At 42.8% G+C, this 121,896-nt stretch overlaps 2 protein-coding genes across 2 annotated transcripts; both read right to left on the bottom strand.

Moving 5' to 3' along the window:
• Positions 1 to 12,091: 12,091 nt before the first annotated feature.
• On the bottom strand, positions 12,092 to 66,960 carry LOC140122492 (saxiphilin-like). The gene is made up of 21 exons (XM_072143420.1): positions 66,813 to 66,960; positions 64,514 to 64,677; positions 62,941 to 63,049; positions 58,416 to 58,631; positions 47,273 to 47,488; positions 46,239 to 46,457; positions 44,946 to 45,155; positions 40,819 to 41,010; positions 40,101 to 40,236; positions 39,533 to 39,588; positions 39,228 to 39,391; positions 38,802 to 38,949; positions 38,559 to 38,707; positions 38,360 to 38,456; positions 35,707 to 35,745; positions 33,991 to 34,149; positions 32,026 to 32,176; positions 31,407 to 31,471; positions 30,048 to 30,232; positions 28,797 to 28,998; positions 12,092 to 12,247 (listed from the first exon to the last, which is right to left on the bottom strand). The coding sequence occupies exons 1-21, from the start codon at positions 66,859 to 66,861 to the stop codon at positions 12,213 to 12,215; spliced, it is 2,961 nt and encodes a 986-aa protein (XP_071999521.1). The 5' UTR covers positions 66,862 to 66,960; the 3' UTR covers positions 12,092 to 12,212.
• A 7,641-nt stretch (positions 66,961 to 74,601) lies between these two features.
• On the bottom strand, positions 74,602 to 100,982 carry LOC140122491 (serotransferrin-A-like). Its single transcript, XM_072143419.1, has 17 exons — positions 100,822 to 100,982; positions 98,179 to 98,339; positions 95,675 to 95,783; positions 94,368 to 94,559; positions 93,034 to 93,172; positions 90,235 to 90,287; positions 89,628 to 89,791; positions 86,503 to 86,656; positions 85,851 to 85,999; positions 84,375 to 84,468; positions 83,692 to 83,724; positions 83,026 to 83,184; positions 78,653 to 78,800; positions 76,934 to 76,998; positions 75,825 to 76,003; positions 75,550 to 75,739; positions 74,602 to 74,790 (listed from the first exon to the last, which is right to left on the bottom strand). The coding sequence occupies exons 1-17, from the start codon at positions 100,862 to 100,864 to the stop codon at positions 74,738 to 74,740; spliced, it is 2,085 nt and encodes a 694-aa protein (XP_071999520.1). The 5' UTR covers positions 100,865 to 100,982; the 3' UTR covers positions 74,602 to 74,737.
• Positions 100,983 to 121,896: the final 20,914 nt, after the last annotated feature.

The raw sequence follows: 121,896 nt of genomic DNA, 5'->3' as shown, positions 1-121,896 counted from the left end.
AAGCGTTATCACAAAGAACAAGTGCAGCTTATCCTGGAGATCACTCAGTTGTGTTGTTTGGGGATTAAACGTTTTTTTCCTTAGTAACTGTATTATATGTAGGAACAATGCAATATTATGACATATTGGGGCAGATTTACTAACCAGTCCCTGTGCAATCCCTGAGGTGCATTCCCCGGTGAGAATGCACAGCTGCCGCGATTCACTACCGATATCCTGCATCTGTCGCTTCCCCACTCAGGTCCGCTGGAGTTCACCTTCTTCTTCCCATGCATGTCCTTGGCTTGCAACACAATTTAAATGTTAAATCCTGATCATCTGAAAGCCAGTCCCCGATTTCTGTTGCATGAAAGCCGGCACCGATGCGCCAAAATCCGATTGCATGCGACACAATCCCCGTTGCGATCCCTGAAAAGTCGGGAAACCCGACAAAAATGCGACCGCTGGACACTTAGTAAATAAGCCCCATTGTGTTACTAAGCTGTTCTCATGTCTATGTTCAGACCATGTTGATACCGGCTTTAAAAATAAATGTAATAAATGTTCCTGCTCCTCAGGATGCCCCATCTGTCCCTGGATGCCCTAGGCACAGACAGTCAATAAAAAATAGCAAACACAGCTCTGGGTGTCAGACATCTCTGATTAACACTCAATGATATCTCATCCTAAAATATTGTGTGGTATATGGAAATTAAGTTGTACGAAATTTGCTGCATCACACTGCATACAGGGCTGCCAACAATGGGGCACATTTACTTACCCGGTCCTGTCGCGATCCCCGAGGTGCTCTGTCCGACGAGGATGAAGTCCGGCGCGATTCACTAAGATTGTGCGCCCGATATGTGTCGCTTCCACGTTGAGGTCCACTGGAGTTCACCTTTGTCTTCCTGGTGTATGTGAGTGCATGTCTTGCGCCACTATTTGAATTTTAAATCCTGCACTTAGTCCGAATCACTCGGGTTGTCCGATGGCCACACCCCCCCGTGTCGCATGAAAGTCGGCGCCAAAATCTGATAGCGTGCGCCAAAACCCATGTTAAATGCAGGGCAAAACGGAAATTGTCAGGAAACCCGATGGAAATCCGGTGAACGGACCCTTAGTAAATGTGCCTCAATGTCTTTATGATGCTACACTACATGAAATATACCTTTTGTAATTGTCAGCCTCAAGTTGACAATGATACTTGGTATAATTTGACCTAAACAAGTCTCAAGAAGAGACTCCATGATATCAACAGTCTAATATCCAGTCTGCTTTATATAGTTTTCCCTACCTTTGCCTCCAGAAGATACTCAATGATATCCTCAGTCTTGTCTCCGCTGCTTCTGGTCACCACAGCATGGTTTGGGACCTTTCCAAAGTTACAGTTTTTATATTTGCTTAGTGGACGTCTAATGTTGTCTGGACAAAGCAACTCGTAATTGTCTGGACTTTGCCCTGAAGAACAATACACAGAATATTTACAAAAAGAAGGTTTATAACTTTAAACAATTTGTAACTTAAAATTTGATGGATATGGACAGGTTATTCTAGAGTACTTTTATTGTTCTGTTAGATTGCAGATGATGGATATATTTAATACAGACAGTCCCTGACTTAAGAACAGCCAACTTACAGACGACCTCTAGTTACAGACAGACCTCTCTGACCTCTGATGAAGATCTCTGGATACTAGTAATATGCTGACCTGTGGCCTCAGGCTGCAATGGTCAACATAAGAGTTATCAAAGGCTTCAATAAAGCTTTAGGGGCATTTGAGCAGCAGCGTATGATAGCCCCAGCGCTACATATCCGCAGCGGCATACATCAAGAGATGAACATGGAAACTCTTCATAATGGTGAAGCAGTTTTTTGAGAGAAAATAATCAATTTTCCTTCTAGCCGGAGCTCCAGAGTTCTTCTAATTCTTATCCTATAGTGTTAGATATCCATTCAATGAAAACCAGCATTAGCAATGTCAGATCCTTCTTATGAAGCTATGCCTCAGTTCAGACCAGCACCACCGCGTTTATTCCCCTTTCGTCTCTTAACTGATTCTTGTCAGACGATATTGCTACGAGGAACATACAGGCAGATGGTGTAGTGTGTTTCAACGGGTTAAGAATTTATTAAAAAACATACTCACAAACATAAGTAAAATTGCGCATCAAATTTAATAGCGGGACGCTAGCTCAACCAAGCTGCTCGACCCAGGGTTTTGCCTCCAGGGCTTCTTCCAGAGGGTTGCTAGCGTCCAAACGTTCGTCCCTTCTTTTATACACATGTTTAATCAACTTAACACAATAGCTTCAATACAATAAAATTCATGTTAAAAAACAACACTATGGGGGTCATTTACTAAGGGCCCGATTCGCGTTTTCCCTAAGTGTTACCCGAATATTTCCAATTTGCGCCGATTGTACCTGAATTGCCCCGGGATTTTGGTGCACGCGATCGGATTGTGGCGCATCGGTGCTGGCATGCATGCGACGGAAATCGGGGGGCGTGGGCGAACGAAAACCCGACGGATTCGGAAAAACCGCAGCATTTAAGACAAAAAATGTGTTGCGAAAATTACACTTACCTTCACCAGGTATAGGCCGGTGAATTTCAGGGCATTCCAGCGCGCCTCCGGGGAACTTCAGCGCAGCAGCGCCACCTGGTGGACGGCGGAGGAACTACCTTAGTGAATCCCGGCCGGACCCGAATCCACCGCAGAGAACGCGCCGCTGTATCGCGAACGGACCGGGTAAATAAATCTGCCCCTATGTTGCACAAAATATTCCCTATTCCCCCAATACATCTAGATTTAAGAAATATTAGTTTGACTCTCTCTATTATATATTTTACATTTTCTTCTCTATTTCACATATTTTCTTTTTCTTACGTGTACCATGAATGGTTAACGCGGCATTCCTTCTGCATTACCATCTCAATTATCCATCCATAGTATACTTTAATAATGAATGTGTTCTTTATCATACTCCTCCGACACCAAGGAAGGTGCTGGTTCATTTCAATTGTCCATTGACTAAAACATCTAGCATTTTTACTATCCAACTAGTGGTCACTCGAGGAACAGCATAACTGTGATACATTGGGGCAGATTTACTTACCCGGTCCATTCGCGATCCAGCGGGGCGTTTTCTGCGGTGGATTTGGGTCCGGTCGGGATTCACTAAGGCAGTTCCTCCGACGTCCACCAGGTGTCGCTGCTGCGCTGAAGAACATCGGAATGCACTGAAGTTCACCGTCCTCCGCTGGGTGAAGGTAAGCGTGTGTCGAGCAACACTTTTTTTAAAAAAATGCGGCGGTTTTTCCGAATCCGTCGGGTTTTTGTTTGGCCACGCCCCCCATTTCCGTTGCGTGCATGCCGGCGCCGAAGTGCCACAATCCGATCGCGTGCGCCAAAAACCCGAGGCAATTCAGGGAAAATCTGTGCAAATCGGAAATATTCGGGTAACACGTCGGGAAAACACGAATCGGGTCCTTAGTAAATGACCCCCATTGTTTCCGCTTCTCATTATCGCATTATACAAGGTTTCCGTTTTGTCACATCTCTAGAGCTTATATAGTCTACTGTATATCTATCATTTTTATAATATTTATTCTTTCCATAATGTTTAATAAAAGTGATATTATGTGTTTACTTTCAGTGTTCTTGTGTTATTTTTTTATTCTACGTCAAAAAGGTATACCCTTATATTTATACCTAATGTAGTCCCTAGAATTATCCTAGTGCCCATATTTAATATATCTTTTCACTCCAATAGTGCAGTGTATTACCACTTATTATCCCTTCCACAATCTTAATCTATATCTATTTTTATCTATATCTCTCAAGAAACTGCTTTATCATTGAGACTTTGTGGACCGGTCTTGTTCCTTGAGTAGCTCTGTAGGGGAGAATTGTGCTCCGCAACAACAATTGTTTTTCTTTATAATGGTGTAAACATCAGTCCATATCTTTTATAGCTTTATTATTATGAAAAATATTGGGATTTATTTTCCCATTTATTTTATTTTATATCAGAAGAGCCCCCTCCCCATTTTAGAAAATTCAAGAATTCTATTACTATCAAATTAAGGATAATTTAGAGCGGTAAGTCAGAACTGCTGTGCTCCTGTGCCAAAATCAGTCCAAGACCCTCCATCTTTAACTTACCATCTATAATAACCTTCTCCTCGTATATTACGTATCCTCATATTGAGAAGAGATAGCTCATAGACCCCCTGAGGTTCTTAACACTGGGTTCACACCACTTGACCCTCTCAAATTTTGACCTCGGTTTCTCTAACATGAGGTAGTACAGTATATGGTGTCAGAATGTTGCACCATTTCATGAACATTTTTTCATCCTTGAGGTTTTGAATTTATCTGTGCCCCGTTTATTGAATGCAAAGGAAAGGTAAGTAACCATTTTCTTAAATATGGTTCTGTGGGACATGTGATGGTAAGATGACAGCAAAAGTTTCCCAATGGGCACTTCCTAAAGCTTTCATCTTTAGATTTTTTAACTCATTGGGGCACATTTACTAAGAGTCCAAATGCTGCACTTTTGTCAGGTTTCACAATCATTTCCTTTTTGAGCCAAATTGCGCAGGGTTTTGGTGCACAAAATCGGATTGTAGCACATCAGCGCCGGCTTGCATGCGACAGAAATCAGGGGGCATGGCCGTCGGACAACCCGACGGATTCGGACAAACCTCGTAATTTAAAAAAGGAATTGTGTCGCAAGACAAGCACTTACAAGCACCGGGAAGAAGCAGGTGAACTCCAGCGGAACTCGGGCGCACGATCCTAGCGAATCGCGGCAGCTCCGAATCCTCGTCGGACAACGCACCACGGTATCGCAACAGGACCGGGTAAGTAAATCTGCCCCAATATCTTTTCTGGATATCTCTCTTATGGGCCACCATGACAATAAGTCAGTTAAAACATCTTTATTCAGAAAAAAAACATCAGGTAATACCATTTTAAAGGCGACTAATAATCCCCCAAACACACTCTAAAAGCCATACCAATGGGGGAATTTATTAGACTGAGATGAGCCTGTTTTGACTTAGAGGAATTTCATTCTCAGGCTAACACATTGGGGCAGATTTACTTACCCGGTCCAGTCGCGATCCAGTGGCGCGTTCTCTGACACTGGTTCAGGTTCTGCCGGGATTCACTAAGGTAGTGCGCCCGATGTCCACTAGGTGTTGCTGCTGCGCTGAAGTTCACCTTCTCTGTCTCGGTGTATGTGAGTGCTATTCTTGCAACATAAAATTTTTCAGAATCCGACGGGTTTTTGGATGGCCACGCACCCCCGATTTCTGTTGCGTGAAAGCTGGAGCTGATGCGCCACAATCCGGGGTCAATTCGGCGCAAATCATAAAGATTCGGGAAACCCGGTGGAAAACCGCGATTCAGACTCTTAGTAAATGTGCCCCATTGAGAGATAGACTTTTGTCACGGGATTACCTTGTTTGGGATAGAAAGTGCTTTGCTATAGAAAGGGCTTATAACATAGCCAAGTGCATCCTTGTTAGATGCGACATCTAAAAATCGTGACACATTCAGGAAAACCAGACCCACTTTCTCTACCAATTTCAGTCCCGATTATGACTCCATTGTACATATTTTAAAAAATAATTAACAGATACTCCATCAGGATGACAAGTTGAATTATATAATGGAGGGCTGCAATTTCGTCTCTAAAAAGGGCAAAACTTTGAGCTCTGTATTGTCACTAAGTTTCTTTGAGGACTGCTCCCATAATAATGACACTTGGTTGGACACCAAAGGTTTGCACCGATGTGGTACATCGAGATGTAATGTCTGCAGTTATGTTAAAGGATCCCTTACTTTTTCACCTTCAGATAACTCTAGGACAGTGATGGCGAACCTTTTAGGGACAGAGTGCCGAAACTGCAACCCCAAAGCCCCCTCATTTATCGTGAGGTGCCAACCAAAAATAAAGCAATAACTTATTGCTCCCTGTTCTTCAATAACTTTCAATCATACTGGCCTCCTGAGAACACCAACACAGTAGAAAAAAAAAAAGATGGAAAATTTGCGTCATTGTAGCTTTATTCCAGTGTCCCTCTGTACGCAGAGAATCATGGGGCCAGCAGGAGGTCCTCCAAAGATAATGTGGCCCTGTCTACACAGTCCCCTCTTCCTACAGTCCCACGTACGCATCACTTTAAAATATCACTGAAAGCAGCATCTTTTAAGTTGTTTGGAACTGCAGGAAAATTCTTTGAGTCCTGGCTGGTGTGCTGGTGCAATGGCCCAGGTGCTCACAGAAAGAGCTTGGAGTGCCGCCTCTGGCACCCGTGCCATAGGTTCGCCATCACTGATCTAGGACATATTTGATAAAATATTTTATCAATTGTGATACGACATTTGTGGTTTATGTTGTAGAACTTATTCTCTGCAGAGTTTCTTATTTGGGATGCACTACAAGGAAATTAAAAACCAGAATTGCTGAACACCTAAGGGATTCTACAAAGAATCAAGAACAAAATATGTCATAGCTTACAGTCTATGAGGGGTGACACAAGAGCTTACAGTCTATGAGGATGAGGGGTGACACAAGAGCTTACAGTCTATGAGGATGAGGGGTGACACAAGAGCTTACAGTCTATGAGGATGAGGGGTGACACAAGAGCTTACAGTCTATGAGGATGAGGGAGTGACACAAGAGCTTACAGTCTATGAGGATGAGGGGGTGACACAAGAGCTTACAGGCTATGTGGATGAGGGGGGACACAAGAGCTTACAGTCTATGAGGATGAGGAGGTGACACAAGAGCTTACAGTCTATGAGGATGAGGGAGTGACACAAGAGCTTACAGTCTATGAGGATGAGGGGGTGACACAAGAGCTTACAGTCTATGAGGATGAGGGGGTGACACAAGAGCTTACAGTCTATGAGGATGAGGGGGTGACACAAGAGCTTACAGTCTATGAGGATGAGGGGGTGACACATGAGCTTACAGTCTATGAGGATGAGGGGGTGACACAAGAGCTTACAGTCTATGAGGATGAGGGGGTGACACAAGAGCTTACAGTCTATGAGGATGAAGGATTGACACAAGAGCTTACAGTCTATGAGGATGAGGAGGTGACACAAGAGCTTACAGTCTATGAGGATGAGGGGGTGACACAAGAGCTTACAGTATAAGAGGATGAGGGGGTGACACAAGAGCTTACAGTCTATGAGGATGAGGGGGTGACACAAGAGCTTACAGTCTATGAGGATGAGGGGGGTGACACAAGAGCTTACAGTCTATGAGGATGAGGGAGTGACACAAGAGCTTACAGTCTATGAGGATGAGGGGGTGACACAAGAGCTTACAGTATAAGAGGATGAGGGGGTGACACAAGAGCTTACAGTCTGTGAGGATGAGGGGGTGACACAAGAGCTTACAGTCTATGAGGATGAGGGGGTGACACAAGAGCTTACAGTCTATGAGGATGAGGGAGTGACACAAGAGCTTACAGTCTATGAGGATGAGGGGGTGACACAAGAGCTTACAGTATAAGAGGATGAGGGGGTGACACAAGAGCTTACAGTCTATGAGGATGAGGGGGTGACACAAGAGCTTACAGGCTATGAGGATGAGGGAGTGACACAAGAGCTTACAGTCTATGAGGATGAGGGGGTGACACAAGAGCTTACAGTATAAGAGGATGAGGGGTTGACACAAGAGCTTACAGTCTATGAGGATGAGGGGGTGACACAAGAGCTTACAGTCTATGAGGATGAGGGGGGTGACACAAGAGCTTACAGTCTATGAGGATGAGGGGGTGACACAAGAGCTTACAGGCTATGAGGATGAGGGGGTGACGCAAGAGCTTACAGTATATGAGGATGAGGGGGGTTACACAAGAGCTTACAGTCTATGAGGATGAGGGGTGACACAAGAGCTTACAGTCTATGAGGATGAGGGGGTGACACAAGAGCTTACAGTATAAGAGCATGAGGGGGTGACACAAGAGCTTACAGTCTATGAGGATGAGGGGGTGACACAAGAGCTTACAGTCTATGAGGATGAGGGGGGTGACACAAGAGCTTACAGTCTATGAGGATGAGGGGGTGACACAAGAGCTTACAGGCTATGAGGATGAGGGGGTGACGCAAGAGCTTACAGGCTATGAGGATGAGGGGGTGACACAAGAGCTTACAGTATATGAGGATGAGGGGGGTTACACAAGAGCTTACAGTCTATGAGGATGAGGGGGGCACAAGAGCTTACAGTATATGAGGATGAGGGGGGTGACACAAGAGTGTACAGGCTATGAGGATGAGGGGGTGACACAAGAGCTTACAGTATATGAGGATGAGGGGGGTGACACAAGAGCTTACAGTCTATGAGGATGAGGGGGTGACACAAGAGCTTACAGTCTATGAGGATGAGAGGTGACACAAGTGCTTACAGTCTATGAGGATGAGGGGGTGACACAAGAGCTTACAGTATATGAGCATGAGAGGGGACACAAAAGATTGCAGTCTATGAGGATGAGGAGGTGACACAAGAGCTTACAGTCTATGAGGATGAGGACGTGACACAAGAGCTTACAGTCTATGAGGATGAGGGGGTATATATATATACAGCTCCACCAGCAATCACTGTATACAGCCCCCAGAAACCACTATATACAGCCCCCCAGAAACCACTTTATACAGCTCCCCCAGCAATCACTGTATACAGCTCCCCCAGAAATCACTGTATACAGCTCCCCCAGCAATCACTATATACAGCTCCCCCAGCAATCACTAGATACAGCTCCCCCAGCAATAACTGTATACAGCTCCCCCAGCAATCACTATATACAGCTCCACCAGCAATCACTAGATACAGCTCCCCCAGCAATCACTAGATACAGCTCCCTCAGCAATCAATATATACAGCTCCACCAGCCATCACTGTATACAGCCCCCAGCAACCACTATATACAGCCCCCAGAAACCACTTTATACAGCTCCCCCAGCAATCACTGTATACAGCTCCCCCAGCAATCACTGTATACAGCTCCCCCAGCAATCACTATATACAGCTCCCCCAGCAATCGCTAGATACAGCTCCCCCAGCAATCACTATATACAGCTCCCCCAGCAATCACTATATACAGCTCCCCCAGCAATCACTATATACAGCTCCCCCAGCAATCAATATATACAGCTCCCCCAGCAATCACTAGATACAGCTCCCCCAGCAATCACTAGAAACAGCTCCCCCAGCAATCACTGTATACAGCTCCCCCAGCAATCACTATATATACAGCTCCTCCAGCAATCACTATATACAGCTCCACCAGCAATCACTAGATACAGCTCCCCCAGCATTTCCCGGCCCGGTCATCCTGGACTCAAGTACACAGTGGGCGAATAGGGCGGTCATGCAACCGCTCAAATCGCCCACATTTGGTGGGGGCCCCTTTAAGAGCAGAAGCGGTGGGAGCCCCGGGGCTCACGCCCCGCGCGCACCCTCCCCTATAATCCGGCCCTGGGCTTGCCTAAAGGGATGGGTTTTAAGAGCACGTTTGAAGCTTTGGAGGGTGTGTATTAGTCTGAGAGTCCGGGGGAAGGGCATTCCAGAGAATTGGTGCAGCTCGGGAGAAGTCCTGGAGACGTGCATGAGAGGTTCGAATTAAGGTAGAGATTAATCTAATATCACTGGCATATCGAAGGGCACGGGAAGGGCGATAGACTGAGATGAGAGAAGAGGGATAGGTGGGTGCTGCATTATTCAGAGCTTTGTGGATGAGGGTTATTATTTTAACGTGAATTATTTTAACGTGGAATTGCCATAATCATTTTAACCTGGAGAATATTCTTTATTCTGCACAATGAACCATGCTAAATTAATAATGTAAAAGGCAGATAATGGTATTGTGGTTTTCTTCCTTCCCCTCAATGGGGGTCATTTATCTTAGTTTCTTCTCATTGTTTTCTATTAGTCTTCTTTTTGGCTTGTATTGTTGTTTTATTTTTTTACATTATTTTTCTTAATGTTTCTTTTACAGTGTTGATTCTCTGTTCCTGCCTTTCCTTTGGGGCAATTTGCACTTTCTTTGCGCCTCTTATTTCTTCCTTGAAAAAAACTTGCCGATTATAAGTTTTGTGCCTTTTTGGAGATGTGTGCTACCTCCATTCCATCATTTGTTTTGGCTTATCTATCTCTAATGTGGCCAGAGCCTGGTGACTCTGCCTACTTGTGATGGCCCCACCTATGAAAAATTTGACCTTACTACAGTATAGGACCACTTTTATATTTTTTTCCAAGGCCAATTTAAAATCCCCTTCAGCCCCTGTATATACACTCACCAGCCACTTTATTAGGTACACCTGTCCAACTGCTCATTAATACTTAATTTCTAATCAGCCAATCACATGGCGGCAACTCAGTGCATTAGGCATGTAGACATGGTCAAGACAATCTCCTGCAGTTCAAACCGAGCATTAGTATGGGGAAGAAAGGTGATTTGAGTGCTTTTGAACGTGGCATGGTTGTTGGTGCCAGAAGGGCTGGTCTGAGTATTTCAGAAACTGCTGATCTACTGGGATTTTCACGCACAACCATCTCTAGGGTTTACAGAGAATGGTCCGAAAAAGAAAAAACATCCAGTGAGCGGCAGTTCTGTGGGCGGAAATGCCTTGTTGATGCCAGAGGTCAGAGGAGAATGGGCAGACTGGTTCGAGCTGATAGAAAGGCAACAGTGACTCAAATCGCCACCCATTACAACCAAGGTAGGCAGAAGAGCATCTCTGAACGCACAGTATGTCGAACTTTGAGGCAGATGGGCTACAGCAGCAGAAGACCACACCGGGTGCCACTCCTTTCAGCTAAGAACAGGAAACTGAGGCTACAATTTGCACAAGCTCATCGAAATTGGACAGTAGAAGATTGGAAAAACATTGCCTGGTCTGATGAGTCTCGATTTTTGCTGTGACATTCGGATGGTAGGGTCAGAATTTGGCGTCAACAACATGAAAGCATGAATCCATCCTGCCTTGTATCAACGGTTCAGGCTGGTGGTGGTGGTGTCATGGTGTGGGGAATATTTTCTTGGCACTTTTTGTCTCCCTTGGTACCAATTGAGCATTGTTGCAACGCCACAGCCTACCTGAGTATTGTTGCTGACCATGTCCATCCCTTTATGACCACAATGTACCCAACATCTGATGGCTACTTTCAGCAGGATAATGCGCCATGTCATAAAGCTGGAATCATCTCAGACTGGTTTCTTGAACATGACAATGAGTTCACTGTACTCAAATGGCCTCCACAGTCACCAGATCTCAATCCAATAGAGCATCTTTGGGATGTGGTGGGACGGGAGATTCGCATCATGGATGTGCAGCCGACAAATCTGCGGCAACTGTGTGATGCCATCATGTCAATATGGACCAAAATCTCTGAGGAATGCTTCCAGCACCTTGTTGAATCTATGCCACGAAGAATTGAGGCAGTTCTGAAGGCAAAAGGGGGTCCAACCCGTTACTAGCATGGTGTACCTAATAAAGTGGCTGGTGAGTGTATGTCTTATGTTGTCTTGGTAGATATTTGTTCATAGTCTAACAGTGCTCATACATATTAAGTAACATTTATCTGGCCTGTTATAAGTATGCATTGTTTACACAATCTTCTCACTCTAGAGTGAATAGGAGAACAAGTGATGCTTCTCTATGTGGAGAGTCTAGTGGGAGAGGCTAGTGTCTCTGCAGCTCTGTTAAGAATAAGGTTAACAGAGGGAATCCCCTGTTCCCTATCCGTCTCTCTCTGCATCTCAAACTCTATCACAACTCTTTAGGCATCTGCAGCTCACTCCTCCAGCCGCTGCTCGGAAGACACTATCAACATAGCAGGCAAGCTGTTAACTGTTAGTGCTCTCTCAGAACAGACTTTATCAGCACCAGACCATTTACACACTTCTACCTTGCTAACGGAAGCCTTTTTAACATTGGATGGTGTTTTGGTTTGAGAAAGACAAGATTATGGTCCCAATTACCCAATGGGGAGATATCAATGGTGTTTACGCTTCTTTAACATTTACAAAGAACACTTTTTGCAGTAGATCACATTATTAAGGTTCTTATGTATTAAAATAATAAGCATTTTCAGGAAATTAAATCTATTTATTGGAACACCGAAGTAAGCCACTGATGTAAAACACTGTTTGTAAGGCAGAGGAATGGACTTGTAAGACAGAACAATGTAGTTTGTTCCGAAGTCTTCTCAGTAGTAATGAAAGTCACAAACAGGGTCCATTGCTGTAGATACAATACAAAGAGAAAAATTAGCATATCACATAAGATCACCTCATTCATATTTGTTGCTTTAGTTGGTATATGGCTAGCTACCTCCTCTCATCTACCGTACTTTTGTAGAACTGCTTGTTTGGACATGCCGCTACATCCTGGAGATTTCACAGGCTCAGAATCACAGTAACAGTCACAGTATCTGCACTAACAGGTGAAGTAGTCAAACATGTCCGCAACAACTATAGGACCTTGTTCCCCCTCCCCCCCCCCTCAGGGTCGGGCCCCACATACCCCTTCCCCATACATTCTGGGTTCTGATGGTACCAATGGTCTCTGTGGCAGTTTTAGCTTCTTGCTTTGATCCTGTCACATTTACCCTAACTGGATACAAGTAAAAAGTACAAGTTGTCCCACAAAAAAAAGGTCTCATAATAGCTGATTTAGGGGAAAAAATGGTTTTCTGCAAAAAAAGGCAATTTTTCTTCCCAAATTAGTTTTTACTATAGTAAAATTTATCTCATGTCATAAGAAATATCGTTTGTGTATTGTTATACAATTTCTGTATCAGTTCCTCACAGTTTGAAGTGGGACTCCCTAAAACCTGACCTCATTTTAGAAACTACATTCTTAAATTAATTTCTGAAGGGGTGGTAAGAGCATTTTGATCCCCTCATAGGCATTGCGGAAATTATACCAGAGATGCGCAGTTGAGTATGAAAAGTAAAATGAGCTTTTCCTTATTTTTTATTTTAGTACCCTAGGACACCCGACTTACAGACGACCCCCTAGTTAAAGACGGACTCCTCTGCCCCCTGTGACCTCTGGTGAAGCTCTCTGGATGTTACTATAGTCCCAGGCTGCAATGATCAGCTGTAAGGTGTCTGTAATGAAGCTTTATTCATAATCATTGGTCAAAATAAAGCAAAAAATGTAGAAACTCCAATTTTCACTGGGGCAAAAAGATTTTTGTCTGGATCTACAATTATAAAGTATACAGTTTCGACTTACATAAATCTTCAACTTATGAACAAACCTATGGAAGCTATCTTGTACGTAACCCGGGGACTGTCTGTATATTGTGCCCTGATTGTATCAACATAGACACACATTCCATATTGTACAACAGGGCTCACCCCATTAACAGTTTTTGGCGTGTGTGTCTATGTTGACACAATCTTGGCACAACACATTGGAGGTCATTTACTAAGGGCCCGATTCGCGTTTTCCCGACGTGTTACCCGAATATTACCGATTTGCGCCGATTGTACCTGAATTGCCCTGGGATTTTGGCGCACGCGATCGGATTGTGGCGCATCGGCGCTGGCATGCACGCGACGGAAATCGGGGGGCGTGGCTGAACGAAAACCCGACGGATTCGGAAAAAACGCCGCATTTAAGAAAAAAATTGTGTTGCGAAAATTACACTTACCTTCACCAGGTATAGGCCGGTGAATTTCAGGGCATTCCAGCGCACCTCCGGGGAACTTCAGCGCAGCAGCGGTGGACGGCGGAGGAACTACCTTAGTGAATCCCGGCCGGACCCGAATCCACCGCAGAGAACACGCAGCTGGATCGCGAACGGACCGGGTAAGTAAATCTGCCCCATTGGGCACTGAAATAATGTACAATTTTCACTTTGCACCATAGGTACTATTTTTTATTCCATCTCGGAGCCTATGCACTTGACCACAAGTATAGTATAAATGACCAATCTGTGCCCAAAATGTGCATAGTGGTCTTTCACTCTTGATCCCAGTATAATTTAAAGAGAACTTGTCACCTCTAAAAATGTCACTAGGAGCTACTTACAAAAGTAAACCGCACCTAGTGCTAAAACAGATGCAGCAGTGTTAGAATGTTAGCGTCATCAGAAACGCTAGCACACACTTATGCGATGTACAAGAGAAATGATGGACCACGCTGGAAGTGGTCTGGCGTATTCATGAGGGGGAGGGATTAGGGGTGGTGACTTCCCCACGACGTGCGGAAGTTCCCGCTGGACTATGGAAAGGTCAGGTGAAGAGGCAGCACCTCGGACCGCCCCCCCCCCCTCATGAATAAGTCGGACCGCTTCCAGCGCAGTCACGCGTTTCTAGTATACATCGCATGTGTTTACATCGGCAGTGTCTGCATCTGTTTTAGCACTAGGAGCTGCATACTTGAGTGAGCAGCTCATTAAAGGGCATTTCATTAAAGGGCCACATTTAATCCTAAAAACTGTACAGAATTGAATGACAACTGACGTTACATACAGGCAAAATGTGGGCATGACATATATTGTAGAAAAATAGCCATGGTACTTAATATAAAATGTGTTACATATAGAAAATAGCAGGGATGTGCATGAAAAACTGGCCTCAAGAAATAGATATCAAATATTCATTTATAAATTCCTTACTTTATTATGATTTATGACGCGCGGCCGGCACAAGCAGGAGGCGGAGGATTGTGCCGGTCTCGCGAGAACTGGGTGGGCGCATGCGCAGTGCGCTCCTCCATGGCCGCGATCACGCGCACTACATGCGACTTCACACAGAAGAATCACACAGGTGAGTCCTCTCATGCCACTTACTTTTAGGGTATAAACAACGCTCAGCACCCCACACAAATCATACCCCTGAGGAAGCCTGTGGAGGCGGAACGCGTGGGGCACAACCTTCCATCCCCCAACAACAACACGGTGATATCATTTTTATACTGTTTTGGACTTCATGTGTTAGACTGCCTATGGCATAGGATGCACATTCATCACTTTTCAGGCACTTGCCACTTTATTTGTCGGATCAATCTGCATTGTTTACATAATTAGTCCTGACAGATCAGGATTTCTAGATCTACACCAGAGTTAGACCATACCGGACCCATTGGGGGTTGTTAGCATATTGCACGAATTGTATGCATTTATGCACTGTATTATGGCATTTGTGGCCAGATGTTTTTAACCCCTAGGCGCACCAGGACGTTATAGTACGTCCCGGTGGCTAGATACTTAGCGCACCAGGACGCACTATAACGTCCTGCTTCTGGCACCGGCTCACGAACGGAGCCGGTACCAGAAGCAGCGGCTGTCAGCTGTCTAGTACAGCTGACAGCCTGCGCTAACACCCGCGATCGGAGCCGACTCCGATCGCGGGTGTTAACCCCTTACACGCCGCGGTCAAGCATGACCGCGGCGTGTAAGGGTCTTCCCCCTATGGATCGGATCCCCCGTGCCGCTTACCGGGGGATCCGATCCTCTCCTGGGCAGCTCCGAGGACTGGCATGTGCCCCGGAGCTGCCCGGTTTCCATGGCAGCCAGAACCCTTCCGGGTCTGGCTGTAAACTGTCTGAGCATGCGCAAGCTTGCTCAGACAGTTTACACTGCTCTACAATAAAATAGTATTGTAGAGCAGTGTATTGAACTTAAACCAGTGATCAGAGTATCACTGGTTTAAGTTCAAGTATGTAGAAGTAAAATTATGCAAAAACACTTAACACTACACATTATAATAAATAAAAAATAAATACATAAAAATATAAGCCCCTAAAATGTCACTTTCCCATAAAAACACTTAATAAAGTATAAAAAACATAAAAACACAAAAAACCCCCGCATGTTTGGTATTGCCGCGTCCGTAACAATCTGCATAATAAAACAGAATCATTACTGGACCCGCACGGTAAACGCCGGAGGAAAAAAACGCAAAAAACGTTCCGAAAAAATGATAATTTTTAATTAATACCCTATAAAAAATGCTCTAAAAAGTGATTTAAAAAATTTTATGCACTCTAAAATAAGCCCACTAAAAAGAACAACTGTTCTCGCAAAAAATAAGCCCCTAACAAGATTTATCTGCCAAAAAATAAAAAAGTTATGCATATGAAAAGATGGTGATGCTAAAATGAATACGATTTTCTCCAAATTAGTTTTTATTCAGTACAATTGAATAAAATACACAAAACCCCCACATATTTGGTATCCCTGCGTCCGTAACAATCTGCATAATAAAACAAAATCGTTATTAGACCCGCAGAGTGAACCCCGTAAAAAACAACCTCAAAAAACTCTCTCTGAAAAAAAGATGATTTTTTATTAATGCCCTTTAAAAATGCTCTAAAAAGTGATTTAAAAAAGTTACGCAATCTAAAATAAGACCACTAAAAAGAACAATCCTTCTCGCAAAAAATAAGCCCTTAAACAGATTTGTGAGGTGAAAAATAAAAAAGTTATGCATATGAAAGACGGTGATGCTAAAATTAACAACAATTTTGCCAAATTACTTTTTATTCAGTAAAAATGGAAAAAAATAAAAAATATATATAAATGAAGTATTTTTGTAATCGTGGCGACCCATAGAATAAAAATAATATACTATTTTTATGGTATGGTTAACGGCCAAAAAAAAAACACATAAAAATGTTCCTAAAAATTGACGATTTTCATTTCCTCGACCAACAAAGCTTTAATTAAATCTCACCAATTAGCTATAGATGCCCCAAAATTATGTACCAGAAAAGTGCATCTCATGTGGCAAAAGAAATAAGCCCCTATAGGTCCTCAATAAAAAAAGAAAAAAATTATAGCCTGTACAATGTGACATAGCAAATTGGATCTGGATGACGCCTCCTTCCCTCCTATGCCCAGCCGTGCACCCATACAGCAGGTTACCACCACATATAGGGTATCGGTGTACTCGGGAGAAATTGGGTATCAAACTTTGTGGAGCCTTTTTTCATTTAATCCATTGTATATGTTTAATTTTCCACCCAAAATGAGTGTATTGTGAAAAAATATTACAATTTTCAGACTGCACCTCCGTTTTGTTTTAACCCCTATAAAACACCTAAAGGGTTAACAAACTTCTTAAAAGTGGTTTTTCATACGTTGAGGGGTGTAGTTTCCACAATGGGGTAATTTATGAGTCTAGCTATTATTTAGGCCTCTCAGTGTCAATTAGAAGTTGAGCAGGTCCATCTAAATACGGGTTTTGGTGATTTTACAAAAAATGTGAAAAATGATACCTAAATTCTGAGCCTCAGAACATTCTAGTAAAATATGTGGAATCTTAAAAAAACCATGCCAACATAAAGCAGACATTTGGGAAATGTAAGTTATGAATTTATTTGGGTGCTATGACTATCTGCATCAAAAGTAGAGAATTTAGAACGTTGAAAATATAGAATTTTTCCAATTTTTTGCCAAATTTTGTTTTTTTTCATAACTAAACGCAAAAGATTTCATCCAAATTTTTAAACTAATTTGAAGTACAATGTGTCACGAGAAAACAATCTCAAAATCCCCTGGATATCTCATAGCATTCCCACGCTATAACCACTTATAGTGACACAGGGCAGATTTGAAAAATGGGTCCGCGTCCTTTAGGCCAAAAGATGCTGTGTCCCGTAGGGGTTAAATGTTTTAATGTTAGTGCTATGGCATCATAATAAAGTAAGGAATTTATAAATGAATATTTGATATCTATTTCTTGAGGCCAGTTTTTCATGCACATCCCCGCTATTTTCTATATGTAATACTTCGTCTACAGGGATGTGAGGCTAGTTAGTCCATACATCAGCAATTATAATATAAAATGTGGGGTCAAAATTAGAGATGAGCGAACACTAAAATGCTCGGGTACTCGTTATTCGAGACGAACTTTTCCCGATGCTCGAGTGCTCGTCTCGAATAACGAACCCCATTGAAGTCAATGGGAGACTCGAGCATTTTTCAAGGGGACCAAGGCTCTGCACAGGGAAGCTTGGCCAAACACCTGGGAACCTCAGAAAAGGATGGAAACACCACGGAAATGGACAGGAAACAGCAGGGGCAGCATGCATGGATGCCTCTGAGGCTGCATAATCGCACCATTATGCCAAAATTATGGGCAACAGCATGGCCATGACAGAGTGACAGAATGAAGCTAGATAGCATCTAAAACATCCAATAATTGACCCTGACACTATAGGGGACGGCATGCAGAGGCAGCGGCAGCAGGCTAGAGAGTGTCATGGCGACATACCCTAAATGGACTCAGGCTTCAAACCAATGGGTGGCAGAGAGGAACCAAAGGAGGTGAGCAAGAAGCGCTCAAATAATATCGGTACATGATAAAAGTTTGCCAGTATATTTTGTGGATTACACAGCAGGGTGGCGACAAAGTTAACATGGAAGCCATGAAAACAACCCAAAATTCTGCCTGACACAGCTCGTTTGATAAGGGGACGATGTATGGAGGCAGTGAACTAGTAGTAGATTAAAGGTGCTGCAGTTAAAACTATGTTAGTTGGATCTTGGCATGGAGCTGGCGCTCCGCTGCCAGGCGAGCTTTCGCCAATCCAAGCCCCTGTCTATAGGCTACTCCCCAAACAGCACTTCTAAGAACCTTTTGTATAAGATCAAGTGTAGTAGCGTTCTTATAAGTTTAGGATATGGCGGGTGAGGGGAATGTAAACAGATGCGCAAGAAGCGCTGAAATAATATCCCTAAATGGTAAAAGTTTGCAAGTATATTTTGGGGATTACACAGCAGGGTGGCGACAAAGTTAACAACTTTGATGTGGAATGCCCTGTAATAGCTCTTGGGCGGTGTGCCTTTTATCGCCTAGGCTCAGCAGTTTCAGCACCGCCTGCTGTCGCTTAGCGACGGCACTGCTGCTGTGCCTAGAGCTACCGACTGATGGCGCCATGCCCACGGATGGTAATTCGGAGGAGGAGGAGGTGGAGGAGGGGTGGGAGGAGGTATAGTAGGCCTTTGAGACCTGGACCGAGGTAGGCCCCGCAATTCTCTGCGTCGGCAGTATATGACCAGCCCCAGGGTCAGACTCGGTCCCAGCCTGCACCAAGTTAAGTGTAGTAGCGTTCTCATAAGTTTGGGATATGGCGGGTGAGGGGAATGTAAACAGATGCGCAAGAAGCGCATGATGCGCATGGAGCTGGCGTTCCGCTGCCAGGCGAGCTTTCGCCAATCCAAGCCCCTGTCTCTAGGCTACTCCCCAAACAGCACTTCTAAGAACCTTTTGTATAAGATCAAGTGTAGTAGCGTTCTTATAAGTTTAGGATATGCCGGGTGAGGGGAATGTAAACAGATGCGCAAGAAGCGCTGAAATAATATCCCTAAATGGTAAAAGTTTGCCAGTATATTTTGTGGATAACACAGCAGGGTGGCGACAAAGTTAACAACTTTGATGTGGAATCCATGAAAACAACCCAAATTTCTGCCTGACACACCTCGTTTGATAAAGCGACGATGTATGGAGGCAGCTATATGGACGACTTTTGGAGGTAGCAATGGAGACAACGTGTGGAGGCTGCTATGGAGACAATTTAATTTGGATAGTGCCTGTATGTGGCAGTCCCAAACATTTTTCAAACCAGAGGAGCAGGTAGGTGGCCCTCCAGTAAAATGGGATAGATTGAGTGCCTGTATGTGGCAGTCCCAAAAATGTTTCAAACCAGAGGAGCAGGTAGGTGGCCCTCCAGTAAAATGGAATAGATTGAGTGCCTGTATGTGGCAGTCCCAAAAATTGTTCAAACCAGAGAAGCAGGTAGGTGGCCCTGCAGTAAAATGGAATAGATTGAGTGCCTGTATGTGGCAGTCCCAAAAATTGTTCAAACCAGAGGAGCAGGTAGGTGGCCCTGCAGTAAAATGGAATAGATTGAGTGCCTGTATGTGGCAGTCCCAAAAATGTTTCAAACCAGAGGAGCAGGTAGGTGGCCCTCCAGTAAAATGGGATAGATTGAGTGCCTGTATGTGGCAGTCCCAAAAATGTTTCAAACCAGAGGAGCAGGTAGGTGGCCCTCCAGTAAAATGGAATAGATTGAGTGCCTGTATGTGGCAGTCCCAAAAATTGTTCAAACCAGAGGAGCAGGTAGGTGGCCCTGCAGTAAAATGGAATAGATTGAGTGCCTGTATGTGGCAGTCCCAAAAATTGTTCAAACCAGAGGAGCAGGTAGGTGGCCCTGCAGTAAAATGGAATAGATTGAGTGCCTGTATGTGGCAGTCCCAAAAATGTTTCAAACCAGAGGAGCAGGTAGGTGGCCCTGCAGTAAAATGGAATAGATTGAGTGCCTGTATGTGGCAGTCCCAAAAATTGTTCAAACCAGAGGAGCAGGTAGGTGGCCCTGCAGTAAAATGGAATAGATTGAGTGCCTGTATGTGGCAGTCCCAAAAATGTTTCAAACCAGAGGAGCAGGTAGGTGGCCCTCCAGTAAAATGGAATAGATTGAGTGCCTGTATGTGGCAGTCCCAAAAATTGTTCAAACCAGAGGAGCAGGTAGGTGGCCCTGCAGTAAAATGGAATAGATTGAGTGCCTGTATGTGGCAGTCCCAAAAATTGTTCAAACCAGAGGAGCAGGTAGGTGGCCCTGCAGTAAAATGGAATAGATTGAGTGCCTGTATGTGGCAGTCCCAAAAATTGTTCAAACCAGAGGAGCAGGTAGGTGGCCCTGCAGTAAAATGGAATAGATTGAGTGCCTGTATGTGGCAGTCCCAAAAATGTTTCAAACCAGAGGAGCAGGTAGGTGGCCCTGCAGTAAAATGGAATAGATTGAGTGCCTGTATGTGGCAGTCCCAAAAATTGTTCAAACCAGAGGAGCAGGTAGGTGGCCCTGCAGTAAAATGGAATAGATTGAGTGCCTGTATGTGGCAGTCCCAAAAATGTTTCAAACCAGAGGAGCAGGTAGGTGGCCCTCCAGTAAAATGGAATAGATTGAGTGCCTGTATGTGGCAGTCCCAAAAATTGTTCAAACCAGAGGAACAGGTAGGTGGCCCTGCAGTAAAATGGAATAGATTGAGTGCCTGTATGTGGCAGTCCCAAAAATGTTTCAAACCAGAGGAGCAGGTAGGTGGCCCTGCAGTAAAATGGAATAGATTGAGTGCCTGTATGTGGCACTCACAAAAATTGTTTCAAACAGAGGACCGGGTAGGTGGCCCTCCAGAAAAATTAAATGCATGAAGTACTATAGCAAGAGCCAGTGGGCCCTGTCAAAAAATAGCCAGTTTCCTCTGCTTTACTGTACAAAGAGGAGGAGAAGGAGGAAAATGAGGAGGAGGAGGAGGAGTGGATCAATTATTCAGGTTGAGCTTCCTTCACCTGGTGGAGATTGGAAATTCTGAGAAATCCAGCCTTTATTCATTTTAATAAGCGTCAGCCTGTCAGCGCTGTCAGTCGACAGGCGTGTACGCTTATCGGTGATGATGCCACCAGCTGCACTGAAAACCCGCTCGGACAACACGCTAGCGGCAGGGCAGGCAAGAACCTCCAAGGCGTAGAGCGCCAGTTCGTGCCACATGTCCAGCTTTGAAACCCAGTAGTTGTAGGGAGCTGTGTGATCATTTAGGACGATGGTATGGTCAGCTACGTACTCCCTCACCATCTTTCTGTAAAGATCAGCCCTACTCTGCCGAGACTGGGGACAGGTGACAGTGTCTTGCTGGGGTGACATAAAGCTGGCAAAAGCCTTGTAAAGCGTACCCTTGCCAGTGCTGGACAAGCTGCCTGCTCGCCTACTCTCCCTCGCTACTTGTCCCGCAGAACTACGCACTCTGCCGCTAGCGCTGTCAGAAGGGAAATACTGTTTCAGCTTGTGCACCAGGGCCTGCTGGTATTCATGCATTCTCACACTCCTTTCCTCTCCAGGGATGAGAGTGGGAAGATTTTGCTTGTACCGTGGGTCCAGGAGAGTGAACACCCAGTAATCGGTGCTGGAATAAATTCTTTGAACGCGAGGGTCACGGGATAGGCAGCCTAGCATGAAATCTGCCATATGCGCCAGAGTACCAACGCGTAAGAATTCACTCCCCTCACTGGCCTGACTGTCCATTTCCTCCTCCTCCAACTCCTCCAACTCCTCTTCTTCTGCCCATACACGCTGAACAGTGAAGGACTCAACAATGGTCCCCTCTTGTGTCTCGCCAACATTCTCCTCCTCTTCCTCCTCATCCTCCTCCACCTCCACCTCCTCCGATATGCGCTGAGAAACAGACCTCAGGGTGCTTTGGCTATCAACAAGGGAATATTCTTCCCCCGTCTCTTGTGACGAGCGCAAAGCTTCCGACTTCATGCTGACCAGAGAGTTTTTCAACAGGCCAAGCAGCGGGATGGTGAGGCTGATGATGGCGGCATCGCCACTGACCATCTGTGTTGACTCCTCAAAGTTACTCAGCACCTGACAGATATCAGACATCCACGTCCACTCCTCATTGTAGACTTGAGGAAGCTGACTGACCTGACTACCAGTTCTGGTGGAAGTTGACATCTGGCAGTCTACAATCGCTCTGCGCTGCTGGTAAACTCTGGATAACATGGTCAGTGTTGAATTCCACCTCGTGGGCACGTCGCACAACAGTCGGTGAGCGGGCAGTTGGAGGCGGCGCTGCGCTGCCCTGAGAGTGGCAGCATCTGGGCTGGACTTCCTGAAATGCGCACAGATGCGGCGCACCTTCGTGAGCAAATCAGACAGATTGGGGTATGTCTTGAGGAAACGCTGCACTATCAGATTTAACACATGGGCCAGGCATGGCACATGTGTCAGTCTGCCGAGTTGCAGAGCCGCCACCAGGTTACGGCCGTTGTCACACACAACCATTCCCGGCTTGAGGTTCAGCGGTGCCAGCCACAGATCAGTCTGCGCCGTGATGCCCTGTAATAGCTCTTGGGCGGTGTGCCTTTTGTCGCCTAGGCTCAGCAGTTTGAGCACCGCCTGCTGTCGCTTAGCGACGGCACTGCTGCTGTGCCTAGAGCTACCGACTGATGGCGCCGTGCCCACGGATGGTAGTTCGGAGGAGGAGGTGGAGGAGGGGTGGGAGGAGGAGGAGGCATAGTAGGCCTGAAACACCTGGACCGAGGTAGGCCCCGCAATCCTCGGCGTCGGCAGTATATGAGCAGCCCCAGGGTCAGACTCGGTCCCAGCCTCCACCAAGTTAACCCAATGTGCCGTCAGCGATATATAGTGGCCCTGCCCGGCAGCACTCGTCCACGTGTCCGTGGTCAGGTGGACCTTGTCAGAAACGGCGTTGGTCAGGGCACGGATGATGTTGTCTGACACGTGCTGGTGCAGGGCTGGGACGGCACATCGGGAAAAGTAGTGGCGGCTGGGGACCGAATACCGAGGGGCGGCCGCCGCCATGAGGTTGCGAAAGGCCTCGGTCTCTACTAGCCTATAGGGCAGCATCTCCAGGCTAAGCAATCTGGAGATGTGCACATTAAGGGCTTGGGCGTGCGGGTGGGTTGCACTATATTTGCGTTTCCGCTCCAGCGTCTGGGGTATGGAGAGCTGAACGCTGGTGGATGCTGTGGAGGATCGTGGAGGCGACGATGGGGTTTTTGTGCCAGGGTCCTGGGCAGGGGGCTGACTAGCAGCTGACACAGGGGAAGGAGCAGTGGTGTGCACGGCCGGAGGTGAACGGGCTTGTTGCCACTGAGTGGGGTGCTTAGCATTCATATGCCTGCGCATACTGGTGGTAGTTAAGCTAGTAGTGGTGGAACCCCTGCTGAGCCTGGTTTGGCAAATGTTGCACACCACAGTCCGTCGGTCATCCGGTGTTTCCTTAAAGAACCTCCACACTTCTGAAGATCTAGCCCTCGCCGCAAGAGCCCTCACCACGGGAGCTTCACTAGTTGACAGTGGCGCTGATGCACCAGCTCTGGCCCTGCCTCTCCGTCTGGCCCCACCACTGCCTCTTCCAACCTGTTCAGGTCGAGGACTCTCCTCCGTCTCAGAAGCACTGTGTTCACCCGGCCTCTCAACCCAGCTTGGGTCTGTCACCTCATCATCCTCCGATCCCTCAGTCTGCTCCCCCCTCGGACTTCCTGCCCTGACAACAACTTCCCCACTGTCTGACAACCGTGTCTCCTCATCGTCGGACACCTCTTTACACACTTCCACTACGTCAAGAAGGTCATCATCACCCACAGACTGTGACTGGTGGAAAACCTGGGCATCGGAAAATTGCTCAGCAGCAACCGGACAAGTGGTTTGTGACTGTGGGAAGGGTCCAGAAAACAGTTCCTCAGAGTATGCCGGTTCAAATGCCAAATTTTCCTGGGAGGGGGCAGACTGGGGGGGAGGAGGCTGAGGTGCAGGAGCTGGAGGAGTGGCGATTTCGGTGACATGGGTGGACTGCGTGGAAGACTGACTGGTGGTGGACAAATTGCTCGAAGCATTGTCAGCAATCCACGACATCACCTGTTCGCACTGTTCTGGCCTCAACAGTGCTCTACCACGAGTCCCAGTAACTTCAGACATGAACCTAGGGAGTGTAGCTCTGCGGCGTTCCCCTGCTCCCTCATCAGCAGGTGGTGTCTCACCCCGCCCAGGACCACGGCCTCTGACCCCTGCAGTAGTTGGACGCCCACGTCCCCGCCCTCGTCCTCTACCCCTAGCCCTCGGGTTAAACATTTTTAAAATGAGAGTTATAACTTTATTTTTTTTTTTTTACTTTTTTTTGTTTTTTTTTGTGTTTTTTTTTGAGTTTTTAAAACCAAACAATGCTATCCTATTGCTATGGCTATTTTCTAGCCAAGTATCAAAGCACACTACTATGCCAGATGAGATGACACTGAGTTATTGGCTAATAGAAATCCAACCCCTACTGAATTTTGCCACTTCGGCCTTTGCTATGGATATGTGCGCCACTAAGCGCAGAACACAGCGGTCGCAAGTCTCACTACAAATTGCTCAGAATTGGCAAGTACATGCACTGCAGAAACTACAGCCACCAGCAGATCAACCAGAAATCAAATATATAGAACGCTACTGTAGGCTTCAAGAAGCTGTTTGTATTCTCCTATGGCTATTTTCTAGCCAAGTATCAAAGGAAGCACAGTACTATGCCAGATGAGATGACACTGAGTTATTGCCTAATAGAAATCCAACCCCTACTGAATTTTGCCACTTTGGCCTTTGCTATGGATATGTGCGCCACTAAGCGCAGAACACAGCGGTCGCAAGTCTCACTACAAATTGCTCAGAATTGGCAAGTACATGCACTGCAGAAACTACAGCCACCAGCAGATCAACCAGAAATCAAATATATAGAACGCTACTGTAGGCTTCAAGAAGCTGTTTGTATTCTCCTATGGCTATTTTCTAGCCAAGTATCAAAGGAAGCACAGTACTATGCCAGATGAGATGACACTGAGTTATTGGCTAATAGAAATCCAACCCCTACTGAATTTTGCCACTTCGGCCTTTGCTATGGATATGTGCGCCACTAAGCGCAGAACACAGCGGTCGCAAGTCTCACTACAAATTGCTCAGAATTGGCAAGTACATGCACTGCAGAAACTACAGCCACCAGCAGATCAACCAGAAATCAAATATATAGAACGCTACTGTAGGCTTCAAGAAGCTGTTTGTATTCTCCTATGGCTATTTTCTAGCCAAGTATCAAAGGAAGCACAGTACTATGCCAGATGAGATGACACTGAGTTATTGCCTAATAGAAATCCAACCCCTACTGAATTTTGCCACTTCGGCCTTTGCTATGGATATGTGCGCCACTAAGCGCAGAACACAGCGGTCGCAAGTCTCACTACAAATTGCTCAGAATTGGCAAGTACATGCACTGCAGAAACTACAGCCACCAGCAGATCAACCAGAAATCAAATATATAGAACGCTACTGTAGGCTTCAAGAAGCTGTTTGTATTCTCCTATGGCTATTTTCTAGCCAAGTATCAAAGGAAGCACAGTACTATGCCAGATGAGATGACACTGAGTTATTGCCTAATAGAAATCCAACCCCTACTGAATTTTGCCACTTCGGCCTTTGCTATGGATATGTGCGCCACTAAGCGCAGAACACAGCGGTCGCAAGTCTCACTACAAATTGCTCAGAATTGGCAAGTACATGCACTGCAGAAACTACAGCCACCAGCAGATCAACCAGAAATCAAATATATAGAACGCTACTGTAGGCTTCAAGAAGCTGTTTGTATTCTCCTATGGCTATTTTCTAGCCAAGTATCAAAGGAAGCACAGTACTATGCCAGATGAGATGACACTGAGTTATTGGCTAATAGAAATCCAACCCCTACTGAATTTTGCCACTTCGGCCTTTGCTATGGATATGTGCGCCACTAAGCGCAGAACACAGCGGTCGCAAGTCTCACTACAAATTGCTCAGAATTGGCAAGTACATGCACTGCAGAAACTACAGCCACCAGCAGATCAACCAGAAATCAAATATATAGAACGCTACTGTAGGCTTCAAGAAGCTGTTTGTATTCTCCTATGGCTATTTTCTAGCCAAGTATCAAAGGAAGCACAGTACTATGCCAGATGAGATGACACTGAGTTATTGCCTAATAGAAATCCAACCCCTACTGAATTTTGCCACTTCGGCCTTTGCTATGGATATGTGCGCCACTAAGCGCAGAACACAGCGGTCGCAAGTCTCACTACAAATTGCTCAGAATTGGCAAGTACATGCACTGCAGAAACTACAGCCACCAGCAGATCAACCAGAAATCAAATATATAGAACGCTACTGTAGGCTTCAAGAAGCTGTTTGTATTCTCCTATGGCTATTTTCTAGCCAAGTATCAAAGGAAGCACAGTACTATGCCAGATGAGATGACACTGAGTTATTGCCTAATAGAAATCCAACCCCTACTGAATTTTGCCACTTCGGCCTTTGCTATGGATATGTGCGCCACTAAGCGCAGAACACAGCGGTCGCAAGTCTCACTACAAATTGCTCAGAATTGGCAAGTACATGCACTGCAGAAACTACAGCCACCAGCAGATCAACCAGAAATCAAATATATAGAACGCTACTGTAGGCTTCAAGAAGCTGTTTGTATTCTCCTATGGCTATTTTCTAGCCAAGTATCAAAGGAAGCACAGTACTATGCCAGATGAGATGACACTGAGTTATTGCCTAATAGAAATCCAACCCCTACTGAATTTTCCCACTTCGGTCTTTGCTATGGATATGTGTGCCACTAAGAGCTAAACACAACGGTAGCAAGTCCCCCTGCTAATTCCTCACAAAATGGTAAAAGATGCAAATTAAAATAAAAAAAGTAGAACGTTATTGTAGCCCTAAGAAGGGCTGTTGGGTTCTTTGAGAATCACTCCTGCCTAACAGTAAGCTAATAGAACACCCTAACGCTTTCCCTGACCAGCAGCAGCTCTCTCCCTAGCGGCATCCAGAGACAGAATGATCCGAGCAGCGCGGCCAGCGGCTAGTCTATCCCAGGGTCACCTGATCTGGCCAGCCAACCACTGCTATCGACGTGTAAGGGTACCACGTCATGCTGGGTGGAGTGCAGAGTCTCCTGGCTTGTGATTGGCTCTGTTTCTGGCCGCCAAAAAGCAAAACGGCGGGAGCTGCCATTTTCTCGAGCGGGCGAAGTATTCGTCCGAGTAACGAGCAGTTTCGAGTACCCTAATGCTCGACCGAGCATCAAGCTCGGACGAGCATGTTCGCTCATCTCTAGTCAAAATGTTTAGCACAACCCTTGAAAAAGTCCTTTAGGTGAGTAGTTTCCAAAATGGGGGCACTGGCTGGAGTTTTATTTAAATTTTTCAATTTAGGGGCACTGAATTTACAGAAAAAAATCTTAAAACTATTACAGACAAAATCTCCCGTCCAAAAGTGAAGTAGCACACTTTACCTTTGCAAGTCTGACAGGTGCACCTACAGCAGTTTATGTTCATAAATTGGGTATTAAAATATTCAGGAGAAATTGCATAACAGACTATGGTGTGCATTGTCTACATTAACCCTAAGTGATGATGACAAATTGGGGCTAAAATGTCATTTATTGGAAAAAAACATTTTCTTCTAATTTTTGCAGCCCAATTTAAAAAAAAAAAAAACCTCTGTAATACAACCATGGGAACAAAATTATACTGATACAGGCAGTGCCTGGGTTACGTACAAGTTAGGTTCCGTAGGTTTGTTCTTAAGTTGAGTTTGTATGTAAGTCGAAACTGTATATTTTATAATTGTAATCCCAGCCAAAATGTTTTTGGTTTCTGTGACAATTGGATTTTAAAAATGTTGGGTTGTCATAAGAACCAGGATTAACAATAAAGCTTCATTACAGACACCTGTGATATCTGTTATAGCTGTTTATTGTGTCCTGGGACTAAAGTACAGTAAATCACCAGCATCCAGAGGTCCGTTTGTAACTAACGGTCACCTGTAAGTGGGGTGTTCTTAAGTAGGGGACTGTCTGTACTCGATTATATATGGTATTATCTTATAAATCATTGTTTGTAAACAGGTATTTCACTCATGTATACTTTTAACCCATTTCAAACATGTAAAATTTTAACTAACTTCATTTTCAAAACGTTCCTGGAGTACAATGTGTCTTGAGAAAACATTCTCGAAACCGGATATATTAAAGCTTTCCAAATTTATAACCATTGTTATGACAAGTTTGACTCAATAGGACTCAATCGGCATAATTAACACTGCTGATTAATGATCTTAAAAACTTAAAAAAATCTTTAAAAAATCTTAAAAACATTGTCCAAATAAGATAATTATTGATAATAAACAACAATAGATTCAACACATTTACAGAGAGTATGATTCTGTTTACTTTGATCATAAACTGTACCTGATGTTGGGAAGCAGCGGTTATCACGGTACATAAGATCATAACTGTGTTTCCCAAAATAATCCGCCATGATGTCTCTTTCATATATCCTGTCAAACTCGATCAAGCATTGTGTGCCTTCACTGAAGAGGAGGTTGGGTCCGTGACTTGAAGAAAACATCTGAAATATGTCCTTCTGAAATCCTATTCGTCCATAAAGAGACTGAGGAAGAGCAAATATAAGATTAATAATCCAACAGCATTTTTCCCTTTTTAAAATGTGATTATAAATTTGAAAAATAATGTATAAAATAAGTTATCAAATTTACAAGTGTGCTCCGGGTCTTAAAGTTCGGCCTGTCTGTCTAAACTGGAGGAAGACATGAACTCTGGCACTGGAGCTCAGGCTAACACATTGGACTCCAGCAGATCAAAACTATAAGAACTGTCGCAGTTATTTTGTATCCTTTGCCACAAAAAATAAAAAAGAAGAATCTATATTGGAAAAAAAATGTATAGCTAATCCTAATACCAAGAATAAACTCAATGAAACTGGAATATGTATATTCCTAAAGCACAGGGAAAAAAACTATCCAAGAACAGCACGCTGGTGCACTCCAGGTCCATGTCTAGTTGTCGATTCAAACTTCTACAAATAAACTCACATTGAATCAAATTTTTGGAGAGAAAAAAAAAAATCAGTGAACCGGTCAAATCCGATATGCATCATCATTAAGTGACATTGACATTAAAGAGGTGGTCCGAGAGTTCAAAAAAAAAACTGTAGGTGGCCGGGAGCGGGCTGCTTAAAACAATAAAGATGTACTTACCTTCCGGTGCCCTCCGGTATCCATCGCTGCTGTCGCTCCGGTCCGGGTGCCATGTAAACAAACATGCCCGCCGGAGCAGCGCTGCATTCAGCTTCCGGACGGCCGTGGCCGGGTACGCCTATCCGTCCCTATTCACAGCATTGTGAATGTGGGCCGGAAGGTTGTCGGGTCCGGCAGGAAGCTGAATGCAGTGCTGCTCCGGCGGCCATGTTTGTTTACATGGCGCCCGGACCGGAGAGACAGCAGCGCTGTCTTTATTGCTGTCTTTACGTCTTTATTGTTTTAAGCAGCCTGCTCCCGGCCACCTATAGTTTTTTTTCAAAACTCGGACAACCCCTTTAAAGCTATTATATATCAGTACCTAGAATAAAGTATGAACACACTCTTTTGACACCATCAAACCAGACAATTGTACTGTGTAAAATCCCATCCAGGCACTTACCTGCTGATTCAAAATATTTCGTGCAACATCAGTGGCGCTCTCCTCCCGGGAAAAGACAGCAGGATAGGAGACCCCTCCAAGTCTACAGGTTTTGTAGTCACTGAAAGGGGCACGAGATCCATCAGGACATAACAACTCAAAATCTGTGGATTTTAAGTCCTTTGCCCAATCTGCAGGATTTTTACCTGAATGACAAATACAATTATTTGTAGAACATTATCTGGTCACATGCAGTGTAAATAGGTTTGTTGTGACCCACATCTTTTAAATGGCGTTTCTATTATAGTGTGATGTACTAAACTGGATTTGTATTAAATTGAAGTCCTTAACCAAATATGAGATATATTGATGACCAATACATCTATGAATTAGTGAGGAGATCTGGAAAACTAAGACGCTAAAAGAGTCTTACAGAAACTTATGTGGAAACAAGTGTAATTTGGAACAACTCATCATAGCAGACTGGGTCGGATGGAGAAGAAAACTAATTTCATTACCCCTATCTATTCATGGTATGCTGTTCATAAAGTGGGTGTTATTCAGTACCAGTCTACTTATTTTATTTAAGTAAAAAAAAAAAAATCACAGTAGTATTTTTGGTAAAATTGGCCTTGTATTGGCCTTGGCTATCTTCAATAAAGTATGATGATGATACATATTAATTTATAAGTGGACTATGGTTTAAATTAATTTAGAGTTCTTTCCTGAATTTATTTGTGTTGCTTTAGATGCTCCATACAGTATTCTATCGGTCAGCTAAACTGGTTTCCTACACTGCGCTGAAGAGATGCAACCACATCAAAACAGCACTGTCTACAGCTGGTAATCTGTTTCTTCTGGAATAGATATACAGTTCTGGTTTGGCTTTGATCTTGCATCATGTCATTAGGCTTTCTGAAAGTCATGCTTGATGGCAAGGGGGCTGCCTTAAAAGGTTAAAGAGGCAATGTTTTCCTTGTCCCATTGTGGGAAATTTAATTGCATATTTCTCATAGAGTATGTCTGCAGCTCCAAAGCGCCAAAGATGTCTTGGCTGAAAACTGCAGTTATCTAGAGGAGTTGTCAGGGCAATCTGGGGGTCAATGAAGAAGAAACAGACAGAAAACTGGAAATATATCCGTGGTGTGGAATATGATGGTGCTTTATAAAAAAAGGTTATTATTATTACCTGTAATAACTGCCACCTTCCTTGACATGTGTGTTATTCTAAAACCTTGTAGTAGGCCAATATTCTTACATTACACTTAAATTCTTTCATGAAAATGACAGTCCTCAAATAAATGATCACTCTAGGATCCAATACTGTAAGTCAATAACATTGATATAATTGTGCCGAAGCATCTAGAAAACTTCTCTTACCGTCGGTGTTGTCAAGCACAGCAGAATGAGGCACAAAGGCCACATCTCCTCTCTCCACCAGACACCTACAGTCACAACACAAGTAAATTTATAAGGAAATGATGATCCCATATAAAGAACATTTTTTTCCTACAGGCAAAGATTCGAGGGATGTGAGCAGACATTTTCTATGGATAAGCTATCAATCTCTTTCTGTACTGTACTGCTTTCTTTAGTCGTAATGCCTGTGTAATAACACATACTGAATGTGAGCCACAATCACCTCGCTTCACCATCATCACCTTATTACACAGGCCCCCACTTGGCACCACAGTTGGCTTTTCACCCATGGTATTATTTGATACATTATAATTGTGCTACTTATTCTTTCTTATTGTAGAATTGTTAGATTACACAGAGTTAGCCTGTTGCATATTGGATGTTGTATAGTGTGGACATTTATGTGTTTTCCTTACATGGTCCATGGTATGGTTACTGTTAGAGTTTTTAAGTGTTTTCTAATGGTACTTCTGTGTGTCTTTTTATATTTGGTAATTAAATTATAATTTCTTTGTAAATACAATCATATATATATATATATTTCTATTTGATCTATTTTGTCTATGTTAGTTAACTTTACCTGATGGCCCCTTCTTTGCCGTAGTACGCCTCCTCGGCACTTGAAGAACACTTTGTATTTGCTTTCATGTTTTGTGGATCACCAATACACAGTTCACACAGGCTGGAATCAGGGGGTGATCCGGGGGCACAGCTCTGATTGAAGAAGGATCCTGTGCAGGACACAAACATAATTTACCGACACTCCATAAGTTCACAGACAGCCTATACAAATCTGAGACTTTTGGTCACAGTCCAATTGAATAATAAAATGTAAATATGAAACTACAGTATATGAACTTATGAAATTTGAAGTAATCATAATTTTACAGTTTACAATTTTGCTAACAATGGGGGTCATCTATTTTTTTCTTTTCGTTTTACAACTTTTTTTGGTGCATTTTCCTATTTCTGCAAAAATCTGTGATTTTTTTCAAAAGTTTGCCACCTGGGGTGTAGGAGCCCTCTTCATACACACAAGGTGTAAGCCGACACAGGTTTGTAACCATTTACATGCCATTTAGATGGTGGGTGCCACCATCTTGGGCCTGGAGGTAGTTTATGTAGTATTGCCGCTAATCTTAGGATCGATCAAACCCCCTAGGGTTCCAGTTAACTAAAAATAAATTAAAAATAAATTTTAAGTAAAAAAAAAAATGAACCCCAAAAAGCTGAAATCACCCACAAAAATGTGTTAGGTATCGTTGTGCCACAAAATGCCCGATCTATGAAAAAATAATTCCAGCGGTGAACCCCACAACAGAAAATAGTACCCAAGTGTCCAAATCACCACTTTTTTCCATTTTGTAACACAAAATAATTTTAATAAACAAGTGATTGAAAGGTTGTACAGACCCCAAACATTATCTCATCCTGTAAAAAATGAGATATTACACAGCTCCATATAGTATAAAGTTATTTGCATTATCGGGGAGTAGCGATCTGTTTCCATGACAGCTTCATGCAGCCTTATACAGTTTTTCACTGCATTTAACCCCGTAATGGAAAATAATGCCCAAAGTCGAAAATGGCACTTTATTGCCATTTTTGAAAAATATAAAAAAATCGAAAAGTGATCAAAAGGTAGTACACTCCTAAAAATCATAGCATTGAAAACTTTATCAAAAGTCACAAAAAAGAAACCACACACAGCTCTGTACACCAAAGTATAAAAAAGTTATTAGCGCCAGAAGATGGCAAAAAAAATAAAAAATTCTACACGAGTTTTAATTTTTGTAAATGTATAAAAACATTATAAAACCTATACAAATTTGATATCCCCGTGATCACACCAACCCAAAGAATAAAGTAGACATATCATTTGTGGCGAAAAGTGAAAGCCGTAAATTCCAAGCCCACAAGAAAACGCTGCAAATGCGTTGTTTCACCAATTTCACTGCATTTAGAATTTTTCTCCCGCTTCCCAGTACACGCCATGGAATAATAAATACCATCACTATGAAGTGCAATTTGTTACGCAGAAAACAAGCCGTCACACAGCTCTTTAAGTGTAAAAAAAAAAGTTATAGATTTTTGATTGTGGGGAGAGAAAAATAAAAAAACAAAAAAGAGCGAGGTCCTTAAAGGGTTAAATACGATCCTAAACAACCTATCTTGTGCAAAACCTGGTGACCGCCTGTACCAAGCTGTACATTGCGCTTGGCAGTGCAGCTCATCCCTAGTCACTGGAATTCGGCTGACATGGAATTAAGATGACAAAATGTCTCAAGGTTTAGCAGGTAAAGGATTTGTGAAGGAGATAATCAATCACGTGGGGGAAACTGGTAGACATCTAAAATGAATTTGTTGATACTGGCAAACATTAAGCTTTACTTTTAATTTTCTTAAGGGTTTAAAAAAGAAGAGCCATAAGTTACTTCTCAACTGTTACCCCCATTTTTATAACCCCCCCTCCATTTGCACTTTCTTTGAATGTTGATGAATATTCAGCAAATGTTCATACAGCCACAGCTTATAGTCTACTCACCAATGTCACAAGTCCTGCTCTGCTTACTAAGAAGGGCAACAATTAGGCTCCATTCATTAATATGACCAGTGTGACAGGACTTTTTGCCTCTTAGTGTGTTCCATGTGATATCTGCGTCTTCCTTTTTTACGACGGCCACAACTCTGTCTGCCATAAAGTCTAGAACAGAAAATATTAAACAGTAAATAGAAAGCGTCATGAAATATTCATGCCTCAAGTGGAATAATGAAGAGAATATTTATGACTTTGTTTCTAATAATAACTAAGTTTTTATATTTCCAATTAAAAATGGAAAACTAAGGACTCTTTACTATGAACGCATGCTATCCTGGGAAATACAGCTTTGCGCTGGGGAGAGGAGGGGAGAGCACTGTCACCCAGCCATATGTAGGGGAAAAGATAGAGCCTACTGTATGGTACAGCGACACACGTGTGTGCTCACCAGACCATGGCCAGGCACTATAGGTGTCTATGGGGATCAATATCCGGCTGTCACACAGTGGGGCTCATTTACTAAGGGTCTGAACGCCGCAATTGCCCAGGAATTTTGACGCATCGGCATCGGCTTGCACGCGACAGAAATCGGGGGGCGGGCCGTCAGACAACCCGATGGATTTGGACAAACAGGGGAATTTAAAAAAGGATTTGTGTCGCAAGATCAAGCACTCTTATGTACCAGGAAGAAGCAGGTGAACTACGGCGGACCTCGGCGCAGGAGCGACACATGCAGGAACTCTGAGGCACGATGTTAGTAAATCGCACCGGACTCGAATCTTCATCAGACAGCGCACCTCGGGATCGTGACGGGACCGGGTAAGTAAATCTGCCCCAGTGTTTTGTGTAAAAAGGGCCTACGCTCTAAATGAATCCAATAGGCAGTGCTGATCAGGCCATCCAATAGAATTGAACTGAGTGGCTTTGCATGTGCAGCTGACCCCAGACCATCAGAAAATAAAGTACATAGAGTAAACAAAATGGACATAAAACCAATAACATTGGGCTGTGACATTAATTATATGTAAAGAGAATCTACAGGGTGCCAGTAACATGGTACCTGCTGTACTGGATTTTCTGGGTGTCTCCCAAAACCACAGAAAACACAAAGGGGCATGTTTACTTACCCGGTCCGTTCGCGATCCAGCGGCGCGTTCTCTGCACTGGAATCGGGTCCGGCCGTGATTCATCAAGGTAGTTCCTCCGCCGTCCACCAGGTGGCGCTGCTGCGCTGAGAAGCATCTGAACGCGCCGGAGTTCACCGGGCCGGACCAAGTGAAGGTGAGCGCATTCCAAGCGACACATTTTTTTTTTAAAATGCGGTGTTTTTTCCGAATCCGTCGGGTTTTCGCTTGGCCACGCCCCCGATTTCCATCGCGTGCAGGCCGGCGCCGATGCACCACAATCCGATTGCGTGCGCCAAAATCCCGGGGGAATTCAGGGAAAATCGGCGCAAATCGGAAATATTCCGGTAACATGTCGGGAAAACGCGAATCGGGCCCTTAGTAAATGACCCTCAAAGAGGCTTCTTAGACAATCACTAGCTGTGGTGGGTCACCGCTCCAACTAGTGGTTGAGTAGCCATTCATTCTGTTGTCTATGGTTTTTGTAATATTATTGTACAAGCTGATCCATAATTATCCATCATTTTTTGCCTTTCGTATAAACAAACTATAGATACTCAGAAGTGCTTATGTCTATTTTATGTATACTGTAACATACCAGCATAATCTGCTGCATTTGTCTCGCATGGTCTGAAGTCTGTCCAAAAGAGAAAAGATTACAATCATTATTATAAACAGTTTTATGTGCAATGAACGACAAACCTATATACTGTATTTTTTACCATATCCAAAGATTTAAAGGTAAAGTGCACCTTATATCCAACCTGTGGATATATTTTTATAGTAAAGTGCACAATCATCTATACTCCTATTTATATAATAGAAAAACAGATACTTTTTGTGTTTTATAGTGGGCTACTTTCTTCACAGAGATTGGCTTAACCATAGAACAGGTCATAATTGTCTCATATTCGTGGGCACTACAATTTCCTTGATGAGGGCCGCAAGAAGCAGGAAAGCCAGGGCCGCATCTGCCCAAGATCTTCTTGCCTCAGGCGACAGATGGCAGAGCCCTTTGGGGGGTGGAAAAATATTCTAATCTAGTGTGGGCAATTTGGACGCCTATGGCCCACCAAAAAGATCAATTGCATCCATGTCTGTGTCATAGATGAGATTGATATACAGAGTGGCACAGTGCTTGCTATCTGCTCTCTTCTTCTTCCTGCTCTTCTATCGTCTTCACAGTAACATCTTCACTGTTACATTTCTGCACAGAAAACCCAGCAGAAGAGCCACAAAAAGTTAAGAGCGGCTGTACCACGTGGAGGACAGTGGAGCAGCAGTGACGGAACAAAGATTGGATCAGTACAGAGTGGATCCTGGCAATCATTAGTTTTCATTTCTTTTTTTAACGTGTAGATATTAATTAAATTGTGTATAACTAAACTTGGGGCTGGGGGGGGGTCTTTATATGGGGCCAGAGATTTATTGAATTGTGTATAACTAAACTTGGGGCTGGGGGGGGGGTCTTTATATGGGGCCAGAGATTTATTGAATTGTGTATAACTAAACTTGGAGGGATCTCAATATGGGGCCAGACATTTATTAAACTGGGGGGCAATGTACACATAGGGCCAGATATTTATTGAACTGGGGGATCTATATACGTGGCAAGATATTTATTAAACTGGGGGGGGGGTATATATTTCAGGCAACATATTTATTAAACTGGGGGGTCTACATATGGGGCCAGATATTTATTAAACTGAAGGGGAAATCTATATATGGGTAAAGATATTTACTGAACTGGAGTGGGGGGGCTGTGTATATTGAGGCCTTTTAATAAATTAAAGTAGGGCTCTGTATATAAATGAGTGAATCAGAAGGAGATTGTATATAAATAACTTATGGGATACATATATAAATGTATATATATATAAATACAGTATACTTACATTAATGGCTGCTTTATATATTCGTTAGGGGGGTGCTGTATTTAAACTTATTAGGGGGCTGTATACAAATTAGGAGGGTGCTGTGTGTAACATAATAATAACAGGGTGTTGTATATTTATTAGTATTAAGATACAATATTAAGTATTAAGATACAATACTTTTCACATGATGCGTTTGCTTCGCGTTTTGAAGTGGAATGCAAGCACATGGGGCAAACTACAATCAGCAAACCCATAGGAGTTTAGTGGTAATGTGTGAATGATATTGTTAATCTAATTGTTACTTATATAAATAATGCATACACATACACTTTTGGTGAAATGTTTTGCCTGATGCACTTACACTGGGTTTCCAAACAAAATACAAGTGCTCTATCTTATGTCTGTCCTATATTAATTAGTGGTCACTGTACATGCTATAATAAATTCCGGGATACTATATATACAGGACAATCAAATGGATGTTTAAAATGAGGTCAATTGTGTTGTTAGGGGTATATATATTGTATATTTAGGAGCGCAGTGTTGTTATCCAGGTACATAATACTATAAGTGACTGTGGTAATTATACTGGTACAGTGTGGAGATATGCTGCACAGAGCTGAAGACATCTTTTGATGAATGTAGCAGTGATAGACCACAGCTGGTAGAAGTCATGATGAAGTTCTCTTCCTGATGGAGCAGATCAGCATCTATAAGGTAGTATTGGCCACTATTGTCGGTGTCACTGGCTGACCTAATAATGTGTTAGACAGCGTCAGCCTGTGTAGTGTCAATCACAGAGTTCCAATAAGCCTGTGGGGATGTTATAAAATGTTAGTAAAGTTTTCAGTATTTTCTGATGATGATTTTCAGATGTGGCACGTGTAGGAAAGGATCAGCAGTAGGCTGCTGGGGCGAAGGGGAGCGATTAACTTTTGCCCTCAGGCAGTAGAAATGTTATAACCTGTATGGAAGAATATGGATCTGTATATAATGTTCTATGGAAGTTGCAAAAAATAGCAACCCGCCCTTTCCTTTCCTCCACAAAAGAGATTAATTCTGGGGGCCCGCCTTATACCGATGTGAAAATATTTCACACGTGTTAATCAGTAGTAACTTTCTGCTTAGCCCTTGCCGCAGATGGCTTCTTTTATAAGGGTCCCGGTAGTTTGTTAATGGTTTTATGCCTTGGACTAGTGATTTTTTTTAGATTTCTGGTCAAGGTTACTTGCTCAAGCAGTAGCAGAAGCTGCGAGATAACTAGTGATGGGACCTTGGCCTTGGCACAGATTCTGGCACTGAAATCAACACAGAGAATGCTGCTCAGTTTCTCCACACTTGACAAAGTATCTAGAAGTGGCTGTTGCCTCTTACCTTCATTGTGGTACTCTTCCACTGATGGGACCAATCCACATTTCAAAGCCGTGTGCATATGTAATAACGAGACTTTTACTACATCAGCTTCTCCTTTCTGCAACAAGAACCCATCACTGATGCCCACAGCACTTCTTACTTTCTGTCACCATCTCTGAGATGAATGTTTTTTGTACTTTCTAGTAAAATAGTTACTTACCAGGACCTTTACGATGCATTGCAGTTCAGACAACGGCTCTGTGCATTTAATAGCGCCCCCACTCACTGCAGACCAGTCATCACATTTCTTCTTCTCGTCACTGCTTTGTGGACACCAACGTAGCTCATTCCTGGATGGAAGAGGTTCTCCTAATGCGAAATATAATTATTATAAGAATATTAAAATAATTGTTAAATGACTGTTAAACGCTAGCAAATACTCATCTACAAAAATATCTCCTACCGTGCAGTCTTTTCATAGCATTATACAACTCTGATCCTAAAAACAGAGCAGGGTCCATCGCTGATGGAAGAGGAAAGAACTTGGTGGTTGTGTCTTCAAAGAGCAAATTCTTCCCATGAGTAGAGCTGAATAGTTTGCACTCTTTTTTCTGACATTGGATAAAAGATGTAATGTGACCACAACAAATGACATTAACCAAAACTAGCTATCACTCAGTACTAGTGTCAGTAACATTTTAGCTCTAGCGGTTATCAGACATCACTGATCAACAACAGAGAATATGTCATACCAAATATTCTGTGCTGTACTGCAAATGACTTTAACTTACCAAACCTAAATGTACCCTTTAAAGTTATCAGCCTCAATAAGATACCAAATAACAGTAAATCAATAGTCTAGCATCCAGTCTGGTGTAATTGTATCTACCTGAGCCTCAAGAAGATACTCAATGATATCCTCAGTCTTGTCTCCGCTGCTTCTGGTCACCACAGCATGGTTTGGGACTTTTCCAAAGTTACAGTTTTTATATTTGCTTAGTGGACGTCTAATGTTGTCTGGACAAAGCAACTCGTAATTGTCTGGGTTTTGCCCTGAAGAACAAGACATGGAATTTATACAGAAAGAAGGTTTTTGGATAAATAACATTACAGACAAATCCAGACACACAGACAACGATCACCTACATTGTGGTTAACAGAGAAGTTGTTGTCCAGGTTTATAAGTAAAGTTACCTGATAATACTGTGTGCTCCACAAAAGCCACATCTCCTTTATCTTCTCCTAAACACCTGTCCAGAGAAGAAAGTGTCTGTAGTGATTACACGGTTGTGAGAATGAGTGGAGGACAGAAGTGTGAGTAAAGACGAAGGCTGCAGAAAATACTGGATGCTGTAAGGACACACTAGAATGTTCTTTATATTGTAGAAGCAGGAAGTCTCTTTTGGTGGTGTTTTTTCCACTTATGAGACGAAGAGACCCCATAACACTTCTCTGTGACAGCATTCCCAAAACAAGGAAATATAAAAGCGAGACCTCGCCCCTTTAAAGTAAATTGGGGATGTATACTTTGGTGCCCGTTTCCACACCGTAAAGTGGAGGTTTTCCTTGGTTACTCATTCCAAGGATTCCCAAAAAAGATTTGACATCATACATTAAAGATAAAGAAATGTATTTGGTGGACTGTACTGACTCCTGCTATATTACTGGATTTTTTTTCATAAATATACTTTTATCAGTAGTTATCAGTTTCCGGAGCAGGCTATCTGTTGTAGATGTAGTACTTTACTTCATTCCCACTCACCTGAAGGCTCCTTCATCTCCATAGTACGGTTCTCCAGGACTTTGCTTACACTTATCTTGCTGTCCTGCACACTGCTTACACAAGTTTTCTTCCTTGGCTCCTGGGGCACAGCTGGCAGAGAAGAACTCGGAAGCAGCTATGGTAGAAATGAGAGACATCAACTTACTACATAGAAGCGCACTGTGCTGTGCTATTACCTCAATATAATAAAAAAATCATGCATAGGAGACAATGAAATGTCTATAATAAATTATGATTATCAGGTTCCACACAAAACATTGAGCTCTACATCAGTAACTAATGGTTTGGATAATGCCCCATAAAAGCAAAATAAGTTTTCAATGTTTCCAATTTCTCAGAATCTCTATCCTATTTATAACCATGCGAGGAACCCATCCAATTTGCTTTCTTGTCAAGATCCCAATAACCAGCAAAATTTTTAGAGTTTCTACAGCATGCAGCTGGTTTTATATTTCCTCTTCAGAAATCACAGGGCAAATGTATTATTACATGTTGGATATGCAAATAAATAGATGTTTGGTGGGCCAAAAAACTCCACCAGAACAAGAGTCACAGTACACGTTTGGGTTATAGAGGAGATCCTGAGTTGGAAGCCTCAAATAAAATAACAATTGTGCAGCATCTTATAACTCTGTGTCATATTCTATGTCTCCTAGAAATGTATGAATATATTAGCAATGTGGTGCTTTGTCTGTACCTTTTTCAAAAGATTTTGTTTCAGGCTCTTCCCACAATAGGATCCTCTTTGTAAGGAGGGCACTCATAGGAGCAACCCAACCTGCTGAATCTCCCACCGCAGAATGACAAGATGTTTTGCCCTTCAGTTCATTAATCTGAAATGTACTGGATTTTTTCACCACAGCTACTGCGTACCGGAATGCCACAGAATCTGAAAAAATACATAAAAATCTATAAGACTGTGATAAAAATAAAATACTGGGGCACATTTACTTAAATTCCCACAAGAGTTTACTGAAAGTACATTGTCTGACAATAATGCACTGTGCCGCGATTCACTAAGATCGTGCGCCCATATCCTGCATGTGTCGTTTCCTCGCTCAGGCCCAACAGAGTTCACCATTGCGGCACAATTTGAAAGTTAAATCCCGCACCAAAAAACTATCACGAGCAACACAATCCCAGCACAAACACCTGTTAAATACCTGTCCAATCCGTGCATTCCCCGAAAAAGAAGAACAGTCTGACGAAAGTGCGATCCGCGACCTTAAGTAAATGAGCCCCACTGATTTTCAAGGCTGTTCATGATATCTGCAAACGCTGGCCCAGATTTATCACTAGTGAGGTACACCGTCTTGAATAATCTGGCACATCCTACACCTGACAATAGCACTTCAACTACCAGTAAACCATTTTTTTTACGGTGCACTGAGTTTAATGGGTGTGTCCCGCAATTTTGTCAGACTTTCAACATAAAGAGACTGCCGGCGACAAACAGTCACTAAAAGAGACTGCTGGTGACAGACAGACAGTGACTGAAAAAGACAGCCAGCAACAGACAGTGACTGAAAGAGACTGCCAGCAACAGACAGGCAGTCAGAGACAGTCTGAAACAGTCTATAGATACATATAAAAAAATTTTGTTAACACATTCTATTTTGTTGTAGCTAACAGCAGTTACTTACTATACCGGGAGCTACAGCTAGTTGTTTATAAAAGCTAGGCCAGGGTGCAGCCACACCCTAGTACCTTCTAAAGTTACCACCTTGGTTGTGACAAGTTGCACCTTAACATGAACATTTTTCCTCACTATTGAGTTTTTATTTGGATGGGGGAAGTCTACTGCAAAATGTAAAAAAGTCTGTGTCCTATTTATTGAATACACAGGAGAAGTATGTGCAACATCCCCCACCGGGGCCTAGCCTTTTCTCGGGGCCTGGAGTCAGCCGGGGCCCGCAGTACCTGAGTGGCTGGCGGTTGCGGCCTAGGCACGCTAGTGTCACGGTGCTTGGTATGGGGAACCGGAGGGCTGTCCTACAGCCTGGCAGGTCTCCAGCAGGTGGTGTTGGCAAGAAATGATGAGGGAGAGGCTGCTATAGCGAATCTCCCTGGGGCAACCCTTCTAGTCTCTAGAGGATGAGTCTCTGTGTGGTGGACAGGGTGCCCGTGATGGTGACAGCCGTAGTAGCAGGGACCAGACGGAGGCAGACGTTGAACAAAAACAACTTACAGTTCTTTATTGGAACCGACAGGAACCGCAGCAACGTGCCTTAACAAAATGGTGGAGTACTGAGTTGTACTTGGAGGTAGCCACAGGAGGTAGATCGCCAGCCTGGATGCAGAGGGCAGGCTGGGAGGTAGCTGTGTCCTAATAGGAAGCTTCAGCTTGTCCTGGAGTGGTTCAGGTATCACCCTGGAAGGTAGGATGATACCCCTTTCCTCTCTCTGTCTAACTCACTGCTTGGTCTCACTGAACTGACTGTTGGAAATCTCCAACCGTCCCTTTTTCTCAGCTCTTGCTCATGTGGTGGTTACTCCTCCAATTACATCCCAGCTTACAATACATTAGGATAACACATGTGATTGGATGACACATCTTACATCACATCAAAGAATTAACTCCTGCCTTGCCAGGCAGGATCTACCACTGCAGAGTTCATCTGTGTTATCTAGTGTTATGTAGTGACATGCTGTGAGGCTAATCAGACCCTACACAGGCTGCAAGCTACATGGTGGGACGTATTTGCAAACACAGCTCTGCCTTGCATCGGCGAGGGTGTTGCATATGTAAGAAGAAAAGTTTTCATAAATATGAAATATGCTTTTTGTTAAAAGCATTTTTCAGCTTAGGCCTCACGACCATAAAGGGTGGCTTTGAGCCAGCCACAAAAACAGCAGCTAGATTATGGCTGCCAATGAGGTATATTGTGCATGGTCACTGTACGGGGAGTCTTACCACACTGTAACCAAGCTGGGAGGCAATAGATATAGCAGGTCCTACTTGTACACAGGCACAGCTCCCCCGCTCCTATGGAGATGCGAGGGGTAAAAAACACTATTTCCATGGGCCTCAAACTTTACCCTGTTCATGTGCGAGGCCTTAATGGTTTTGATAACCAATTCAGTATTATGCGGTATAATACCACTTATAACATATCGAGATGTTTCTTTGTATTTGTAAACAATTTGATTTTTTTTTTTTTTTTATACAGACATCTTGGACACTTTAAACGTAATTACTCCATTTCTGTTAAGCGCATTTGGACTTTAACTAGTTTCAAGGTGGTGAAGTGCTGTCAAGGGGTTCTCTTTATCACTAGACCATTTCCATTCGGCTTTTAGCTGTATCCCTTTTCTATTGAGTGCCCATTTTTAAATCTATATTGTAATTAAAAATGAATAAAGATTTGTCTGATTATTCGTTAAAGGTGTTTTCCCATGAAAGAAAATTTTCACATGGTGTTAACACAATAAAGATCATTTTAACCTCTTACTTTACAATGTTGTATTGCTGTTTTACCTCCTATCACTCTCTAGGCTGCTCAGTGCAAAATTCAAGGCTGTGGACGGGGTCTCACTAAGCAGTCACAACGTAGTTCAACTATTTCTGTGGGGTGACAATGTGGTTAAATTATCAGGGTACAGGTGTATATACACTTTTATCTGGCTTCTGACATTGTACTAGCATCTTACACATAGAAAGAGAGGAGACAGATCAAAGATGCATGAGATGACTACACAGAGGCATGACAGACAAAGGCTGACAGACAGAGGCTGACACAGAGGCTGACAGACTCTTACACTGTTACACTGTGAGCCTGCTACATCTCACAGATATGTGCCTGCCTTCCCTTTCCCCCGGATCAATTATCTCCTTTTAATTCGTAGTTTTCAGCCTCTCTCTCTCTCTCTGCTCATGATCTCCTGGCAGGAAGTAATCAGTGAGTGTCTCTGAGCTCTGTGCAGGGGGCGTGGCTACAGGCACACAGCATAGAGAGACAGAAATCTCATCTGCACAATCTCACACAGCAATCCAAGATGGCGGCCCAACCCTAAGTCAGAAATTACAGGGTCATGTCTAGGGGAAACTGAAATTGTGTGTACCAGGACTGATAGAGACACGTTGGACTTATATCGGTGAAATGACGTATTTTTGATAATAACAGTGAATTAGAGAATGTTGTTTGTTATCCTGAGTAGATATAAGAAACTTGTCTATGTGGGAATACCCCTTTAAAGTTTGGGTGAAAGCTTAATTTTTTTTTGTTATCTAAAAAGACAGAACTTTATTGATATGTCAGATTTCATGGGAGTTTATGAAGAGGGGAGGAGGGAGCAATGATTTATAGCAGCCAGGTATACACCAAGCTCCTTACAGGAATTTTTCAAACTGTGTTTAAAAGTGATATCCCCTTTAGCAACCATAGCAGCCACTATGGGGCTCACAGTGTCAGTGGGCCCCGACATCTATGGTATTGGGTGTGAATATGCTGTATGTGTATGTGGTGTTTATTTACTGTATTTGTATGTATATGCTATATGTCTGTACAGTATATGGTGTTGTATGTATGTGTATATTTGATGTATGTGTGTATATCTGATGTGTATATGCTGTATGCATGCATATATGGTGTGTGTATATACTCTATGTAATTGTAACCCACAAATATGTATATTTTTTAAGGGGAAAGGGGGGCTCAATTTAGATGTCGGCTATGCCTCTCCTAGTGACACCCCAGGCTATAAATCTTCCAGGGGTATTTTCAAGATGAGTTCCTATGCAGCTGCAGATGTTCTTTACTGAATGAGTACTAATTAATGAATTAGCTACACTACAAGGTCACTGTTACATAAATGGGTTCTTACCTTTGACCCCACATGTGAGAGGTGACTGCCCAGGTGCCGTCCTTGTACCCGCTATCTCTTCTCCATTTTCAGTAACACACCAGCAGTACCCGGTGCTGCCATGACACTGCTTTGGACTGTAGCTGCCGCTCTCATCACATTCAGGTAGAAAGGCTCCAAGTAAAGGCCGCCCCGCACCCAGCACTTTCTGCCGCTCTCTTATACAAGGTTCTTTAAATAAAAGGACAAATGTTAATCAAATGGAAACAATGAGGCAGATTTATAAAAAGTGTGGTATGGTCTCATGCTGCACACGTATAAGATTCATATAAGTGACTGGATGATTAATCTGTCATAGCATAAGAATGTTTAATCGTACTCCGCAACTCCTATTATTTGACTTATTTTAGACAAAAAAACTGGCACAAAATCCTGTCCGGTAAGCAATACTTTTGTCGGTACTGACTTTTTTATATGAGACCACGTCCCCTTTTCATAGGCCACGTCCATTTTGTTGAACTAGTCCCAGAAAACTGCCTAAAACCCAAATTACGACAGAATTCATGGGTGCCTCTGAGATCCACATCTCGGATTGCAGGCACACCCGTGCCCCTCTCCGTTGTGGTGCCCTGGGCCGGGCTCACTTACCTCTCCACATTCCTGCTCCCGCCCCGGCTGGCCACTGAGCTCATCCCCCCATCCTAGGGCGCGCGCATAGGGTCCGGCACTTGCATTTTTAAAGGGCTAGCGTTCTGCTGACTGCCGCTGGCCACTTCCCGGGTTTCTATAAAGACCATCTGCTCTCAGCATTCCCCGCCGGATCTTTGAGCTTCATGCCTTTGAGAAAGCTTCCTCTGCGTGTTTCCAGTATTCTGAGCTCCTATTGTGACCCCGCACCTGACCTTGACTTTGATCCTTCGCTGCCAGCCCTGACCACCTGCTATGTCCCGACTATAAGATTGATTGCTGATTCTGTACCTTGGCTGTCACCGCGGACAAGTTGCATCTGTGGAATGACCTGGTGGTACCCCGCCGCAGCAAGACCAACTCGTGAAAACCGGGTGCCACTTAGATTCCGGTCCCAGGTGTCGGCTTGTGTCATTGTCCGCGGTGGTCCCAAGGGTTCATTACCCCAGAAGCCTGATTAGTAAATCTTCCCCTATGTCTCCTGTGTTACTTCAAAAGGCTATTAAAAGGTACAATAAAAGGAGCTTTAAAATATAAATAATTATACAAATTACAAGTGAAAAATCCTTATTATGATTCAGTGGGCAATGTGCAGACAGAGCATGCAAGTGTAAAGTACACTCTCACCTGTAGCTCCACATGTTGGCGGCTTCTCTCCAGGTGGAGTTCTTGTAGCAGATATTTCTACACCATTGTCATCCACACACCAACAGTACCCGGTGCTGCCATGACACTGCCTGGGTTTGAAGTTACCTTCTTCATCACAGTCCGGGGCAAATGCTCCAAGTAATGGTTGTCCTCCACTGAGTGCTTTTTCCCGTTTGTTTAAGCAAGGTGTTTTCTTTGCTAAAAGCAGATTCATAATAAGCATTGGGTTGGTCTTGCATGTTTGGAATCACATGATCACACCCTAGCCTTTCAAGAATCTGAGGTCTTACTCTTACAAGGCAAGGTATATATTTTTAATTGGTAAAAAATTTGTGCTTATCTGATTATGTGGTAAAGGAACAAATTGGGAATTCACCATTCACCGATGATGGAGTCAAAACTGCGATAGTTCTGATTTTATACATTTGAAAAATGTTACCACTTTTGTACAATATTTGCCATTTTTACTGAATTGTATGGTAATTCTCATTGATAAAATTTTGGGGTATGTATGGCATTTTGTTCACCTTTAATTCCTTTATTGAGAGGTAAAATAAAATCAAGTCATTTTTTATTTTTGTTGTTTTTTAACACCCCCAAGCAGCTGCGCAAGGAAAGCGTTATTGCGCATGTGTAAGACTTGCGGACATCAGGGTGACGTCACAGGCTGTCTACAGTGCCGGACCAGGGGAGAATATTTCATACGGGGGCATGCATAATCTGCAGGTGCTCCGGTGACATCGTCCGGAGCACCTCATGTTCATTAGCATAATTTTAGAAAGTCGTTTTTTCAACATCACGGCCATCTATTAAAACCCAGTGTCTTCCCTTGGAACAGGTAATAAGCAATAAGGTGAGGCCAATTTACCATCAGTAAACCTGATGGTAGTTGTCCTTTAACTACAGTCACTACTATGGCAGGAAAGTTCTTGATGAAATCTTACATTGTAAGAAGTATCCTACCAAGATATAACACATCCAATGTGCACATTATATATGGAAAAGAAAATTACCTGTATCTTCACATATTAGCGGGTCGGTGCCTGGTTTAGCTCTTCTCCCATGTATCTCATCGCCATTTTTATCCACACACCAGCAGTACCCGGTGCTGCCATGGCACTGCTTAGGTATGTAGTTTCCCTTTTCATCGCAGTCCGGCACATATGGTTCTATTTTGTGTTTTTCCTCTGATAGTACAAGCTTGCGTTTTTTTAGGCATGGGGTGTTATCTGTTCAGATGAAACACAATGGGACAGATTTATCAAATGTGTCTGAACCCTAACAGCCCTTTTACGTTTTAGCATTTCTGTTTTTTTACTCCCCTCATTCTAAAAGCAATAACTTTGTTATATTTACGTTTACAGAGTGAGGGCTTTGCAAGACAAATTGTATTTTTTATTGGCGCCATTTTAGATTCCATGCAATGTACTGGAAAGCTGCTTGTCAAACATGTTGTGAGAAAACATTACACCTATAATGCGCAGTATAATACATAATATGAAATCAATATTCGTGTATTTAAAAGAGATCTCATTGTCATTTCTAATATAGCTTTGGGGGCTAGATTTTAAAATACACATTCAAATTGTTCACATACCTACGTACACAGACTACAGTATTTAGTTATGGATCTACAGTATATGCAGTTGTTCTGAAGTCACTGTGTGTTTAGGGTCATTATTGGAAGGTGAACCTTCAGCTTTTGACCTCCACCGTCCCACGAGCTTGGCACTTTCACCCTCTCAGCCCAATTCACCACCAAGCAGATCACCAGCAACAAGAGCTTCTCTGTTGCTCCATGGGTGCACCAGAGCGCTGGAAATGGAACCCCACAGCCAAGAGCACCAATTATATCTTTGAGAACCTGAAATGCAAGTGATTACAACCAGTGCCTTGCCGCAGGTCAGGAGGAACACTGTACAGAGGCTCCAGTAGCCAGCACAAAGCAGCTTAAGCACCAGTACTTGGCATAAGTGGAGCTACAGAGAGTTTCTCTTCTTCCCAATCAACAGCAGCACACCACCATTTCACCACAACACCGTAAGTGCAGCATCGGCACCCCTACTGTAGTAACCCCTATTCATATCTGTCTAGCCTGTGTCTATTTGTTATTGTGAATGATGTGTTTCCGTACCGTAATTGTGTCCCCAAATGTGGTCATGTTAACCTGTATTGTGCCGTATCGCAATGTCCTGTAACTTTTTATTTGTAACCAAGCAACTAGCATGTAAAAAAGTTCCTCTCAAAGTAACTGTAACGTTAAGCCTATCTCCAACTGTATGTAACAATTGCTGGGACACTATGTACACAATAATTTCCCCCAGGGGATCATTAAAGTCAAAAAGCCCTCCTTTTTGGTAAATGTAACAGAACCCCCTTTTTGTTAATAGAAGCAGAGTTCCTATTTTTTGGTAAAAGACACTGAGACCCTTTTTCTTAATAGTTATTGCAGCAGAGGTAAGAGGACAGAGTGAGGAGCTGCCTGGGCGACAGGCCGTTTCGCGCATACACACACGCTTTCTCAAGGGTTACAAGTTCTCCCCATATCACCTAAAATTAGCTGCCAGTGAGGCACTGTACCTTAATTACAGATGTTTTTTCTGATATGCAAATTAGCTTTTCTGACTAATGTTACCTGGCTGTGACTCTTCTCTCTGGCAGTGTTCCACGCCCCATTAGTTTGACTTTGTCTCTTCAAATCACTGCAATGCCTCCTTGTACTTAGGGACTGTCTGTTAATATTCAGCTACAGACATATAAACCTCTATGTACATATGGGAAATATTGTGTCAGTTTTTTACGCAGTGCCTTTTGTTACATTCATGACATATGACCAGTGACATCATTGCAGGTTCTTTACCTTTCTAACAATAGCAAACTATACACCATGTACAGTATGTGATTACATGAAATCACAGCAGCCTCTATGGAGATTAAAGAGGAATAGAAGTCCATGGAGGCTGCTGTGACTTCATGTGGTCAGATACATGCAAGAGGTACAGTTTGCTATTGTTAAAAGGCTAAAGGACCTGAGATGATGTCACCCTTGTCACATGACAGGAACTGCTAAATAGTAAGGAGGCAGTTTAACCAAGTATGACATTTCACAGGTCAAAGGCCTATTCCAGTCTATGGCCTGTGAAATGGGGACCCAACACAAATGGACTCGATAATGAGATAGCTTCGCCTGCGCAAGCAGTAGTCACAGAGTATACCTTTTTGCTAAAAGTGAGAGAATTCGGGTGCGTGGCCGAATTGAGTATGTGAGAGGATGATTGTTGCCACAGCTCGAAGCACATAGAGACTAATTATATTAGTATAATATTATTATATTCTTGCTTTTTGGGGAAACCCAAAGCTGCCTAGCACAAAGAAGAACCCCCTGCAGCTGCTAAGCCAGAATCCATGGCAACTAGGGGAGATAAGGTGAAGCGCCAGACCGGAGGGCGGACAGAGGCACAGAAGCCGCATGGCTAGCCACAGGCAGCAGCGGCTGGATCCACTAAGCCACAGAGGCAGAAACAGTAGCCTATGGATGTTGCAGCATGGCTTGAACAGTATGTCCGCTCACCACTGATGAGTCTTGACTACACCATAAGATCCCATGAGCTGACGGTACAAGCGGAGCTCCACGTGGCGCCAGAGGCTAAAGATGGCAGCCACCGTGCTTCCATAATGGAGGAGGAACCTCCCGGCGCGGACATAGAATCATTGAAAGAGGTATGTCAGGAGAGTGCAGCAGAGGATGGGGAGGGAACGTCGGAACCTACCCTGATGGATGTCTTCAACGGCAGTGCAATGGCGCCCTGACTGCACCATGATCTGCAGAAAGTGAGGGAGAGAGTCTCAGCAGCAGAGGAAAGGGTGGGCATTATTGAAGACCAATTTGACAAGGGATGAAAGAAAAATACTTTTAATATAACTTCATTAATGGCAAAGGCGGATGATTTCGAAAAATAATACAGAGTTATAATAAAGAGTTATAGGGGTGCCAGAGCGATCGGAAGGCAAAAACACTACAGACTTTTTTGAAACTGGCTGTTGAAAATATTCACTAAAGATGAGCTGACGCCTCTGCTTGCTGTTGAGAGGGAGCACAGAGTGTCATCGCACCCTTTACCTCCAGGAAATGCGCCTAGACCAGCATTGATCCACATTCTTCTCTTTAAGGACAGAGATCGAATCCTGAGGTTGGCCAGAAACTGACCACAATTATGTATTAATGTCAGTAAGGTGGCAATCTTTCCGGATTTCTCCTCAGAAGTGCAATTTCAGCAGGTGAAGCAGAGGCTACAAGATCTAAATCTCCCGTATGCTATGTTTTACCCTGCACGCCTGAGGATCTCTGCACTGGAGTGTAACCACTTCTTTGAAACTGCAGCGGATGCTGCCTACTGGCTTGACCTGAATGAGCACCGTCTACGCCAGGGAAGGGCATCCCCACCGCACTGAGAACTGACCATGCACACGCTATTATATTACTTGGGACACCTTGTGAGATTTTGTCCGATAATGCCAAGCGGTAAAGTGTTTAGGGGTGACCCCTGTTACAGTTAATGCATAATTCGTTATGTTACTCTGATATGTGTTTTTCCTTACTAACAGGAGGGACAATTCATACTAATGGTGGATGTGCAAATATGCTGTCATCCAGTAATGGGAGCATGGTGATCCATATTAATGTGCAATGATTGTATATGTTATGGAGTAGCCGCTATGTTTCTAGCCGCGCTTCAATACTCAGTGTTCTGGTATTTATATCTTGTTTGCCTTAAGGGGTTTTTGAGGGTTAAGGGTGGTGGTGCTCCTCGGTTCACAAAGTAGTAGTAGATATGTACTGTCAAGAATAAACAGTTTTCACATGATGGGATATGGGCTCTCAGAGTCGCACCTATTTCATTACGGCCAATATGGCAGGATTAGTTAATGTTCTGTCCTGGAATGTGCGTGGCCTGGGGGATGCTGATAAAAGATATACAATTATGTGTTTCATTCAGCAATTTCCAACATCCATTATATGCATAAAGGAGACGCACATGACAACTGACACCATCCACCTTCTGAATAGAAGCTGGATTGGGTCCTCTTAGCAGTCTGTACATAGTGCCTATTCACATGGAGTCAGTGGGGGTCATTTACTAAGGGCCCGATTCGCGTTTTCCCTACGTGTTACCCGAATATTTCCGATTTGCACCGATTTCCCCTGAATTGCCCCGGGATTTTGGCGCACGCGATCGGATTGTGGCGCATCGGCGCTGGCATGCACGCCACGGAAATTGGGGGCCGTGGCCGATCGAGAACCCGACGGATTCGGAAAAACCGCCACATTTAAAACAAAGCTTGCACTTACCTTCACTCAGCCCGACTCGGGCTGGATCGCGAATGGACCGGGTAAGTAAATCTGCCCCAGTGTGTTAAAATAAAAAATAAAAATGTACCATTTGAATGTGCCCGCTCATGTATTGATGCAGATGGTAGATTTGTATGCCTCTCCGGGACTATATATACCGGACCCCATTTTGTTTAGCAGCAATTTATGTGCCACCACCATATAATGCTGAGGTAATTAAACGGGTACTTTCTTTCCACCTGGAGTTACCTAAGAATCGATGGCTAGAGCCCTATCTAGATGAATATCATACTGGAATTATTCCACAGAATAGTCTGTCTACAACTCTAGCAAGACAGCTGGAAGAAGTTCAATTGGTAGATATATGGATAGTGAAGAAAATATTTCAAACAATATTTAGGGATCTGATCTGGAAAAAGGGGGTGCCTCAAATTAAGTATGAGACGCTACAGCGTTCCAAAGAGGGGGGAGGATTAGTGGCCCCTAACTCATGGCTCTATTTCATTGCCTCTCAGCTCCAACACTTCCGTGGCTGGGGACTGGAAAACACTACTTAACTCTGTAGCCTCCCACAGGCCACGCTTCGCTGGCCTGGAGGCCAAATAGCCCCATTATGGAGAGGAGTTTTAGATCTCATATACATGGTATTTCATCTGTGTATTACTGTGACTCCAGTACATTGGGGCAGATTTACTTACCCGGTCCGTTGGCGATCCAGCGGCGCGTTCTCTGCGGTGGATTCGGGCCCGGCCGGGATTCATCAAGGTAGTTCCTCCGCCAGGTAGCGCTGCTACGCTGAAAAGCATTCGGATGCCCTGAAGTTCACCGACCCGGACCAAGTGAAGGTAAGCGCGTCCCAAGTGACACATTTTCCGTTTTTAAATGCGGCAGTTTTTCCGAATACGTCGGGTTTCCGTTCAGCCACGCCCCCCGATTTCCGTCGCGTGCATGCCGGCGCCGATGCGCCACAATCCGATCGCGTGCGCCAAAATCCCGGGGCAATACAGGGAAAATCGGCGCAAATCGGAAATATTCGGGTAACACGCCGGGAAAACGCGAATCGGGCCCTTAGTAAATGACCCCCATTGTGTCTTAGTATACGTAGAGGAAATTCCGGGTGACGCATTTAGTAAATTAGCTGTAAGGCGAGCATTATATCAGTCTAGGAATCTAATTGCATCTAAATGTTGTGTCCGACCGCACTGGCCTTACAGGAATTTAAGGACAAAATGTCGCATTTGATCAGACCATAAAAAGGGCTATTTATGAAACGCAAAGCTGTGACCAAATTTGATAAGTTGTGGGCTAACAGGCAGGACTGAAGGAACGGGATGGTGTGCTAATCTGATTCTGGTGTAATAGGGGTGAGGTTGTATGGGGAAAGGCGAAGAGGATGAAAAGAGTGTTGAACAAATATGTTTATTGCTACTTATGACAGTTATTCCATTGCCCACTGAACCGGGGAGCTGGGATGTGTGGGTGGGAAGAGAACAGGATAAGGGGTTGGGCTCTGTTAGTAGGCAATAATTAAAAGTTGTAAAAAATTTTAAAAATGTTCAATACAGTGAGAGATTTCCCTTTTAGACAGAGCTCCTTTTTTGCTAATAGTCACAGAGCCCCCACCCCCCCACCCCTCCATTTTGCTAATAGTTACAGAGTCTCCTTTAAGCTAATTGCCAGTGGAGCCCTTTTAGACAGTAGTTACTGAACACCCTTCTAGACAAAAGTCACAGGGCCCCCTTCTTGCTAATAGTGACAGAGCCCCTTGTTTTTGAAAACAGTCACTGAGCCCCTTTTTTCTAACAGTCACTGAGCCCCTTTTTTCTAACATCATAGTACGGAATCCAGTCACACTGATTATGAATTTGAATTTTTTATTTTGCACACAGTTAATTTTAAGTGACGTTTCGGTCAATCACTGACCTTCTTCAGACACTATGAATGTTAAGGTGGGATAACATATAAGTATTTATACATGACAGTGAGGAAGGAAACAAGGGGATATGTACAGTGGGCATATTTACATATTTACACAACAAGTATACATGATGCATATACAGAGAAGGTCAGGATAGTTCCTGTGACACAAGGGTAAATCATGTATCAATTAACATAGTATATCAATTCATATGGTAATGGATGAGCAGGGAAACTTTGGGAATGCTATAAGATTCAGTAGTAGAAGGCTTGACAGGGTAATCAAGTAGTAATGGTACCTGTAAAGGAAGCATAAGAATATAAAACTACTCTCACAACAGAAGACTTCACCTCGCTCAAAACCAAAGTCAACACCTATCTCGATTCCTTCAAAAAGGATACAGAAAACAAGAAAAGGAGAAAATTCTTCCGAGACGCCGAAGACTATCTTAACGACAGAGTGTACAGATGGCAAGACAACTTCCAGACATATTTCCCCAGAAAAAACTACAGATCATCAGCCAACTCCTCGGCCTCAAGCATCGAGGGAGAACCTCAGGATCATACCCATTCTTCTTCTTTTTTAGGAACAACTCGAGGCCGTCGCCCAAGAGGAAGACGCGGAGGGGGCAGCACAAGAGACAACATGGCAACCATGACTACTCGGTCCCAGGTAGGGAGACTCCATTAGTTGTCAATATCTCCTCCAAAAACATTAGCCCAGCAGAAATGTGTTTACTGCAGAAAGGTCTGTCATTCTGTCCGTCACATAAATTCAACACTTTCGATTTAGAAATGGACCTACAAAAATTTTTCAGAGGGATCCGCCTCAAAGCACATTTTGAGGACTCTATCCCACCAACTATCGAGAATAGAAGCCCAATCAATCTCCCATCATTAGGTTTGAGGATTAAAAGTCACTTCATGCCACCCAAAGGTTCACATAGTGTTGAAGCCTTCATTAATCTAGTCAACAGAGACATTACCCAACTGAGACAGAATATAGACTCAGGCCAACTATATGCACCCAATAACATGAGTAGCACTGACAAATTAGCACTATCTAACCTTTTGACATCCAAAGAGATTACCATAAAACCAGCCGACAAAGGCGGAGCTATAGTAATCCAAAATAAAGAGGATTACATTAACGAAATACTATCACAACTTAATGATACCAACATCTATGAGAAACTAGACAGAAATCCTACAGCCAGGATCTCTAAAAGAATAAAAGACACCTTGGATAAACATCTCTCACTTGGTACAATTGACTCCTCCACACACACCTTCCTAACACAAAAAACACCCATTATCCCCGTGATTTATACCCTTCCAAAGATTCATAAAAATCTCAACAAACCTCCAGGCCGTCCCATAGTGGCATCAACCGAATCCATACTCTCACCACTGTCTATTCTTCTCGAAAAAATTCTAACCCCATTGGTAAGATCCACTAAGTCTTTTCTCCTAGACACCAACTCATTTCTCGAACTTATTAATGACATTAAAAAAGTCAACCCTACAGACCTTCTAGTTACCTTAGATGTTAACAGCCTCTACACCTCGATAGCCCACAACAAAGGCCTTAGAGCGGTTCAGGAACTACTTAAAGAAACTAGCTATCCCACGGTTGTAATTGATCTATGTCTGGAATTACTAGAAATCGTACTCACAGAAAATCACTTCATGTTTCAAGACTTATTCTACATCCAACGACAGGGTACTGCCATGGGGTCCAATGTTGCACCCCCATATGCGAACACTTACATGGCCTTCATCGAAGGATCTTTTGTCTATCCTAATCAACTCTTTTCCACCCACTGTCGCATCTGGAAACGCTACATCGACGATGTGTTCTGCATATGGGGTGGCACATTGGACTCCTTGCACAATTTTCTTCTTGATCTCAATTCAATTTGGCCAGAGTTACAATTTACACTCCACAGTGACAGTGAGAAAATAAACTTCCTAGATACCATGATCATCAAAGAGACAGATGGGACCTTATGGTCAGATCTCTATACCAAACCAACCGATCGCAACAACCTCCTTCACTTTACTAGCTGTCACCCCAAATCTACAAAAAACTCACTCCCCATCTCCCAGTATAAAAGACTTGAAAGGATCATCAGCAAACCAGAGATCCTAAATACTAGATTAGAGGAGATGCAAGCTAAATTCTCAGAAAGAGGATACCCTTCCAATACACTCACAAAATACAGAAATACGCCCTCGAGACCCAAAAGGTCCGCCCAAAGTCGCATACCTTTTGTCCACACCTATCACCCTTTCTCTTTTAAAGTCCATAAAATCATACGGAAACACTGGCCCATACTCCATAAAGGACACCCAAATATCCCAGAGTTCAACGAACCATTTCTACCCTGCTTCAAACGTCCCGATAACCTAAGAGACAGACTAGTTAAAGCTGACATAGGCTCGGGAATTAAATTACAAAAACAACTATTCCTGAAAACTCAGAAAAAAGGCACCTTCCCATGCCTTTCTTGTGCACAATGCAACAATGTACAAAAAGGCGAGACTTTTTCACACCCCCTTAACGGGAAAAATTATCCCATACATGATTTCTTCACATGTAACTCCGATTTTGTGATCTACATGATCAAATGCCCATGTGGCCTCGCATATGTCGGTGAGACCACATTACCCATCAAAGACAGAATTTCCAAACACAAATCTACCATCAGACTAAAGAACACTTTACTCCCAATACCTGCCCACTTCCTTGAAAAAAAGCATTCTATTAACCAACTAAAATTCCAGGTTATCGAACAAATACGCAGTGACGCAGTGGGGACCGAGAGACGCAGTGGGGACCGAGTATCAATTCTGAAAAAAAGAGAGTCGTTTTGGATTCACACACTACAAACGCTGTCACCTAAAGGAATGAATAGGGACTATAATATCCAAAGCTTCTGCTGATTTGTTATTAATATGAACAATTCTATTTTTGTTACAGAGACGCTGAAAACATACATATCATCAACGCTATGGTATTGTATATGCAATATAGTAGATATATGTCTAATCTGTGTTATTGCTATGTTATCACTTTGTAGATCCACATATGCCATATATATTCCCACATTCCATATTTGCTCCCCATTACTACTATTGCATCTACTCCCATTGTAGCATATGATACACTACATATCACTTTCAATATTTGGCGCTTTTCTATTTACTCTATTATATAGGCATTTACTTTTTAGCCTAATTACTCCCATTATCCTATATTAATTTCTAATAGTATCCCCCCTTTGATACTATTATTGCGCCATTCTCCTAATTTCTCTAAACTTTTAGCACATCCATTACATTAATACTTGCTACAACCACTCCCCCATCATTTCTGCTCCAATCAGCATACAATAGCCCATGCGTTCCACCTCGCGGCAACGGGTGGAACGCAAGCTATGACGCACTTCCGGTCCAGACCGGAAGTGACGTTTTCAGGCGCTCGCGCGCCTAATATTCCTATTTAAAGCCTCACAACACTTACCACTGCAGCGCTTCTACCACACAAGCGGACTTCCGCTCTTCCCCTAAGCGCCCAGCCTGCATAGCAGCTTCTGAACTCTTACTAAACTTGCATACTGGTAAGCACTGTTTTTTATATTCTTATGCTTCCTTTACAGGTACCATTACTACTTGATTACCCTGTCAAGCCTTCTACTACTGAATCTTATAGCATTCCCAAAGTTTCCCTGCTCATCCATTACCATATGAATTGATATACTATGTTAATTGATACATGATTTACCCTTGTGTCACAGGAACTATCCTGACCTTCTCTGTATATGCATCATGTATACTTGTTGTGTAAATATGTAAATATGCCCACTGTACATATCCCCTTGTTTCCTTCCTCACTGTCATGTATAAATACTTATATGTTATCCCACCTTAACATTCACAGTGTCTGAAGAAGGTCAGTGATTGACCGAAACGTCACTTAAAATTAACTGTGTGCAAAATAAAAAATTCAAATTCATAATCAGTGTGACTGGATTCCGTACTATGATGTTTGAATGGGATTGGGACCCTATCCAGAGCACCTGAACAACAAAACCTAAGGTGTGCGATACAACTCCTATACGAAAACCTTTTTTCTAACAGTCACTGAGTCCCCTTTTTCTAACAGTCACTGAGTCCCCTTTTTCTAACAGTCACCTTTTAGACAATGGTCACTAAGCCTCCATTTAGACAATAGTCATAGTGCCGGCCCCCAGTAGCCATTAGTCACAGTGTCTACCCCCAGTAGGCACTGGTCAAAGTACCTGTCCCCAGTAGCCACTAGTCACAGGGCCAGCCCCCAATAGTCACTAGTCAAATTGCCCAGCTTCTCCCCAATTTGCCAAGCTGGCTGTAAATTTAACAACAGGGTCGGTAAGCCGTAGAGAGGCAATCAAATCCCACCCCTGCATTTATCCATTTGTATTTCTTATGTGTCTATGTTGAGAAGTCAAGTAGATGATCCTATTGATGATTGACAGCCTTCTTGATTTCTCAACATAGATATTAAATTACTCAGCCCCTTCAGTTGTATAACATGCTGTCTAAAAATTACAAACACTTTATCATTGTGACATACATATTCAATTGTGTAAACCCCAGGAATAAACCACTAGGAATTTCACCTCAAGATATATAAAAGGTTTATTGTGATATAGGTCACTAAGGAATTCAGTAAACATTCAAAAATTTAGGAAACCAAATACTTTGGAAGGTTAGATGGACAAGTCAGTTATACATATAGATATCCTGCGGCAAATTTGGCTCATATTGGGAATGGACTATCATCTGTATAAACAGCAATTAGGAGTAATAAAAACTGAATAATAAAATTAGAAAAATTCACTTACTTTCCTCCCCGCATGTTGGAGATTCTCCGGGAGGTTTCTTTGTACCATCAATCTCTTTCCCTTCTGCAGTAACACACCAGCAGTATCCGGTGCTGCCATGACATTGCTTCGGACTATAGTTGCCCTTTTCATCACACTTGGGCACAAAAGCTCCTAGAAGGGGCCGTCCTCCTTTAAGTAGATGCTGAATTTGTTTGTGACACGGGCCCTGGATTTCTAAATTGACAATAAAAGTAATTTCATCAGAACGAAGCTTACACTGGGTCATGTATTCCACTTTCTCAAATGAAAGTCATTTTTGGAATGATGTTGCTGACTGTCCGAAAAAAATTCGATTAGATTAGATGATCATTATTAGATTGGTGATGGGGCTGATACATTGGCGCAGGGCCGGCTCCAGGTTTCAGTAGGCCCCTGGGCGACAGTGCCTCAGTGGGCCCCTTTGCAGAGAACTCGCGTGACAGCATTAAAAATTCAAAAACTAAAAAACTGTCTCCTGTTCCCTGAAATATTCCCCAGTTTATCATCCCAAACAGCCGTGTCACGGTCAGGGCAGTTTTGAGGTCATTTAACCAACAGAGCGAACCTAAAAATGTGTGCCCCTCCACTCTGCCAAGTAATAAATCTGAAACTTCAACTGAACCTCATAATACACACCAGAGCTGCTGCATAACCTCATAATACACACCAGAGCTGCTGCATAACCTCATAATACACACCAGAGCTGCTGCGTAACCTCATAATACACACCAGAGCTGCTGCGTAACCTCATAATACACACCAGAGCTGCTGCGTAACCTCATAATACACACCAGAGCTGCTGCGTAACCTCATAATACACACCAGAGCTGCTGCGTAACCTCATAATACACACCTGAGCTGCTGCGGAACCTCCTAATACACACCTGAGCTGCTGCGGAACCTCCTAATACACACCTGAGCTGCTGCGGAACCTCCTAATACACACCTGAGCTGCTGCGGAACCTCCTAATACACACCTGAGCTGCTGCGGAACCTCCTAATACACACCTGAGCTGCTGCGGAACCTCCTAATAAACACCTGAGCTGCTGCGGAACCTCATAATACACATCACTGCTTACACTGAACCCTCTCTGCTTCTCATGTACATTTGAGATGATTAATATCATTCACACATCCACACATGCAGCAAGACATATATACAGGCAGATAGATACATGCATACAGCTACAGGTACAAGCATAAAGATAGACAAGCATGGAGGCAAACACACACACACACTGACAGTCAGATACAGATACACATGCAGGCAAAGACATCATCACACATACCATACACTCACTATATACACATCCATACATGTCACATACCATCACACCCTGTGGTGTCTGCAGCAGCCCTGGCATCACACAGAGGAGTCTTCAGGCTTCTCCTCCTCCTCCACCTCTTCGTCCCGATCTCTGAGCTGCCGGATTTCAGCTGTACTGCAGCTCCGTGTGAAGAGGTGATAGGGGGAGGGGGGGGGATGTTAACCCATAATGTGCTGCATCACACAGGCAGCTCAGTAGCCTCTACATGTGCTGTGTCTGTCCGAGTGGGGGAGGAACAGTGCAGGACACAGCTCCTCATCACAGGAAGTGAAGATGTGCACAGCGTGTGTGGGCCCCCGGCAGCTCTCTGGGCCCCGGCACTTGCCCTGGTATGCCGGGTGCTGGAGCCTGCAATCACCAATGAACTGATAGCCTTAGTGATGACCACTGGACCTACAGTAGAACATACAGATGCAGTCCAGGTCCCTAAAGCGTGCACCATTGTATACTTATATATCATTATAAACAGTGCTCAGGCTTTCAAATGTCTGGTTCCTCATTGTGTGCAGCTTTATTGGACCCTGAAGAGAAGGCAGAAACAGTATTTACCAGTTCTGTCTTCTCTGTTCATTCAAGCACTCGATAAGTGCTGTACATGGAATAGTGGCAGCAGCAGGTAGGTTGTTTGTACGCCTCCTGCTGGTCTTATTATTAAACACATGATCGCAGGAATAGCAGTGCTGATTAGCCCAAGTTAGTGAAAAAGTCATGGCAAAACAAAGTCAAAATAAAATTAGTTCCCTAGGGACTTGAGGGACAGAAAGTATAAATAAAACAAAAAAATTTGAACAATACCTAAAACCCATGAGGGACTAATGTCCGGCCTGAGCGCTCAGACACCGGGTAGTCGCTTCAGACACGCTTGTGGGTTTTTGTCCAAAATCAAATAAAAAATAGATACAGAAAAAAACCTAGCCCAAAAATTTTGTCTGCTCCGTGAGTCGCTGATGTAATGCTAAACGACTCCCTGTTGCTACAAAGCAGCCATGTTATATGTCAAATATTGCCGCATAAAACGGCACTAGCTGTGTACTAAAGTAAGCAGCCCCGAGTGCTACAACAGATGTAGGAGTGTTACACTGCTAGCGTTATCGGATACCTCTGATAACGCTAGCAGACACTGCCGCGATGTACCCTTGTACCGTGCTGGAAGAGGTCCGGTGTATTCATGAGGGGGCGGGTTTATGGGCGGTGACTGCCGCATGACGCGCGACAGTCACTGCTGGCTTTGAGAGCGGGTTGGCATCTCTAGAGTACAGCGCAGCAGTGTTTGTTAGCGTTATTGGTTTCCTATAACGCTAGCAGTGCAACACTGCTGCGTCTGTTTTAGCATTAGGAACTGCTTACTTAAGCAATCAGCACCTAGTGCCGTCTTTATATGTGACAGGTTCTCTTTAAAAGCTTTGTTTCCGGGTATCACTATCCCAGCCAAACAAAAATAGCTAAAATGCAAACAAAATATTTAAAGAGTTCCCATTTCAGCAACTAAATATTATTTTTGCAGCGGCATATATCAAGAGCCTATTGGTGTATAGTGGTAGGGTGCTGCACAGCATTTATTCTACGCCAGGCAGGGCCTGACATAGAAATAAACACAGCTGGCGACTTTTCACATGTGAAAGGTCAGCAGCAGCAGTGAGTATGTAGGCGTGGAGACAGTAACACCCCGCGGCCAGCCCACTCTCGGCCGGCCGCTCCCACCACTTTCCCGGCTGCGACCCCCCTTAGCGGATTGGAGCAAATAATCGCAAGTGCTAGCAAAGTCTAAAACCCCTTGCCAGGTTATGAAAACATTATTACTGTTTATTTTTTTCTGTCTCTCTTCTTTTTTATGCGGAAAAGATACCGTTCTTATTTCTCACTTTTTTTTTCTCTCTCTATCCTCTACCTCTCTCTCTGTGAATTGAACATAGATGGTAAAATACATAGTATACTACAATTGGAATGCAATTGGTTTTCGTAACTCTGTAATTTTGTATTTTGTAAAGTTGTTTTTTTTCCTTCTTTTGTATTGTTTAATAAGTCAATAAAACAGAGAAAATTTTAAAAAAAGAGGCTTCTATGTTTACTTCCGATGGAGAGAAACCTGTCGCTGGTCATGTGATGTCCCACAGGTGCACAACTCGTTATATCACGGGATAGGGCCTAACTTGCAGGTCGGTGGGGGTCCCACTGATGAGACCCCCACAGATCACAAGAGCAAGAGGTCCAATGGGGTCCCACGTACCTCCGTCAGACACGTTGTCGCTCCGTCAGAGTAATGGAGCAGATGGCTGCGCATGACCGTTCTGTTCCATTTATCTCTTTGGGGCTGATGGAGATCTGGGTAGGGCAGCGCTTGGCAATTTCATAGAGATTAATGGAGCAGAACGGTCATGCGCAACCGTCTGCTCCATTACTCTGACAGAGCAACAAGGGGTCCGACGGAGGTACGTGGGACCCCATCAGACCCCTTGTTTTCGTGATCTGTGGGGGTCTCATCCCCCCTCCGATCGACAGGACAGGGACTTAATTATCTTCCTGGGAAAACCCCGTTAAGCAATACATGTCAGCAAGAAGGGGAAATGGCATACAATACAGCAGTAATAGTTTGGTGGTGCGTCCACAGTACTGTTAAAGTAACGATGATCTGGTGGTCCCTCCTTATTTTTGGTTTGCTTGCAATGATGATGTTCCATCTGTAGCCAATCCCAGGGCTCAAATGGTTTATCATGAAGACCAGTGATTGATTGCATAAGTCACATGGTGCCACAATCGGCAGAATTCAATGAATGTCTCAGAGTCTCCAAAAAACTAAAAGGATACCTACTGGAGTTCTGGAACAAAAGGTAAATCTCCCAAGTCATGTCGACTCCTTCCGCATCTTCCAGGCCCTCCCACAATTTATATGTGATGTAGATACTTTATGTGCTTGTAATTTCTTACAAAAAGACCATGACCAGCAAATATGTTATTTAAAAAGAGGTATTTCACCTCCAAATCAAACTATTAATTACATTTTGCCAGATTCTTTAAAACTCGGCTGTCCAACCACTATAGTTTAATAGCGACCCCTGATTGTATCCCTATAATGTGTATGACCATTCTTAGACTTGGGCTTAACAGTTTTGCTTACAAATGAAATATTCTTCAAAATAATAATAATAATACTCTAAACCATTGCATGAGTACTCACCTTTCTGGTAATGATAACTTTCAGTAATGATGGGAATGAGATCAAAAGGTTTTAATGAAGCTTTATAAATATCTTCCCCGTGTAGAGAAATAGCATCTGCTTCTCCGTGCTGAAAGGGAAAGATTCATCATTGACACAATGAACTGATTGGAGAAAGTCCAGCGATGCACTGAACATTGATAAATGAAACCGTAAAAATTGTATTTCCCTGCAGAACCACAGTACGTAAAATTTGAGTGTTCCAAAACTTTTAAACCAAATTGCTTTAATTAATTGGGTAAGTGCAAACGGTAACAATATAATTGTCAGGCTCCAGGGGTAGTGGACCCATTGTACCACTGGGGACAATGAAGTAAGCCGACACCTGGGACCGGAGTCTAAGAGGTTTTCAATAGACCTGCTGCAAAGCGGGTTGGACCTGCTGCGGTGTGGTACCAATAGGTCGTTCCACATTTTCGACTTTGTCCGCGGTGGCAGCCAAGGCAAGGTACAGAAATGTAAGGCAAACTCGTGGTCAGAGACAGGTAGGAGGTCGAGACAGGAAACACAGGATCATCGTTAGGAACAAAGCAGGAGGTCAGAGCAGACGGAACAGGATCAGGGTCAAATGCAGAACCGGGGTCACAACGGGAATTCGGAAACACAACAAAACGCATAGGGCAGCTTTCTCAAAGGCTCTAGACACTAAGATCTGGCAGGGAATGCTGGGAGAGGCCGGCTTTTAATAATTTCCAGAAAAGGGCCAGCACCAATCAGCACTGGCTCTTTAAATCTTCCAAAAACGGCGTGGGCGCACCCTAGGAAACAGAGACACGCACGCACGGCTGCCGGACGGGAGTTAGGAATGAGGACAGGTAAACAACTGCAGCAGGGCGCTGGGGCAAACGGAGGATCATGGTTGAGCCCACGACCCGAGACAATAATTATTCACTTATTACATGAAGGAAAAATGCTTCTTGCTTCTATATATACAGCAGAGGGAGGGGAGGGGGTAGAAAAATAAAAGCCTTATACTCACCTTCTTCGGTGTTCCCGTTCACTAATGGCACCGCCCATCACTGAGGGCCTCAACAACTGCCAGATGCTTGCTACAGCATTAGTATACAGTGTGTTGCAGGAAATGACAGTAGTTGGGACAGGAGTATAGGCCTTTGTAAACAAACGACCAGCAGTGATGGGTGGCCTCATGGGTAAACAAAGTGTTAATCCTAAACAGAACTCACGGTGGTCACCACCTATAGTATAGCATCATTGCACAGAAAGGAATAGAATGGGGAAAAAGTGAAAAGTGGTGAGTGTCTCACATAAAATGTAACCTTTATTTAATCAACAGATAAAATTGTATCATTTTACTTATTAAAGCAAACAACTAAACTTTGTGGAATTTATGTCTGTATGCCACCTAAAGTGATACATTCATAGCTTCTGAGTTAAATCTTCCAGGGATCATAAAGGAGAGGTCCCCTTTCTTGGATTATTAAACTCTCCTTTATGTAGATAGCTTTTAAGATGTAAGCACTATCCAAAACCATTTCTTAAAAATTCTTATAGATCCCCCTGAAGATGTACTTACACTGATAGCAGTCATGCAGTCCTCAGTGCTGGATTTTTTTACACATATGAGTTGAATATCGCTGACCAAGCAAGAGCTCGCCAGATCATTGCACTTTTTGTCTTCAGCATCTGATATCACACACCAACGTACATTTCTTTCTTTGGGTTCTGCGATACTCAGCCCTGGAAAAGTCAGGGACAAGTGAAAATAATGAAAAATAATACATTGTTAAAACTTAAACTTTGATAGGTGTGCTCCACTCACCTCAGTAGTACAGGACATAATAGTTAGACTCCATCTACTTATACTCAATGCATAGTAAAACAGGTGGTGGGAGAGAGGAAAAGGGAGGTGCCGGCGTGTGCATAATTAGCAGCCCGGAGCACCGGACATCATGTCCCTGTGCCCAGTGCTACTAAGTATATGTTTCTTTTCTAGGTGATCCCGGTGCTTCAAGACTAGCGGAGAACACTGCCGGGATCAAGATGAAGAAGAGTGAAAATGAGTATTTCTAGTTTTTTTGTGTTTTTGCAATCTTTAATTTCCTGCAAGACCAGTACAGTGTGACACATATCAGACGATACCTTTAACTCCAATGCTGTGCATCTACTGACTATTGGATAATAAAGCTGCTTTTATTGCTATGTGAGTGCTGACCGTCTGTTTTACTGTACATTATTAAAATGTATCAGAACTAACACTTTGGTCTTTCTGCTTCAATCTACATCAGAATATTGAACCTGAAAAGTGTTTGTTTTTTGAAGAATTAAGTTTATCTCCTGCACCAAAAACTGCAATTTACTACAGCTAGGAGCTGGTGTAAATGTGAGGTAGAATTTACACAGTTGCTGGCGCACACAATATTAATGGAAAAGAGGTTTAATGTGCGCACATACACCAAACATCCCAAAGTTACCAAACATACCAAGCTGTCCGTGCACCAAATCTTTTAATGATATATTTTACATTAAAAAATGGCATAAATTGTACAAAAAAAATTCCTCTCTATGTTCCCAATAACTTCATACCTGGTAATAACGTCTTCTGATTACTCATTAAAAAAAGTTTGTCAGCTTTAAATGTTTAGAGAAAGTTTAAGGTGTCACAACTGCCTTTTAAGACTTCTTAGTCACAGTTGAGACAATTTTGGCGCCTCTTTCAAGTTGATAGTATATTGTTGCCCTTGAAACTTTTGTGTAACTTTTTAAACAAATGATGCAACTTTGCACATTCTGCCCTCTGGGTGTAAGTTGCATGGCAGACCCAAAACAGAAAACAAAAGTGTCAACTTGACAAAAGTCTCAACTGACTAAAAAAAGTCTCAAAAAGTAGTACAAGAAACCAGACTCATTTACTAAGGGTCCGAACGCCGCACTTTCGTTGGGTTTCCAGAATATTTCCGTTGTGCGCCTAATTGCCCGGGGGTTTTGGCACACGCGATCAGATTGTGGCACATCGGCGCCAGCTTTCACGCGGCAGAAATGGGGGGGGCATGGCCGTCGGACAACCCGACTGATTCGGAAAAACTGCGGAATTTAAAAAACGATTTGTGTCACAAGACAAGCACTCACATGCACTGGGAAGAAGAAGGTGAACTCCTGCGGACCTCGGCGCAGCAGCGACACCTGCTGGATATCGGGCGCACAACCTTAGTGAATCCTGGCAGCCCCAATGTGGTAATAAATTGCCCCCCTTAAAGAGTACTTCATCTTCCAACAAATATTTTTCTATCAAAGTTGCATGAATTTCTTTTATAAGCAATAAAACCCTGTCTATATACTACCCCTGTTTCAGGTATAGATCTGAAAACAGAAAGAATTACTTAATGACTTTATACACTTGGAGAGGTAAAATACCAAGGCTTAAGACTGGGGAATGAAACATTTTAAATTGCAATACAAATATATCATTACAAAGTCTTGTATATGCCCTTGTACTATAAGACCATGCAAAGTTAGCTGGAGGTTTACATGTCTAATAGATGTTGGTCCTATTTATGGTGAACACAACTGATGCCAGAACAGGGATAACCCTGGATATTCCACGCCCTTACCAATGATTGATGTCACTGATGTCAACACATCAGTCGACACAGGCAAACACATCATTGGTGCAGCGCTGGGGATAGGCGGTGAAGGCCTTGCCTAATAATTCATTGTTGCTTTTATGACTGTGCCCAACTCTTCATTTATTGCCCATCGGGATATAAAAGCATGAAGCTGCCAGATAGGCTGGATTCATATTTTTTATTCTAATTTACATTATTATTATTAATATTATTAACTGATTCCCTTTGTATGAATGTGTGTTTACTTACCTAACAGGCAGAGATATAGTAAGACCTGGAAAGCCGGAGTCATCCTCATTCTTCACCAGGCACCCTATGAAGTCCTATTGTGGGTTGTTTCCTATTTATAAGAGAACAGGGTAGCTGAGGGGGAGATCAGTTGTCCTTGTATTATTTGTAAAAATGTTTCCCAATTAGACCTATTCACCTCCATCTATGTGACTCTTTGATTTTGGCTCAGATAATGTTTTTTCTATTTTGTAACAGTAACATACGTTGGCCAATTTGGAACTGAATCTGACAAATCTTGTGTGCAGGGGTCTTCTGCTTTATACAGGAACATGCTCCTCAACAGAAGGGAAATAGAAGTTATGGAGCGTTTAGAGACATTTGCTCTTCTTCTTGTTAATAAAAGACAGAATAAATTCTGTGAATGAAGAAGAGGAATCCACCAACTAATATTATCTGAGTGAAGCTGACCCCCCACCTTGCTAAAATAAAACAAAATTGGCGTCAAGAGTTTGTGCTGGTTTGTGCAGCAGAAATTTTCATTCCTGCCGCTATCATTTTTAAGATATTAATAACAGTTTCCAAAGGTGATCAGAGGTCAATCAGCTCCCGCCCCTGAAATTACCCAAATCAAACTAATCTGGTGCCAATCAACTGTGTTATGTTTGTGCTGGTTTGTGCTGCTCAAATTTTTGTTTATGCTGCTTTTGTTTTGAAGATATCAACAAAATTACAAAGGTCAGCCAGCCCCCACACATTACCCAAATCAAACAAAACTGGTGTCAAACATTTGTGCCACATTTGTGCTGCTATAATTTTTAATGTATTGATCATTTTTTACAGAGGTCAGCAGAGTTTTTTCCTTCCAAAGTACATGTGTTTGCTAGCACCCCTGGTGATAAAACCAGAGAAGGGTTACTAGGTTTGTTTTTTTACCATTTCAGCCTAAACACCTTAACTTATGTAAACACCTAAACATACCTTAAAAATGATAGCAGCACAAATGAAAAATTTTGCTGCACAAACCAGCACAAATGTAGCAAAAACATTTGCCACCAGTTTTGTTTGATTCAGTTAATGTGGGTGGGGCTTGCTGACCTTTTGACCTTTTACAATTTAGTTAATATCTTCAAAACAAACGCAGCACAAACAAGCACAAACGTAGCACAATTAATAGGCACCAGCTTTGGAAACTTTTATTAATATCTTTAAAAAGATAGTGGCACAAACAAAAATTTCAACTGCACAAACCAGCACAAAATTTTTACACCAATTTTGTTACATTTGGACAAGGGGGGGGGGGCAACTTCACTCAAGTATTTTATCTACATCCTCAGTTATATTGGATCCATAGACTTCTCAAACACCCTCTGAAATTTCTATTCTTACTTTCACCTTTCCCCTTTGCATGATTTGAAGCTCATTTGATCCCTAGTGGATTTATTAGAAGCTGCAAGTCAAGACAACCCTACATGCCATCCATTCTCAATCCAGGCCTTGGTTTTCTTATTGAATGAAGTTTCTTGCTGCTACCCGAAGCCTCTTGCTGTTTGGGCATTTATTCCTTGCTCACAGATATAAGAAAGCCCTAGTTCAAGGCATAAGCCAGTCAGAAAGTTATTGATAGAGCCCCCAGGACAGATGAAGTCAAAGGTAAAGGATAGGCAGCCACCAACTACTCAAAGAAATTTGTGTCTGTGACAATCTTTAGAGATTTTCAAACACCTGTTACATAGTATTTGCATGTAAAAGTACAGCCGGCCGTCAAAATCTTTTTCACATTATATGTCATTTTATGAGTTTTGGCCATTTTAATTAAATTTATAATATATTTTTTATTGAAAAACATTTTTTTTAAAATTTTTTTTAATACTACCATGGGACATGAATAAGCAATGATCTGATTGAATGCTAAACTATTGCAGGGTATTAGCTAAGTCAGCCTAGGCTGAAGGGATCTTACAGGCACTGCCTGCGGACAGTCCTGGGGTCCTTATTGGACCTTAGGGCTGCCATTACAGTGATTGGTGCCCCTCCTGAAAATGGCATGGGGAGGGCAAATTGTGGGGGAGAGACCCCCAGCAGGCAGTTTAAATGCTGCGGTTGTGCTGCCCACGGCATTTGATGGGTTAAATACAAGAGCTCACTCCGACCACAGGTGTTACATTGGGGTGTCAGCTGTTAGTTACATGACAGCCCATGTTTTATGATGCTGGTTCAGCTCCGATTACGAACTGAGCCGGCATCAGCTCTGTGTCCGATATATCAGATGCTAAGCACTAAAGCCTAGGGCTCAGCGTCCAATATATCAAACCCGAAGCACCAAGGGGTTAAAAAGTTCTCCATATGATGATGACAGATCCATTCTGTTAGGGTGTAAATAATAATTTTTTTGTAAATCGTTGACTATTAGGAAAAATATGACAGTTAAATAATGTACAGTCCATGTGTAATGTGCTGCTGGATGGGTCATTCCTAACGTTGACTACAGTTAGTCTCCTGGTTGGCTGGAAGGAGTTTGGCCAGCACCCCCATGTCATATTTAGGCTTCCTATATCTTGAATTCTGGAGTTCCCCTAATAGTTCCCCTAATACTTTTCCTGCCACATACTGCAAGAATGTAGTAATGACACCCACAGTACAATCACTGGAGGGTTAACATGTAATGTTGATGTTAATGTTGCAATCTTTGTTATCTTTCCTGCAGAACCCACGCTGGTGACTGGTTGGGACTCAGCATGCTTTGCAATTAGCTCTGCAAACGTTTATAAATAGGAGCTCATTCCAAAGCTCTGCATCAGTGTTCAGTCAGTGATCTTTTCTCTGAGCTCCTGTCTGGAGACAGGACTAGGTCAGTGTACTTTGCTCTGCATCTCCATGTGCTAATACCATAGAGACTGCTCCCTTGCTGCTCAAGCAGCAAATCCTATCTGGCTCCTACTACTACTACACACTCAAATCAGTGGACTGGGTCCTCGTTCACACCATCTCTTATAGAAACGCTGCAACATCCACAATCACAATACATTGGATTTACATTCCTCTCCCGAAAAGACACACAGAGGAAGATAGACTGAAAAAATGCAACACAGTAACACAGGTAGAGTTTAAAAATTATAATAAAAATATACCGTATATACTCAAGTATAAGCTCACCTGAGTATAAGCTGAAACCTCTAATTTTACCACCAAAAACTGGGAAAATCTATTGACTTGAGTGTAAAAGGGTGGGAAATGCATTGGTCACAGCCTCCCAGTATATAGCCAGCAAGACCCCTGTAGGGTACAGCCAGCCAGCCCCCTTTAGTATACAGCCAGCCCCCTTTAGTATACAGCCATCCCCCTGTAGTATACAGCCAGCGTGCTCCCTTTAGTATACAGCCATCCCCCTGTAGTATACAGCCATCCCCCTTTAGTAGCCAGCCAAATTACTCTTTTTATTGTTTATTTGGAGCACTTAAAAGTACTGTGAATGTACTCACCTTTGTGAAAATCTGTAATCTCTAATTTTGAGGTAGGAGCTTGACTTTTTTTCTTCTTTTTGGATTGTGAGTTGCATAATGTAGCTAATGTATGCTGTGTATGGAGCAAGCTCAGGTTCAAGGTACAGGTACATCACATGTAAATAATATGACTTCCAAAAGTTAAAGAAAATCTACCACCAGCATCTTGGATTGTAAACCAAGCACACTTACATGTTAGTGTGTGCCTTATCTGGCAGAATTCGCTCTTCTATTAGTTTCTTATGTCCCCTTGTCTTTACAATAAAGAAGGCTTTAAACATTATGCAAATGAGCCTGAGGGGCTACAGAGCTGTTAATTGAGCTTGAAGCCCCTCAGGTTCGTTTGCATAATTTGTAAAGCTTTCTTTCGTAAAAACAAGGGTATAAGAAGCTACAATAAGAGTAAATTCCACCAGAGGGGGTACATACCAGTCAGGGCCGGTTCTAGACAAAATGGGGCCTAGGGCAAAACTAAAAGTGGGGCCCCAAAATAAAACTATTTTATGACCATTCACAGTCAGCAAGAGGCTCCCATTAGTATGGTAAAACAAACTGTAATATGGGAGTATTTTATAGGAGATAGACAGATGATAGGGAGATTGATGGGTAGCTCGTGGCTCGCACTACAGCCTTGCAGTGCTGGTCAACATCTGCAGAGTTTGCATGTTCTCTCAGTGTTTGCGTGGGTTTCCCCCGGGTCCTCCGTTTTCCTCCCACACTCCAAAAAATTACTGGTAGGTTGAATAGATTGCGAGCCCCATCTCCTAAATGTAATAGATGGACATTTGTAGAGTTCACAAATGTCCCATATTGATATGTTCACATAAATAAATCCACATAATATCACTAAAACTGTAATAACTAGAAGAATACAATTAAAACAGTGAACACAAGATCATTTAAGTGAAGAACACAGTGAAGAACAGGTTGCAGATGTTCCAAACATCTGCTCACTTAGCCGAAGACACGAGCGCTGACGCTGGATCAGGCATGCAGGAGGGAGGCTGAAGTGGAGCAGAGCGGGGGCTGGAGTGGGCATTGAGGAGCAGAGCGGGCATCACGGAGCGGGTATGGAGGAGCGGAGTGGGGGCTGGAGCGGGCATGGAGGAGTGGGCATCACAGAGCGGAGCTAGCATGGAGGATCGGAGCGGGCATGGAGGAGTGGGAATCACGGAGTGGAGTGGGGGCTAGAGCAGGCATGGAGGAGCAGAGCGGGGCTGGAGCGGGCATGGAAGATCGGAGCAGGCATGGAGGAGTGGGTATCATGGAGCGGAGCAGGGATTGGAGCGGGCATGGAGGAGCATAGCGGCGCTGGAGCAGGCATGGAGGATCGGGGCGGGCATCACAGAGAGGGCATCATGGAGCGGAGCAGGGACTGGAGCGGGCATGGAGGAGCAGGGCTGGAGCGGGCATGGAGGATCGGGGCGTCATGGAGCGGGTATCACGGAGCGGAGCGGGGGCTGGAGCGGGCATGGAGGAGCAGAGCAGGGCTGGAGCGGGCATGGAGGATCGGAGCAGGCATGGAGGTGCAGGCATTACGGGCTGGAGCGGGCATGGAGGATCGGGGCGGGCATCAGGGAGCGGACATCATGGAGCAGAGCAGTGACAGGACCGGGCATGGAGGAGCAGAGCGGGGCTGAAGCAGGCATGGAGGATCGGGGCGGGCATCACGAAGCGGGCATCACGGAGCGGAGCGGGCATGGAGGAGCAGAGCGGGGCTGGAGCAGGCATGGAGGATCGGGGAAGGCATCACGGAGCGGGCATCACAGAGTGGGGCTGGAGCGGGCATGGAGGAGCGGGACTGGAGCGGGCATGGAGGATCGGAGCGGGGGCTGAAGTGGAGGCTGGAACTGAGCGGGCTGGAGCAGGACCAACAGAACAGAAAGAACGCAGTGAAGAACACATTGTTGTTCTTCACACATATTGTTCTTCATATACTATTGTGAAGAACATCGTTCGGCGCGCGTGTCTTCCGATAAGTTAGAAGATGTTCGGAACATCTGCAATGTGTTCTTCACTGTGTTCTTTCAATGTGTTCTTTCAGTGAAAACATCTGCAAACATCTGCAATGTGTTCTTCTTTAGTGTTCTTTCAGTGAAAAATGCTCGAGTCTCCCATTGACTTCAATGGGGCTCGTTATTCGAGACGAGCACTCGAGCATCGGGAAAAGTTTGTCTCGAATAACGAGCACTCGAGCATTTTAGTGCTCGCTCATCTCCAGTGTGAAATAAAAACGTAATTCCGGAACATGTGTGTGTTTTGGTGTTACATATACATTTATGGACATGTTCTGGGTTCTGTTGTTAATATATAATAGCGACAAGGATCAAATGTTCATCGTATCAATCGTGTCAATTTTCACAAAAAAAAAAACTATCACTAAATAAAAGGCAATAAGAGAGAAAGTGTGTTCTTCGATACTTATGTATAGAGAAGGGTTAAAAACATGAACATTAGTTGATATTATTTCTTATCAAAATGTAGTAACATATAAAGTGAATATTTCCATTATCTGTGAGGTGCAGCAGCTCCTGTGTGCAGCAAATTCGCCCTGCAGACTGATGGCTAAGAATCTGGAGGGGGAGACACTTCAGGGGGCTGTATCTCTGGCTCTGTGAGACATAGAACCTCACTTTTTTTTTCTTATGACAGAAGGGAGTCTTCTCTTTTATATGAATCTATATCTGTGTTTCAATGTGTCAGGAAAACAGAGATATTAACTGTTAAATTGCCGTCTGGAGTGATCTTTATATATAAAAATGTCACCCGATATTCTCACTTTAAACCTGAATATCTCTGGATCCATGGCACCTAGAAACAAAATTCAAGGCCCTGGGCAATTGCCCACTTTGCCTACCCATAGCGCCGGCCCTGATACCAGTACATCAGTGTGCTTGGTTTACAATCCGAAATCCTGTGATAGATGTACCTTATTGACACAGTGGGGCTCATTTACTAAGGGTCCGCGGAGCGCATTTTCGTCGGGTTTCCTGACAATTTCCGTTTTGTGCCGAATTGCCCCGGGATTTTGGATGAATGCCATCGGATTTTGGCGCACCAGCGCCAGTTTGCACACGACAGAAATTGGGGGGGCGAGCCGTCGGACGACCCGACGGATTCCGACAGTGCACGGGATTTAACAATTAGAAATGTGTCACAAGACACACACTTACATGCACTGGGAAGAAGAAGGTGAACTCCGGCGGACCTTGGCGCAGAAGCGACGGATGCAGGAACTCCGGCGCACGACCTTTGTGAATCACGGCAGACCTGAATCCTCGTCGGACAACGCACCGCGGGATCCCGACAGGATCGGGTAAGTATATCTGCCCCATTATGTCAATACTATTGTCAGTATGTGGCAACAGTGTGGCCAAGGATAAATGCAAAATAAAAATAACAAAAAAAACCTTTGTGCTCCAAATAAGATCCATGACTAGACACAGGCCATCAAGTGCCTAATAGCTAATATGGTCATGAATGAGCAGCTTTTGCCTTTTGCCTCAGAGAAGGGTGTGAGGGAGATGGGTAGCAGGACATCTCGAAGCTTGTAGTAGTGGCTTGTGTATGAGGAGAGGGTTGAACGTAGGGTAGTAAAATAAGTACTGTGCTTTCCTCAGCCATATGGTATGTGCATTGTCATGTTTGGCATCAATAGTAGGACATTTTTAAAGGAAGCCTTCCATGAGGAATCTACAGAAGATCTGGTGATAGTTTCCTCTGCCTGCCTCTGCCCTAATATGTAAATTAATAATCTTGGAATGTAACTTAAAGCAAACCTACCACGTGAAATTGTACTTGTAAGCTTCAAATACCGAGCACCAGTTCAGGGTGAGCTGGCGCCGGAGCATATTTTCATTGTTCTCATAAACCGATGTATTGTGGTTTAAACACTTTTGTAATCTTTATATGTGAAGCAGCTTCGGTGCACGGTGTTTTAATAATATGTAACATAACAGCAGAAGTTAATTTACATACGTATTACTAAAATAAAGTTTTAGCAAATTTGGCTCAGGATTATTAAATTACAGATTAGGGCAGGAGAAATCTACCATCAGATCTACTTCTCATGGTAGATTCCTCATGGTAGGTTCCCTTTAATACATCCCTATTCGATGAATGATTTGAGTGTCTTTATAAATACAATAGGCAAAAAAAGTTGCCAAAGGAAAAGACAGCCTCTAACTAACATCTAAGGAAATTCATTATCTACAGGGGTTAAGAGTATCAGGACAGCTCCATTTAGTACAATAATTTTCTATTTCTTTTATTTGTACTATTCCTACATCAAAATGACACTTTGTAAGTGAAGATCTTATTCTATTTATTAAATGGATGAAAAGCATGTGGCAAATGCATGAATATAGAACAATCCTTCTTTTATGGAGAACAAGCAGATATAGATGAGATGAGGAGAATATCGATGACAATCCTTGACCACATCTAGACCTTTAGAGAAGGTTTGCAGGTGTGGAAGGTACAAGCTTTCAGCAGTTCTGTGGACAAAAAAACATCGAAAGAATAAAGTTAATTCTATATATTTCTATATATATGCAAAATGCATCCAGGGGGCACTATAGTTATCAATCCAGCTCAAAATAGCCATCTTTATTTTATATGCTTATATATATATTTGTATGGGCTTTCTAAAGTAGGCGGAGTTATCTCAAACATGCCTGCCATCTACAACCACAATTCCCATGATCCCTCAGTCCTCTGTCCCCTCTTATGCTCTGTTTCTAATGATGATCTAAAAGACAGTCCTAATCTGTTACCATAGTAATGATGTGTGTAACTGCCATCACAGCACATTGCGGCACTGAGATGATGTTTCCCCACAACACTGGCAATACTGGATGTACTGCAACCAACCTACTACAGCCAAACTTAGTGATGATCACATGACCTGCCCAGGCAGGTACAGGACATGTGATGTGGACATGTGACCAGCGGCCATCTTGTGTCCTGTATCTCCTCCACATGGACAAAGTCACATGACTTATTAAAGGGCCAGTAGCAATTTAATTTTCCATCAAAGTGTATGACCACAACATTTTTCTGCTATGGGAAACAAAATTTGAAATAACAACTAATAACATATTAGCTTATATTTTGATGACCCTTTGGAATATGAATTATGCTTATTCCTGGAATACCCCTTTAAGTATCTGTAACAGTTAAGAGCTGCAGTAAAGACATATAGAGGTCTAAGAATCTCAGTGAGTAAAAATAAATGAATCATCACAGTGAAGTACCTGATTGGGCACAGCTACTGAGGGAAGACACAGCGTCAAGGTACTCCTGTCCAAGGTAGTCATTCATATTGGATACAGTGACTTCACGTAAGCATTGTGTGGTGCTTTTGAACAGTAGATCTCTGAGCCCCGCAGAGTCAAACATATTGAAAAACTGGAAAGATTTGTCATCTTTCCTTCCATATAAACGCTGGAATGAAGAAAAAATAGAAAAATTTTAATTTGAAGGACTTGGTAAGTAGAAGGCTTCAAACAAACTGCCTTAGATTTTTCACCTGCTGTTCCTTAAGGATTGTTACAACCACATCTCTTCTGGTTGGTGTTGTGGCAACGACATGAGATGGGACCAGAGCAAGGTGGCAATCTTTATATTCGGTCACTGGTCTGATCGAGCCATCTCTGCAGAGCAGACGGTAATCTTCCAGCTTCTTATTCTTCAGCCAATCAGGAGCGTCTAGAAAGAAGATTCCATGACATTGGGTATTTCAGCGTGAGGAGGCTTAAGCTTAAAGGGGTTGTCCACTTTACCTTATTTGTTTGTGTAATGTGTGTAAGTATGGTGGGGGGCAGGATTTTAGGTAATTTACCAATAAACATCTATTAATAGTTCTGCTCCACTTTCTTAATATGTGAAGTGAATCCTCCTGTCTCCTACCTCATCAGCCAGAGATTCCTGACCATAAAATGCCCGCAGATGGAGGGTCATGTGATCTCTTACTGGCGATTGTTCATGGACTGTTAGAGATCACATGACCCTCCATCTGTGGACATTTTATGGACAGGAATGTCCGGCTGATGAGGACAGGAGGCTTCACTTTACATATCAAGAAAGCGGAGCAGAACCATTAATAGGCGTATATTAGTAAATTACTTAAAATTCTATCCACCCCCCCCCCCCCACACACACACACACACTTACACACACTTACACACACATTACAAAAAACATGAGGTAAAGTGGACAAGCCCTTTAAAGTATAAAAATTGACATTGGTTACAATTGTTATGAGCTGCAAATTGATTCCGCCAGCCAGTGATGACATTCTGGGGGGGAATTTATTAAGACTGATGTTTTGCACCCTAATCTTCAAATCCCCCCAATCCACACACCACAGCGAGCTTTACAGAGAGGCTCTAGTCTCTTAGTAGATACGTTCATGATCTCTGCCAGGTTGGAGCTGTCTAGACCAGGTCTGACCTGGAAGAGATTTCTTGTCCTTCCACCCCTGCTCTTCACCTTGTCTTGCCCATGCGGGGCAGATAAGCATGGAAGTTGGGGAATGGGGCTTTAGAAATACCTTGTCTAAGAGAAAACTGTCAGACAAGGATTTAAGAACTACCCAATCTAAGTACAAATATACGGAGTATGTAGAGAAACACTTACCCTTAATGGCCTCGAAGATAGTTGCATCCTTTACAAAAGCAACGTCTCCTTTCTCAACTAGACACCTAGTACAAATATATCACATCTTTTAGTAATCCTTTACAATACAGCTTCAACATTTTTACAACGATTAACCCCTTAAGTAAAGGGTTAGGTTTAGGGTTTTATGGCGGCCAACCCTAAGTGTTGCAGTTCTCTGTGAAGAGCAGATTGGGAGCTGATGGTTTCTAAGATAACCAGAGGTCGGGCTATGGCTTTGGGGTGTGATATGTAGCTAAGCCTCTCATTGATGTCTGATAGGCAATGTAGAATACACAGCAATATAGAAGATCAAATAATTTCATGTGGAAGTCCAAGGGTGGGATTAAAAATGTAGTTGATAAGTTATCAATAAAGTGTATAAAAGGTCCCAAAAGTCCTGTAGTGAAAGTCCTAAAGTGAAGAAACCTTGCTCTTCATAAAACCAGCCCTTAGACGGTGGAAAAATAAAAAATGTCTGTGGTCTTGTAATGAGATGAAACACAAACTAATTTTCTGTTTTATACAAAATAAATCATACATAAATCATAATAATACAAAGCAAATCATGTCCCAGAGTTGAGGTCCGCATCCGTCAGACATTGATGATGTAATTTCTATCCTTTATAAATGTCTGATTTCTAAGAAACCGGCCATTCTTTGGAGACAGAGATAAATACTGAATTTCCTTTATCACTATGTGTCATTTATAATACTGCTGTCATTCTATGGGGCACATTTACCATATGCTGGCGGTAGGTGCACCGGCATATGATCTACATCCCCTGCTGCCCTGCATGTATGGGCACATGTTATAACAAGTGCAAAGGCTTGGGAAAGGAAAGCCTCACGACAACCCACTCCATGGTAGGGAACACTCTTCTTTAATCCCTTCCAAGCCCACTAGGCATAAGGGGCTAAATTCTACAGGAATTGTGTCTATTAGAGGGCATGTATGCCAGTATTATGGACTAATCGTGATAAATCTGCCCAGTGAACTAGTGCAGGTAATATTTGTTACTTTTTGACCCCCTTATCTATTCCAATTTCCACAAATTTAAGCAAGATTTTTTTCTTAGGGAAGAAGCTTCTCTCGTCATGAAGACTTTGTCAGTTGTAGGAGACTTGTCCTGCGTCTATGGTCTCATACAAGCTAAAGCAGTTCCTTACACTGTGCCAAGAGATGTATGGCAACAGTGATATCCAATGTTGGGAACATGTTCCCTGTTTAATAGATATACTGGACTGGCTATTATGTCACAACATATCACTATGCTTCTTGAGAAAGACATGCTTGTTATTAAGGAGGCTGTCTTTAAAGAAACTCTACCACCAGGTTGAAGGATTGTAAACCAAGCATAATCACATACTGGTATGTGCCCCCTCTGACAGGATCTGCTTTTCTTTTAGCTTCTTATGTCCTTGTTTTTAAGAAAAAATGGCTTTCAAATTATGCAAATGAGCCTCAGGGTCTCGAGTCTCCATTAACACCTATGGAACCCAGAGCCCTGAAGGTTCATTTGATTTCAAAACCCTTTTTTCTTTAAAACAAGGACATAAGAAGCTAAAAGAAAAGCAGATTCTACCAGAGGGGCACACACCAGTATGTCTGGGGGCTTGGTTTACAATCCTTCATCCTGGTAGTAGATAGGTAGCTTTGAGGTTTTCCATGTGCCACCCAGGAAAACATATTACTCATACCTTAATGCTCCATGATAACCATAGTACAACTCCTTATTGTTTGCAGAACACTTTGTATCCTCCAGTGATTTCTGGTCACCAGCACACAGCTTGCACAGGCTAGAAGTAACATTAGCACCCGGGGCACAGCTCTCTTTAAAGTAAGTTGCTGTAAAACACAGTAAATTAGAATCCTAAGTCAGTACAGTTACTATACATCATAAATCTACTGCACCCATAACACAAAGATAGTAACTGAGAAATAGTATAATGTTTAATAAATCTAAAAGTCCACCACAAAGTGTGACCTCTGCACCTCGTGACCTGGAGGGCTGTAAATGTTAACTTATCGCATACGTAGTATTTTGCCATGCAGTCAGAAGTGATCATGCCAAGGTCGCATTTATCTTTGTAGACTAGTACAGATTTCCCAAGAGGGACTCTAAGGTCAACTGTGGTCTATTTGCTGTAATAGAACGTTGCTTGTGTGGAGGTTAAAATACGAGATACCAGGCTTGTACTACATACATGTTCTTTCCAAAAATCTATCAGGTCTTAAGATGAGTATTTAGCCAGATTTATTAACTACGACACTCAAGTGGCAGACATTGCTGAAATATTATTATACTAAAACGGTAGATTGAAAGGTGGAGTCAAATCTCTGGAAAGACTTCATCTACACATGTAAGTTACATAAATAAAAAAAGTTACATAAACATATACATAAATAATAGTAAACTCTGTAATACACTTTATTAAATAAATCTATTCCTTTGCCTTTCTTTTTCCCCTGCCTTTCTTCCTTGGTTAAGCCGTTTGCATCAATCAGCTTTCTGTTCTGTATCCACTGGCAGCTGAGAGATAAAACAACCTGATATCGTGCCTAGTGACTTAAAGAGGACCTTTAACTACCTCACACATGTGGAGCCAGCATAGGGGCTACTACACAGATTCAGAAACTCTTTGATTTTCCTCTCCAGCCCCTACAGTTACAGAGATATTAGTCCAGATATCCGACTATTGTAATGGTCCTGGAGGTCCTTGGAGGAGGGAGGGGTGTTATGCTCCGTGCGTATGATAAAGCCCCCCCACCACCACCACCACTTCAATGCCAGATACATCATGAATGTTTGCAGATTAGAAATTGCATAGGCACGGGGCAGGACGCCTTGTGTGGGTCCAATCCACTGGCAGCTGCACCATCTTCATGCTCCGTAGTCATGATAATAATCACATTTTGTGCTTCACAGCATTTACCTGGTGCATGTAAGTGCTTGTGCTTGCGACACAATTTGAAAGGTAAATTCCGGACTCAGTCCGAATCAGTGAAATCGTCCGATGTCACAACATCCAATTTCTGTCACATCGAAGCCAGCGCAGGAGCGCCAAAAAAGGATCGCATGCACCAAAATCCTGACGCAGACTCTTTAAATACCTGTCCAAGCCGTGTAATCCCAGAAAAAGGTGCAAAGTCCGACAAAAGTGAGCAGCGCGACCATTAGTACATGAGCTCCACAATGTGAATGTTACCGCAAACCCAATACAAACAAGATGTTAGCGCAAATATGATTTAAATACTAAAGTAATCTATACCCGATGTAAACGCAAATGTGATGTTAACACAATGTAGATACAAAAGTGATGTAAACGCTATCTAAACGGAAATGCAATGTAAACAAGGAAGTGATGCAAATGCAATGTAAACACATTGGCCCACATTAATTAAAGTGTTCGTGCCAGTTTTATGTCTGACTTTGCACTTAAAAAAACATGCAAACTGCTTGTACATGTATTTATAAAGTGTCTGCGCCAGTTTTATGTTGCGGCTGCACTATATCCGATGAGACAGAGAAAATGTGCACCGAAAGGGATGTGTTAGATCTGAGTCTTAGTTTGTGCCACATTTATTACTGCGCCACAGTTCTGGAGCATGGATAAAGTGCAACAAAAAAAAAAAATGTTGCAAACTTTTCGAGCAGTGCAGGGGGTGCCGGATTAATGAAGGCCCTGCACCAGTTTTGATGAATATGGGCCAATGAAAACATAAACCGAATTTTGAAATGTGATGCAAATGTGATATGAATGCAAACGCAACATATGTCATGTAAATGCAATGTGAACCCAACCGCAATGTAACTGCAACGGAAATGTGATGTGAACACAATGCTAGCCAACAACGTGATGTCAATGCAATGTGAACAGAAATATGATGTAACCATAAACACAATGGAACACATATACTCACAGACTAGAATGTGGCGCACACTACACACGCCTGAAGTGCATGAACTGTGTGAACAAGATTTTTTCTGATGCACTCTGTTCAAGGGGTGTGCGCCACATTTCTTTCTGACTTGTTGCGACTGAGGCAAATACACACCAGAACACCCCTTTCTGTGCACAGGATTGTGGCACAGACACTTTATATATACATGTGCAACCAGTTTGCACGTGTATTTATGTGCAGTCTACGCCAGAATTCTGGTGCAGACTGCATAATAGATCTGGCCCACATTTACTAAGAACAGTGCAAACTGTACTATGTGCAGTTTGCCGGTGTATAGTACAGAGTGCGCCAGATTCAGGATTTCTGGCACCCATTCTTCATGAATGGACAAATACTGATAACACCGCAACAGTGAGGGCTACAGAGAAATGTCTAAATGCTCCTGAATCTGTGAAGCAGGCACTACATTTTGGAGGGGGGAATTATCAAGGGCAATATTCTCCAGGTAAGGAAAGAGTTAATCATTAACCTCCTTATCTTTCTTAAGTAGAAGAACCTCAGAACGAGGTCAGATAAACTGCTCACTACAGGAAAAAAAGGAGCAGAAAAAAAGGACAGAGAAGCTGCTTAACTGAGTGAAGTATATTACAAAGTTTATCACCTGCTCTATTCGTTTCTGAAATAAACAATTGCTTCAGAGGTTTAGTTACTTTTTAAATCCACACTCTCTCCAGAAAAAAAAAATCACCAAACAGTCTCATGATAATAAATAACCCATTTGTGTCTATGATCATGTGTATTGTAATAGCAGATGTAAGCGAGCTCACCTGGAGTTTTGATATCCATTTGCGGTAAAGAATGTGAGTATTTGTAACTAAGTGCAAAAATTTATCAAGCACTCAGGGAACAAATATGATAGTAAAACCCTTTCTTCATTTTTATTTCATCATTCCAAACTGGAACAAAAAGAAATGGTGCCAAAACCAACACGTTTTTGACCAGTGAGAAAGTGAAAAAAGTTTGACTATTATTTTCATTCCCTGAGTGCTGGATCAACTTTTGCACATATACAAGTTCATGTGTAGTGACATATACATGTATATGACTGTGGACTGCTACCTCCTGATCTTTTGATGCCTTGACCCTGGTAGGCTTGTTAGAAGAGGCTATGCTTTGGATGTAGTAAGGTGTCATAGCAGTCACTTTTGTGAAGCTCAAATAGGCCAAAAGACTGGTCTACTACAACAACTTATCATTATAATGCATTGCACATAATACATCGCTTACCTTTTCACTCATACCATACAATGCATAACCCCTGATCCCTACAAGACCTTATGCTTAGCTCTCCTCCTATCTGCTCTTCTCACAACCATCTCCAAGATTTTTCCCTAGCATTCCCTATAATTTGTGCGCAGGGACTCCACTTCTTATGTTATTGTATCCACACCATTCAAACCTTCAACCATAACCTGAATATCCATAATAGCACACAACAACAACAGTGTAGTCTTCATCTACCCTACTATAGAGATTGTGAGCCCTCAATGGCAGGATCCTCCTTCCCTTTTAGTTCAGTCTTTGTACATAAATTTCTTGTTTTCCTGTTATGTATGTGAACCCCTTTTGGAATGTACAGCACCATAGAATTAATACTGCTCTTGCTGGGAGGAGCATCTGGTTACCGAGTTAGCTAGAGAAACCAGTATCAGGTCAAGGTTAACCTTGTTTAACTGTTGAATTGTTACCAACTGTTGTTTACGGTTACTCAGTTCTTACTACATATCAGTCACACCACCAATATTCTTTGAGAACTAAGATAAGTTACTGTATTATTTTTTCATTGTGATTCATTACTATAAGAGGAAATAACTCTAGTTCTTTCTTTCCAATGTACTTAGAACTGGATTGTTAAGTATAATAACATACTTTTGTTTCTGTATTTTAACTAAAACTTCAATAAAAAAGTTTCATTAAACCCCCCCCCCCAAAAAAAAAAAAGAATTAATACTGCTCTATAAATAAATAATAATAATCGTAACTGAGGGACCCTTGATAAAATGTTGCACTTGGGCCAAGGAGCTTCATGTTATGCCTCTGCAGTCATGAAAATCAGGCCCTAACCACAGACAATAGTATAAACTTATTTTCTATGTTAAACACTTACACAAATCACAAATGCCATGTTCCTTTTTAATAAGACCGGCAGGGATGACCCATCCAGCAGTGCGTTCAACACCCGTGTGACAAGACTTTTTGTCTTTAAGATTATTCCATGAGATTGTCTTGTCACTTGCCTTTACAAGGGCCACAGCATAATATGAGCCTTTGGAGAAATAACAAGGATATTATTTTCTTAATACTTAAATATATAAATTTAGACGACAACAAAATTAACTGATCGCTGTGCTATAGTGAGAACAAAAATCCCAGTGGTGCTGGAAAGAGCCGGAAGTCATCTATTTAAGGATATAAAAGATAAGAATGGGTGAAGGTGGTAAAAGGCCCATATTATGAACCTCCATGATCACATGATGAGTAACTTCTTTGTAATTCGGTCAATTCTATGTAAAATGTAAAAAAGGTAAAATGTCAGACCCTCCTGACCACAGTCTTGAGAACAGATAAAGCGCTGACAAAGCACCTCACATAATCTCTGAGAGAACAGAACCTCTATAATGCGACAGAGCTGTCTGTGTGAATGCGGCAGCAGTGTGTCCCCCAGGGAATTTTCAATAGATGTGAAATATATTTTTCCTTTTTTTCGATGGCCAATTCTGGGTTGTGTCTTATAGTCCGAAAAATATGGTAGATAAATACGTAGATACTCTACCTGCTGCAGTTCCTGTTCCCTTGCATTGGTCAGCTGAAATGAATTGCAACAGAAAACAAGATAGCAATTAATATAAATAATCAATCAGGATAACAATACCCAGGTAATAGAATATTATTTATGCGTTAGTTTATATGTCATGTCATTTGTATATTTGCACCAACATTTGTGACTTTTCCACTCGCTTAGCAAAGTTAGCTGCGCAAAAACTTTTCAGTGTTGTGCCTGATACATCTTTAAAATACAATTTGGCGCAAATTGTGGTCAAAAAGTCGCAAATAAACCCCAGCCTCGATCAGGCGTCATAAAAACTTTAGAAGAGGATGCAGAAGCGTATGTGACTTTTGTGCAACTTTTTAAATAAAAAGTTGCAAAAACTTTTAAGATTTTACTGCCTGATCAAAAAAGTCCAAAACCGGAATAGCCAACAAAAGACAGGCACAAATGTCCTGACTAAAGATAAATGTCCCACATTGACTGGAATTTAGATAAACTAATTAGAACTAGTGAATAGGTGACCCCCTAGAAAATATCAAAACGGGACACCCATTATGGTTGCTGTATTCCTGAGTAGGTACATGCCAACTATTAGGGAGGGGATAAGACCAACTACGGCTGGACCCACTCTCTGTGGACCTCCCAGAAGGTGCATTAATATTGGAAAGATTTTTTTTTTCATTTACCATTGTATATCTCTGCCATTGCTGGAACCAGGCCACATACTCCGGCTGTATACAGGTATCCTCCATCGAGTGTTACGGCATCAGCATCACCTTTCTGTGAAGAATACATTAAACTACATTTAGTGTCCAGTTTTTAAGTCTGAATTTCATTTTTTACATACAGGAAATCAAATGTGTGGATTATGTCCTAAATTATTAATTATGATCGGTGCTCCTTAGCAACACTAAACTGTTGAATATAGAACGTTGCTAGGATGCAATCGACACAATTGTTCAGTACAAAATTTATCAAACCTCAGTAAACCTTTAAAACATTTTCTTCCATTCACATAACTTAATTTGCTTCAATTTAATTTCTTCCTGCTTTCCATCTGTGGTTTCAGGACCTTTGGAAGACCTTGTGTACAAGGAAATCATGGGCGAAGCCCTTCTCAATATAAAATTTGTTGGGTGTTTGGGTGGCCATGGGCCCCCTGGAAGGCTTGGGCCCCAGGCTACTGCCCAAACCGCCTATATTATAATCCTCTACTGCACCCACATAAAGGAAAACTTTCATCATATTGACACAAGAAACCACTATCAGTATAGTAGTGTCAAGTAGTCTAACACCTTCCTGATCCTGTTTCATTCATGGCTTAGTGTAAAAGCATGGTCCAGTAATTGGCTATAAAGCCACAGAGGCTGAGAGCTCAGTGCTGAAGTCAAGCTCTCCCCAACTTAGAACATCCCCTATGCCAGTGATGGCAAACCTTTTTGACGCCGAGTGCCAAACTACATCCAAAACCCACATATTTTTCGCGACAATTCAAACAGTAGCTTATTACTCCCTGTTCTGTCACATGTTTAAATTGTATAGGCACCTGAGGACACCAATACAGTACAAAGAAGGAGAAAAAGCTTTGGTTATCATTGTAGCTTCCTTCTAGGATCCTGGGCTGCCTGAGACTGCAAGAGGCCTTAAGTCCTGTCTGGCGAAGTCTGCGGTGGGGTGCTGGCGCAGGTGCCCACAGAAAGGGCTCTGAGTGCCGCCTCTGGCACCTGTGCCATAGGTTCGCCACCACTGCCCTATGCTGTGATTCACATCATGCCACATCAGCCTGATGATCATTCTCGATTCATGTATGAAGTATACACAAATTGTCAAACACTTACCTATGTTGTTTCTGGTACAATAATCTGTACTAATAATGTTATAATTATTATATCATTAGAGTGATGTAGAGGGAAATTATCATGCCCGTTATCGTGCCAGTTTTCTGGCATTAAAAATGATAAAATTCCATGCCCTGCATGCTACCTTCCTGAACGGTGAATGCGAAGGAGCATAATTTGCTTCCCAATGGGCCACTTGCTTCCCAATGGATTTACTATCGTTTATGCTAGAAAAATCTATGCCGGGTTATGAGCTGCTGTTCTTAACATTTTAAGTTGCCAAAATTTTTTCACAAAAACAGTAAAAAAAAATGTCTCACTCACCAAAATCTTTGTAATACATTCTTCCGCAAGGGAAGCCTCCACACATTCAATGGCTCCTTCACTTGCTATAGTCCAGGTGTCACATTTGGACTTCTCCTCTTTGCTTTGTGTGCACCAGCGGATCTTATCTTTAGGTGGTTCTTCTACCCCTATAATATATAGAAGGAAGCACTTATGACCTTAAACTAACTTGAAGGAAACCAACAGCCAGCCAGGAGACACAAGCCCACAACTAAAGTATTTGTAAAAGCAAAGAGGTATACATCTTAATATATGCCACGCGAGTGGTAACGAGGTATGGGGTATGGAACATTGTTGTTGTAACGCTTTTACCAAACATTGCAGGACCAGTACATGTGTACTTGAGGAGTAATACTGTGTGGGTCATTAAGTGATCTTTAGTATTCAATGCAATCCTCTCTGTATACAGATACTATAGAATTTGACGACTACGTGAGCTTACAATGATCTCACTAGCAAGACGGAATTCAGCAAAAATTCTAGATTCACCTGTTCACCCAGGTTTAGGATAATTGTGTATATTAGCCCTAAATTTTGAGGCTTTATGCATCAGATTTCTGGTGTACAAAGCATGAAAAGAACCAATTACAGTGGCCCTATTGATCCCTTTCGTTAATACTTTTACTCATACCTGTTGACATTGCTTTTATGGCATCGGTGAGCTCTTTTCCCAAGTACATGGCGGCATCAACTTTAAATGGAATGGGAATGAGACTTTTTGAAGAGTCTTTGAACATTAGATCTTTACCGTGGCTGGAGTCAAACAGTTTGCAGTCTGATTTGCTCTAAAAATAATAGAAAATACAATGTTTGGAGCATCTTCTGCCTCTTTCCACCATAGTTCTACTCTATTACTTAAAGGGGTTGTCCACTTTCGGCAAATAATTGATACGGTTTGTGTAAGGAAAAATTAGACAATTTCCAATATACTTTCTCTATCAATTCCTCACAGTTTTCTAGATCTCTGCTTGCTTTTATTCTATAGAAAGTTTCTATGTTTACTTCCAGTGGATAGAAATCTGACCATGGTCACACAGGTGCACAGCTCGTTAGTATCACAGAGAGAGTAATCAGAGCTGTGTATTTAGGGTCATTGTATATAGGAATGGGGCTTGGGGTTTATAATATAAACAAATGGTAACAAATTACTGTGGGGGCAAAATAGTGCGATAATTTACAAGAGTAGGGCTTATAGTTTATAGGAACAGGGAGTAATAAGTAATATGAATATAAAGGGGGGGGGGATTTTATCAAGACTGACGCATCATGCACACAGAATGCTGGATTTACTTATAGATTCCAGTGGAATATAATATACATCAGGTCAGTTATAACCTACACCAATATTCCGGCAGAGACAATAGTAACAGGCCGGGGTGATTGTCGGTAAACCCTCAAAAAGTCTCTTTCATGGCTTGTATTACAAAAAACTCTTTTAAAGCAGATTCAATCTGCTCTACTGTACCTCTACAGTATTAGAATAATACATTTACTGTTACAGTCATTTTTTACAGTATACAGGTAATTTTTCAAAATTCCAGATCTTTTTTAAACTCAGCAAAAATTTGGTGGTGTTATCATTTAGTCTGATTATGGCAGAGCAATCTAGAGGAGTGATAGCAGGACTCGTCGGAACAGTGTGTACCCACAGTAAGTATACTTACTCGATCATTTTAACAAATGTGAAAAGTGGCGAATTTTAAAGAAAGCCTACCACTTGAAATTGTACTTGTAAGCTTCAAATACCGAGCACCAGCTCAGGGTGAGCTGGCGCCGGAGCATATTTTCGTTGTTCTCATAAACCGATGTATTGTGGTTTAAAGGGAACCTACCACCACGATTCTACCTATAAAGGTAGATTGGGTGGTAGGTGGATGAATGGGACTTGAGGATAGCCCTTTTTTGGGTTAATCCTCACGTCCCAGGTATCTTTAAGAAAACTTTAATCGGGGGGAAATGTAAATTTTTTTAAGCGGCAACTGGGGCGTGGAGTAGCCGGACATGAGGCTACATGTTGCGGCTACTCCACGCCCCAGTAGCCTCTTTTCTCCGCCTATCATTGCATCTACGGCGCGCAGCTCAGAATACCCGGCGCATGCGCAGAACGCATGCCTGCGGGTGCGCGGCCACAGCTCCGAGGCTGGAGCTACTGTGCATGGGTAGATGCCGGGTACCCGGACGAGGTCCACAGCTATGACAAGCTGCACGCCGAAGATGCAATGGTAGGCGGAGAAAAAAGGCTACTGGGGCGTGGAATAGCCTCATGTCTGGCTACTCCACCCCCAAGTAGCCGCTTTAAAAAATGTACATATCCCCCGATTAAAGTTTTCTTAGGCCCCTTCCACACTTGCGTTGCAGATCACGTCAGAGTTTAATCAGGGTGCGATCAGGGTTTGGTCAGTGAAAAACGCACATTTTGCATCAGAGTGCAATCAGTTTTCAGTCAGTTTGTTCAGTGTCTCAGTTTTTCACGCGCGTTTTTAATGCAATTTCAATGCGTTAGACTCAGGACTGAGCTCTATCTTTTCTATGGCAATTGCTGCGTGAAAAACGCATTGCACTTGCATTGGACTTGCAAGTGTCTCAGAGTGCGATGCGTTTTTGATGCGCCTCCATAGACTTGTATGGTGCTTTTTTTACGCGCGTGACTTGCAAAAGTAGAGCATGTCGAGATTTAAACGCGCGTTAAAAAAACGCATGTGTGCGTGTGAAAAAAAATGCAAGTCTGAAAAGTGCCATTGATTACAATGGGTCCGAGTACAATGCAAGTTCTGTGCGTCAAAAGCACGCGCAGAAAACGCCCGTGAAAAACGCAAGTGTGAAAGGGGCCTTAAAGATAGCCAGGACATGAGGATTAGCCCAAAAAAGGGCTATCCTCGCGTCCCATTCATCCACCTACCACCCGATCTACCTTTATAGGTAGAATCGTGTTGGTAGGCTCCCTTTAAACACTTTTGTAATCTTTATATGTGAAGTAGCTTCGGCGCATGGTGGCACGCGTTCGGCGCAACATGCGTGCACAGTTGCTGCTTCACATATAAAGATTACAAAAGTGTTTAAACCACAATACATCGGTTTATGAGAATAACGAAAATATGCTCCGGCACCGGCTCACCCGGAGCTGGTGCTCGGTATTTGAAGCTTACAAGTACAATTTCAAGTGGTAGGTTTCCTTTAAGTATTTCAGGTTTCTTAAAAATCTACATTAAAGGGGTTTTCCACTTTCAGCAGATAATTGATATGGTTTGTGTAAGGCCAAGTTATACAATTTTCCAATATACTTTTTGTATCAATTCCTCATGGTTTTCTAGATCTCTGCTTGCTAGATCTTGTGATGCTTGTGATAGAGATCCATGTGCACAAGCCATTGTTACCACACATCTCCTATTACTCTCAGTGATAATAACGGCCCGTGCACCTGCATGTCCATCACATCACATGGACAGATTTCTATCCACTGGAAGTAAATAGAAAAGCTTTCTATAGTGGGACAGCAAGCAGAGATCTAAGAGGAACCGTGAGGATTTTATACAAAAAATATATTTCTGTCATCAAAATGCATCTGTAAATTATGGCTAAGAGTGGATCCTACCAGGGGGGGGGGGCAGTATATCAGTGTGCTTAGTTTACAATCCTTCATCCTAGTGGTAGATGTACTTTAAAGATTCAGGTAAGAATCAGCATACACGTTAGTCCCTTAGAAAAGACAACTGCAAGAAGAAGACATAATAGATACATAACATGTTTTACTGTTACCTGGGCCTGAAGGAGGAAATCTGTAACAGCTTTAGCCTTGGCTTCATCATTCACACACATCACGGCATGAGAGGGTACTCTTCCCCAAGAACATTTTTCATACTCGCTGATTGGCAACCTAGTATTGTCCATACACAGCAGCTCGTAATCCTTATGGAATTCCACTGAAGGACAATGATGAGATCATGAAATCAGAAAATCCTTTCTAAATGTCACTACAGGCGGTCCCCTACATAAGGACACCCGACTTACAGATGACTCCTAGTTAAAGACGGACCCCTCTGCCCACTGTGACCTTTGGGGAAGCTCTCTGGATGTTACTATAGCCCCAGACTGTAATGATCGGCTGTAAGGTCTCTGTAATGAAGCTTTATTGATAATCCTTTGGTCCAAAATTTTTAAACTGGGGCAAAAAAGTTTTTTGTCTGGATCTACAATTGTAAAATATACAGTTTCAACTTACATACAAATTCAACTTAAGAACAAACCTATGGACCCTATATTGTATGTAACCCGGGGACTGCCTGTATAGAGGATAATGATAATGGTCTAGCATGGCATGGCCATGAAGCCTTCTTAACAATAAATAACAGTATGAAAAGCTTACCTGGTATATCGTGTTTAAGGAAAGCCACGTCTCCCTTGTCATCTTTTAAGCATCTGCATGGGAAATATACATAGAGTTTTTATTTATTTTATTTATTCTCATCACAGGTCAGTATTGTATAGGGCATTCAATACTTATGAAAAACACAATTTTGCCCTAAAGGCAATTAATGTGAATGTGTACCTTTTTTTTTGTATTTACAATCTTAAAAGTTTCATGATTCTATGATTCCCTTTATACTGGATTTGTCCTGATATATCTGATTCTGGGCAAAATTAAGTAAAATTCCTCATTTTGGCGCACTCAGTCTTGTAATTGTGAGTTTCCTAAGACAGCACATTCATCCCTTATAATGTAAGAGAATTCTGTTATATTTTCCAGGTTCAGACCAACCCCATTGCCGATTACCAGGGGGGATTTGATCCTACCCCCTGGCAGCCCAGAGCTCGAATAGAGGCGGTCCCCTACTTAAGGACACCCACCTTACAGACGACCCCTAGTTAAAGACTGACTCCTCTGCCCACTGTGACCTCTGGTGAAGCTCTCTGGATGTTACTGTAGCCCCAGGCTGTAATGATCAGCTGTAAGGTGTCTGTAATGAAGCTTTATTGATAATCCTTGGTCTCATTACAGCAAAACATTTTGAAACTCCAGTTGTCACTGAAGCAAAAAAAATGTTTTGTCTGGAACTACAATTATAAAATATACAGTTTCGACTTACATACAAATTCATCTTAAGAACAAACCTATAAAACCTATCTTGTGCGTAACCCGGGTACTGCCTGTATGTAACCTGGGACTACCAGATGCCACCAGCTGTCAGATCTCACTTGCAGGACTGACTGTAACTGACCCGGCATTAATATCGCAATGCAGTGGCTTTGTTTGAACAAGTGATCTGACAAACGCTTGTTAAAGCCCAATTATGAAAAAGGTAGAAAAGTTAAAAAAAAGTTTATGAATATATACATTTCGAAAAAGTCCCTAAAACACCACTTTTCTATAAAAAAATAGCTAATAAATTTTTTAAAACATTTAAAAAACACATACTTGGTACTGCTGCATCCGTAACAATCAGTTCTATAATTCTGAATTATTGAACCCTCTGAATGTCGTAAAAGAAACTGAAAAACTTGCCAAAAAAAGATGATTTTTCATCAACTCCCTTCACAAAAAAATGTTATTAAAAGTGATCAAAAAATGTAATGTGGCTCAAAATGCTACCACTGAAAAGAATTCTTTTTACAAAAAAAAAAAAATTAAAAAGTTATTGCCAAAATAAATTAGATTTTATGCAATTTGGGGGTTTTTTCCAGAAAATTGGGCAAAAATAAAAAATGCCATATAAATGAGGTGTAGCCATAATTGTAGTGACCCGGAGTATAAAGATAATTATTTCTATAGTACAGGCAGTCCCCGGGTTACATACAAGATAGGGTCTGTAGGTTTGTTCTTAAGTTGAGTTTGTATGTAAGTCGGAACTGTATATTTTATCATTGTAAGCCCAGCCAGAACTTTTTTGGTCTCTGTGACAATTGGATTTTAAAAATGTTAGGTTATCATAAGAATCAATATTAACACTAAAGCTTCATTACAGACACTTGTGATAACTGTTACAGCTGATCATTGTAGCCTAGGACTAAAGTACGGTACAATAAATTACCAATATCCAGTGGTCCGTTTGTAACTAGGGGTTGTATGTAAGTCGAGTGTTCTTAAGTAGGGGACCGCCTGCATAGCAAAGGGCCAAGAAACAAAGCTAAATATCCCCTAACAAGAGATGATGATTATCTTTTCTTCCACCCAGAAACAATTAATAAAATATCATCATATTATAGATGCCCTAAAATGAAGTATCTGTAAAGTGATTCTCATCCCACAAAAAATAAGCCCTCATATTTCAAAATTAAAATAGTAAAATAAAAAAAATGTATAGCCTTTAAAATGTACAATACAAATCTTCTCTGGATGGCGCTCCTTCCCTTCAGTGCCCGGCCATGTGCCCGTACAGCAGTTTACCACCACATATAGGGTATTGGCATACTCCAGAGAAATTGGGTTTCTGGTGCATTTTGTCATTTAATCCATTTTAAATGTAAATTTTTTTGGCCAAAATCAATGTAGTCTTTTAAAAAAATGTCACTTTTAGATTGCACCTCCATTTTGTTTTAACCCCTGTGTAACACCCAAAAGGTTAAAAAAAAACTTCTGAGGGGTGTAGTTTCTATAATGGGGTGATTTATGAAGTTTTACTATAATTGAAGTATTTCAAAGTCACTGATTGGGTCCCTCACAACGTAAGATTTACCGATTTTCATGAAACTTTGAAAAATCGCACCAAAAGTTTTAAGCGTCAAAACATCATGAACAAATGAGAGAATGCAAAAAACCATCCATGCCAATATGAAGCCGAAATTCAGTAGTTTGTTATTACGTTATTTGGGTGGTGTGACTATCTGCGTGGAAAGCAGGAAATTTTGAAGTTTGAAAAAGGAGACTTTTTTTTACCATTTTCGCCAATATTTTTTTTCACAAATAAACACAAAACATATCACTCAAAACACCTACCTTGAAGTACACTGTATCACGAGAAAACAATAAAAAAATCACCAGTGTATGCTAAAGCGTACCAAAGTTATCACCACTTACAGTGACATTTGTCAGATTCTAAAAATAGTGAAGAAAGTAAAAACTGGCTTTGGGGATAAGGGGTTAATCATGGTATTACATATTGGTAGAAACAAAAATTTACCATCTCGGAGCACAAACTATAATTGAAGAAAATGTCTTTCCACTCACTTGCGGGCACCTTCATAGCCATAATAGGGTTCATTTCCGGATGTCGTACACTTCTTGTCCTTTAGTCCTATACACTGTTTGCACAGTTTTTCTTCTTTGGCACCGGGGGCACAGCTGGCTGTGAAAAACCCTGAAACAGCTGTATAGAAGATGACTATTAGGAATATGGTCCACTCAACAAGTGGGCTGCTCTTATGACACTGTTAATTCTAGCCCTGACCTGCACCGGATTTTTTATGTGTGCGCAATATTGTATGTGGGCCGGAAAGGTTGACTTGCCCTGCCAATAGTTATTTTATATCTGGTTTAAAGTTACCTTATATACTCGAGTGTAAGCCTAGTTTTTCAGCACAAAAAATGTGCTGAAAAACCCAAACTCGGCTTATACTCGAGTCAAAAAAATAAATAAATCAAAACTCGCCTTTCTGGCGGCACCCGTAGATCTTCTGTGCGATCCATCCGGTATTGTTGTGCTGCACAACGGGGAAGGGGGGGGGCTATATACACTGGGGCAGGGGCTGGCAGGGTATATACACTGGGGCAGGGGCTGGCAGGCTATATACACTGGGGCAGGGGCTGGCTGGCTATATACACTGGGGCAGGGGCTGGCAGGCTATATACATTGGGGCAGGGGCTGGCAAGCTATATACACTGGGGCAGGGGCTGGCAAGCTATATACACTGGGGCAGGGGCTGGCAAGCTATATACACTGGGGCAGGGTCTGGCAGGCTATATACACTGGGGCAGGGGCTGGCTACATACTGGAGAGGCTGTGACCAATGCATTTCCCACCCTCGGCTTATACTCGAGTCAATAGGTTTTCCCATTTTTTTGTGGTAAAATTAGGGGCCTCGGCTTATACTCGGGTCGGCTTATACTCGAGTATATACGGTACTCTGATATGCTATGTGTATCTTAATTCATGATAGTACATCATTAGTGATGAACTGGGTTTGGGTTCCTCAAAAGAAATTCAGATCAACACCCCCCATGGTTGATACCCGCAGTTGGTACAGGCACTAATCTTGGGCTTTGACTATTTAAATTCTGTTGGAAAAGTAGCCAACGATGTTAAAATGGCAATAACTATGCTTGGCCAGCTCAGCCATTTTAGGGAGCATTGTCGCTACCCGATGAGGCCAAAATGCCGTAGTCATGTTACTGGTTGGGATCAAGGTTTCGGACCTAAAAGGAATTTAGAATTTAGGTTCTGCCAAACTCAGCTAAACGCGAATGTAAATAGGTCCGCTCATCCCTATTCATCATTCAATTCGCTGCCCCTGTTGCGTGTTATTTGGCAGATCAGTAAGCACAAGTGAAAAAAGAATTGTTACCTTTCTCAATATTTTGAGATTCTGGACCATCCCATGGTATTATTTTTAAGAAAGTTAGGCGCCCGATTGGAACAATCCATCCTGCTGTCCTAAATACAGCCGTATGACAAGATCTCTTTCCCATAAGGCCGTTGAACATAAAGTTACTGGATTTCTTCACCAAAGCCACTGCATAATAGCAGGTATCTGGTTCTGTAAAAGTAAACATTTATATGATTGGCCAATTGTACATCACCACCAATCCAAAATCAACAAAACTTCACTGCCAAAATTTACACCTATTAAAATACACCTTTTGATGACATACGTCAAAAATAATGTTAACTCCAATACTTCATATAGATGGACACCATAATAACTAAAAGCTGCATTAGGGTGGAGCCAAAAAAAGTGGGACTGCAATTGTTACTTCCTGATCTTACACCTAGTGAATTATGTTCACTATTATGTTAGAATCCCTTATCACGTGGGGGTAATATGTATTTTTTTTTCATCAGTCTGAACATTCCCCTCTGCACAAGCCTCTTACTAGATCTGGAATGGATCGCCACCCGATCAGACCTATTTAGACCATGTCTGACTTGGCAGAGATTTCAGCTATAGTCTCTGCTGGAAGTATCCACTTCTATCCAGGGATATTCATGGAGTAAGGCTGCCTCGCTCTTCCTATTTTCCCGATAGGTGTGAACAGGGGTGCACCAGCCATGAGGCGAGTTGAAACTCTTGCCTCAGGCAGCGCCATCTGGAGCAAGATTGGCGGCAGCATCAGGAAAACAGTAATATATACCTGTACCTGTAACATATACCTGCTACAAAGTACATCTTGACACATAAAAATAGTGTTCCTTCACACCAGATGTCCGCATGGGTGTTAGACTTCATGGAGAACCCATGTGCTAAAAAAATAAACGTATATATTACTACTGGATGGGGTAGGTGGGGGCGCTGTTCTGTAGCTCGCCTCAGGCAGCAGAGAGTTAAGGTTCATCCCTGGGTGTGAATACATTGAGAGACTTGAATAGACTATGTTTCTCCCTGTATTCCTTAAAGACCGTAACATTATATGAGCTATCCACTGTTTGAGCAGGTCAATAACAGTAGGTCCGTATGATTTACCTATGCGCCCAATTTGTGCAGAATTACAACAGACATAAGAATTTTATAATATATATATATATATATATATATATATATATATATATATATATGATTTGGGAGGCAATTTGGGTGCACATAAGACTGACCGCTCTTTTTGGATATGTGAGTGTATGTCCTCGTCCTCTTTAAAATACCACTCGTTCACTTACCTTTCTCAGTGCCGTAGTTTTCAGCCATTATTGGCTTCAGGCCATATGGATGCAGAGCTGCGCTGTAAATATCTCCAGTATCCATTGTGGCTGCATCTGCCGATCCACCCTGAAAAGGGAAACAAAATGTCTCTTTTATCACATAAAATAGTTAGCAGCATGTTCTATTACTTACATATTTCTTTCTAAGAAATGCCTCGGAAGGGGACTCTAGTTTCTATTGAGAAAGTGTTCAAAAACATAGGGGGGCATTTTTAAAGGACCCCCCCCCTCTGATGCCACAGGATACATGAGGAGCCTACACCTCCTTTTCTATTTGGCGTGGTGACTGTATCTCAAAACATTTCTGGCTGTTATGAGTGCGCAGGCCCAGGGCAGGAACTCCCCGTGTCGGCCTACTCTGCCGCCAGCCACCCACCTTCACACCTTTCCATGCCCACTTGACGCAGAGGTGGCATAAAGGGGGAAATAATAGCAATTACTGGCAAGCCTGATAAATCTTCCCCATGGTTTTCATATTAAAGATAAGAATATCATCTTTCAGATCACATGAGACTTTTCATCCTATGAGCTGCAGAACCAGAGAGATAGTTAGAGAAATAGTTTAATGTTTTTTAGCTCATAGAGCCACAAGCCTTAAAGAGGATCTGTCACCCCATTTATCGGCACTAGGAGCTGCTTACTAAAGTAAGAAGCTCCTAGTGCTTGAACAAACGCCGCAGTGTTCCTCCGGTAACGCTATCTAACACTGCGGCAGGGTATAGTGTAATTGTCGGACAGCTCGCAAAGCTGTCCGACGTATTCATGAGGGTGCGGGGTTGGGGCGTGACTAGGGGCAGTGACTGCCACCTAGCGCGCAGCAGTCAATGCCGGCCTATGGAGCGAGTGGGGCAGTCCGGGTTAGAGGCAGGGCCTCGGACCGCCCCCTCATGAATACATCGGACAGCTTTGCAAGCTGTCTGATGATTACACTTTACCCCGCCGCAGTGTTTGATAGCGTTACCGGAGGTTTCCGGTAACGCTATCACTCTAACACTGCGGCGTTTGATCAAGCACTAGTGCTGATAAATGGGCACAAGACTCTTTAAGTCTTGTCTTTAATATGACACCTTGGGGAACATTTATCATATACTGGCACTAATTGCGCCAGCATGTAATGGTGGCCCCCTCCCCTGGAAACAACTGGATCCATTTGGAAGCTTTGGCCTCCTTATAAATTTGAGCGTCCGGCAGTGCAGTGATGTGTAGTGCCGCCAGAGCTCTTCTACGCTCGGTCTGACCTGGTGTAAAATAGCGACATACCTATAGGAAGGGCGCAGGTGCGGGGCAGCAACGCCCCATGCTGAGCCACTGCCTGGCGCAGCACCGCCCCCGCTATGCCCACCAGGCTTACAGCGGTAGACGGCACAATTCCCGGCGTCTGTGCCGGGATTTGCACAAAAATCACAGCTTTTATGCCTGTTTACATGTGTACAGTTAAATGTGTGTCCTTGATTCTAGAACCAGAGGTAGGAGCATGAGAAGTCAACCTCTCCCTGCAGCCTCTGAACTTGACTTATGACTCCTCTCCGATCATATTCACGTGGCTTTGGAGGAGATTTTTTTGATAGGTAAAAGGACAAGATTTCAAGAAAGGGTGTTTCTGGTATGGGCCTGCACACTTGTAGCAGACAGCAATCTTTTGGGGCGCAGTCATGAAACCGAATACATCAGGACGCCACATCCAGTGACACTGGTCTGGCAAGTTACTTAAAAATGTCCCCATATGTTTTTAGGGGGCCTGGTAGTTTACTTAGTTAAATCTGACGGGGCTCATTTACTAAGGGTCTGAACGCCGCACTTTTGTCAGGTTTCCCGAATATTTCCGTTTTGCGTCAAATTGCTCCGGGATTTTGGCGCATGTGATCGGATTGTGGTGCATTGGCGCCGGCTTTCAAGCTACAGAAATGGGGGGGGGGGGGTGGCCTTTGGACAACCCGACGGATTCGGAAAAAACACAGAATTTAAAGACCAATTTGTGTCACAAGATCACGCACTTACATGAACCAGGAAGAAGAAGGTGAACTCCGTCGGACCTCGGCGCAGCAGCGACAACTGCTTGATATCGGGAGCACAACCTTAGTGAATTTCGGCGAATCCTCGACGGACAACACGCCGCGGGATCGCGACTGGACTGGGTAAGTAAATGTGCCCCATTGTGTTTGCAACCCAGGTTAGAACTGTTTAGTATTAGTTAACACTTAAGACACTATTCATGCCCCTGTGACCCTTTGCTTTCAGTTAATCTGTGATGGCCATAGTCATGTATGTTTTTACACCCAGTTTAATCCAGGACTGAGCCGTCCTATCTATAGGTCAGTGATTTTTTCTAATGGAAATCCAGTCTTGGGACTACTGTAGTATGGAAGGAGGATTATTGTATATAAATATTCCTTAAATCTTATCTATCAAGATTGTAGCAAACTCCACAAACTCATCAGTAATATTGCTTTCTCTGATCTTACAGCAATGGCCTTTATGCAGTCATCAGTACTGGATTTTTGGATACAGGACAGGGTAAGCGGGTCAGTACTGCAGGTTTTGGATAAATCTTTACACTTTTTATATTCCGCTTCAGACTTCACACACCAGCGGATGTTAGTAATAGGGACAGCAAGGCACGTGGCTGGGGAGAGACAAAAAGCAAGAGTTAAAATATAAGTGTTTCAACATCTAATGTATGTGAGAACACAGCCCAAAGCTAAGCATACTTTATTATAGCCAACACTCTCATACACACGTACACTCAGCTCGGCCAAGCACAGCATGCATCCTAAGGGTGTGAGACGATGGATCGGCCAGGTTGCGGCTGTGATGCGGCCGGGGACATTAATTAATTGTGACCATAATTCACAACAAAATTTTGTACTCTTAACATGTAACTTTTACTAAATAATAATTTCTTTAAGAATTATCATCACAACTCTTTAAGTGATGCTGCTGTCCGCATCCCAAATGCATCATGGCCGCACCATGTATCCACACCCTAAAAGGGGAGATTGTAGATCAAGCAGTTGAAATGTCCTTTAACTAATGTAAAGAAAAAGTCACATTGGATGTTTGTCTGAAGCTATAACAATTGTCTATTAATTCACTATTCTAATATGTGTTACCTGCTGCTCAAAAGCTTGTAACAAAGATTACAAAATCCTGAGACATAACTAGTACTTTTAAGACATTACCAGGAAGTCAGAAATCACTGTTATCCAGTTATCTATAATTTTAGATATTTTTTTTTGTTATGTAAAATGTCCCCGTGATGCATCAAACGTGGGGGGGCTGTGCCCCTGTTATTTCATTCCTATAGTTTGCCAGGATCCAGTTTTTAGAGTGTCTTTGGAGCTCTTTACATGCTATTTGGAACTTAAATTTATTATAGTGGTTTAGAGGACCTAGTTCCTGAGTTTTTTATTGGCCGCCTTGTGCCTAAAATTGTGGCTTTTTAAACAGTCGTATTTCTTTATCCTATCTACCACATCTGGATTCACACAATGGGGGTCATTTACTAAGGGCCCGATTCGCATTTTCCCGACGTGTTACCCGAATATTTCCGATTTGCGCCGATTTCCCCTGAATTGCCCCGGGATTTTGGCACAAGCGGAAAAACCGTCACATTTTTTAAAAAAAATCTGTCGCGGAGCTTGCACTTACCTTCACTCAGCCCGGCCCGGTGAACTCCAGTGCGTTCCGATGATTTTCAGCGCAGCAGCGCCACCTGGTGGTAGACGGAGGAACTACCTTAATGAATCCCGGACGGACCCGAATCCAGCGCCGAGAACGCGCCGCTGGATCGCGAATGGACCGGGTAAGTAAATCTCCCCCAATAAATCTGGAGTAAGTTGGGTTGACTCACTCTCAAAAAGAATCACAGATTTGGTGCAAATCGGCAGATGCAACCATTTAAAAAATGTAGAATTTGGAAATTTTAAGGACAGAAGACTAATGTAACTGAAATGCCCCAAGGTGTAGAAGGAAGCAAACAGGTGCACCAGAAGGTACTAACACAGCCCCACTGCACAGATATCATAATATGCATAAAATGTAAAAACAAATAAAAAATCCACTCCGACAAAATGACAGATCCATGGGAAACAGGAAATTTTTCATTGAAATTTGTCATCTAAGCCGAAATTCTACTTCCCATTCACATTATTAGATAATAAGGGTACTCATAGACATAGACATTTTAAAGATATTTTTAAGAAATTTGCACAAGAAACACAGAATTTGGTGATAAGATTGCTATATAAACATAAAATAGAATAAATAGAAATAGAGATCATTGCACAAAAATTATTTGTCTTCTTAAGTTATAAAAAAAAACATTTAAATTCCACTAATACAATTGTAATACAATGGGGGGGAATTTATCATTACAATTTGTCTGACTTGGTTGTCAATGATCAATTCCATTTTTGTTTTAGTGAGTCTACGAATTTTGTGTTATTTATTTATTTATTTATTTTTTGTCTGTCTCATAATATTGTTTCTTTTTCCGTCTGTCGCAAAATGTTCTTTTTTTGGTGCCTCTAAGAAGCAATTGCTCTTGATAAATTTGGTAGCGGTTTTTGTCCTATTTATACCCGTGGGGTGAGTGAAGTCCTTTCGTGCCAAAATATGCACCTAAACTAATCCTGAATATAGCTTAATATTGTGAAAACTAGTCTACGCTAATACTAAATATGGCGCATAAAAGGTGTCTTAAGTTCAAAACAGAATTTGTACCACAAATGCACAAAACAGCCCAATCATAGAGAAAAAAACCCCAATGGTAAATGATCCCTAATAATTGTAGTAATCCTAGTAATCAGTATTATTGATGTTATCTATTAAAGTTTTATAACTGTATACACTTGATACATACACCTGAATCTAATAAGATGTCATGTTCAGACACAACATCCAGGACATGAGTAAGGGCATCCATCACATATCACTGTACCTCTACATGAAACACATAAATCACTATATAAACCAAAAACTAATAAAAGTTTTAAAAAATTTCATTTTTAGGCAGAATAAATTTCTATTTCTCATCTATAAGAATAGGATGGATTGTGACTTCATGTATTTGTATCATGTCCCGGTCCTCATAGTGTGTCACTTACCCAGCATGCCAAGACATAAAGTGAGTAGGAAAGGAGAGGCCATTGTCAGCGCTGTGTCCTCCTCACTCACTGCCGGAGCTCTGTTTGTGGAGAGATGTCGGGATCCGGCTTTGCCTTTTTATAGGAGCTCGGGAGAGCTGACTGGACAGATTTGTCTCTGCAATGTTTACCTTCTAGTGTTTCCCAACATTTACCACCTCCTATTCTCCTCTCCATACTCCTGGCACACATCCTCTCTTCTCATGTGAATGGCTCTCCGGGCAGGATTACGGGATTAGGTTGGGGAAATGGAAGGGAAATTCCCTCATTTTATCTGGCATTTGGCATGGATTCATATCAGTCAAAAGGAGATAAGTCATTCTCTAAGGCTCCTTGTTGCCTGGTGCTGCTGTTCTTGGATTGGAAGCTACTCCACACAAAGGATAAACTACTAGCATCTATTGTGCAGAGGCTTAAAGGGGTTGTCCACTTTCAGCAAATAATTGATATTGTTTGTGTAATGAAAATGTATACAATTTATTCAATTCCTCACAGTTTCCTATATCTCTTCTTACTATCACCAGTGCATAAAACCCGGTCCATGATCATGTGATGTCACACAGGTGCACGGCTCGTTATTTCCCTGTTCATGTGATGTCAGACAGGTGCACAGCTTGTTATTTCCCTGGTCATGTATTGTCAGACAGGTGCACAGCTTGTTATTTCCCTGGTCATGTGATGTCACACAGATTGCACGTCTCATTATTTCCCAGGTCATGTGATGTCACACAGGTGCACAGCTCATTATTACCCTGACCATGTTATGTCACACAGGTGCACAGCTTGTTATTTCCCTGGTCATGTGATGTCACACAGGTGCACAGCTTGTTATTTCCCTGGTCATGTGATGTCACATAGGTGCACAGCTTGTTATTTCCCTGGTCATGTGATGTCACACAGGTGCATGGCTCGTTATTTCCCTGGTCATGTGATGTCACATAGGTGCACAGCTTGTTATTTCCCTGGTCATGTGATGTCACACAGGTGCATGGCTCGTTATTTCCCTGGTCATGTGATGTCACACAGATTGCACGTCTCATTATTTCCCTGGTCATGTGATGTCACATAGGTGCACAGCTTGTTATTTCCCTGGTCATGTGATGTCACACAGGTGCATGGCTTGTTATTTCCCTGGTCATGTGATGTCACATAGGTGCACAGCTTGTTATTTCCCTGGTCATGTGATGTCACACAGGTGCATGGCTCGTTATTTCCCTGGTCATGGGATGTCATACAGGTGCACAGGTTGTTATCTCCCTGGTCATGGGATGTCACACAGGTGCACAGCTTGTTATTTCCCTGGTCATGTGATGTCACATAGGTGCACAGCTTGTTATTTCCCTGGTCATGTGATGTCACACAGGTGCATGGCTCGTTATTTCCCTGGTCATGGGATGTCATACAGGTGCACAGCTTGTTATCTCCCTGGTCATGTGATGTCACACAGGTGCACAGCTTGTTATTTCCCTGGTCATGTGATGTCACACAGGTGCACGGCTCGTTAATTCCCTGGTCATGTGATGTCAGACAGGTGCACAGCTTGTTATTTCCCTGGTCATGTGATGTCACACAGGTGCACGGCTCGTTATTTCCCTAGTCATTTAAGGTATCGATACAAAATGTCTATTGTAAAATTGCAGAACTTTTCATTACAATATCTATTACTTGCTGAAAGTGGACAACCCCTTTAAATTGAAGCTTTCTAACTTATACAAAATTATAGGATCTCTACTAGTGACTTGTCCAATGAATATTGTCCAAGAAAATGACCACAAAGTATGTATACAATGAACTTTCTTCACTTTACTTCAATCCTTTTTATTAACTATTTCAGTATTCATGAAAGTATAACAGCCAGCTTCACAGGCTGTTACACTCTAAAGGAGCACATTCCTCTCCCATTGTCTGCTCACTGCTACTAAGATTACCAGTGCAGAGGGAGCTGCGGAAAGGATTAGACGTTCTCCTGCACAGTGTGAGAAACCACAGCATGGAGGGACTCTGGTAACATCCTAGGGAGCCTTTCTGGTTCATTAGCATAATGATAAAAGTTGCTTTTAAAAAAAAGGAGGTAATGGATAACACAGTCACAGTGCCTCAATCTATGAGTATTAGTCATTGGTTTTGGTTTCCTTTATGGTTTAATACCAATTCTACATAATACTAAAATAGTCCAAAAAAATATTAGAAATATATCACTACATTCTGATGTTTCCACAGTGTCCTAAATCTGCAGAGAAAATCAAAGTCTGTTAAAAATTTACTCTCTATGACATGTCTCTCTCTCTGCAAACACTAAAGCATTTCATACAAAACTGAAGATGGGTCCCTTAAATTTCAGGTCAGAAATTGTGACTTTTACATGGGTGCAGGATGTGCCACATCAGCCCCATTGGGGGCAGATTTACTTACCCGGTCCATTCGCGTTCCAGCGGCGGCTTCTCCGACGAGCGTTCGGGTCTTCCAGCGATTCATGAAGGTCCTGTGCCCGATGTCCACCAGGTGTCGCTACTGCGCCGAAGTCCGCCGAGGTGCCCTGAAGTTCATCGTCTTCATCGTGGTGCATGTGAGTATGGCCCGTGCGACCAATTTTTTTTCTTGAATGCGGCCGTTTTTTCCGAATCCGGCGGGTTTTCGTCCCCCCCCCCCCCCCGATTTCCGTCGTGTGAATGCCAGCGCCGATGCGCCACAATCCGATCGCGTGCGCCAAAAACCCGGGGCAATTCGGGGAAAATCAGCGCAAATCGGAAATATTCGGGTAACACGTCGGGAAAACGCGAATCGTGCCCTTAGTAAATGACCCCCATTGAGTTTTATACAAAGCTGTGGCTGCCAAGAAGAGCTGATGGTGGGGTGTCGGGTATCAGACTTTCACCAATCTGATATCAGTAACCAATCGTATGGATTTTATGAAAAGCTTAATTAACTCCTTACCATAAATACTTCAATCTACAATGCTAATTACCAAGAAGGCTTGGGGTGTTACCAGAGCCCTGTCATGCTATAGTTTCACAGGGTGTGAGATTATATCAGACCGAGAGAGAGGGGAAGTGCTAAGGAAGCAGGGGGAGCGGGAGACAGAAACCTGTGTAGAAACGACAGTGATGGAGTAGACATTGTGCACTGTCAGAAAGAAGATACTATAATCTAGATAAGATATAGTAATAGTTTACACATAAAACAACATTAAAGGGAACCTGTCTCCAGGGACCTCATTTTTCACTAAAGACAGATTGTAAAAGCCCATGGCAATGCTGTCTCATGTTCTGCCAGATCTTGCCAATGTATATTGCATCTTCTCAGTGACGTGTCTTCATGTGATCCCTACATATTGAAAACAAACATTTATTGTAATATTCTTTTTCATGTATTTTTTCATGTATTTTAATGTCTGAGGAAGATTCATTGTGGATCGAAACTCTATTTTTAACCTGCTAATGTTATTATAAATAAAATTCTACCTTGATCAAATAATCAAAACTTAAAGCCAGATTTTTCTTAAAGGGAACCTACCACCACGAATCTACCTATAAAGGTAGATCGGGTGGTAGGTGGATGTAAGGGACGTGAGGAGAGCTCTTTTTAGAGCTAATCCTCACGTCCCCGCTAGCCTAGCATAAACTTTATTGCCCTAATATGTTAATTTAATTAAGCGGCTACCGGGGCGTGGAGTAGCCGGACACGAGGCTACACGGCGCGGCTACTCCACGCCCCAGTAGCTGCTTTCCCCCGCCTACCCTGTGATCTTCGGCGCGCAGCTCCTGGCAGCTGCGCGCCCTCGTCCGAGAAGCCGGAGTTCTGCGCATGCGCAGTAACTCCGGCCTCGTTCCCGAGATCGCGCATCTTGGCCGGAGTTACTGCGCATGCGCAGAACTCCGGCTTCTCGGATGAGGGCGCGCAGCTGCCAGGAGCTGCGCGCCGAAGATCACAGGGTAGGCGGGGGAAAGCAGCTACTGGGGCGTGGAGTAGCCGCGCCGTGTAGCCTCGTGTCCGGCTACTCCACGCCCCGGTAGCCGCTTAATTAAATTAACATATTAGGGCAATAAAGTTTATGCTAGGCTAGCGGGGACGTGAGGATTAGCTCTAAAAAGGGCTATCCTCACGTCCCATACATCCACCTACCACCCGATCTACCTTTATAGGTAGATTCGTGGTGGTAGGTGCCCTTTAAATGATTGCTGGTGATGGTCTGAGCACCATATGGAGTGATGTGTATTTTTTTTTGGTTAAAACTAAAAATATGTGCAGGTCCCTGATTTCAAGTCTGTAGTGGTAGCAGCCACAGTATCAGGGAGGGGGTCCTGTCAACTGATCTGACTCTAAATATTAGAGTATGTGCACCGATATATATTATGCCGCACATTGTACAGTATAATATGTATATAACATCTATGTGATGTATATGTGCTGTATATATATGTGTATATATATGGTGTATGATATGTATATACTGTATGTGTGTATATATTCTGTAGATCTGTATAAGGCACTGTATGTGTGTATGTGTGGTGTACTGTATGGGGGATATTTATCAGGGCCTGGGCTGGCTGTATACTACTGGGGGGCAGGCTGGGCTGGCTGTATACTACAGGGGGCAGGCTGGCGATATACTACTGGGGGCAGGCTGGCTGTATTCTACTGGGGGCTGGCTGGCTGTATACTACTGGGGGCACGCTGGCTGTATTCTACTGGGGGCAGGCTGGCCGTATACTACAGGGAGCAGGCTGCCTTTATACTACAGGGGGCAGGCTGGGCTGGCTGTATACTACAGGGGGCAGGCTGGGCTGGCTGTATACTACAGGGGGAAGGCTGGCTGTATACTACAGGGGGCAGGCTGGCTGTATACTACTGGGGACAGGCTGGGCTCGCTGTATACTACAGGGGGATGCTGGGCTGGCTGTATACTACAGGGGGCACGCTGGGCTGGCTGTATACTACTGAGGGCAGGCTGGGCTGGCTGTATACTACAGGGGGCAGGCTGGGCTGGCTGTATACTACTGGGGGCAGGCTGGGCTGGCTTTATACTACTGGGGGCAGGCTGGGCTGGCTGTATACTACTGGCGGCAGGCTGGGCTGGCTGTATACTACTTAGGGAAGGCTGGGCTGGCTGTATACTACTGGGGGCAGGCTTTGCTGGCTGTATACTACAGGGGGCAGGCTGGTTGGCTGTATACTACACGGGGAAGGCAGGGCTGACTGTATACTACAGGGGGCAGGTTGGGCTGGCTGTATACTATTGGGGACAGGCTGGGCTGGCTGTATACTACAGGGGCAGGCTGGTTGTATACTACAGGGGCAGGCTGGTTGTATACTACAGGGGCAGGCTGGCTGTATACTACTGGGGGCAGGCTGGCTGTATACTACTCGGGGCAGGCTGGCTGTATACTACTGAGGGCAGGCTGGCTGTATACTACAGGAGGCAGGCTGGCTGTATACTACAGGGGGCAGGCTGGGCTGGCTGTATACTACAGGAGGCAGGCTGGCTGTATACTACAGGGGGCATGCTGGGCTGGCTGTATACTACTGGGGGCAGGCTGGGCTGGCTGTATACTACAGGGGGCAGGCTGGCTGTATACTACTGGGGCAGGCTGGGCTGGCTGTATACTACAGGGGGCAGGCTGGGCTGTCTGTATAGTACTGGGGGCAGGCTGGGCTGGCTGTATACTACAGGGGGCAGGCTGGGCTGGCTGTATACTACTGGGGGCAGGCTGGGCTGGCTGTATACTACAGGGGGCAGGCTGGCTGTATACTACTGGGGGCTGGCTGGCTGTATACTACTGGGGACTTGCTGTCTATATACTGGGGGCTTGCTGGCTATATACTGGGGGAGGGGGTGTCCGTGATCAATGCATTTCCCACCCTTGGCTTATACTCGAGTCAATAGGTTTTCCCAGTTTTTGGTGGTAAAATCAGGGGTCTCGGCTTATACTCGGGTCGGCTTATACTCGAGTATATACGGTATTCATTTATTTGAAAAGCACACATGGAGGAGCAGTTTCCCAAGGGTAGGGGAGAAACTGCTCCTTTCCAGCCACTCCCAGGTGACAAGTGCTTAGTCACACAGCACATGGTATTGAAATGTTCTATATAACATATCTTTTTTTGCTGTTGAACCTATTTTTTATACAAAATCTCTTTGGCACTGTATGTACTATGCTCTGTGGGGACTGGGGGGTTCCTATGGGGTCCTGCCTCTAGTTCCCAAAATGTCATCACTTCTTAATCATTAATCAGAAAATCAGTGTAAATAAATCTATGACAAAATATTACACACCATCATCCGGGTATTGTCATCACTCACCTCAGTCGCAGTCACTAGTTCATGGCTATAACATCCAGTTGTCAATTTATTCATGTACTTCCATGAAGTATAACAACTCTAGTGTAGAATAATAGTCCCCATTACTGTTACTTGTTGGGAAATGGTTCAAAGAGGACCTGTCACCCAGAATGATCCTTCTAGGAGCACTAACTAAAGTAAGCTCTACCCCAGTGATAGCAGTGTTAAATCGCTAGTTTTATCGGAACATACTGCACTGCACTGTCATACCCTCAGAATGCCGCACCAAGTTTACAGTGGTCCGGCGTATTCATGAGGCAGGTGGTCCAAGGAGGTGGTGACTGCTGCATGAAGCCTGGCATTCACCACCGACATATGGTGTGGGAGGGGTGGTCCGGTTTAGAAGCTGAGGAGAGGGAAGCACCTCGGACCGCCCCCTTATGAATAAGCCGGACCGATGTTAGCTTGGTCTAGTGTTTGGACGGTTATGTACTGCAGTGTTTCCTAGCTTTGTCGGTATGTTCCAATAAAGCTAGCGATATAATACTGCTATTACTAGGGTAGGGCTAGGGAGCCTCATACTTTAGTAAGTGCTCATAGAGCCAATATTCCTCTATCATATAACAGACATATTGGAGTGATAAGAGGTCCTGTGCAATCAGATCCAGATTTTGTTCCTAGGACTCATTGGATCATTGCCATGATTGGATTCTCAGCAATAAGTAGAATTATAAGAATATCTAAACTTTTTATTTTCATGAAACGTCTTGATCTGCAGTTTCCTGGAATGATTTATTTTTATTAAAGATGAATCCAGTTGTGTGCACCTGGCGGAGCACCGGCCGCGCACAGCGTGTCCAATGTGTCCATCGCTGGATACAAAGAAACATTACACAGCCTCAGGCTTTGGGGAACTGAATTAGCAGAAACACTTGTGTTCCTTTATCTGTGATGCTGAGTCTGTGATCCCTCATCGCACATATGACCATGACCCTCACTATATCCATTACCTATCCATGTAGCAACAAGCCTCAACCTCAAAGCTGAGGCTCATCATCACATTCTTACAGTTATCTTATTGTTTCCAGTAGATTGTACTCTTTGTGTCTCTGAAAAAGGCAAATTCTTTTATACAGTTTTGTAGTTTGGCAGATCATGGAAGAGCGGACAAAATAATCGCTTACTGAGACTGATGGGGTCAAAGGGTCGGCCCTGTATGTAATGTGACCTAGACATAGAGGTGTGTTTTCTCGTCCTATCGCTACCCACACCTTGAGGCCATTTTCACACATTGCATTTAAATTACGTTTGGAAACTTTATTCAAAGCTTGTTGGTAGGAGCTTGGCCTGATCTACATAGTGTTTACATTACAGTAACCTTATGTTAATGTACTTTTATACTGAGATACTAATATACTGATTAAAGGGGTTGTCCATTTTCCATAAATAAATGTAATTGTTTGTATGATGAAAAGTTATACAATTTTGCAATAAATTCCTAACTGTTTTCCAGATCTCTGCTTGCTGTCATTCAAACCTCTTTATTTGCTTCCAGTGTATAAACACCAGTCCATGATCATGTGATGTCACACAGGTGCACAGCTCTTTATAACACACAGCTCTGATTACTCTCTGTTATAAAAAGAGCAGTGCACCTGTGTGAAATCACATGACCAGGGATATAACAAGCCGTGCATCTGTGTGACATCACATGACCAGGGATATAACAAGCCGTGCACCTGTGTGACATCACATGACCAGGGATATAACAAGCCGTGCACCTGTGTGACATCACATGACCAGGGATATAACAAGCCGTGCACCTGTGTGACATCACATGACCATGGAAGCTTCTTATAGAATGAGAGCAAGCAGAGATCTAGAAAACAGTGAGGAGTTGATACAGAAAGTATATTGGAAAATTGTATAATTTTTCATCACACAAACAATATCAATTATTTGCTGAAAGTAAATAACCCCTTTAAATAATTTATCATACTGTAATATCACTATTTTGTATGTGTATTCTGCTATATCATTCTGTGCATACTGAGTTATTGCGGGGAATTTATCATACATCAGCACTTTGTGCAATTATTTCAGGGCTTATGTCACATCCCTGGTCACATGGGACACGTCCAATATTTGCCGGATTATGGCAGTTGCTCGGCTTTCTGTGGAGAGCACCCCTCCTCAACCTGGCCGCATGCTACATCTGGGTTATGGGCACATGGCTGTGTGCAAGTGGCATTAAAGAGGACCTGTCACCCCCCACAAAAGACCCCAAACAAATATGTCCCCCATTATCCTCCCCCAGCCCTATTCTAGCAATGTCCCCTGGCACACCCCTATCTGCGATCTGTAAGACCTATAAGACTTGCCGGCAGCAACGCATATATTGTGCATTCCCCGCCGGCTCTCTGCGATGCGAATGTTATATATATTCGGCCGACGCTGTGAATAAGCCCCTCTGCGGCTGTACCGCACAGAGCCTGCAGCAATTGCACAATATATGCGCTGCTCCCGGCTATTCTTACAGGTCCCCACTGACAAAGGCATGGAGGGGGTGTGTTGGCATGCCCCCTTATTTGGTAAGAGGTCGGATCGATTAAAACTAACTTGCCAACGTAAATTTTTTTTTAAATGTCATTGCTAGAAGAGGGCTGGGGAGGATTATGGGGGACATATTTGGTATGGGTCTTTTGGGGGGATGACAAGTCCTCTTTAAGCCATGATGTTCAATAGTTGCATGTATGTTAATTACTACTTCACATTCTAGAAGGGGTATTTGCATTTGCAACTATTACAACAACTGCAGGGAGATCATTTTCAACATTTTGGTGTTATTATAGATTCCCCATAATAAAAAATAATGTTCTTCGTACATTATTTGTACCAAAAGATAGGGGTGTCCAACCTGTCCTTCTATTACAAACCCGCATTGTGTGCCAGCGCTTGATGTTCCCGCTCGCCCCTTTGGTTCCTGCGCATATACTAACCTCTGACCTCTTAGTATGCCCGGCTCCAGACCATGTCACCAGATGTTGGATTGCGTTATAGCTGCTCCAGGAACAGGCGCAGGCCATAGCTAATACACCGTTGTGGGGCGTCTGTGCCCCTCAATTCACACTTAGCATGGAGGTGGCATAAGGGTGGGAATCACAATTATTTACTGCTTGGGGAACATTTTTTCATCCTGGGCAATCTCCAAGTCCAGCAGCTCCCAAGTTGCCCAATATAAAATACATCACTGTGTTGGGCACAGATACAACTTTCCTGTTTGCCAGAAATGACATTTTATAGAAAATTCTGTATTATAAAGATGTGTTTCTTAGTGCACCAGGGGAGAGGCCATGCTTGCTGGAGCACCTATTTTACATTTTCTTTCTGCAAAGTATGTTGGTCCTTGTTAAAGGGGTGCTTCTGGTTGGTTCTGGGAAGCATAGGAAGAAGATAATAGATGTGCCAGTGGGTATGGTCCTGCCCCTGGTGCTCCGAGAATCTCATTTGCATAAAAGTAAAGCCTGGATTATCTCTCAAATGACGGATCGCTCAGAAACAGAAAAGGTAAAACTTTTGAAGTCCTGGATACAATGTTATATTTACTTTGCGGTGATTTGTGAAGTAACTCCCTTTAAGTGAAACATTTGACAACAGATTGTTATATAAGAGCTTTAATTTGCATCCATGTATGTCTGAATGTACTTATATTCTATAAAAGATAATCTATAGTATTGTCATTTTCTAAATCCCCAGTCAGACAGGAAGATAAGCTCAGACGAGTAAGATTACACCATCATCTTATTTAAATACTGTAACTTCCATATACACCAAGGTGCTTATAGCATTGGTGGGGAGACAATCTATCTAGGCAGTAGACAATGTGCGCTGTCTTTTTTTTGGTAGAACTCAGTGTTCTGTTTGTTATTGTGCAATGTAACATTTCCTGCATCTGACCATCTAACTTATCAAAGACAAATTATCATCCATGACCCATGTTTGGCAGTGAGTTAAAATTCTAATTATTTGTGGCGGTTTCTAACATTAACAACATGATCTTTTCCAAACATTTAAAGAGGTACTTAAGGCAATCTACCACCAGTGACACATTGGGGGTCATTTACTAAGGGCCCGAATCGCGTTTTTCCATCGAGTTACCCGAATATATTTCCGATTTGCGCTGATTTTCCCTGAATTGCCCCGGGATTTTGGCGCACGCGATCGGATTGTGGCGCATCAGCGCCGGCATGGACGCAATGGAAACAGGAATCTACTAACTTTCTAGATCCTGAAGGTAGATTCCCCCAATATCCCTCATATTCATACAGTTTTACTATTTTCTAAAATGCAGCCATTCTGTTCTAAAACTTTATTTTATTAGTTAGTTTTATTAGCTAATTAGTTTGGTTGTGGAGTAGCCTCTCTACGCTCTGGTGCCAAGACTACTCTACGGCACAAGCAGTCTCTCCAGAGCCGCCTCCCTGCACAGTGGCTCCTGACACATCAGCTGCATGATGGGAGCACCGCGCATGCGAAGAAGCTCCTGGTCCTCTGCCGACTTCAATGAGCACCGGGACCTGCTGCATCTGAAATTAAGTTAGAACACATTTAGCTACATTATAGAACATTTTGAAAACTGTATAGGGATGAGGGATAATTGCGGAATCTACCATCAAATAGGTAAGATTCCTGATGATGGATTTCCTATAAGCTATTTACTAACTAGATCACAGAAAAACATTTATTTAATACTCATAGGATTTGTGTACCAGCACCAGTAGGCCTAGTAATGATAGGGTTGCAATGAACTTTTGTTTCCTCAAATTGCTGAAATTACCAATATCCATAGTTACTATACTTTATATAAAATGCATAGTTTCCATTTACTACACTGAAATTTTTCATGATATCTACACTCTGAAGTCTGAATATAAGATATAAGGTGTGCGCTGTGCCAGAGCGGCCTCTCCATTAGCTGTCAGGAGTTATTTTGTGCTCGAATGGGAAAAATAATACAAAGAGCCTCTTATGAAATTCTCTCCTCTTCCAGCAAATGAAACGGGGGAAAATCCCGAGCCAGGTCAGCAGTTCAGTCATTAGGAGGAGGTTGGGGTGTTTTGACCGTCTAATACAGATTCCTTTGATTTCCGTCAACACTTTATGATACATTTGTTTTTCACATTATTTTGGAGATTTTTTCATATCAGAATTATGCAAAGTGTCTATTATAATTATGGTGAAATATTGGAAATGTTACAGACCACTAAACACATTGTTTCATACCAAGAGGTTATTTTTTAAAGAATTATTTCCTGTTCAGTATTATCAACATTGCAGTCATTGCCCTTACAGCAGTGAAGACTGAAATATGTCTTATGTCATCAAAATTCTAAGGGTAAGTACAGGTGGTCCCCTACTTAAGGACTGCAATGATCAGCTGTAAAGTATATGTAATAAAGCTATATTGATAATCCTTGGTCCCATTACAGCAAAATAATTTGAAACTACAATTTGTCTGGAGCTACAATTATAAAACAGCTCCAACTTACATACAAATTCAACTTAAGAACAAAGCTAAAGAATCTATTTTGTACGTAACCCGGGGACTACCTGTATAGTATTCATCACTATGATTTGCTAAGAGACTCACCAATGGGGGTACATGTATTTTTTACATTTATATTTTTCTGCTGGTCAGATGTATCTTAAGAGTTTTTCCTTTAAAAAGGAAATATATCATCAAAACCAGGGACACTTACTCATAGATTCAGGCACAGTGACTGTGGTAAGCTTCTTATATCTGTTATCCATGGCCTTTTTTCACTTTCCTCTTTCTAAAATCAACTTTTAAAACTATGCTAATGTGCCATCCTAACTGCTCTGTGATCTGGCTTTACAGACTGTTACACTGTCTCTCCCTCTCCCATGCTCCCTCAGCACTTGTGGAAGTTGCAGCTTTTTAAAAAAGCAGCAACTTCCATATCTGTAGTTTGGTTATAAACCAGGGAGCCCTGCAAAAACCTGCCCATGGCAAACTTTGAAGGAATGTTGTCTTAGGTGAAAATTAAGTCGCAAAAGTTCACGTGTCACAAAGAGTTACAAAAAAAAGGAAAAGCGAAGCACATGTGCTCCAAGGTTTTTTTCTCCTGAATTGTAGACATTTTATAGTGCAGTTGATTATCTATAGAAAACTTTCTATAGGATAGTGATTATCTATAGGATCAGTAGACACAACGAAAGGAACTAATTAAGATTGGAAAACAGAAAGCCAGTTGCAACACCCCTGCCGATGCAAGCAGAGGGGTTGTTGCGAATACGTCCCACCATATAGCTTGCAACCTGTGTAGGGTCTGATCAGCCCCACAGCATGTCACTACATAACAACTACATAACACAGATGAACACTGCAGCGGTAGAGTCTGCCTGGTAAGGCAGGAGTTAAGTGTTGATGTGATGTAATATGTGTTAACCAATCACATGTACTATTCTATTGTATCTGTAAGCTGAGATGTAATTGGAGGAGTAGCCACCACCTGACCAGTGGGAGTAATAAAACCCCTGGTCAGGAAACTTCGAGAGTTCAGAAGAAGAGCTCAGTTCACTCTCAGATCAGAGTGAGGAGAGAAGAAGACTGGAGTTAATCCAGTACAGATCAGATTAGAGACTCAGAAGAGTCATTGCAGCCAGCACACCAGACCAGAGCAGGAGAGCTCAGCTCCCTGCCTGAGTGGAGTGAGTTAGCTAGTGAGAGGAAAGGGGTATCATCCTACCTTCAAGGGTGATATCTGAAGCAACCCAGGACAAGCTGAAGCATCCTACTAGGACACAGCTATCTCCCAGCTAGGCTGGTGATCTACTCCTGTGTCTCCCTCCAACCCTTTTGTTTTTTTCTTACAAACAAACACATAAGAAGCTTAAAGAATAGTAGATCCTGCCAGAGGGGGCACACACCAGTATGTCAGTGTGCTTGGTTTACAATTCCTCATCCTGCTGGTAGAAGTCCTTTAAGTGATATTGGGTGAATCCTGAAACCTATTCAAAGTTTAATTTACATTCTGTTTTTAGGATTACAAAAAGCTAAAGAGTAACTAAATCTTTGAAAGAGGAGATTAGATTATCCAGGGATTGTCTGTAAAGAGTTAGGTCATTAGACACTTTATCAGGTTTATCCTTTATCTCTTAGCTGTCAGTGGATACAGGACATAACGATGATTTATACAAACTGTAAAAAGTATATTAGAGATTTACTATTATTGTCTTCATTGTTCATTTATGAAAATGAAATTATGTTACGATTTAAAGGCAGGACGAAACCTTGGCTGAGTAGGGCGGCACAGTGGCAGAGTGAGTAGCACTTCTGCCTTGCAGCGCTGGGGTCCTGGGTTTGATTCCCACCCAGGTCAACATCTGCAAAGAGTTTGTATGTTCTCAAATAGTGGGGCAAAATTGCTCCATTTCTACCAAATTTTGCAGTATTCAGAAAAACTTGCTGCTGAATCCCAGTGACCTTCACCTTAATGTATAAAAAAAAGTTATTAGTCATGGATATACCTAATAGTAGGCGCTACATATTTATCTGCACTGAATTACAGTATTTACTATACTCATGATTTGATCTTAACACATTGGCAGAAAAACTTGTTGCTTCAGTCCCAGAGTATATGAAATACAAACATAAAAGAACTCCTAGTCCTTCACATAATCAAACAATTCCTAAAATCTGGGTTAAAACTGTCCAGTTTAGAAATATGTCTTCAAGTTGTTAATTGACCCTGTCACCAGGTGCTACCTCTGTCCTCCTGACCTGATGACCAGGTCTTTCCAGGTAGGTGATAACATTAGTTTCTTTGTGTTATAATTACACAATGTAAACTTGGAAAGTGAAACCCCATGTCAGGAGAATAAAAATCTTAGTTTTTTCAGAATTTAGTAGAGCAAAGACCAGAAATAGCAGCATCCTTAGACCACATTCACACAGCATTACAGCATTTACATTGTGTTTAGAGTTAAGTCACCAGACACTGTATCAGGTTCCTTTATCTTTCCGTTGTCAGTGGATACAAGGCAGAAAGCTGATTTACAGAAACTGCTCAATTATGTAATCTCATATTGAAAAAGATTGTTGGCTGTGTGATGAGTGTGTGTGTGCTGAGAATGTGCTTAGATTATCAGAGTACAGGGTTTATCTACACCCTCTAAACATTCTACTAGTATCTGAGAGATGAGAGAGATGAGACAAATTAGAGTCATGATATGGATAAAAGACACAATGACACACTCGGTCCTGCTTCCTCACCTAATGAATAAAACACACAGTCAGCACTGCTATGCCTCCCCCTCCCCTGAGATCAAGACCTTATCTTGTCTGTAGAGTTTGTCTTCTCTGCACATTGCTGGACAGAAAGTGCATCTGTAGTGCTCTCTGCCTACTACCCCTCCTCATGCAGAACAAAAGTTTGCCCAAGCAATCTGTCTAACTATAGTCAGGAGTTTATGGTCGTATCCAGGGAGAACCAAAATATAAACACCAGCACTGATTGAGATGAATTGGAATTATATCTGTATTTTTGTCAATAACCATGAATTAGAGAATGTGTTATTTTGTTATCCGAGTATATTTAAGAATCTGGTCTTCATGGGAATACCCCTTTAAGGGTACATGAAGTTTCAAAAGGAGGGTGAGACCGGGGTACTACAGGATGTGTGAGGGGCTGCAGGTAGTAACAGATCTCTTAAATATCGATGTTCCCTGCCATCAGCTCCTGAAGCTCCTGAGCCTAGTACCTGAGAAGCCATTAAGGGTCAGGCTAGAGAGACTTGGAGTCTGGACTACTGTGGATTTTATATTTGATACACATGATTTTAAACTCTGTTTATGATCATTTAAAACTTATAATTAAGCTTTGTAACATTCGCTATTTATCCACTTAAACCTGTCCATAGATTGAAGAACAGCATTGGTGTCCTGTACAAACCAGTGTGGAGGATCCTGCTGAAACCTTCTTTATCTTCAGAAGGGACAGATATAGCTGGAGCATTAACCTATTCCATAATTCTACTATTCCTGATGTTCACTTATGAAAAAATACATTCATATTTATTTGCATACATTGGAGTAAGAAGAGTTGAGCTCAGAACATGACTATATTTTCTGGGACGATAAGAAGTTATTTGGACTTCCTCCGTTGGACTGGTGCAATTCTAGTACATACATCAGCATTGGTTCCTTTAATATTTTTTATATATTTGTAAGAACAGTACATACATTTGTACATTTGTAAGAAAATCCATAAATATAAAATCAGAGAAAAAAACTTTAAAGGGAACCTGTCACCAGCAATGTGATTTTTAGCTGGTGATAGGTTCTTATAGCCTGTGCTATGCTGATTTTAAAAATGCCTTTTTCAGTACAGGCGGTCCCCTACTTAAGAACACCTGACTTACAGACGACCCCTTGTTACAAACGGACCTCTGGATGTTGGCAATTTACTGTACTTTAGCCTTGGGTTACAATAAACAGCTGTATCAGTTATCACAGGCGTCTACAATGAAGCTTTATTATTAATTCTGAATCTAATGACAATCCAAGATTTTTAAAATCCAATTGTCAGAGACCGAAAAAAAATTTGGCTGGGGGTTACGATGATAAAATATACGGTTCCAACTTACATACAAATTCAACTTAAGAACAAACCTACAGACCCTATCTGGTATGTAACCCGGGGACTGCCTGTATTTTGAATCATTTCAGTAGTTTATAATAGTTTAATTCACATTACCTGGCTCCCTGTCATCAGTGTGTGGTGAGTCCTGGAGAGGGGACAGCCTGTGTGCCTGTCAGTCTTCTCTCCTCCACAGTCATGTTATTCCCTCACCCCTCCTAACTTCCTGTCATGTGCATTAAGAAGGCAGAGGAGGAAGGGAAATGGTGGAAAGTAGAATAAGCATTATAGGATACACAGACTGCATCTGCCTCTCCCCTGGATTCAACACATGCTGCTGGCAGGGAGCCAGTTAATGTGAATTAAACTTATAAAAGTACTGAAATTATTCAGAATGATGATAAAGGATTTTTTTTTTAATCAGCATAGCATAAGCTATCACCTATCATAATCTAAAAATGACATTCCTGGTGATTGGTTCGTTTAAAGAGAGTCTTGTTTGAACTTGTTGGCTAAGAAAACATTGTGTGACAGTGCTTGTGTGTAATAATGCAAACAAAAAAGAACTCAAAGACCTTCAGATAACTAAACAATTGATAGAACCTGGATTATAAACTCACGAGATACATAATTATACAATTCTATGTTCATACTTGAACCATTGCACCCATTGTACCTAACATCAGCCTTCACTTCTTCCCTAGTGACCCGGTGGAAACTTTTTACTTTTCCAATCTGTACAATTTTTTTAGGTTTCTTTTCAAAGATTAAGCACATTGAGCATCTCTAGGGTCTGTCATTGTTGTGAGAGTCAGCATTGCTCTAGGTTCAAATCATGAGAACATTACCCAAAAATCTGTAAATGTCTTGGAGACAACTTGGCTTCTGCCACCAGTAGTGACCTCATGGTTTGGAGAAAAGGTAGGTGGGAACCTCTGTCTTGGACACCAATAGAGCTGATTCTGCTACTGCTTGCCATCACTCCTGGTAACTAAGAATTGTTATGGAGATGGGCTTTACCTAGTGCGATGTCATCATCATATAGTTTTCTTCGAACCAATCAGATGTCTTCCCTTAAAGTGGTTGTTTCTACTTTATTGGGAGACTGCAGCTGCATCCCCCTCCTCCCTTTTTGATTTGTTTTTACCAGATTGAATTTTTTGTAAAAATCTAGATTTTTATAAAGCCATTACATTTTACAACACTTCACAGACTATGTGGTACATATACAGCAAAACTAAGATATTACAGAGTAATAACATGATAATATGAAACTATAGGAATGAGGCCCCTGCTCGCATCAGCTTAAACTCTACGTTTGGATACACAAGTCTTGTCTTTGTCCACCTAATCTAATATAATTAGAGAAATTATTAGTTATTCGTAGCTTAGAACAAGCAGGTAAATGAGAAACATAACACATAATACATAAGACATAATACATTTCCCACCCTCCCTAGCTGTGTAGTATTATACATGACGTTATAATGAGTTTAATGCAGCGCCTCCTCATTGATGCAAATTACCAGGAAGACTGTGACAATGGTAGAGCAGGTCTGGTCTTGGGGTGAGGCGAACCGCACAGATGGTGAGGGGCCATTTACAGACCTGAAGCTGAAAAGCAACAAAACACCCCCAGTAGCAGAGACGACACAGATTGATCTTTTCATTGAACTAGTCACGTCAGAACTTAGGGACCTCAATGGTCTTGGGCAGCACAGCTTACAGAACTTGTCTTCGGAGGAGCGTCAATCCTTACTTGATCTGGAAAAGAATAAGGATCTGATTATCAAACCATCGGATAAGGGCGGTAACATTGTGGTACTCAATCGGAGTGATTATGTCAGGATGTGCGAAACCATCCTACATGATCCCCAGTGTTACCGCCCTTTACGTTTTAATCCGATGGTCAAATTTAAGAAAGAATTGGAGGATTTGGTTCTAGAAGCCCTTAGCAAGAACTTGATTGATAAGGAGGAAGCAAAATTTCTGGTGCCCAAATTTCCAGTCATGGCAACCTTTTATGGGTTGCCAAAGATCCATAAAGGATACCCTCCTCTAAGGGGTAGGCCCATTGTCTCGGGTATTAACAACCTGACTCAAAATACAAGCATATACCTGGACAGAATACTTAGACCGTTTGTGACGGGCCTCCCCTCCTATACACAGGACACAACTGATGTCCTAAAACATCTAGAAGGTATCTCCCTGGAACCAGGGACCATGCTTGCGAGCCTGGATGTTGAGGCGTTGTATTCCTCGATCCCCCATGACCTTGGTCTAAGAGCTGTCAAATTCTATCTAGACACGAGGGGAGTACAATATAGAAACCACAATGATCTGGTCCTGAGTCTGATGACTTTTGTTTTAGAGAAGAACTTTTTCATGTTTGACGGCCACATCCTCCACCAGCAACGAGGTACGGCTATGGGGAGCCCAGTAGCCCCCACGTACGCAAATCTGTACCTCGGGTGGTGGGAGGAAACTGTGGTCTTCGCGGAAGAATTCTCTAACTGGTCATCGTCGATTGCCTTGTGGCTAAGATACATCGACGATGTCCTTATACTTTGGACATCGTCGGTGCAGGATTTCCAGAAATTTGTGGGAGCCCTAAATGTGAACGATCTGGGGCTTCACTTTACGAGCGAGATCAGCCAGACATCTTTAACCTTTCTGGATCTGGCAATCTGCATTGAGGAAGACGGCTCTCTCCGCACAAAGGTTCACAGAAAGGACACTGCGACCAACAGCCTGTTGAGGTGGGAGAGCTGTCACCCCACACCCCTCAAGCGTGGAATACCACGAGGTCAATTCTTGCGCTTACGCCGGAATTGTAGCAATCTCGCTGACTACACCGTACAGGCTAAAGAAATGAGCCATCGGTTTGTAAACAGGGGCTTTCCCAAACAGGTAATTAGAAAGGCGGAAACTATGGCCAGAGAAACTGTGAGGGACACGCTTCTGATTCAGAAGCCAAAGATAACAGCACCAGGCACCACGAGACTAGTAGGGACTTTTGACGCACAGAACGGAGCGGTCAAATGCATCCTCGACAAGTATTGGCGCATCCTCCAACACGATGAGGATATCAGGGAACATATCTCTGAGAATGCCACGGTTACTTTTAGGAGGGGAAAGAATTTAAAGGATAGGTTGGTCCATAGTTTTCTAGAACCAACCCAACGCCCCCAGACCTGGTTGGGTACACCACGACCGGGGACTTTCAGCTGTGGTAGCTGTATGGCCTGCCCGTATATTACCAGGGGAGCGACTTTCAATTGTGTCAGCACAGGTATGGTCTATGACATCAGGGACCGTGTTACTTGTGCCACAGCGGGTGTGATCTATCTGCTGACATGCAGCTGTCCCCTAAACTACGTGGGTAAAACCTTTCGCCCATTCAAAAATCGCATCAGGGAACATATCAGGGATATCAAAAACAACAAAGATACCCCGATCGCCAAACATTTCAGGGAACAACATAATGGTGATTACAATCTGGCGCGCTTCCAGGCGATTGAATGGGTGAGACCGCCTAAAAGGGGAGGTGATTGGGACAACTTGATTTTACGCAAGGAGACACAGTGGATCTTCAGAATGGACTGTGTCTCACCGAGAGGTCTCAATGATATCCTCTCTTTTGCTAGTTTCATTGATACATGAGCTCCATAAAATATGCCCCCTCTCGATCTTTTTGAATATGTATCGTGTCTCCTCTCTAAGGGAATGAGGCATCTATTTATTGATTTATTTATTCATTTGTTTAAAGTTTCGGAGCATACTTACTTTGCCCCTCTTACCTCCTACTCGTGTGAGGTTTTTGGGTCTTGTCTATAAGTGTACTGGTTGTCAGTACCACATTTCCTGTCAGGCACCATGGACAAGTGCCTCTATCCCTTTTTAATAACGACGTGGATCCCCTTGATGTTCCATAGGCATTGGCCTTAAGCTGGTGACCTACTTCCAGCTCCTGCCCATAATTTCCTACGGCCACCCCTTCTCTCTCCCCGCCTCGACCCTTTGGGGGGTAGCCTTGGGGGACTTCTATGTCCCCAAGGTTTGAGATGGGCCGATTGTCGATCTCCTTTGACAATCTGGGACCTCTCGGTCCTTTTGAGGTTTACTGGCCTCATGGACCGTTTTGGCTCATCCTTCTCCATTATTTGGAGACACGCACCAACCATTGGCACAATGCAGGCGGGATCTGGGTTCTCCAGTTTCCGCTCTGCCTTGGCCACTTATGCCCCCCCCCAACCACCCCCTCCACCCCCTTTTCCACCTCTGGGGTGATATTCTGGGGCCGCTTGTCACTTTGGTGATCTGGTCCCTCTGGGCTGCGGGGTGCCGTTTGTCTTCCTGGAGCTCTCCTCTCATGCTCCGGGTTTGACACGGGGGGTTACTATGGTGACGTGACGCTGGTCTCCGGCGTGATCATGTGACCGAAAGTCATATGACTTGTGGGCCTGATCACATGACCGGAGACATGTGATCTGCAGAAGGGGCGGATTTTCCCGGCCACCTCATCGTAGATGGGGGGCGGTTCTTTCCCCAGCTGCTTAGCGGGGGTGAGCCGTGGGCCCCGCCCAAGTGGGTGGACTGTTAGGTTTCGGGGCATACTGTGGTTGGTTGTTTGGTCATCTGAGGCACGCCCGATGGGAGGGGACACCACATTAAATACCGGGTGTTTTTCCTGATATCAATGCGACAGCGTGAGCCCACGCCGCTCTGTCTTACAAAATCATGAATGACAGTGAATGTGTGTGACCCCTGATGATAGGAGCACTAGAAACGCGTTGGGTCAAATAAAGAGTGAATGGTGTTGTCATGAAGAGGAGGGACGAATGCACACACTTAGACTAGTCGGCTGCCTGATTTTATCAGGGGCAAGCCTGTGGTTCTTATAGTGTGGGTTCGTGCCCTAGGTTATCCCTCCTGCAAAGCACACCGATATTTATCTGTTTTCAGGGTATAACACTATCCTAAGTGACCCTGAATCTTTACTAATTTCCGCGGCATTGTGGGAAATGACACTATTTTTAAGGTTTTGACCATTTATTGGTCCATTTTTAATGCAACTGTGAATAAAAGTTACAT

This window comes from Engystomops pustulosus, chromosome 3, assembly GCF_040894005.1.
Source record: "Engystomops pustulosus chromosome 3, aEngPut4.maternal, whole genome shotgun sequence".
Classification (NCBI taxonomy): Eukaryota; Metazoa; Chordata; class Amphibia; order Anura; family Leptodactylidae; genus Engystomops; species Engystomops pustulosus.
Note: the sequence above shows the minus strand (reverse complement) of the source record. Positions and strands in the feature narration are given on the sequence as shown.

Excerpts from the sequence above, each read along its gene's own strand:
- LOC140122492 (XM_072143420.1), bottom strand. The coding sequence starts at position 66,861 with ATGAGGATGACTCCGGCTTTCCAGGTCTTACTATATCTCTGCCTGTTA. Across the intron at positions 40,237-40,818 it reads AACAAAATCTTTTGAAAAAG|CTGCTTCCGAGTTCTTCTCT; the intron begins GTACAGACAAAG and ends TTTCTACCATAG. Across the intron at positions 30,233-31,406 it reads TGTGCTTGACAACACCGACG|GTAAAAATCCTGCAGATTGG; the intron begins GTAAGAGAAGTT and ends TTTGTCATTCAG.
- LOC140122491 (XM_072143419.1), bottom strand. The coding sequence starts at position 100,864 with ATGGCCTCTCCTTTCCTACTCACTTTATGTCTTGGCATGCTGG. Across the intron at positions 84,469-85,850 it reads AATGTATTACAAAGATTTTG|AAAGGTGATGCTGATGCCGT; the intron begins GTGAGTGAGACA and ends TATTCTTCACAG. Across the intron at positions 83,185-83,691 it reads GGGAACAGGAACTGCAGCAG|GCTCATATTATGCTGTGGCC; the intron begins GTAGAGTATCTA and ends ATTTCTCCAAAG.